The following is a 144179-nucleotide window of genomic DNA, read 5'->3' as shown; positions in this document are numbered from 1 at the left end:
CCACTTCTCCAGGCTGCCCACGGACACGCTCTGGGCGAGGCACTAGTTGGGTCCAGCTGAACTCTGCTCCTGATTTATAAAGCTCTTCTGTACCCAAATGAAAGCGTTTTTATTCTTTTTTAAGAAAGTCATTTTCTACTTCTTCTATTCTTAGCAATTTTGCAATCAGTTTTTTGTTTTGTTTTGTTATTGTTTTGTTTTTTGAGGTAGGGTTTCACTCTAGCTCAACTGACCTGGAATTCACTATGTAGCCTCTGGGTGGCCTTGAACTCATTACTTAATTCTATTTCATGGATTCAGATTAATGTAATTTACAAAAGAAAAAAAAGTTGGGGGAGGCTGGAGAAATGACTTAGTGCCTAAGGCACTTATCTGCGAAGCCTAAGGATCCAGGTTCAATTCTCCAGATCCCCCATAAGCCAGGTGCACAAGGTGGCGCATGCATCTGGAGTTCATTTACATTGGGTTGAGGGCCCGGCATGCTCATGCGTTCTCTCTCTCTGTTTTTCTTTCTCTCTCTCCCTCTGTCTTTGTCTCAAATAAAAATTAAGAAAAGAAAAAGAAGAAGATCTGGGGGCGTGGTGGTGCACACTTTTAATCCCAGCACTTGGTAGGCAGAGGTAGGAGGATCACTGTGAGTTCGAGGCCACCCTGAGACTACATAGTAAATTCCAGATCAGCCTGAGCTTGAGTGAAACCCTACCTTGAAAAACCAAAAATAAATGAATAAATTAAAAAAATAGGAAAATGCTCTACAAAGGCTACAGTCCATACAAGTATTTTAAGGTGATATTGTATATCACTCATACCAATAAATTTAAATTCAATAAATTTAAATTTTATATGAACTGGATAAATTCATACTTAACTAAATTATAAAAGCAAGAACATCTTATTTTTTTTTTTTTCAAGGGTGGGTCTCACTCTAGCCCAGGCTGACCTGGAATTCACTTCGGAGTCTCAGGGTAGCCTCGAACTCATGGTGATCCTCCTATCTCTGCCTCCCGAGTGCTGGGATTAAAGGCATGTGCCACCACACCCGGCTACATTTTAAATTTTTTATGTCCATTCATTCGTCAGGTGTGCATGTTCGTATGTAAGAGTGTGCACGTGTGCACTCTGGCACAGGTGTGGAGATTAGAGTGGGTCCTCACCCTCCACCCTGTTTGAGGCAAAGTCTCTGGTTGTTTCCCATTGAGTTTCTGAGCTTCCAGGGAGTTCTGACTCTGCCTCCATTTTCACCTTAAGTAGGTACCCTGGGATTTTGGAAGCCGTGCATACCTTCAGGCTATGTGTACGGGTCTAGAGGTCTGAACTCAGGAACCCAGCAATTGCACAAATGCTTTATCCACTGAGCATTACTCACCAGCTTTCTAAGCTATGAGCAATATTTACTCCAAATAAAATCAAGGCAGTCTGTGCTCTGTGAAATAAGTGCTTTGAGAAAAAAAAAAAATTAATGTCTTGCATGTAGTGGTACAATTTTTAGGGTACATCAAGTAGGAAGGTTGAGGGGTTTATTTATTTAAGGAATTATCAACTGACTGCTGAGCTTCCTATATTCTTTAAAAAAATTTTTTTGTTTATTATTTATTAATGAATTTATTTATTTGAGAGTGACATACAGAGGCAGAGAGAGAGATGGAGAGAGAGAGAGAGAGAGAGAGAGAGAGAGAGAGAGAGAGAGAGAGAGAGAGAGATATGGGGGAAGAATGGGCATGCCAGGGCCTCCAGCCGCTGCAAATCAACTCCAGACAGGTACACCCCCTTGTGCATCTGGTTAACGTGGGTCCTGGGGAATTGAGCCTTGAACCAGAGTCCTTAGGCTTCGCAGGCAAGTGCTTAACCACTAAGCCATCTCTTCAGCCTGCTTCCTATATTCTTGTTTCTTTTCCTTTCTCTTTTATAAGAGGATTTTTCATAGACCAAGTCAATTTATAACTAGCAATGCAAGTTTACAAAAAGGAGATTTTAATTGAGATCAACTTTATGAATCAGCAAAAGATAACAATCTCTTCCAAAAATGTCAGACTAATTTATTATCCTGAGATTTCTGGGCAGGAGAGAGGAGGATCATTTCATATCTATACATGGAGGGTTGCCTAGATATCAACTGCTAATGAAAGCCTGTCTGATCTGAGTCAGAGCAATCATCAAAGGGTTTGGGAATACTTTTGCAAAAAGGCTTGGCAGGAACTTGGGATCAACACGGAGGGGCTAAAGCATTCTGTGTGTGAGAGAACAGGTGTCTCCCCTCAATTTTGCAAAACAGCACTTGTTTACTGTAGTTTGAAAGAAAGTTGGCTCAATTTTAAAAGAAGTCTAGAATGCATCTAAAAACATGGGGTCAAGAAAATCCCACACTCCCCCCGCTTTCCCACCCAGAGCCATCATCATAAAGGCATTTCAAAGATCTAGAAGAACCCAGGCATTTGCTTGTCTTAGGAACCACACTTGCATTTGAAACTTGATTTCACAGAATGTTTGCTAAGTTTTCATCATTTTGTTTTGAAGCATCTTTAACATTGTTCCTTGGAGAATTCCAACTTGTGTTGCCAAAAACAATCTGAATTTTTTTTTTTTTTTTTAATTGCAGCCCCAGAGGAATCTTGACTAACTTCAAGTAAGTTGCTCTTACTGTGAAGTGAGGCTCCCTCTCACGGGACCAACCACATTTTGTGATTGGACTAGGATCTGAAAAAGAGCAAATTCCTAGGTGGAGGGCTTTGAAGCCACTATAGTGCATGCTTAGAGGGTCAAGTCTTTTTTCCTTTTAAAATTGTATTTGTTTATTTTTATTTATTTATTTGACAGCGACAAAGAGGGAGAGAGGGGGGGGTGAGAATGGGTGTGCCTGGGCTTCCAGCCACTGCAAAGGAACTCCAGACGTGTGCTTCCCCTGGTGCATCTGGCTAATGTAAGTCCTGGGGAATCGAACATTGAACTGTGGTCCTTAGGCTTCACAGGTAAGCGCTTAACTGCTAAACCATCTCTCCAGCCCTAAAACAATGTATTTAATTAATTAATTTATTTGAGAGGGAGAGCAAAAGATGGAGAGAGAGAGAGAGAGAGAGAGAGAGAGGGAGGGAGGGAGAGAGAAAAGGGCACAAGGGCCTCTAGCTACTGCAAACAAACTCCAGATGTGTGTACGGGGAATCGAAACTGGGTCCTTAGGCTTCACAGGCAAGTGACTTAAGTCCTAAGTCATCCCTTCTTTTCTTTTTTCAAGCAAGGTCTCACTCTAGACCTGGAACTTAGGATGTTAGCTCAGGTTGACCTTGAACTCATGGTGATCCTCCTACCTCAGCCTCCTGAGTGCTGGGATCATAGGCATGAGCCTCCACACCTGACTTGAGGATGGAGTCCTGATCTTTGAAACTAATACTCACTTATTATTTTAAAAAATATTTATTTATTTAAACATTTTTAGATTCTGGTGTGGTGGTGCTCACCTTTAAATATTTTATTTTTATTTATTTATTTGAGAGAGAGAGAGATACAGAAAGAGAGAGAGAGCGAGCGAGCGAGAGAGAGAGAGCAAGAAAACGGGTGCGTCAGGGCCTCCAACCACTGCAAATGAACTCTAGACACGGACACCTCCTTGTGCATCTGGCTTACATGGGACCTGGAGAATCAAACCTGGATCCTTTGGCTTTTCAGGCAAGCGCCTTGACCACTAAGCCATCTCTTCAGCCCTAAAATATTTATTTTTATTTATTAGAGATGAGAGAGAGAGAATGGGCACTCCAGGGCCTCTAGTCACTGCAAACAGACACAAGAAAAGAAGCATTTGTAATCCAAGTTCAATGCAGGGTTATTCTGCTCATTGCCACCATAGGCAGGCACAAGGAAATCCTTTCTCTTCTTTCTTGGTTTTTCTTCTACAGAATTTTCACCGGGGAGTCTTATTTTATTACTATTTTTTTTCCCTGGCTACCGAGGAGGAGGGCTGGTTTTTGTCTAGGAAAACAACTCCTTAGATCAGTCCTGATTTTTGCTCCTAACTATCTTCTGTCATCTTTGCCATCAACATCCAACTATGTGACCTATCCAACATCTTGGCCATTTAGTTCTTTGAGTATTTGCTTTTTTTTTTTTTCATTTTTCAACTCAGCCACCTGTTCCCATGGTTACAGCCTAGCCCAGGAACTGTATCTTAGGTCTCCGGCGTCCCGCTCAGAGCAGCACTGACTGTCTTTTCACTCACGGACTACAATAGCCCTGCTGTAGCAATGTTTTGACCTCGTCGAGACCTTTCCTTCCGTGATCCTGTCCTTTTTATTTTTCTAAACTCTCCTACTTTCATTTTTCTTCCGTCTTCATTTCCTTTACTATCCTGTTTAAATTCCGTGACCTATCCTTACAACCATTCCCTTGCAAATACAATCAGTTCCTGCAGCTTACCTGGCATAACCTTAACCTTGGCTGAAGGTAGATGCGTTCCATTTTCTCAAACAATTGAAACACAGAAGAGATGAATCGTACCGTTGAGCTCACTGGTTTCATCTTATGACCATAACCCTCATGCGCTCCCTCAATGCTGCCAGAAAATTCCACTCTTTCTCTGTACTGTGTTTTCCAAACTTAAGTCATTCCTCTATTGCTCTATTGTATTGGTTGTGTTGGAATATAACCTATGCAATCACTTGCTATATAATTTCCTTACCTTGATTCTTATTGAAAATGTAAAGCTGCGGGCTGGAGAGATGGCCTAGCGGTTAAGCGCTTGCCTGTGAAGCCTAAGGACCCCGGTTCGAGGCTCGGTTCCCCAGGTCCCACGTTAGCCAGATGCACAAGGGGGCGCACGCGTCTGGAGTTCGTTTGCAGTGGCTGGAAGCCCTGGCGCGCCCATTCTCTCTCTCTCTCTACCTCTCTCCCTCTCTCTCTCTGTGTCACTCTCAATAAATAAAAATGAACAACAACAAAAAAAATTAAAAAAAAATACTTTTATTTATTTATAATCAGAGAGAGATATAGAGAGAATGGGTTTACTAGGGCCTTTAGCCACTGCAAACAAACTCCAGATATATGCACCACTTTGTGCATCTGGCTTTACATGGGTACTGGGAAATCTAACTCAGGTTGTTAGGTTTTGTAGGCAAGTGCTTGAACATTAAGCCATCTCTCCAGCCCCATGATTTTTTTTTTTTTCAAGGTAGTATCTCACTCTAGCCCAGGCTGACCTGAAATTCACTATATAGTCTCAGGGTGGCCTTGGACTCATGGCGATCCTCCTACCTCTGCCTCCCAAGTGCTGGGATTAAAGGTGTGCACCACCACGCCTAATCCCATGATTTTTTTTTTAACATTTAAATATTTTTACTTATTTTATTTGCAAGGAGAGACAGAGGGAGAGAGGATGAGAATGAATGGGCATGCCAGAGCCTCTTGCTGCTGCAAATGAACTCCAGATGCTTGTGCCACTTTAAGCATCTGGCTTCATGTGGGTACTGGCAAATCGAACCTAGACCATCAGGCTTTGCACCTTAACCACTTACGCATCTCTCCAGCCTCAACAATAATGATTTTATGTTTCTAACTGATGGGGAGGAGCCCACAGAAGAATATCTTGTGATGCAGAAAATTACGTGAAAATCAGATTTCAGGGTTCCTAAGTATAGGAACAGCCACATAAGTTTATATTTATAAATATTTGTATTTGTAAATTTATGTTTATACATTTATGTTTTCTCTATGACCAGTCTTGCAGTACAATGGCAGAAGTGAGCTGTGGCAAAAGAAGCTACTTGGCCCTCTTTTCATTTGGCCCAGCTGACCCATGAGCTAAAACTTTAAGGAGGTAGCCATAGCTCTATAGTGCGGACACCTGCATTGTATTATTTATTTATTTGCAGGAGAAAGGGCTAAAGTAGCTGTTTGCAACCTCTGGGTGCACTGCAATCAGCTCTTATTAGTCCATTTGGGTTGCTTAGCAAAATGTAAACAACAACAACAACAAAAAACAAACCCCACAATGAGGCAAGGGCAATGTCACACATGCGCACAAGGTGGCGCACTTGTCTGGCGTTTCATTACACCGACTGGAGGCCCTGGCACGCCAAGTCTCTCTCTCTGTTTTGCTGTCTCACATAAAAAAACAAAAAAGGCCAGTCTGTTGGGCTTGCCTAAAAAAAAAAACGAAGCTTATTTGTTGGTTTTGAGACATAGTCTCACATAGGTCAGGCTGATCTTGATCTCCTGACCCTACCGCCTCCATCTCTCCAGTGCTAAAATTATACCTGTGTGCCAACAAACCTGGCTGGTAGAACCTCTTCCCTAATTAAAACGCCCTCTGCCAAGAAAGCAAATCCTGTGAGGGTGGTGGTGGTGGGGTATTTTTTGCCAGTGTTGAATATACCTGAATTAAACATTTCTTGAATGAAAAAGAAAACTAGATTAGGTCATTTATAAACAATAAAAATTATCATTATTATTATTTACAGTTCTGGAGGATGAGAAGTTCAGAGGGAAGCTGAGGCCGATTTGGTGTTGGACGGGGCTTCTCCTGTCCAGGTGGATGACATCCTGCTGCAGGACCCTCCCAGGGCAGCAAATTTCACCTCACAGCGGTCACTTCTCAAAGGCCCCACTTTTTTTTTTTTAAATATTTTATTTATTTATTTGAGAGCGACAGAGACAGAGAGAAAGACAGATAGAGGGGGAGAGAGAGAGAGAATGGGCGCGCCAGGGCCTCCAGCCTCTGCAAACGAACTCCAGATGCGTGCGCCCCCTTGTGCATCTGGCTAACGTGGGTCCTGGGGAACCGAGCCTCGAACCGGGATCCTTAGGCTTCACAGGCGAGTGCTTAACCACTAAGCCATCTCTCCAGCCCAAGGCCCCACTTCTTAATACTGCCTCCCTGTGTGGGTTTCATCACCATATGAATGAACTTGGGAGGGTCACCACCAGAGACTGTAGCCAGTTGGCTGTGAAAATATTTAAATCAAGCACGCTCTTAAAATTTTAATCAAAAATTTTTATTCAGCATACAAAGATTTAGGGCATGTATTTTTTTTGTTTTAATTTATTTATTTTTAAAGGTGTGTGCCACTATACTCTGAGGCATTTAAAAAAATATTTTGTGCTCACTTCGGCAGCACATATACTAAAATTGGAATGATACAGAGAAGATTAGCATGGCCCCTGCGCAAGGATGACACGCAAATTCGTGAAGTGTTCCATATTTTTTATGATGCTTATAGAGCATAAAAAAACCAAAAAAAATTATTTTTATTTTTTTATTAGAGAGAGAGAGAGGGGGGGGGGGAGGGAGGGAGGGAGGGAGGGAGAATGTACATGCCAGGGCTTCCAGCCACCGCAAACGAACTCCAGATGCATGTGCCACCTTGTGCATTTGGCTAACGTGGGTCCTGGGGAACCAAACAGAAGTTCTTTGGCTTTGCAGGCAAGCGCCTTAACTGCTGAGCCATCTCTCTAGCCCCTTGTTTTTATTTTTATTTTTGGCATACTCTTAAATAATCTTTAGACAACTTGATGTCACGGGAGTTACATAAATTTAAATGAAACATAAACATAAAATGTAAACATATGTTAAAAGCTCCCACAGGTATTATTATACTTTTTTTTTTGTGTGTGTGAGAAGCAGGTACCTTTGTCAGATAAGCAAATGCACAAAAGCACTGATTTAGGACAGCGCCCACAAAAACCGTGGCGGGATACACACAGCTTCCCCCGCCCCAGAGCTGCTTACAGACACTTTCATCTTGTCTCAGACGTGGTGTTTCTTGAACATGTTTGCTGCACGCCAGGCTTATCTGTGTGCTTCGGGAGCGGGTGTAATCTTACAGTAGAATGCGCTGGATTTTCCGCTCTAAACTGGATGTGCCTCAGACTTCCTGTTCTACCCACAAAATTTCTGTTTGTCTTCTCTCACCACCTCAGACTAAATTTGTCCCAAACCGATCTCTTCCTCCCTCCTTTTGCTTTGTCTCCTTGCTGCCTGATGAGGCCTCGCTAGAACCCAGCCTGTCTGGTGACCTCAGACTGCAGTGGGACCCCCTCACCCCCTCTCCCACCCTTGACTCACCACTTCCATTCCATTCTCTCTAGCAACATCTCTCACCTGGCCTGGGAGTTGCTCTCTGGAGCCTTCTTGCCTCCTTTCTAGAGCCTCCTTCATCTTGCCTACCCACTTGCCCTGCTTCCTTCTTGCTAGACAACATTGCTTTCCCCAATCTTGCCAGCTTTAGCATTCCTGGACCGCATGGTCCAGGTTCAGGTTGGCCTCTAATTAGGAGCATCTCTCTCTCTCTCTCTCTTTTTTAAAGAAGCGGTTGGCTATGTGATGTGTACAGGGTTACACAGATGGACGCTCTGGGCTTTCTTGTCATTAAAAAGAAAAAATACATGGGCACGCTGGGGTTTTCTGGATTGCCCAGCCGTGGAGTTTTGAGAGAAGTCTGGACCAAGAACAGGTTTTTATTCGTTTTACTTCCTTTTTTGCAAAATTCTCACCGCACGTGGAGTGTTCCAAATCCAGCGCTGGAATGCACCACCGTAGGCCCTGGTGGGCCAAATCGTAGGCACTTGCAGGGTCTGCTCTCAGAATTCCCCAGCCCAACATCGTCAGATCCTGTCACCGGAGGGTGCCAGAGGATGCCATTAACAGTCACTGGGCTCATGTCTTGAGATTCCAGAAAGTCAAACACTTCACTGCCTCCACTACCACAAAATACACGATGCTTTTACATAGAAAAGAATTTTTTAAAAAATGATGTTTCTGTTTTTGACAGTTTCATACATTGTATATATATATATGTATATATGTAATATATATATGATATTTTACTTGAGAGAGAGAGGCAGATACATGGGCATGCCGGGGCCCTAGCCACTGCAACCAAACTCCAGATGCATGCATCACCGTGTGTATCTGGTTTTATGTGGGTTCTGGGGAATCAAACCTGGGTCCTTTGCTTTGCTGGAAGCACCTTAACCACTGAGCCATCTCTCCAGTCCCGTAGTCTATATTTTGACCTTATTTCCTCCAACTCCCTTCTCTTAACCCCACCCCTTCATTAATATCTTTCTTCCCCATTAGCCCCTATCTTACTGACACGGCGTTTTATGAAATTACATTGAATTCAAATGACACCATTTGTGTGCAGCCGTGCGCATGCCCCGCTCCGGGTGGAGGTCACTGGGCTGAGGTGCCAGTCTTCCCCTTCCACATTGTTTGCCACAGTCTCTCCTTCAGCGTTCTTTGCCCCGCTGGCTAGCTGGCCCTTGGGTTTCTGGGGATTCTCCTGCCTGTGCCTCCCATTTTGATATGGCTGCATTAGGATTATAGCTGCTTGTGTTATTGCCTCTGAGTTTTCATGGGTTCTGAGGATCGGAACTCAGGTAGTCAGGCTTGTGAAGGGCTTTATTCAGTGACCCATCTCCCCAGCACCCTACAGATGATGGTATTAGTAGCCTTCTGAAAGCCTTAGTTTCCACTAAGGATTGTTATTGTTGTTGTTGTTATTATCATTAATGTTGCTTCAAATGAAGTGTAGAAGTGATCTTGGAATGAATGTGCATACAATTTGTACAGGCGTAGAGCTGGGCGTGGTGGCGCGAGCCTTTCCTCCCAGCGCTCAGGAGGCAGAGGCTTTTAGCCACTACACACGAACTCCAGATGCACATGTCTCTTTGCGCTGTCTTCCATCATACTTGTATGTCTTGACAAGATGTTGATGGGCTCAATATTATGCAGGTAATGACAGCCACTGTGTGGTCATGCACAATACTTTAATTGACACATTGAAACTGTATAGATGGGGGCTGGAGAGGTGGCTCAGTGGTTAAGGCACCTACCTACAAAGCCTAACATCCTGGGTTCGATTCCCCAGTACCCACATAAAGCCAGATGCACAAAGAGACATGTGCATCTGGAGTTCATGTGTAGTGGCTAAAAGCCTTGGCATGCTCATTCTCTCCGTCTTTCTTCTCTCTTTTTCTCTGCTTGCAAATAAATAAAAATATTTCACTTTTTTTTCTATTTTTTTGGTATTTCGAGGTAGGGTTTCACTCTGGCCCAGGCTGACCTGGAATTCACTACGTAGTCTCAGGGTGGCCTCAAACTCACGGTGATCCTCCTACCTCTGCCTCCCAAGTGTTGGGATTAAAGGCGTGCGCCACCACGTCCGGTGTTTTTTTTTTTTTTTGAGGTAGGGTCTCATTCTAGCCCAGGCTGACCTGGAACTCACTCTGTAGTCTCAGGCTGGCCTCCAATCCATGGAGATCCTCCTACCTCTGCCTCCCGAGAGAAGAGCGACAGAGAAAACGGGGCACGCCTGGGGCCTCCAACCTCAGCAAGAAGACTACTGATGCATGCGTGCCACTTTATGCGGCTGGCTTCACGTGGGTTCCGGGGAATGGATCCTGGGTCCTTAGGCTTTGCAGGCAAGCGCCTTAACCGCTGAGCCATCTCTCCAGCACCAGCTATCCCTCTTTCTGAGGAGGTCCGTTGAAGCACAAAATGAATGCAGGACCCTTGTTCAAAAACTGTTAAGAATTGCAAGCCTGGGCCAGCAGAGCATCAAGCAGGCGCGCTCTCACAGATCCCATGCTGACGGTGGCTCCCCTGGAACTCACAGAAGCATTTTTTTTTTTTTTTGATTTTCGATGTAGGGTCTCACTGTAACCCAGGCTGACCTGGAATTCACTATGGAGTCTCAGGGTGGCCTTGAACTCATGACAATCCTCCTGCCTCTGCTTCCCGAGTGCTGGGATTAAAGGCGTGCGCCACCACGCCCGGCTTCACAGAAGCATTTTGCATACACTGGGTGGCAAATAAATGCTCAGTTCACCTTTGTGTCACAAGCACTCGCCAAGGAGTCCCCCACTTCTTGCGCGATCTCCATCCCCAGGTTCCCCCTGGCCTGGGAGGAAACGCTGGGAGGAGGCGGTCCTCCCCTTGCGGTACCTGCGAGAGTCTGCGGGCCTAGGACGCACGGGCCCCGCCTCCACAGCTGTTTACCGGTCGCCCCGGGAGACGCGCTACAGTCCCGGTTCCGCGCGCGTCCGCCGCGCTCCTGGGGCATCCTCGGTCGGAGCGCGCGGGGCGCAGCAGCCAGCATGAGCCGCGGCGGCTCCTCGGGCTCCCGGAGCCTGGATCGCTCCAGCGCGCCCCAGGTATAGTCCCAGCCCCAGGCCCAGCGGCCTGGCTCCAGGCTTGCAGAGGTCCCGCGCCTGAACAACCCCAGAAAGGGCACCGGCGCCGCTCCTTTGCACCCTGAGGGTCCTGAATGCATGGGTGGCATCAGAACGACTCTGTCCCCGCGCTGGCAGTGGCGATGGGCAGGTCTTGAGTTGGCGAAGTGAGTCTCAGTTTTAGGTCCCATGTGCCCACCGGGCCCCTCTGCCCATTTAAACTGAATTCTACCTTGAGAGCGGCTCCTCTGGTTCCATCCTCCCGCTCCATCCCCGTCCCTGGGGAGCAGAGAATCCCTCAAGAGGCGACTCAAAGCAGCAGGTCCGGAAACAGTGATTCAATTGCCCTTGGACGCATTTACTCCCAGGAGGTATTTAAGCGCTGGGGACTTACTGGTGTTCCGCCACAGTCTCACTTGGCACGCACACACGCACACGCGTGGGAAACTTCTGGATCTGCTTGGGGACCTCCCCAGGGAGATGGGGGATCTCTAACCTAAGAGGGGCCCTCAGCCTATATGCATGTTACATCCAAAACATGGGCGGGCTTCTCCAACATGCCGTCAGAATTCAAGCGTTCAGCACACCTGATTGTTGCCTTGCGTCCACCTAGGGTTCTCTGATTCCCCACGTATTTGTTGGGAAGCTAGTACCGTATGACCACCTGGTACTTCCGTATTAGGCACGACTGCATTTTATCCCAACATTCTGTCTTCTATGAATGAAGGTCATTAGCCCCTACATAAGTATGCAAGGTTTTTAAGTGTATTTATTTGCAAGGAGAGAAGAGGAAAGGAGAGAGAGAGAGAGAGAGAGAGAGAGAGAGAGAGAGAGAGAGAGAGAGAGAGGGAGAGAGAGGCTTGCCTGTGAAGCCTAAGGACCCTGGTTCAAGGCTCGATTCCCTAGGACCCACGTTAGCCAGATGCACAAGGGGGCACATGTGTCTGGAGTTTGTTTGCAGTGGCGGGAGGCCTTGGTGTACCCATTCTCTCTCTCTTTCTCTGTGTGTTGCTCTCAAATAAATAAAATTAAAAAAAAAAAAAGAAAAAAAGAAAGAAAAGGAAGGAGGGAGAGAGGGGGAGAGAATGGCCATGCCAAGGCCTCTAGTACTGTAAATGAACTCCAGATGCATGCACCACTTTGTGCATCGGGCTTTACATGGGTAATGGAAAATCGAACCTAGTTAGTTAGGCTTTGCAGGCAAGTGATTTAATGGCTGAGCCATCTCTCCCACTCAGTATACAAAGTTGTTATTTTTGTACTTTTGGTGAGTCCATTCAAAGTAAACTACGAACACCATGTACTTTTCTAACAAAATAGTCTGATGTGATATCTTAAAAGGATAACTGAATTCACTAACCAAAGTACAGTGATTAAATTCAGGATATTTAGCATTGTTACAATAATCTTATCTAGGGGCTGCAATGGTGGCTCAGTGGTTAAATAGCATACTTGCGAAGCCTGGTGACCCAAGTATTAATACCCAAGACCCTCACGTGAAGCTAGACACAAATAGTCCAAGCATCTGACATTCGTTTGTGGTGGGAAGAGGCACACCCCCTGTTGCAGTCCGGCTCGCATTGCTGGTAGAAATCACCCAACCAAGAGTAGTTTCTGGGAAAAAGAGATTTATTTTGGCTTACAGGCTCGAGGGGAAGCTTCACGATGGCAGGGGAAAACGATGGCATGAGCAGAGAGTGGACATCACCCCCTGGCCAACATAAGATGGACCACAGCAACAGGAGGGTGTGCCAAACACTGGCAAGGGGAAACTGGCTATAAAGCCCATTAGCCTGCCCCCAACAATACACTCCCTCCAGGAGGCATTAATTCCCAAATCTCCATCAGCTGGGGAGCTAGCATTCACAACACCTAAGTTTATGGGGGACACCTGAATCAAACCACCACACCCCCTCAGCAAGTAAATAAATAAGATAAAAATAATATCAGGGGCAGAAGAGAAGGCTTAGTGGTTAAGGCACTTGCCTGCCAAGCCTAAAGACCCAAGTTTGCTTCCTCAGGATCCATGTAAGCCAGATGCACAAGGTGGGGCATGTGTCAGGAATTCATTTGCAGTGGCTACTGGCCCTGGTGTTTTCATTCTCTTTCTCTCTCTCTCTCTCTTGCAATTTATCTCTCTCAAATAAAATAATAAAAATATTAAAAGATAGCTGGGCACGGTGGCGCACGCCATTAATCCCAGCACTCGGGAGGCAGAGGTAGGAGGATCGCCATGAGTTCGAGGCCACCCTGAGACTACATAGTGAATTCCAGGTCAGCCTGGGCTAGAGTGAAACCCTACTTCGAAGAAAACCAAAAACAACAACAGCAACAACAAAAGAATATTATTAGGCTGGAGAGATGGCTCAGCTGTTAAGGTGTTTGCCTGCAAAACCAAAGGACCCATGTTTGACTCTCCAGGTCCCATATCTGCCAGATGCACAAGGTGATGCAAGCGTGCAAGGTTGCACATGTGCACAAAGTGGTGCATGTGTCTGGAGTTCGGTTGCAGTAGCTAGAGGACCTGGCATGTCAATTATCTATCTCTCAATTCTCTCTCTCTCTCTCTCTCTCCTGCTCTCTTTCTCTCTCATAAAAAAATTACAAAAACATTTACCTAACATACAGCATATAGCAAATTTTCAGTTACTCCCCCAAATTCATTTTTAAAAAATATATTTTATTTATTTGAGAGAGAAAGAGAAGTCAGAGAATGGGCATGCTAGGGCCTCCAGCCACTGCAAATGAACTCCAGATGCATGTGCCCCCTGTGCATCTGGCTAACGTGGGTCCTGGGGAATTGAACCGAGGTCCTTAGGCTTTTCAGGCAAACGCCTTTAACTGCTAAGCCATCTCTCTAACCCCCAAATTCAATTTTTAAAATTTTCATTCCAGGACCACACATTGCATTTCCTTGTTGCATCTCTTTAGTTTCTTTAAATCTGGATAGTTTTTCAGCTTTCTGGAACTATGATTGATTATTCATGATTAGCTCTTTGTTAAGATGGTATTATTAAAGAGATATTGTGTCTCAGTAAATTACATCAGAAGGTGTGTAATATCAGCTTGTCCCATTATTGTTGATATTCCCCAAATGAAGACTATATTTGGCAGATTTTTCTACTGTAAAATTTCATTTTCTCTTTCCGCAGTAGATAATGATATTAATCATGTCATCTTATTAGTTCAGACAAAAGGCCAGCATTTATTCCAGTTAGAATTTGAGTTTACAAAATACATCTGAGATTATCCTAAGGTAGGCAAAGTAGAAGTTTCCCAGTATATAATTCTTTAGCTCAGTGAACAAGTGACAGAGAAAAGATTTAATTGCTTCCCTCTGAAAATAGTATGTTTTCTTTTCCTCCCATGCTGCACTGAAAGATGGATCAAAATGACAAAGCAGGGCTAGACAGATGGCTCAGTGGTTTAGGCGCTTACCCACGTAAAGCCAGATGCACAAGGGGGCACATGATCTGGAGTAGGTTGCAGTGGCCGGAGGCCCTGACATGCCCATTCTTTCTGTCTCTGTCTGTCCGGCTCTCTCAAAAAAAACTTAAAAAGCTTAAAAACTGGGCTGGAGAGATAGCTTAATGGTTAAGTGCTTGCTTGTGAAGCCTAAGGACCCCGGTTCAAGGCTTAGTTCCTCAGTACCCATGTAAGCCAGATGCATAAGGTGGCACATGCATCTGGAGTTTGTTTGCAATGGCTGGAGGCCCTGGTGCGCCCATTCTCTCTCTCTCTCTCTCTCTCTCTGCCTCTTTTTCTGTTATTCTCAGATAAATGATTAAAAAAAAATTTTAAAAATTACTTAATATTTTAGAACCTTAGTGCTCTTATCAAAAGTATGGGCTTGGATATGGGGGCAATCTGGCTGAGACATCCCTCACCCCAGTGATTGCCCTGGTTGATCCGGCTGGCTAAGCAGGAGTCTCCTTCCTCCCTGACTGTTCCATGTGTGCCCCCCCATCCCCCGCAAGGTGCATTCTCTTTCAAAGAGTAAGGCCTTCCCCCAATAGAGAGGACTGGTCTTGCCTCAAGGGTATAGGAGTAGCTGCAGGCCCCTGTTAGAACCTCCAAGCAAACTCGGGAGGTAGAGGTAGGAGGATTGCCAGGAGTTCGAGGCCACCCTGAGACTACATAGTGAATACCAGGACAGCCTGAGCAAGAGTGAGACCCTACCTTGAAACCCCCACCCCCGTGAGTTTAAAATACTTACCATGCAGCATGGTGATGAAAATCATTCAACAGTGTGTCTGGAAACGATCACAATGGTTTGGATATGGCATGCCCCACATAGTCATGTACTTGGATGCTTGATTATCAGTGGGTGGCTCTATTTGGGGAGTTTGTACAACCTTTAGGGGGTGGAGCTGCGCTGGAGGAGGTGTGTCCCCACAGGTGGTGGACCTTGGCGGTGCTCCGGTCCAGCTTCCCTGCTTCCTACTTCCTCCATGCTGATGTGAAGATGTGATGCTCGCTGTCTGCTCCTGCCGTGATGCCTTGACCACCATGATAGACTTTCTCTTGAAACTGTAAGATCCTTTCCATCCTAAGGCTGACTCTAGTTGGGAATTTTGTCCCAACAGTGAGACAGTAACTGATACAATGATATTAACCTCTGTGACTCTGTATAACTTCTGGATTTTGTCTTGGTTTCAATTGCTCACCTCCCAACCTCTATGGCCCCCACTGATAGGCTCAGCCAATACCCTCTGCCCTTCCTTCAACAATCAGTTTGTGGAGAATCTGCAAGAAGGATGGAGGCTAGAAAACTGCCTGTGAGGGCTGGATAGATGGCTCAGCGGTTAAGGCATTTGTCTGCAAAGCCTAAGGACTTGCGTTTGGTTCCCCAGCACCCCTGAAAGCTGAATGCACCGTGCATCTGGAGTTTGTTTGCAGCAGCTAGAGGCCCTGATGTGCCCATATTCTCTCTTTCTCGAATAAATAAAATATATTATTTTTTGTAAAAGAAAGAAAGCTGCATGTGAACTTGTCCCTGCTCCGCTGGGAGCTAAGAATTCACAGTGGGGAGAAACCGACCCATGGGAAACTTTCCCGGTTCCTCCGTGTCACTCACGAACCAGATTTAATGCTGAAATGTTCTCAGTTGGATTTACCTGTAATCAAATCATCAGAAAGGCTTCAGTAGGCCAGAAAATGAGCTGAGTACTTGAGCAATCCTGTGAGAACTGAGGAACTGCTCAAGCACCGAGGAAAGCCATCTGCTTTGGGGGAAAGTGACCAGGACTGTCTCTTTGTGCATTTGGGACAACGCTGCGGAAGGAAGGATATGGCTGACGTGCAAAGAGCAGCGTCAGTCAGCGGCAGCCTCGGCAGTGATGTAGTGAGGCGTGATTTCGCCCAAGGCTGTTCGCCAGCCACTTGCCGTGTTGGTGCTTTCGCTTATCTAGAGGGTCCAAATCAGTCTAAGCCACTGCTGGGGGATTGGATGGGTCTCTTTCCCTCTGCGTGAAATAGGAGTAGGTAAAATAACTGTCTGAGGAGATCACCACGAGAGGCGAGTGGAAATGGCAGCATGGTCCCTCCCCAGCTCCGCTTCCTCAAAGCCTGGCTCCCTCTCTTCCCCTCCCCCCTCTCCCTTCTGCGCCTCCTTCAACTCTCCCATTGCAGCCCGGGCTGGCCCTGAACTCACGGCAATCCTCATGTCTCAGCCTCCTGACTGTTAGGATTACTCCATTACGCCTGGCTCATTTCCACTCCTTTTTCTAAAACTTAAAAAAAAAAAAAAAAAAGTTTATTTATTTATTTGAGAGAGAGAGAGAGGGGGAGGGAGAGAGGGAGAGAATAGGCTTGCCAGGGACTCCAGCCACTGCAAATGAACTCCAGATGCGTGCCCTCCCTTGTTTATCTGGCTAACGTGGGTCCTGGGGAATCCAACTTGGATCCTTTGGCTTTGCAGGCAAATGCCTTTACCGCTAAGCCATACCTCTAGCTGTCCACTTCCCCCCCCCTATTTATTTTTATTTATTTATCTGCAAGCAGAAAGAGAGAGAGCGAGAGAGAGAGAGAGAGGGAAAATGGGTGTACCAGGCCTTCAATCTGCTGAATGAACTCTAATTGCCTGCACCACTTTGTGCATCTGGCTTTATATGGGTACCGAGGAATCGAACCAGTGGTTGTTAGTCTTTTCAGGCAAGTGCCTTAACCTCATTTCCTCTCCTCCTCCTCCTTTTTCTTTTGGTTTCTCAAGGTAGGGTCTTGTTCTAGCTCAGGCTGGAATTTACTCAGTAGTCTCAGGGTGGTCTTGAACTCATGGCAAGCCTCCTACCTCTCTCTCCCAAGTGCTGGGATTAAAGGTGTGCGCCACCATGCCCGGCTCATTTCCACTTATTTATTTATTTATTTGAGAGCGACAGACACAGAGAGAAAGACAGATAGAGGGAGACAGAGAGAATGGGCGCGCCAGGGCTTCCAGCCTCTGCAAACGAACTCCAGACGCGTGTGCCCCCTTGTGCATCTGGCTAACGTGGGACCTGGGGAACTGAGCCTCGAACCGGGGTCCTTAGGCTTCGCAGGCAAGCGCTTAACCGCTAAGCCATCTCTCCAGCCCTCATTTCCACTTCTTAAAGAATCATTTCCTCTCTTCTCTGGTTTGCTCTGTTTTTTTTTTCTTTTTTTACTCTACTTTTTAAAAATAATATTTTATTTATTTATTTGAGAAAAGGTGAGAGAGAAAGACAGAGAGAGAGAGAGAATGGGTGTGCCACAGCCTTTAGCTCTTGCAAACAAACTCCACATGCATATGCCACTTTGTGTAGCTGGCTTCCATGGGTCCTATGGAGTCGAGCCTGGGTCCTTTGGCTTTGCAGGCAAGTGCCTTAACAGCTAAGTCTTCTCTCCAGCCCTCCTCTATTTTTGAAATTGAACGTAATTTTAAGAAAACATCTGATAGTGTGTGTTATTGTTACCTTTTCATTGCTGGAATAAATCCCGGGCGGGAAGTAGCTTATGAGAGGAAAGGTTTATTTCAGGTTTATAGTTTGCAGGGGAGGCTTTATCATGGTGGAGGAAGCTGGCTCACTTCATCAAACATTCATAGCAGAGAGAGAACAGGCAGCACCCGCAATCAGGAGCGGACTCTGAACACACACAATAGGCTGGACTCCACCCATAACGTGTGCCCGTATGCCCAGTGCCATACTTCCTCCAGCAGGGCTCCACCTCCCAAACACTCCACTTAATCAAAAACACCTGAGGCTGGGGCTGGAGAGATGGCTTAGTGGTTAAGCGCTTGCCTGTGAAGTCTAAGGATCCCGGTTTGAGGGTCGATTCCCCAGGGCCCACGTAAGCCAGATGTACAAGGGGGCACATGTGTCTGGAGTTCGTTTGCAGTGGCTGGAGGCCCTGGCGCGCCCATTCTCTCTCTCTCTCTTTCTCTGTGCCTACTTCTCTCTCTCTGTTGGTCGCTCTCAAATAAATAAGAATAAACAAAAGAATTTAAAAAAAAAAACACAGAACACTGGAGGCTATCTGGACGTGTCATTCAAACCACCACAGTGTGCTTGGCATGGGGGTGCACTTCTGTAATTTCAGGAGGGTTAGACATGAGGACAAGCACCTGCTGAAAGCTAGCCTTGGCTAAACCCATCTTAAGATAAGAGCTGGAGCCTGGAGTGCTGGTGCACGCCTTTAATCCCTCTTGGGAGGCAGAGGTAGGAGGATCACCCGTGAGTTCGAGGCCACCCTGAGACTACACAGTGAATTCCAGGTCAGCCTGGGCTAGGGTGGAAACGCTACCTCGAAAAACCAAAAGTAATTAAATAAATAAGGGCTGGAGAGATGCCGGCTCAGTGGCTGAGCGCACTTCCTGCTCAAGCACGAGGGCCTAACGGGGCCCGAGATTGTCTGTTTGAATCTCCAGAACTCACAGCCCTGTGTGCCCGCGCACCTGTCACCCTAGTCTTGTGGGGAGCAGAGACAGGGGAGTCGCTGGGGCTGGCGAACAGCGAACAGCAAGCTCTGGACTTAGCAAGGAAAAACAGACAGGTGAGTGATGGTGGGACCCCCACTGTTTCCCTCAGGCAGTCACAGCAGCTATGCGAATGTATACACGACCTACTTACCCTGATACTGCCCCGTCACCACGCCACACATAAACAACAACAACAACAGAAGTAACACGAGGCGGGGGCGATGGCTCAGCAGGTGAAGTGTATACTGTGGAAGCACAAGGACCCAGGTTTGAATCTCCGAGATCACCCGTAAAATATCGAGGTGTGGTAGCACGTACCTGTAATCCCAGCCCCGGGGAGGTGGACACAGGAGGATCTCTGGGATTTGCTGGTCAGCCAGTCTAGACCAACCAGCTATGTGGTCATAGCTCCAGGGTCAGTGATTCTGTCTCAAGAATAAGGTGGAGGGGCTGGAGAGATGGCTTAGCGGTTAAGGTGCTTGTCTGCAAAGCCAGAGGATCCTGGTTCGATTCCCCAGGACCCACGTTAGCCAGATGCACAAGGGGCGCATGCATCTGGAGTTCGCAGTGGCTGGAGGCCCTGGTGTGCCTATTTCTCTCTCTCTCTCTACCTGCCTATTACTGTATCTCTCTCTCTCAAATAAATAAAAGTAAAATATTTTTAAAAAAAATAAGGTGGAGAGCAATAAAGGAAGACACTTGATGTCAAACTTCTGCCTGACATGCGTGTGAGTGTGTGTGTGCGTGCACACACACACAGACACACACAACCAAACAACCCTCCCAAAAAACCCAGAATAAACCCAAATCTGTTTCCAATTATGTCTTCATATGAATTTGTGAGAAGACTCTCTTTTCTAGGTATAAAGAAAAACTCCTACAGTCATTTGCTCCAAAAGGTAAGAAAAATGAAACAGGGGGCTGGAGGAGATTGCCCAGTGTGGCCTGTCTGAAAAGCCTAAGGAGCTGGGTTCAATTCTCCAGTACTCAAAAATAAAGCCAGATGCCCAACGTGGTACGTGCACCTGAAGTTTGTTTGCAGTGGCTAGAGGATCTAGCATGCCCATTCTCTCTCTCTGCTTGCAAATAAATAAATAAACATTAAAAAAATTCTGATAAGGATACAAGAACCTTTTTTTTTTTTTTTAAGTGAAACAGAATGAGAAGGGGAAAAAAAACACAAAATAAGAGCTGCAGGTATGTCAGTACTTACATTAGTTATATGAACTCACTTCTCAGTTAACGGGAAAAGTGGTCAGATTGCATTTCAGAAATCCAAATAAATAGTTGGGAAAAAGATGGGGTTGAACAGGCATGAAGAGGGCATGAGATAAATGGGGAGGGTCAGTAAGTTCAAAGTACATTGTGCACATGTATGAAGTTGGCAAGAAGATCCAAATAAATGCTACTAATTAAGGACTTACAAACAAACGCATATGAAAACATTAAAAGCAGAAGTGTATAAAGAAACAGCCAGATGGCCACACGGCTTTAATCCCAGTACTGGGGAGGCTGAGATAGGGCTAGAGTGAGACTCTGACTCAAACACACACACACATACAGAGAGAGGGAGAGAAAGATTGAATATAAAATGATATACCAGGGAAATAACCCAAATAAAGCTAATTACTATGTTAATATTATGTAAATACTTAAAGGAAAAAAGTATTACTAGATGTAAAGAGATTCACTAAAATGATAACAATTTTCATTTATGAGGAAGCTGTAACAATTCTAAATGTAAATGCACTTGGTAACATAGCCTCAAAATACAAGAGCGAAACTCGTGAGAAGCAAAATCTGTTGGAACAAATAGACAAATCCTCGTGTAGAGAGAACATTTTCAACATATCTCAGTTAGGATCTGATAGATCAACCAAAAAGAAGTTTGGTAAGAGAGGAAGTGAGATGTTAAAAAGCTAAAATAGGGGCTGGAGAGATGGCCCAGCAGTTAAGGTGCTTGCCTGTAAAACCTAATGACCAGGGTTTGATTCCCCAGGAACCACGTGAAGCCAGATACACAAAGTGACACATGCATCTGGAATTGGTTTGCAGTGGCTGGAGGTCCTAGCATGCTCATTCTCTCTCTTGAGATAAATTAAAAATTCTCTCTCTTGAAATAAATAATTCTTGAAATTAACAATAAATAAATAAATTTCATCTTGAAAATAAATTTAAAAAAATTTAAAAGCTAAAATACAAACTTTGCTAACACAAAGTTTTCTTTCCTTGCCCAAAGGAAGACACATCTTTAGATTATAAAATAATTAAACAAAAACCTCGAGAGTGTGCTTTATTGGAAGGGATTAAATTAGCTGAGTAATTTAGGTGTTTTCCTGTTGTTTTAAATAAAAAGAACTTTATAGTATTATAGATACATCACAACTACTGAATGACTCAAATACATTAGACGAAACCACCTTACGAGGTATTCTACCCAATACCGTCTAGGGGCTAGGGAGATGTCTCAGTGGCTAAAGGGGATTTTGCTTGCAAAGCCTGATGACTTGGGCTTGGTTCTGCAGTCTCCATGTAAAGCCAGTTGCACCAAGCAGCAAATATGAGTGTGGACTTCGTTTGCAGTGGCAAGAGGTCCCGAGGTAGCCATTCTCTCTCCGCGTCTCTCTTTCTCTTCCTCTCTGTTTGCAAATGAATAAATAAAATGTTTAGAAAACGAAATATCACCCAGTACCCTTCAAAAGTGTCAAGGTTATGGTTAGGGAATGACTAAGGAGAAATGAAAACCAACTGTAATACGGGAGCCTCATTGGCTCCTGATCAGAAAAGGGACTTTAGTTCTAGTCCTGGTGAAAGTGGAGAGAGGCGTAGATTGTGGCTAGCAATGCAGCCATGCAATAGTAACTTCCATCAAACGCACCTCCAGCATGGAAGGTGTGAACATTATGGGAAACTGGGTATGGACTACACAGACATGCTTTGTTTTGTTTGTACAACTTTTTTTTTTTTTGTAATTCTAAATAATTTCAGAATAAAAGTGTAAATGGTCCATTCACTTACATGGTTGACCTTGTTATTTTCACTGTAACATTTAGTTTCACTTGGCACCGTCTCTTTGACTTGAGAATGCAGCATGTGATTAAAAAAAAAATCCTTCAAAGGATAGGCAGAAGAGAACGTCTGGAAATCCACCCAGAGAGTAAATTTTTCTTTATATATTTTAAAGAGATTGGATATGTTTACTAGCATTAGCCATTGGAATGCAAGGGGTATTTCAAACAATAGTGATAGCTTCTTGGTTTATACTTGAATTAAGTGAACTAATTATAAAGACTTATTTTTATCCATGTTATAGGACAGCTTAAGTTTTTAAAAAAAAATTTTATTTTATTTATGTGTGTGTGTGTGTGTGAGAGAGAGAGAAAGAGAGAGAGAGAGAGAAGAAAAAAGAGAGAGAGAGAGAATGGGCACGCCAGGGCATTCAGCCGCTGCTAATGAACTACAGACACATGCGCCACCTTGTACATCTGGCTTACATGGGTCCTGGGGAATCAAACCTGGGTCCTTTGGCTTTGCAGGCAAGTGTCTTAACTGCTAAACAATTTCTCCAGCCCTGTTTCCAATTTTTTCCCTTTGAAATTGGTGCATTGATGACTTGGATATAAGGGCAGAGAAGTTCAAAGGTGTTACTGAAATTGACCAGAGCACCTCATTCTTTCTCTTTCTGATATTCCAACCCAGCTATTGATTATAGCATTTATATCTTCATGTGTACATATTGCTTGTAAAAATAAATATCCAACTTTAAGAAATAAATATACAAATAAATACCTCCATGGTGAAATGGAAAGCATGTCACTTTCATATAAACAAATATATAAATATATTTCTTTTAAAAATATTTTATTTATATATTTGAGAGAGGGGGGAATAAGACAGAGAGAGAGAGAGAGAGAGAGAGAGAGAGAGAGAGAGAGAGAAACAAACTGATAGAGAATGGGTGCACCAGGGCCTTCAGCCATTGCAAACAAACTCCACCTTGTGCATTTGGCTTATGTGAGCCCTGGGGAATCAAACTTGGGTCTCCAGGTTTCGCAAGCAAGTGCCTTAGCCACTAAGCAATCTCTCCAGCCCTCTAATTATATTTCTAAGTAACTAAGGTAACTCCCTTTTCATTCAACTTTCCCTTATATTTTCCTTCTCAAATCTGCCCCATGGGTATTTTTTCAGAAATTTTTTTTTTGGCATATTAAGGTTAACATAACGTCCCTCAATGTCAGTGCCAAGGGGGACAGAGTTTAAAGATTTATTTTTCTTTTTTGGCACTTTCCATGTGTGTGCTAATGTGTTGGTCTCATTTTCCCAATTGCCCTTTTCTCCCCCTCCTTCCACACTAATGAAGGGGAACAGTTTTAAGACCCGAGTATAATTATGTTTCTCTTAGTCTTTTTTTACTAAGTCTCTTTTACATGGATAGCAGGGTTTCAATAAAAGGAAGCTGACGTTGAAATCTTGCAGTTTCGAGTAGGCAAAAATGAGCACGTAAGAGATGTGAGCTGCGGCGTGCTGGTGAGGCCTGCGTTTATAGGAGTGAGATGTTTGGCAAATACTTACTGAGTCCTGGGCTTCCTGTTAGGCCCAGAGGGTACGGGAGTCCTTTCCTTTGGCAACTGTAAAATTAAGGCTTGTCATGATGGAGGCACTGTGTTGGATAAGGTCCCGCTCTCATCAAAGTTATATTCGACTCAGGAAAAAGGATTTTAAAAGTAGGCAAGTACAAGGCACTGTCAGGGACTGCTAACTGCTTGGAGAAGAGATGAGGGCAGGACCACCAGCTGAATTCTGCAGGGAGAAAGGCAAGGTCTAATGTGGCTATGGCAAGGGCAAATGGCTTCCCAGGAAGATAGATGGCATCAGGGCTGAGTCCTGAATGATCTGCAAGGAATGCTCTTGGGAACAGTAAGCCCTTAAGTGCGAATGATGTGAATGTATTCGAAAGAGTGCTTGAGCCAGGCATCTTGTAACCCCAGCACTTGGGGGGCTGAGGCCGAGGGTTTGCCGTGAGTTTGAGGCCAGCCTGGGCTTCATGGCAAGATCCTGTCTCAAAAAAAAAAAAAAAAAATTAAACAAGGGCTGGGCTCGGTGGATAAAGTGTTTACCACTCTAGCCGGGATACCTGAGTTCAATTCCCAGACCCCACCTAAAATAGCCTAAGCTGTGGCGGGCACATCATTAGGCACTGTGGGACGGAAGGCAGAGGCCGGAGGACTTTACAGAGAACAAGTCAAAGAAGGACATGAAAGAAAAGCAGAGCGAGAAACCCAGCCCCACAGGAAGCAGGCAGACCCGGAAGCTGTCCTTTGACCATCACACCCACACCATGGCACACAGGTACCCATCTCCACCCACCCCCCAACACATATGCAGACACAAATAAATAAAATAATAAAAAAAAAAGCCCAAACCAGGGCTGGAGAGATGGCATAGCGGTTAGGCACTTGCCTGTAAAGCCTAAGGACCCCAGTTCAAGGCTCGATTCCCCAGGACCCACGTTAGCCAGATGCACAAGGGGGCGCACGTGTCTGCAGTTTGTTTGCAGTGGCTGGAGGCCGTGGCGTGCCCATTCTCCCTCTCTCTCCCTGACTGTCACTTTAAAATAAATAAATAAAAATTAAAAATAATAAAACATTTGATTCGCAATTTGAGGATGTGCAGTGTTTCTCCATGATTACATGGACGCTAACAACGTTGGCAGGTCCCTGGAGGTGCCATGTCCTCACTAGCACTTACTGACACCCAGCACCCCATGCCAGTTTCTCTCTTTACTAATGCTATGAAATGCAAAGGCCGGCAAAAAAGCCGAGACACTTGCCAGCCTCATGGGTACACGTCTTACTGTTGCTCCAAGGAACATTATTAGAATAATTGGTCATAATATGGCATCGTTGTTGAATGTCTTGAATTTGGCATTTACATGAAGAGGAATGCCCTTGTCCTTAGTAGGTGAATGGTGAAATACTTATGTTTGGCCGTGGTGTGTGCAAATCACTCAGAAGTGACCCAGAAATCCTAGTCCTAATTTACACATAGACCAAGGGATAAATCGAATGCAGCAAAAAGTTCTGCTAATTGTTGACTATAAGTATAAAATATTCTTGAGTTCATTAGATTATTCTTGCAACATTTCGGCAGATTGAAGTAAAAATTTAAAAATAGCCAGGCGTGGCGGTGCACACCTTTAATCCACGCGCTGGGGAGGCAGAGGTAGGAGGATTGCCATGAGTTCAAGACCAGCCTGAGACTATAGAGTGAATTCCAGGTTAGCCTGGGTTATAGTGAGAATCTGCTTCAGAAAACAAAAGACAAAACAAACAAACAAAAAGCCGGGTGTGGTGGTGAATACCTTTAATCCCAGCATTTGGGAGGCAGAGGTAGGAGGATTGCCACAAGTTCAAGGCCACCCTGAGACTACATAGTGAATTCCAAGTCAGCCTGAGCTAGAGTGAGACCCTACCTCAAAAATCAAAACAAAACAAAAAAAAAATTAAAAACAAATTATGGGCCAGCCAATAAATGGGCTTACAAAGTACAAGGCACTTGGCCTAACAATCAATCTATGTCGCCACAATCTAGAGGAAAAGACCCAACAAACCAGCCTAGGGATGTAGGTGTCTCAGTAGACCAGCCGCTGGTGGGTGAAGGGCAGCCTGGCCGAGGTTGCTGCGGCAATCAATGGTGGTGGTGGTGGTGAGGTGAGACTGGCCTTGAAGTACCAGAAAGACTTGCGGGAGATGTTCAGTAGGTGGCTGGAAATGTGACTCCCCAACTGGAGACACAGAGTTGGAAACTGTGGAAGTGGCCAACAGGGCAAGGCGAACGTAGCTGGCTAGCGTTGCAGTTACCTTCTCACTGCTAGGACAGACATCCAACCTGAAGCAGCTTCTGGGAGGAGGGGGTTTATTCTGGCTTACGGTCTTGAGGGGAAGCTTCATGATGGCAGGGGACAGCATGGCATGAGCAGAGGCTGGACATCACCTCTGCCACAGCAGGTGGGCAGCAGCAGCAGGAGAGTGAGTCAGCTAACACTGGCAAGCTGGGGACTGATAAGCCTCAAGGTCCACCCTTAGCAGCACACCTCCTCCAGCAAGGCTCCCCGCCCCCCAAGTTGCCATCAGTTTGGGATAGAGCATTCAGAACATATGAATTTATGGGGCGGGGGGACGACACCCGATTCAAACCACCACGGCCAGGCGGAGCATCTCAAGTAACAAGGAAAGAGTGTTGCCAAGAGAACCCGGAGAATATCAAAGATGGGTATTAGTTTATGGATGATAAGTGCCGGGTTCATGGAGAGGGGAGGAACAAAAAAACGGGAGATGCTTAGGAGGTGGTGCTTTGGGGAATGAGGAAGGAGGGCTCCGAGGAGGAACAGTCTGGCGTGTCAGATGTCAAATGGAGGTAATGTGGGGGCTGTCAGGACAGGGTGTCATCTGGCCTTTGTGGAGGGCGATCTTCCTCCAGGAAGTGAGTTTGATGCAGAGCTTGGGAAGCTGAGTGGTGCTCGCTGGGAAGAGGTCTGGTCTTGGGAGTGTGGAAGCACATTTCTGGCACATGTGTGGAAGCCATGGGCAGGAAGAAGCAGAGCTTGTTCCAACATCTGTGGAAGACCCGTGGGGCTGGACTGTAGCCAGGTGGAATGGGAGTGGCATGAGACGACGTTAGTGAGGAGGCAGCTGTCTCTGGCACAGGACTTTACAGGAATTGGGAGTTTTATTCTCCAAGTAAAGGGGAGTCACTGGAGAACATTAGGCCTGGGGTTATATGGCCCGATTCTCTCCTTATAGAAGAGTACTCTGGCTATGGGAAATGGAAGACAGTACATTCGTGTGCGTGGTGCTCTTTGGAGACCGCTGTGTGGATTTAGCTTTGGGTCCTATCTGTAGCACACATAGTTACTCTCTTGGGTATCCCCATTCCATCCCTGTAGTGTTCTTTTCTTTTAAAAACTATTTTATTCATTCATTTATTTATTTAGAGAGTCAGAGAGAGAAAGAGAATGGACACACCAGGGCCTCTAGCTACTGTAAATGAACTCCAGATGCATACACCACCTTGTGCATCTGGCTTACATAGGTCCTGGGGAATCGAACCTGGGTCCCTTGACTTTGCCAGCAAGCGCCTTAACCTCTAAGTCACCTCTCCAGCTCCCATCCCTGTAGTGTTTGTTCATGGACGTCCTGTGGTCCTGCACATCTCCGAGGTACTCGAGACTCCAGTGCAACTTGAGGTTCACCTTCATAGCCTCACATCATGGCCCCTCAGGGTCTCCTTGTAGGAACCCCAACCCTGCCACATGTTTCCTGGACTCAGTGGCCCTGTGTAACTACGTCACAAGGCTCCGCAATCCCCTTAATGTTGCATCGTTCGTGCATCAGAACTAGAAATTCATGGACAATGCTGTCATGTTCTGCTGCCAGCCTCTGGATGGAGCCTGGATCCCTTGGACCATGGCTGTAGCTGCTTCTGCTTGCTTTCCAGGTTGACCGTAGTGACCAACACTTCACCAGTAGTTGTGTCTGAGCAGGTCACCCCCTCAGATTAGGCTGTCCCTCTCATCTTCAAATGCATGTGGGTTTTCAAGAACATGGAGCCTCCATGGCCTTGTCCTCAGGATGCCTTTCCTACTGTCCAGCTGCAGTACTCACTTCCACCAAGCCTCCTGCAGCGTCCTCTTAGGGATGCCCGCAGGAGTCCTGATCCTGTCACAAGCCTTCCTTTGAAATCTGTGTGGAAGCCTCCATGGCCTGCAGCTCTGGAATTCTGCACGCTTGCAAGAACAGCAATGTGTAGACAATGGCATGGTGTGTTGAAAGTTTTTTTTAAAATTTTTAAATTTTTATTTTTCGAGTAGAGTCTCACTCTAGCCCAGGCTGACCTGGAACTCACTAGGTAGTCTCAGGCTGGCCTTGAACTCATGGCGATCCTCCTACTTCTGCCTCCCGAGTGCTGGGATTAAAGGAGTGCACCACCATGCTGGGCTCTGTTGAAAGTTTGATACTAACTAAATTAGCGGAATCAAAAGATATAACAGGTGATTGAGTAAAGAAACAATCATTTTATGTGATTATTTTACTAATTGAGAAATATTCTGGATGAACATACTGCATATTGATCATAATCCCGTTGGATTTTACTCTTATGTTTCCTCTCCCTCAACCCCTTTCTCTGAGGGCCCTCCTCAGTGGGGTTATTGGTAATCACTTTGGGGTCATGAATGTACCAGCCAATCTCTGTTGGGGGGTCAATGCCTCTAGATACTCTTTCCTACCCTATGGCTCTTACATTCTTTCTACCCTCTTCTTCTGCAATGTTCTTTGAACCTCGGAGGGTATGGTATAGGTCTCTTAGTGTTGAGCTCTGTGCAGCCTCTGATTTTCTGCTTTGATGAATTTTGAGTCTCCTCAGTGTCCACCGCCCTCTCCCTGGAGGAGGTTCTCAGGCCAGCAGTGAGAACAGCACTCATGTCTAATCCACCTACAGTGTCTGAGCCCTGGAAGATGTGATAGAGATGACTCATCTCAAACTAGGCAGTTGGCTTTTCTTTTCTTTTCTTTCTTTTTTTTTTTTCGAGGTAGGGTCTCACTCTAGCCCAGGCTGACCTGGAATTCACTATGGAGTCTCAGGGTGGCCTTGAACTCACAGCAACCCTCCTACCTCTGCCTCCCGAGAGCTGGGATTAAAGGTGTGCACCACCACTCCAGCTGTAGGTTCTCTTTTAAAAATATTTTTATGTATGTATTTGCAATCAGAGAGAGAGATTGAGAGAGAGAAAATGGATATGCCAGGGCCTCTGCCTCAGCAAACCAACTCCAGATGCATGCACCACTCTGTGAATCTGGAGGAATTGAACCTGGACCATCAGGCTTTGCAAGCAAGTGCCTTTAACTGCAGAGCCATTTATCCAGCCCAATTTCAGGTTCTCGATTGTGAATCTCTCTCAGTCACTCTGCAAGGATTCATGTAAGAAAGTTAAAATCTGGCCAGGCGTGATGGTGCATGCCTTTAATTCCAGCACTCAGGAGGCAGAGGTAGGAAGATCGCTGTGAGTTCGAGGCCAGGGTGAGACTACATAGTGAATTCCAGGTCAGCCTGGGCTAGAGTGAGACCCTACCTCAAAAAAACCAACCCCCTCCAAATAAAAAGAAAGTTAAAATCTGATGTGTTTCTAAAGTGAATGCTTTGCTTCCATCTCCTACCTCTTCGTTTTCCGAATGGGTCCCCGTGGATGCTTAGTTGCCATCAGACTGTGTTTGCCAGGGTCACGGTTCCTCCTCACAGACTAAGCAGCTGCTGGAGCGGGTGAGCAATGGCAATTTTATGGAGGTTTTTCTTTCATCCCTTTTTTTTTTTCTTGACTTTTCAAGGTAGGGTCTCTTTCTAGCCAAGGCTGACCTGGAATTCACTCTGTAGTCTCAGTGTGGCCTCGAACTCACAGCAATCCTCCTTCCTCTCTGAGTGCTGGGATTAAAGGCGTGCGCCACCACGGCCTTCTCCTCCTCCTCCTTCTACTTTGTGCAGAGCAGATCTCTGGATTGGAAGAGAAAACAGACATTATTTGGGAAGTTTTTTTTTTTTCTTTCTGGTTTGTCTTTTGTTGGTTTTAACAGTTCAGAAAAAAATCAAACTCATTGAATTTCTGTTTTAAACCTTGAAGACACTTCATATTTTGGCTACAACTCTATTTATATTCCATCTGTTTTAGCAGTGAGTTTCCAGCTCCAAATGTAGTCAAAACTTTGTCCGCAAATGCGTCCTGAGGACTGCCACTAACCCACGATGCCCCTTTCTGCTTCAACTTTGGGCAAACTGGGGTTCAAGCTCAGGGATAACTGCCTGGGGAGGTAGAGGCAGGAGGATCAGAAGTTAAAGGTCATCCTCTGCTTCATAGTGAAGTTTGAGTCTGGTCAAGTCTACATGAGAAATAAAGAAAAAAAAAAAAAAAAAAAACAGCAAACAATCCCAAACCAAAAATGCCAAACGAAAAGAAAACAAAAAACCAAACAGCCCAAAACAAAAGAATTCACAGAGAATTCACTGTCTTGAGATCTGCAGGACATGATGATTAGCATGTGATGATGAACAGCCACGTAATTTAGAATGTAGTGATTTAGACTCCAGCATGTTTTCAGCAATCTCCTGGTTAAGAAATCGATTTCATTACGAAAGCCACTTTAAACATATTTAAATCTAAGCTGATCCATGAAAGTATCAAAATTACACATATTTATGGGGCACCACTTGATATCTTTTAAAAAAATTTTTCATTGTTTATTTATTTATTTGAGAGCAACAGACATAGAGAGAAAGAGGCAAACAGACAGACAGAGAGAGAGAATGGGCGCGCCAGGGCCTTCAGCCACTGCAAACGAACTCCAGACACGTGCGCCCCCTTGTGCATCTGGCTAATGTGGGTCCTGGGGAGTTGAGCCTCGAACCGGGGTCCTTAGGCTTCACAGGCAAGCGCTTAACCGCTAAGCCATCTCTCCAGCCCACCACTTGATATCTTGATGCAAATATACATCAAAGTCACTTTCCCTTTAGAAATCTGAACATTGTAAAAGGTAGTTCCCTTTGACAGCCGGTTTAATTTTGATTCACTATCCCCATTCTCCAGAAGTAATTATTACATGGGTTTGGTGAGTGTCTTTCAGTTCATGAAAAATACTTATTTTTTGCATTCATACTTGTACCTAGAGAAAATATATTATTTTGTTTAGCATGTGCTTTAAAGATATTTTTATTTTTATTTATTTTTATGAGCAAGAGAGAGAGAATGAATGGTCATGCCATGGCTTCTAGCCACTGTAAACAAACTCCAGATGCGTGCGCCACCTTGTGCATTTGGCTAATGTGGGTCCTGGGGAGTTGAACCTGGGTCCTTTGGCTTTGCAGGCAAACGCTTTAACTGCTAAGTCATCCCTCCAGCCCCCATAGCAAGTGCTTTTAAGACATAAATGGTTTTATGATGTTAGCTTTGTTCTCTAATTTGTTTAGAACAGCACATTTTTGAGGTCTCACTATGTTCTCCATATAGATTTAGCCAAGTTCTTTTTATTCCCTTTCAGCCTCTCATCTTATGGACGGGCAACAGTTTGCAATTTCCTGTAGTACCAAATGCTGGGGACCATAGTTCTTAGGTAGAACTGAAAGGACGGAATGACACAGAGTGTGTGCCAAGTGGCTGGGGCATTTTACATGCCCATTCATCAAACATCCATTAAACTTAATCATATGTCTCAGAAATATAAGTATTGTTTTCAGATCTACTATTTTTTCCCTTTTCTCTTCTTACAACTTTTTTTTAAAAAAGATCTATTTTTATTTATTTACTAGAGAGAGAGAGAGAGAGAAAGGGAAAAATGGGCATGCCAGGGCCTCTAGCTACTGCAATTGAACCCAGGATGCATGCACCACCATGTGTATCTGGCTTATGTGGGACTTGGAGAATCGAACCTGGGTACTTAGGCTTCACAGGCATGCACCTTAACCACTAAGCCATCTCTCCAGCCCTCTTTTTTCACAACTTTTAAGAAATCTGGCAATACAGTTTCTCTTTTTGAACATTACTTGTCTCAGTTTTAATTGAAGTTATAAGGAGAGAGCTCCCCACCCTTAGAATGAATGGCGTCAGTTCCCAGGCCAATAAATGTTAGTAGCGAGGATGTATGTATTATAATACAATTGTGGCTGTTGGACATGAAATATCCTCCAAGTGTCATGTATTTGTGATGAAGCCTCAGGCTCAGTCCCCAGGAAGCCTTCCCTTGAGACTGTAGGCCTAAATAGACCTTTTTCTCCTATAAGATGCTTTTGTTGTGGTGTTTTCTCCCAGCAAGAAGAAGGTAACTGCCCCATATGTGTGTTAGAATACTTTAGGACTTGTATTTAGGGCAAATACAAGAAGAAACTGCCATCTAAGTGTTTCTTTTTTTTAATTTTTTTTTGTTACTTTATTTATTTGACAGCGACAGACAGAGAGAAAGATAGAGGGAAAGAGAGAGAATGGGCGCGCCAGGGCTTCCAGCCACTGCAAACGAACTCCAGACGCGTGCGCCCCCTTGTGCATCTGGCTAACGTGGGACCTGGGGAATCAAGCCTCGAACCGGGGTCCTTAGGCTTCACAGGCAAATGCTTGACTGCTAAGCCATCTCTCCAGCCCTAAGTGTTTCTTTTTTAAGTATATTTATTTATTTAAGAGAGAGAGAGAGAGACAGACAGACAGACAGACAGACAGAAAGAATGAGTATGGGAGTGCCAGGGCTTCCTGCCACTGCAAACGAACTCAAGATGCACGTGCCATTCAGTGCATCTGGCTCTAATTGAACCCAGGCTGTCAGGCTTTGTGAGCAAGCGCCTTCAACCACTGAGCCATCTATTCAGCCCCTCCGTCTAAGTGCTTCTAACTGTGGTCCTGCCCACCCCAAGAAAGTTGACAAAAATATCGTTAGTAGTTTTTTCTTTGTTTGTTTTGTTTTGTTTTTTTTGAGGTAGAGTCTCACTCTAGCCTAGGCTGACCTGGAATTCACTATGTAGTCTCAGGGTGGCCTCGAACTCACGGTGATCCACCTACCTCTGCCTCGTGAGTGCTGGGAGTAAAGTCGTGCGCCACCCCGCCCGGCTTGAGAAATATAGTTTTTAAGACATTTATGTGGTATGAATTTAAGGAAGAAACTTTACTTGTGAAGAGGTTGGATGGTATGGAATAGTGTCAGAGACAGAGAGAGATGGTGGGGGGAGGGAGAAGGGGGGCACCATTATAGAAGAGTCTGTGGCAATTCAGTTGTACATCACAGTGTGGGCTAATGATGGAACAAAAGGAAGATTCATTATGGGACAGGGAGGTGAGAATGGAACGGACTTGGAGCTTTTGTGTGTCCCAAGCTGCCCCTGATTTTCTTCTTCTTCTTCATCATCTTCTTCTTTTTTTTTTTTTTTTTTTTTTTTTGCCCATGGGATAATAAGGCAACTAAACCTCATAGTAGCAAGACTGGCCCAAGACGTTGTCCACAGGTGAGATAATTGAGCACATTGTGTACTAAATTATGAATCAGCCTCTCTTTGCTTTATGCCCCCGAGCTTTGAGACCATCCTTTATTCTGAAAAGACTACAAGCCACACCTTGAGGCAATTTCAGTCATTATCATAATAGTGTCAGTGGCAAAATCAAATCATATGTAGTTGGCTCTCTAAAATTAATATAAAATTGCTCCATGGGTTAGCTGGGAGGTACCTAATAATCTAGATTGTCCTCATGTGAGAACAAATGTATGGGAGCTTAATCTTGCCATTTTGAATTGAATAAAAAAAAATTTAAAGTGAAGATTGTTTAATACTTACAAGAAAAGTTGAAGAATTTTCCAAAAAAAATTACAATTTATAAGAGGGCTTAATTAAAAAAAAAATCAGCTCTCGTGTGTGTGTGTGTGTGTGTGTGTGTGTGTGTGTGTGTGTGTGTTAGTCTTTGTGCTTACAGTTGTTTCTTTGTCCTGGTGTTCCTTGTAGATACGCTACATATAGCAACACCCGTGAGTTGTTTTTTTTTTTTTCCAAAGAAGTGTCTCACTGTAGCCCAGGCTGATCTGGAATTCACTATGCAGCCTCAGGGTGGCTTTGAACTCATGGCAATCTTCCTACTTCTGCTTCCTGAGTGCTGGAATTAAAGGAGTGTATGAGTTTTACCTGTGTTTTTCCCTTTTAAAAAATTAAGAGAGGTGCTGGAGAGATGGGTTAGTGGTTAAAGCACTTGCCTGTGAAGCCCACGGACCCAGGTTGGATTCCCCAGGACCCACATAAGCCAGATGTACAAGCTGTCACAATGCATCTGGAGTTCATGTGCAGTGGCTGGAGGCGCTGGCACACCCATTCTCTCACTCTCTGTCTGTCTGTTCCCCCTCTCTCAAATAAATAAATAAATTAAATATTTTAAAAATTAACAGAGGCTAGGAATTATGATTAGAAAAGTAACACGATCACTGTAAAGGGTTTGGAAAATATGGAAAATTATAATAAAGTAGAAAATAAAGTCTATCCCTGTAAGTAAAAGACAGCCATAGTTAGTCTTTCTTGCAAGTGTTTTTATTTTCCTTAACCTATATTAAATAACGTATGGCCGGACATGGTGGGGCACGCCTTTAATCCCAGCACTCCGGAGGCAGAGGCAGGAAGTTCGCCACAAGTTCAGGGCCACCCTGAGACTACATAGTGAATTTCAGGTTAGCCTGGGCTAGAGTAAGACCCTATCTTGAGATATCAAAACAAAAAAAAAAAGTCTGCATCAACTATTGCTTCCCTACCCCAGCAGCAATACTGGAACCCCAGAGGTGAGTGCTATTACTAGGTAGTATGTGTTCTGTGTAGTTTTTTTTCTCTCTCTAAATATATTTCTCTGAAATACATACAGGGTACTGTGGTTCTACACTATTCTTATTTCTTGTTCAGTGATATAGTGTAGGGTATTATTTTGCCCCAACATCCAGATCTCTCTCATGTTACCTGTTGGCGAGGATTCTACAAAATGGAAATGTCTTTGTTTAGTAATTGTCCAGTGAGCAGGAATTTATATTGTTTAATAACTTCCACCCTTTGTGTTATTATTACAAGCCATGGGATAATTAATATTATTTTTTAAGTTTATTTTTATTTATTTGTTTGAGAGAGAGAGAAAAAGAGACAGATAGAGAGTGTGTGTGTGTGTGTGTGAGAGAGAGAGAGAGAGAGTGAGAGAGAGAACACCAGGGTCTTCATCTTCTGCAAACGAACTCCAGATATATGCGCCACCTTGTGCATCTGTCTTACATGGGTCATGGGGAATTGAACCTGGGTCTTTTGGCTTTGCAGGCAACTGCCTTTAACCGCTAGGCCATCTCTCCATCCCTAGGTTTGCTTTCTTTCTTTCTTTTTTTTTTTTTAATTAACACTTTTTGTTGACAACCACCATTCATATACACAATATATCATGATCATGGTCCCCTCCCACCACCCTCCTTGATCCCCATTTTCATATCCCACCTCCAGAGAATCCCTTCTTTTCAGCTAGTCTCTGTTCTGTTTTGAGGCCATCATTTCCCCTCTCTTATACTGGTCTTGTGTAGGTGGCATGAGCCACACTGCGAGGTCACGAAGGACACAACCACTTTGTGTCTGGAAGATAGTATTGCAAAGCACTCCTCCTTTTCCTTTGGCTCTTATGCTCTTTCCGCCACCTCCTCTGCAGTGGTCCCTGAGCCTTGGAGAACGTGACAGAGATGTCTCACTCAGTGCTGAGCATTCCACTTTCTCTTCTCAGCACCTTGTGGAGCTCTGTGCTTCCTTTGAATAGAGAAGCTTCTCTAATCAACAGTGAGAGTACCATTAACACATGGGCATAAACAATAGTATTTAGAGGGCAGTTTGGTGCTCTTATTCCTTACACATACCTCTGTGCATATGTGAGAGTATTTTTCAAGAGAAGGTAGAGAGCTGAGCTGCTGAATTAGAGAATGTGTTTATCTACTTTTGTGGTGTGGGGGTTGAACTGAACTTTGTGTATGCTGGGCAAGCGGTCTACCCCTGAGCTACATCCTCAGCTCCGTCATACCTTAATATATCGCCTCATCCACTTATGAATGAACCCTTGAAGATGCTGAGATTTTCAGTTCTATTCTGCTTTTGATCGTGACCTCCTAAAATGAAGGGCCGTTTCTCCACTATTTTGTCTGGTGCTTAATATTATGTTCAATGGGACTGCTATTTCTTTTCATTAGAAAGAGATGTAAGGACTGGAGAGATAGCTTAGCGGTTAAGTGCTTGCCTGAGAAGCCTAAGGACCCCGGTTTGAGGCTCATTTCCCAGGACCCACGTTAGCCAGATGCACAAGGGGGCGCACACATCTGGAGTTCATTTGCAGTGGCTGGAAGCCCTGGCGCGCCCATTCTCTCTCTCTCTCTCTCCACCTCTCTCTGTCTGTTTCTCTCTCTCTCTCTCTCTCTCTCTCAAATAAATAAATAAATAAATAAATAAATAAATAAATAAATAAATAAAGTACACCTCTTCCTCAACAAAAATATGTTTAGACAGTGAGAGAAATAATCATAGCTCCCAGGTAACTTATTTTTCTCATTACTTTTATAAAATTGTGAGCCATGAGCTGGGCGGGGTGGCGTGCACCTTTAATCCCAGTACTGGGAAGGCAGAAGTAGGAGGATGGCTGTGAGTTCAAGGCTAGTCTGGGGCTACAGAGTGAATTCCAGGTCAGCCTGGGCTAGAGGGAAACCCTACCTCGAAAAATAAGAGAAAGGTCGGGCTGGAGAGATGGCTTAGCGGTTAAGCGCTCCCCTATGAAGCCTATGGACCCTGGTTCGAGGCTCGGTTCCCCAGGTCCCACGTTAGCCAGATGCACAAGGGGGCGCACGCGTCTGGAGTTCGTTTGCAGAGGCTGGAAGCCCTGGCGCGCCCATTCTCTCTCTCTCCCTCTGTCTGTCTTTCTCTCTGTGTCTATTGCTCTCAAATAAATAAATAAAAAATGAACAAAAAATATTTAAAAAAAAAAAGAAAGAAAAATAAGAGAAAGGAAAAGGAATTAGAATTAGAGTCGCAGTCTTGTCTCAGGGTGCTCTAGCTCACGCGGCCTGGCTTGGGAGCGCAGCGGTGGTAACGGGGCGGATGAGCCTTCTCAGTGCCAGCTGAGACGGGCAGGATGTGGTCCTGCGCCTACTTGGCTTTCTCTCCAGGAGGCCGTAGCCACCATCTGCGTGCATGTGTTGTGATTGGCAAACACTGGCTGTAACTAAGGGCCCAGAGGGTTCGTTTGCCGTCCTGTGGATTGCCACACACGAGTTGTGACAGGTTGACTTGTTGTCAGGTTAAGGATGCTATGGTGACTTCCGCATTCATGAGTGTGTCAAGCGACAGTTGTTGGCAGTTGAGGAGTCTCTGGTGGCCATCCAGGATTTTACTGATCTGTCTCCCGGGGCTACTGAAATATTCCCCCCAACACTCCTTTATGCAACGTCTTCCATGTTTCTTCAAAAACGAATGGTAGTCTTGGATGTCTCCTGCAAACGTCATGGTCCCTGGAGACCCCACAAAGGTGGGTCTAGGTATCTGTCCAAACTTAGAACCCATTCTTGATTTTTTATTCTTTTATTTTAAAATATTGTTGTTTATTTATTCATTATTTATTTGAGAGAGAGAGTGAGTGAGAGAAAGTGGCAGATAGAATGGGCATGCCAGGGCCTCTAGCCACTGCAAACAAACACCAGGCGTGTGCCACCTTGTGCATCTGGTTTATGTGGGTACTGGGGAATCAAACCTGGGTCCTTAGGCTCAGCAGGCAAGTGCCTTAACTACTAAGCCACCTCTCCAGCCCCCGCATTCTTTTATTTTTATTTTTTTTGGTTTTTCGAGGTAGGGTCTCACTCTAGCCCAGGTTGACCTAGAATTCACTATGTAGTCTCAGGGTGGCCACGAACTCATGGCGATCCACTTACCTCTGTCTCCCAAGTGCTGGGATTAAAGGCGTGTGCCACCATGCCCAGCTTTGTTTTTTTTTTTTAATTTTTGTGGCCAACTTCTATGCATGTAGACCATATACCATAATCATAATTCCCTCCCACCACCCTATTTTCTCCCTCTTGAATCCCCCCACTGATTCCCCCCTTGCTTTTTTTTTTTTTGGTTTTCAAGGTAGGGTCTCATTCTAGCCCAGTCTGACCTGGAATTCACTTTGGAGTTTCAGGGTGGCCTTCAACTCACAGTGATCCTCCTACTCTGCCTCCCGAGTGTTGGGATTAAAGGAGTGTGCTGCTGCACCCTGCTCTTGGGACCCTTATTTTTGCGTTAGCAACTGCCAGTGTTCAGTGGAGCTGAACACTGAGAGCTGTTTTCTCTTGGAAGGGACACGAGCTTTCCATGCACCTCAGACATTCCAGTGCTTCTCCTTTGTGATCCTATGCTTTCCATTAGTAGTTTCAGCTTTCCAAATAATATTTACTTATTTGAGAGAGAGATGGGGAGATGGAGTGAGGATGAGAGAGAGAGAGAAAGACAGGGAGAGCATGCATATTGGGCACAGCGGGGCCTCCTGCTGCTGTAAATGAACTCCAAACACATGTGCCACTTTGTGAATCTGGTTTTACGTGGGTACTGGATTTTTAAAAATATATTTATTTATTTATTTGACAGAGAGAAAGTGGGCAAGAGAGAGAGAGCGAGAGCGAGAGCGAGAGCGAGAGAGAGAGAGAGAGAGAGAGAGAGAGAGAGAATGGGCATGCCAGGGCCTCCAACCACTGCAAATGAACGCCAGATGCATGCGCCCCTTGTGCATCTGGCTAACGTGGGTCCTGGGGAATTGAACATGGGTCCTTTGGCTTTGCAGGCAAATTCCTTAACTGCTAAGCCATCCCTCCAGCTCATGAGTACTGGTTTTAAGTTAGCTTCTTTGATCCAAATTGAACTGATTGTTTCTTTGTTCAGGATGAGGTGTGTGGGTCTATTTTCATTCTTCTGCAGGTGGGTATCCAGTTTCTTTAGCACTATTTGTAGAATAGTTTTTATTTTCCTATTATGTTTTTGATGCTTTTGTAAAAAATCAGGTGACCATAAGTGTGTGGGTCGATTTCTGGGTCTGTTCCATTGGCACGTGTTTCTCTTTTCCTGTTAGTCCCATGCTGGTTTTGTTACTATTGTTCTGTAGTACAACATTAGGTTAGGAATTATGATACCTCCAGCAGTATTTTTAATATTTTATTGATTTATTTATTTGAGAGAGAGAGAGAGAGAGAGAGAGAGAGAGAAAGAGAGAGAGAATGGGTGCACCAGGGCCTCCAGCCACTCCAAACAAACTCCAGATGCATGTTCTACTTTGTGCATCTGGCTTACATGGGTACTGGGGAATCGAACCTGGGTCCTTAGGTTTTGCAGGCAAGAGCCTTAACTGTTTAAACATCTCTCTGGCCCTCCAGCAATATTCTTTCTGCTTAGGATTACTTTGACTATGTGTGGCCAAAAATCAATTCTTTCATATTTGTTTATTTTCATTTAAAAAGTTATATTTATTTATTTGACAGAGAAAGAGGGAGAGCAAGAGAGAGAGAGAGCAAGAATGGGCACACCAGGGCCTCCAGCCACTGAAATGGAACTCCAGATGTGTGTGCCTTCTTGTGCATCTGGCTAACGTGGGACCTGGGGAATAGAACCTGGGTCCTCTGGCTTTGCAGGCAAACGCCTTAACCGCTAAGCCATCCCTCCAGTCTTAAAAACCCAATTCTTAAAGTCTCATCTCTCTAACTTCCTGGTGGAGCATCACTATTTCCTGGGCTGCCTCCAGCTTCTTTTTGAACTTTGAGAATCAGACTGAAAGTACATTTCAGGGTAGCATTTTTGACACATTGGGAATACAAAGAACACCTCTATCTAATCTTCGTGCAGCTTCACAGCAACAATTGTTTAACATTCTTCCTTATGTTTTATCTGTTGGGGGAATGACAGCAGGATGCTGGCAACCGACTTTTGGAAGTCTCAGTTACTCGGGAGCAACTAAACCACTACCGGAACTTGGCAGAGAATGTTCGAAGCGAACTTGCTGCAAGTCTGGTCAAATTTGAATGTGCTCAGTCTGAGGTAAGGCTGAATATTGTCACTACTCAGAAAATAGGTCTCTTTAGCTTTCATAGGATTAGAAATAGTTCATAGGAACCAGTGTTAGACCTTTTGGCAAAGTTTACAGTTATTCTCTTAGCGGGTTCTTAGTCTGTCTGACCCCATGCTGGATTTTAGGTCTCTGAGAATCTTTTTCTTAAAAAATATAGTTTATTTTTATTTACTTATTTGACAGAGAAAGAGGGGGGGAGGGAGGGAGGGAGAGAGAGAGAGAGAGAGAGAGAGAGATAGAGAGAGAGAGAGAGAGAGAATGGGCGCTCCAGGGCCTCCAGCCACTGCAAATGAACTCCAGATGCGTGTGCCCCCTTGTGCATCTGGCTAACATGGGTCCTGGGGACTCGGACCTGGGTCCTTTGGCTTTGCAGGCAAATGCCTTAACCGCTAAGCCATCCCTCCAGCCTGATCTCTGATAATCTTCACAACCTGCAGCTACCTGAGGATTTTGGGGAGGAGTTGCATGGGCCTTGAGAACTTTTAGCCTCTTTCATATATGTTCCTTTCATAAAGTGGGTTGCTTATAAGCTGGAGGTCTTAAAAGAAAATTCTGAATTCACTTTAAAAAAATATCATTTACTTGGGCTGGAGAGAGGGCTTAGTGGTTAAGTCACTTGCCTGCAAAGCCTTAGAACTCAATTTAGAATCTCCAGGTCCCACATAAGCCAGACACACAGTGATGCAAGCATGCAATGCTTCACATGCGCATAAGAGGTGCATGTATCTGCAGTTTGTTTGCAGAGTTATGAGCCATTTTGTGCATTTGGCTTATGTGGGTACTGGAGAATTGAACCAGGGCTATCTGGCTTTGCAAGCAAGCACCTTTAAATGTTGAGCCACCTCTCTAGCCCTCTGAATTCCTTTTGTATCATCTTTCTTGTTCTTGTGAACAAATACCTGACAAGAAGCGACTTAGAGAGTTTCTGCTGGGCTCATATTTTCCTCCCAGAAATCTGAATAATATTTTTTAATCACCTATAATTTTGGTCCAGAATACAAGAGGGAAAAGTATAGTGAGATGTTGAAATACTTGACTTGGGAAATGGCTGTGGCCATGAAATCACAAACAGTGTGGCTTGAATGACTATCAGTTGCAAAAGCAGCAATTCTGATAGAGAAAATTGGATCGTAATTGCAAAATATTTGATTTTTTTTCAAGTATAGTCTCACTGTAGCCCAGGCTGACCTGGAATTCACTATGGAGTCTCAGGGTGGCCTTGAACTCACGGCAATCCTCCTACCTCTGTCTCCTGAGTGCTGGGATTAAAGGCGTGCACCACCACACCTGGCCTTTGATTGATTTTTACAGTGCCCATCAGAAGCTTTTTTGGGGTGGAATAAGATCAACCTAAGGCATTGCTCAACTGGTTTTTGGAAATGACAGATGATGACTAGTGTTATTCAGACACTGCACTTTGTTAACAAAGAGCCAAATGCGAGAAAAAGAGGATGAAATTGGATTAAGTTAGGTATAAAAGAATAAGCATTTAAATTATGGTTTTAGTTTTTTAAAACATTTTTATTTATTTATTTATTAATTTATTTATTTGAGAGTGAGAGAGAGTGAGAATGAATGAGTGTGCCAGGACCTCTAGTTGCTGCAAACAAACTCCAGATACATCCACCTCATGCATCTGGCTTATGTGGGTATAGGCAAGCATCTTAACCATTAAGCCATCTACAGCCCCCCATTTTTTAAAAATTTTTATTAACATTTTCCATGATTATAAAATATATCCCATGGTAATTCCCTCCCTCCCCACCCCCACACTTTCCCATTTGAAATTCCATTCTCCATCATATTACCTCCCCATTACAATCATTGTAATTACATATATACAATATCAACCTATTAAGTATCCTCCTCCCTTCCTTTCTCTACCCTTTATGTCTCCTTTTTACCTTACTGGCCTCTGCTACTAAGTATTTTCATTCTCACACAGAAGCCCAATCATCTGTAGCTAGGATCCACATATGAGAGAGAACATGTGGCGCTTGGCTTTCTGGGCCTGGGTTACCTCACTTAGTATAATACTTTCCAGGTCCATCCATTTTTCTGCAAATTCATAACTTCATTTTTCTTTACCGCTGAGTAGAACTCCATTGTATAAATGTGCCACATCTTCATTATCCACTCATCTGTTGAGGGACATCTAGGCTGGTTCCATTTCCCAGCTATTATAAACTGAGCAGCAATAAACATGGTTGAGCATGTACTTCTAAGGAAATGAGATGAGTCCTTTGGATATATGCCTAGGAGTGCTATAGCTGGGTCATATGGTAGATCAATGTTTAGCTGTTTTAGGAACCTCCACACTGTTTTCCACAATGGCTGGACCAGATTGCATTCCCACCAGCAGTGTAGAAGGGTTCCTTTTTTTCCACATCCCCGCCAACATTTATGATCATTTGTTTTCATGATGGTGGCCAATCTGACAGGAGTGAGATGGAATCTCAATGTAGTTTTAATCTGCATTTCCCTGATGACTAGTGACGTAGAACATTTTTTTAGATGCTTATATGCCATTCATATTTCTTCCTTTGAGAACTCTCTATTTAGCTCCATAGCCCCCCATTTTTTTTAATATAGGTACTTCATTGTTAACTTTTCTGTTCACACTTTATTTTTATTTTTTAATTTTAAGTTTTACTTATTGAGAGAGGAGAGAGATAGAGAGTGAGAATGGGCATGCCAAGGCCTCTAGCCATTGCAAATGAACTCCAGACGCATGTGCTACCATGTGCATCTGGCTTATGTGGGACCTGGAGAATCGAACCAGGGTCCTTAGGCTTCACAGACATGCTAAGCCATCCCTCCAGCCCACTTCACCCCTTTTAAAACCTCATTTCATGCTAGCTGCAAGACCTCCGCACCAAAATTCTTTCTAAAGAAGTTTACTGCCAGGAGCTGAAGGCTGAAATGGAGAGCTACAAAGAAAATGATGCCAGGAAATCGTCTCTCATCACCTCTATGAGATGCCGAATTCAGGAGCTTGAGGAAGAGTCAGTGGTGCTCTCTGCTTCTCAAAACAGAATGGAAGTCACCGCCCACACTGCCATGAGGGAGAACCAGGAACTGATGAAAAGTATCACAGAACTCGACGAGGAATTAAAGTAAGGGAGCTGCAATGCTTCCCACTTTCATTAGTGGTTATGCTGGCTTCATTGCCAATGTTTGTCACGAATGGGCTTTGAATATTTCTCATTATTTGGTCCTGAAACTGAATTTGAAAAAAAAAACACAAAGAACAACTCATTGATCTCAAATATTGTTGAAGTCTTAAAAACTGTTTTCAAAATTTATTTATTTATTTGAGACAGAGAGAAGGAGAGCAAGAGAGCGAATGGGCATGCCAGGGCCTCCAGCCACTGCAAATGAACTCCAGACACATGTGTCACCTTGTGCATCTGGCTTACATGGGCCCTGAGGAATAGAACCTGGGTTCTTAGGCTTCACAGGCATGCACCTTAACGGCTAAACTATCCCTCCAGCCCATAAAAACTTTTATCAAGCTCATTTCTCAATGTTATCAGATATCTCAGTGAACGCAGTGTGGTTCCAACCTTGGTTAGGCCCCATTGCTGAAGGCTTGTTATAAGTACAATGGGGCAATTTCCTCTAAATAGAAGTTTCTCTGAGGTGTCAGGGAAGCCCACAGAGGAGTGCATTTATTCAGAAACTAGCTATAAAAATACCAGACCACCCTGAACAGTTTTTTATGTATTACTAATTTATACAGAACTCATGAAACTTAGGTTTTTTTTAGTAATATTTTATTTATTTATTTGCAAGGAGAGAGAGATAGAGAGACAGAGAAAGAGAGGGAGAGACAGAGAGAGAGAGAGAGAGAGAGAGAGAGAGTGAGAGAACAAATCAGAATGGGTGCACCAGGGCCTCTAGTCACTGCATATAAACTCCAGGTGCATGCACCACTTTGTGGATCTGGCTTTACATGGGTACTAAAGTGGGTACTGGGGCATCAAACCCAGATCATTAGGCATTTCATGCAAGCACCTTAAACCAGTGAGCCATCTCTCCAGCCTGAAACTTAGGTATTTTGTTTTTTCAAAATTAGTTCTGACACATTGAAACAATATTGGGATCTGGTTACTTCTAAAATGTATTTTAAAAATTCCATATATAAAGCCAGGCATGGTGGCGCACACCTTTAATCCCAGCACTAGGGAGGCAGAGCTAGGAGAATTGCTATGAGTTCGAGGCCACCCCGAGACTACATAGTGAACTCCAGGTACTTCAGTCTGGACTAGAGTGAGATCCTATTTAGAAAAAAAAAAAAAAATCCATATATAAGCCGGGCGTGATGGCACATGTCTTTAATTCCAGCACTCATGAGGCTGAGGTGGGAGGATCGCCATGTGTTCAAGGCCAGACTGAGTCTACAGAGTGAATTCCAGGTCAGCTTGGGCTAGAGTGAGAGCCTACCTTAAAAAACAAAAATGAATAACAAAAAATTCCATGTATGCCTTAATTTCCATTTAGTATTTTTTTTATATGAGAGAGAGAGAGAGACAGAGACAGAGAATGTGTACTGGTGTGCCAGGGCCTCTGGCCACTGTGATTGAACTCCAAACGTGTGTAGCATCTTGTATGTGTGCCGCCTTGTGCACTTGCGTCACCCTGTGCGTCTGACTTACATGGGATCTGGAGAGTTGAACATGGGCCCTCAGGCTTCACAGGCAAGCACCCTAACCATTAAGCCATTTCTCCAGTTGTTAATTTCCTTTTTGAGACAGGGTGTTGGTCTGGAGCTCAGGCTGACTCCACCTCATGCACATTGGAATTATGGGCATGTTGCACTGTGCCTAGCTTTAAATATCCTCATTAATAAAGTAGCTGATTTTTACTTTATCTATCCCATATTTCAAAAATTAACAAGAACTCCCAGCTCCAGCCTTTGTCTCTTTCTACCTACAGAACTGCTTAACTTTTTTGTTTGTTTTGAGACAATATCTCTATGTAGCCCAGGATGGCCTCAAACTCATGAGCCTTCTTCCTTTACTTCCTGAGAGCTTGTCTTAAAGGAATCCATATTTTTTGTTTTTATTTATTTATTTTTATTATTTTATTTTATTTATTTGAAAGAGGAAGAGAGAGGGCTGGAGAGATGGCTTAGCGGTTAAGCGCTTGCCTGTGAAGCCTAAGGACCCCGGTTCGAGGCTCGGTTCCCCAGGTCCCACGTTAGCCAGATGCACAAGGGGGCGCACGCGTCTGGAGTTCGTTTGCAGAGGTTGGAAGCCCTGGCACGCCCATTCTCTCTCTCTCCCTCTATCTGTCTTTCTCTCTGTGTCAGTCGCTCTCAAATAAATAAATAAAAAAAAATTAAAAAAAAAAGAAAGAGGAAGAGAGAAATAAAAAGGAGATAGAGAAAGAGAGAGAGAGAGCGAGCGAGAGAGAGAGAGAGAGAGAGAGAGAGAGGGAGAGAGAGAGAGAGAGAGAAGAGAGAGACTGGGTGTATCAGGGCCTCTAGTCCTTGCAAATGAACTCCAGATGGATGTGCCACTTTGTGCATCTGGCTACTAGGAAATCAACCCTGGGTCCTTAGGCTTCACAGGCAAGTGCCTTAACCACTAAGCAATCTCCATTGCCTGAAATAGCTTAATGTACTCAACTAATTCTTATGACCACTTAGTTTGTTTGCTTTAAAATATTTCCCATAAGACTGGGAAGATGGCGTAGAGGTTAAAGGCACTTGCATGCAAAGCTTCCCAGCTTAGGTTCATTTTCCCAAGACCCACGTCAAGCCAGAGGAACAAAGTGGTGCATGCATCTGGAGTTCATTTGCAGTGGCTAGAGGCCCTGGCATGCCCATTCTCTCTCTCTCCTCACAAATAAATAAATAAACATATTAAATAACATATTTACCATGAACAAGCTGTCATGGACATGCATGAACACTCATATTTTTCCATTTTTTTGTTGAGATTTCCTTAGGATAGAGTCCTGAAACTTTGTTGAGTCAGATAAGATGCAAATAGATGTGGATATACATTTTGGAGACCTTTAAAATGGAGAAGTATGATTGAAACCTTGGGCCTAATGTGCAGGATCATATATATGCCAATCTATCATAGACATAGTGTTTATTGTGCCTCTTATGGGGACAAAAGGCAGGGACACATCAGTGTTAGTCCTTTATTGTTACACATTTTTCTAAATGGAAATAAGATATGCTTTTGAGTCTATGCAATTACATGCTTTTAAATCTTTGAATAGATTCAGAAATTTGTAGTAAACATTCAACATTGGGTAAAAGAAAAAGCAATAATCATGTTTCTTGTGTAGGATTTTAAAAAAGTGATACTAAATTACTGAAACGATTCTAATTTGCCTCTAAAGTATGTCAATTTTTTTTGATGACCTCTTAGCATTTAAGACATTACAAATGGACCATGATATTTCCACACACGTCCTACAGATCACAAATCTCCTGATTTTTCTTTACTAGTCAATTCTAATACTCTTAAGGATTCTGGGTGACTTCCCACCATAAGCTTGGGTGGTGACTGAGCCCTGCCAAAGGTGGAACATCTCCCGCTGCATATAGGCACCTATATAAACATATATGTAAATATATTATACTTTTGCTTGCCCATGAACTAGGACCCCTATAGGCCAATGTATAATGTTTATAACATTTAAAAATAGGACCTTGGGGGGCTGGAGAAATGGCTTAGCAGTTAAGCGCTTGCCTGTGAAGCCTAAGGACCCTGGTTCAAGGCTCGATTCCCCAGGACCCACATCAGCCAGATGCACAAGGGGGCCCAAGCATCTGGAATTCATTTTCAGTGGCTGGAGGCCCTGGTGTGCCCATGTTCTCTCTCTCTCTGCCTCTTTCTCTCTCAACTAAGTAAATAAAAATGTATAAAAAAGTCCCGGGCTGGAGAGATGGCTTAGTGGTTAAGCACATGCCTGTGAAGCCTAAGGACCCTGGTTTGAGGCTCAATTACCCAGGACCCATGTTAGCCAGATGCACAAGGGGGCGCATGCATCTGGAGTTCATTTGCAGTGGCTGGAGGCCCTGGCGTGCCCATTCTTTCTCTCTCTCTCTCTCTCTGCCTCTTTCTCTCTCTCTGTCTGTTGCTGTCAAATAAATAAATAAACAACAACAACAAAAAAGTCCCAGCTGGGTAGAAATGGCTCAGGCTGTTCTATGCAGTGTACAGTGACTGTCTGCTCCAGTTGCCATGACAAAATACCCTAGATTGAGTGTCTTAATTATTTAAAAAGAAAAATAGGACCTTGGTTTGATTCCCCAGTACCCATGTAAACCAGATGTATAAGGGGGCGCATGCATCTGGAGTTTGTTTGCAGTAGCCAGAGGCCCTGGCATGCCCATTCTCTCTCTCTTAAACAAACAAATAAAAATACATTAAAAAAATAAAACAAAGGGCTGGAGAGATGGCTCAGTAATTAAAGGCACTTGTTTGCAAAGCCTGATGACCCAGTTCAATTCCCCAGTACCCACATCAAACCAGATGCACAAAGTGGCACATGCATCTGGAGTTAGTTTACAGTGGCTGGAGGCCCTAGAGTGCCTATATTTTCTCCTCGTCTGCTGCTTTCTCTCTGTTCAAATACATAAATGAAAATAGTTAAAAAATAAAAATCAAATGAAGATTGGTCCACTAGCGATAATATGATGGCGTTCTCCTTCCCTGTGAGGCCCCAGGGACTGTGGATTGCAACCCCACACATGGCAAGGGGTCCCAGTGTGCTCCAGACAGCTGCTTTCACTTCGGCAGATCCCAGTGGTTGAAGACAGAAGCCAAAGATCCTTCTCCCCGCCTGTTACTAGGTCTAGACACTGTGAGGATTTATCTACATTTCTGCAAAGCACAGGGGCAGTGAAATTGCCTCGACATTTCTCCTTCTCTCGCAAGGCCTGGTTGACAATAATTTGCCCTGTGCCTGAGAGACTGTGTTGTACGGAAAATGACAGTTATTTCCTACAGAGACCTGAAGTTTTGACTTGGTTTAATAAATGTTATCTACGGGTGCTAAACCTTGATTTATTTTGTTATTTGCTCGATAGAAACTGTTCAAAGGAAAATGAGGAGACCATGAAGCAAGCCTCGGAGAATCTCAGGAGGCACGAGGAGTTTCGAATTCAGCTTTGCCACTGCTTGGGTCTAGATAAGAAGCATGCAGAGCCATCGGATGAAGACTTAATTTTAAAGGTTTTTGCATGCAGATTAAAGAGACTGTGGATCATTCTGACATGTGACATGGAAGAAGCACTATGATTGAATCTGGAGGTGGCAGGGGACCAGGACAATATCCCTAGGGCAGTATTAATTAACAGTGCGACCTGGGACTTACTCACCTCTCTAGCCCTCAGTTCTAAGATCTTTCCTGGCATGATTTGAAATTAATTAGTTGCTTTCTTTCTTCTTATTTATTTATTTTGGGTTTTCAAGGTTAGGTAAATGCTATTAACGAAGGATTTATTCATTAGTATCTTAAATTTTTTTTGTTTTTTTGTTTTTTGTTTTTTTGAGGTAGGGTCTCACTTTGGCTCAGGCTGATCTGGAATTCACTATGTAGTCTCAGGGTAGTCTCGAACTCACAGCAATCCTCCTACCTCTGTCTCCTGAGTGCTAGGATTAAAGGTGTGCCACCATGCCCGGCTAAAAGTTTTTTTAAACCTTATTCCATTTTATTTGTTTGAGAGAGATAGAAAGAAAGAGGGAGATAGAGAGAGAGAGAGAAAGAGAGAGAGAGAGAGAGAGAGAGAGAGAGAGAGAGAGAGAGAATGGGTGTACCAGGGCCTTCAGCTGCTGCAAATGAATTCCAGATGCATGTGTTACTATGTGCATCTTGTTTATGTGGGTCCTGGGAATTGAACCTGAGTCCTTTGGCTTTGTAGGCAAACACCTTAACCACTTAGCCATCTTTCTAGCCCTATTTTTTTGTTTTATGAAGTAGGGTCTTGCTCTATCCCAGGCTGACTTGGAATTCACTATGGAGTCTCAGGGTGGCCTCAAACTCATGGCGATCCTCTTACCTCTGCCTCTTGAGTGCTGCGATTAAAGGTGTGTGCTACCACTCCAGGGTGAGACTAACTGGTTTCTAAAAGGGGTTACTTTAAAATGATTTAGATTGTCAATTAATTATTCATCTTTGTGGTGTGTTTGTAGGTGTTTTTTTTTTTTTTTTTGAATTTTCAAGGTAGGGTTTTACTCTAGCCCAGGCTGACCTGGAATTCACTATGTAGTCTCAGGGTGGCCTTGAATTCTTGTGATTCCCTTACCTCTGCCTCCCAGAGTGCGGGGATTAAAGGTGTGTGCCATCATGCCTGGCTTGGGTTTTTTCTTTTAATTAGAAACACATATTCAAAATCAATTAAGTGTCATTTTGGGCATACTTATTGAAGATTAGTTTTGAAGTACATTTAAATTTTGGATTAAAACTAAAGAAATAAAGGTTGTATTTATTGTTAGATTAACGTTAAGACAGAAATTAATGGTATTAACTGAATTGTTCACTTGGCCCATGGTTTTTCATTAGAGAATCTTTGTTTATTCATAAACCTTTTGTGCCCTTGCTTCCTGACAGATATCCACACAGCACTTTTTTTAGGGTGGCATACAAGATCATGGGTTTTAACACAATATGATCATATATAGAAGAGATGTTGAAGAAATTCAGGGCGGTTCTTTTTTGTTTTTTTCACAGTAGGGTCTCACTCTAGCCCAAGTTGACCTGGAAATCACTATGTGGTCTCAAGGCTAACCTTGAACACACAACAATACCTCTGCCCCCTGGTTGCTGGGATTAAAAGCATGTGCCTCCATGCCAGGCCAGGGAAATTCTTTTTATATCCTGAATGTTAATTCTCTGCCTAATGTGTACTTGCTAGACTATCTTCACTCTGACTTTTCTTTCCAATGTAGAAGCTTTTTCATTTCTTGTAATTTCATTCATCAATTCTTGTTATTATTTCTTCCTGTACAACTAGAGTGATTCAGAGAAGTTCCTTGCCTATGCGTCTACCTTGAAGTGTCTTTTCTATGTGTTCCTTTAGCAGTTTTTTAGCTTCAGGTCTTACATTAAGGCATTTGATCCATGTTTGAGTTATTTTATTTTTTGTGCAGGGTGAGAGATATAGATCTAGTTTCATGTTTCTGTTTTTTGTGTGTGTGTGATGGGTGTGTATGTGCATATGTGTATGTAGCTGAACGTGCCTGTGCACACAGGTTGGAGGACAAGGAAGACAGTGGATGTCCTTGTCTATTGCTCTTCTGCCTTGTTGGCTTGACATAAGATCTCTCCCTGAACCTGGAGCTGGCAATTTCTTGTGTGTATTTATTTATTTATTTTTGCTTTTTTAAGGTAGGGTCTCACTCTAGCCCAGGATGACCTGGAATTCACTATGTAGTCTCAGGATGGCCTCAAGCTCTTGGTGATCCTCCTCCCTCTGCTTCCCGAGTGCTGGGATTCATGGCATGTGCCACCATGCCCAGCTTTTTTTTTTTTTTTAAATTATTGATTTTTCTTTCTTTTTATTGACAACTTCCATGATTGTAAACAATATCTCATGGTAATTCCCTCCCTCCCTCTACTTTCACTTTTGAAACTCCACTCTCCTTCATATCTCCTCCCCCTCTCAATTAGTCTCTCTTTTATTTTGATGTCATCAGCTTTTCTCCTATTATGATGGTCTTGTTTAGTCAGTATCAGGCACTGTGAGGTCATGGATATCCAGGCCATTTTGTGTATGGAAAAGTGCACTGTAAACAGTCCTATATTTCTTTTGCCTCTTACATTCTTTCTGCCATTTCTTCCACAATGGACCCTGAGCCTTGGAAGGTGTGATAGAGATATTTCAGTGCTGAGAACTCTTCTGTCACTTCTCAGCACCATGGTGACTTCTGAGTCATCCCAAGATCACTGCCATCTGAAATGAGAAAGTTCTCTAACCAAAAGTGAGAGTAGCATTAATATAATGGTATGAACATTAAGAGAATTGCTTACTGCATGCCCGGGTTTTGTGTATTTTTATTTGTTTATTTGAGAACAATAGAGAGAGAAAGAAGCAGATAGAGAATGGACATGCCAGGGCCTCCAGCCACTACAAATGAACTTCAGACGCATATGCCTCCTTGTGCGTCTGGCTTACGTGGATCCTGAGGAATCAAGCCTTGAACCAAGGTCCTTAGGCTTCACAGGCAAGTGCTTAACCTTTAAGCCATCTCTCCAGTGCTCAAGTTCATGCCTTTACAAGTGGAAATTCATTTTTCCCACCAGCATTTGTTGAACAGGTTACCTTTTTTCCAGTGTATGCCTTTTCACACCTTTGTCAAAAACCTGGTGTCTGTAATTATGTAGGTTTATTTCTGGGTCTACATGTCAGTTTTTGTGCTGGTTCAATGCTGTTTTTGCTACTGTTGCTGAGTAGTCTAACTTGAGCTGGGGTATTTTGACACAGCTAGCTTTGTTCTCTCTGCTAAGGATTGCTTTGTCTAGTTCTATGAAGAATGCACTTGGAGTTCTGATGGAGATTGCATTGAGTCTGTAGATCACTTTCAGTTATATAGGTAGCATTAATTCCTCCAATGGGTGAACACTGGAAGCCTTTCCATCTTCTTACACAGCTTTATTTTTTGTTTTTTTTTGAGGTAGGGTCTCACTGTAGCCCAGGCTGACATGGAATTCACTATGGAGTCTCAGGGTGGCTTCAGACTCACAGCGATCCTCTTACCGTGGCCTCCTGAGCGCTGAGGTTAAAGGTGTGCACCACCACGCCTGGTCACGCAGCCATTTACACAGCCACTTCTCAGTTTCCTGCTAGTCAGTTTCTCCAGTGTTCTCCCAACTTAGTGAGGACCAGAGTCTCTGCCTGGTGCCTGCAGGGTGCTGGATGTGCCTCCTCATCTGGGCTAACGGGGCACCAGGAGTCCCTCTGCGGGAGTTCACCTTTTCAGCGTGGTTTAGGGGATCACCTTTCAAGCCATCGGGTGAAGAGAGAGAAAGAAAATTCAGAAGCTCTGTCTTTGTGACGTTCTTTCCTTCATCAGAGACAACCACCCAGGTCTAATCTTGGAGTTTCTCCTGCATTAATCATGCTCCTTAATATTTTGTATTCCTAATATATTGCTGTCCGGCCTTTACTGACTGGGAGTGTCCCCAGTGTCTCCCGGTATCAGCTGACGTGTGGAGATGGTGGATGGTCACTGGGGAGCGGTTTTTACATGCAGACAAATGCATCCAGAGCCTACTGGTCAGCCACCTCCCAGACTGGACTCTCCTGGCCACTGTCCTGTGACTCTATTTACATCAGAGCCAGATGACAGTTCTAGACAACCCCTCCCCCCAGGGCCACGGCAATTATCCTTACAAGACGATCCTAAAACCACTTACTCCGTCTTGCCCATCGCTTCCCACTGAAGCCGCCGAAAGCTTCGTGTCTGCTTAGCTCTTCTGCCTGCTCGCGGCCCCGGGCTTCTCCACGCGGCCCTGCGGAGAGGAGCTGTGGGTTCTGAATCCCTCCCACGGCAGCAGTTCTCTTCGGACCTGTTGGCTTCACCATACCTAAAAGAGAGTGGAACCTGGATTTCAGAACAGATAGTAGAACTCTGGAGTTGCAGCACCCCAATCCGTGCAGGTGCTTTTGTCTAAAAAGCCAGCCAGCGGGGTGTGGGGGCGAATGCTTTCGGGTGAATGCTTTTTTTAAAAAAAATATTTTTATTTATTTTTTATTTGAGAGCAACAGACACAGAGAGAAAGACAGAGGGAGAGAGAGAGAATGGGCGCGCCAGGGCTTCCAGCCTCTGCAAACGAACTCCAGACGCGTGCACCCCCTTGTGCATCTGGCTAACGTGGGACCTGGGGAACCGAGCCTCGAACCGGGGTCCTTAGGCTTCACAGGCAAGCGCTTAACGGCTAAGCCATCTCTCCAGCCCAGGCGAATGCTTTTGAAACTTTACCTCGAAAAAAAAGAAAAAAGGCAGTCAGAGAGGTCTTATGTGTTGATCACTGCTCCAGCTCCAGCAAGCGTTTCTCTTAGAAATGGGACCAAATTGCACATGCACTTCCAATGACTCACAGTGTAAGGGAGACACCCCAAATAAATTTTTGTTTTTTGGTTCTTCGAGGTAGGATCTTGCTTTAGTCCAGGCTGACCTGGAATTTACTATGTAGACTCAGGGTGGCCTTGAACTCATGGTGATCCTTCTACCTCGGCCTCCCAATGGGGAGGGGGTGTCAAGATGGCAAAGAGATGATAAATAACTGTCTAATATCTGCTGTGCTTTGAATGTGAGATGTTCCCCAGAGGCTCCTGTGTTTGAACACTTGGTCTCCCTCTGGTGGTGCTATTTGTGAAGGTTGTGGAGGCTTTAGGTGGTGGACCCTTGCTGGAAGAAGCAGGTCGCTAGGGATGGGCCTTGCGTTTTATAGCCTGTCTCCACTTCCTGTTCGTCTTTTTTTGTTTCCTGATTGTGGTTGGATGTGACCAGCCAGTCTCCTGCTACCCTGACACAAAACTGTAATTTGTATTAGACCCATTGCTTCCCTGTTGGTTACCTTCTTGTTGCTGTGACAACATATGGAAGAAAGGATCTTATTCTGGCTTACGTTTTCAATGGGACATCTCATGATGGTAGGGAGACCACAGCATGAACTGATAGCCAGCTGGGTGTGTGTCTCCACAGCAGCAGGAAGGAAGTAGTCTGAGTACTGGGTGTGGAGCTGGCTGTGTGACCCCAGAGCCCGCCCCCCGTGACACACCTCCTCTAGCAAGGCTCCACTTTCCGAGGCCTCCACAGCATCGCCGCCACTTGAGGACCAAGTATTCAAAACACATGAACCTATGGGGGAGGGGAACATTTCCCGATTCAAACCATCACAACTTCCTGTCAGGTAGTGGTCACATCAATAAGTAACTAGGGGCTGGAGAGATGGCTTAGGGGTTAAGGCGCTTGCCTGCAAAGCCAAAGGACCTCAGTTTGATTCCCTAGTATCCACATAAGCCAGATGCACAAAGTGACGCATACATCTGGAGTTCATTTGCAGTGGCTGGAAGCCCTGGTATGCCCATTCTCTCTCTCTCTCCTCTCTCTCACTCTGCCTCTTTCCCGCTCTCAAATAAATGAATAAAAATAACTAACTAGTACATCATGTCACCTTGTAAATGGTGCAGCGAAGACAAACACCTGGGGGCAGGATACAGCATGAGGCAGGTCAGGGATGTGGGAAGCTGGCTCAGGTAGACTGACCAAGGGGTGTGAGCTTGGGGGTGTGAGGAAGAGTGTTTGGGGGGGCACTGTGTCTGCAGTGGTACAAGCCTGGTAGAGGTGTTTCACTTACACAGGTGGCCATAAAAGAAACATTGACCTTGCCATGTGAGGTTTCAAAATTTTTAAAAAAATTTTTTTGTTCATTGTTATTTATTTATTTGAGAGCGACAGACAGAGAGAGAAAGAGGCAGATATATATATAGAGAGAGAATGGGCACGCCAGGGCCTCCAGCCACTGCAAATGAACTCCAGACACGTGCGTCCCCTTGTGCATCTGGCTAACGTGGGTCCTGGGGAACCGAGCCTCGAACCGGGGTCCTTAAGCTTCACAGGCAAGAGCTTAACTGCTAAGCCATCTCTCCAGCCCATGGTTCAAAATTTTGCCACAGGCATCATCATGGCCCTGTTGAGTGAGACTCTCTGTATGGTGAGTGCCTTCAGGGCCAGGAGCCAACCTGGTTTTATTTCCTGCCCCCCTTGCAAATCTTACAAGTGTGATCAGTTAATAATTCTAATATACAACACAGAAACCTCAAAACCTAGCCATGAATGTACCCACTGCTTAGGGAATTCTCTGAAGGTCTTTCCTATATGCTTCTACAGTTAGACAGCTTTTTTAAAATTTTTATTGTTGTTGTTTTGTTTTTGAGGTAGGGTCTCACTGTAGTCCAGGTTGACCTGGAATTCACTATGTAATCTCAGGGTGGCCTCCAACTCGCAGTCTTCCTACTTCTGCCTCCCAAGTGCTGGGATTAAAGACGTGCACTACCACATCTGGCTTTTTGAATTTTTTTTTTATTAGTTTTCTATTCAGCAAATACAGGCAGTTTGGTACCATTATTAGGCTTATCCGTGACTTACCCTCTCCCCGTTGTCCCCTCCTTGTTGGGGTATATGGGTCGTGCATTGCGGAGTTAGCCCACAGTTATTGGTACGATAAATGTCTCTGCATATCCTGACCCAACATGTGGCTCTGACATTCTTTCCGCCCCCTCTTCCGCAAAATTTCCCTGAGCCATGTTGGGTTCATTTTTGGTCTGCTTCAGTGATTTTTTTCAAGGTAGGGTCTCACTAGCTCAGGGTGACCTGGAATTCTCTATGTAGTCTCAGGGTGGCCTTGAACTCATGATGATCCTCCTACCTCTGCCTCCCAAGTACTGGGATTAAAGGCATGTGCCAACATGCCAGGGTCTACTTTTAACTTAATTTTTTTTTATTGACAACTTCTGTACTTACAGAAAATAAACCATGATAATTCCCTCCCTCTCTTTCCCTTCACAACTCCACTCTCCATCGTATCCCCTCCCTCTCTCCATTAGTCTCTCTTTTATTTTGATGTCTTTGTCTTTTCCTCCTTGTGAAGGTGTTGCTAGGCACTGCAAGGTCATGGATATCAAAGCCAATTTCTGTCTGGACAGTTGCATTGTAAGGAGTGGTACCCTTCCTTTGGCTCTTATGAATGAAAAATTTTATTTGTTTGTTTATTTATTTATTTATTTATTTGAGACAGAGAGCGGGAAGAGAGGGTGAGGTGAGAATGGGCACACCAGGGCCTCTAGCCACTGCAAACGAACTCCAGATGCATGTGCCACCATCTGGCTTACATGGGATGTTGAGAATCGATCCTGGGTCCTTAGGCTTCACAGGCATGCGCCTTAACCGCTAAGCCATCTCTCCAGCCCATGAATGATTTTTCATTTGACTGCTGAGCCTATGACTAACTGTGTTTAGAGACTGCGTTTGAAAACGTGGCTTCTGCAACTCTGTAGGAACAGTGCTTTTATTGGTGTCTTAGGATTGCACCCTCACTGGGCTCATAGACCATGACTTGCTTAGAGAACATGGATGGAATTGTTGATAAATTTTTTTTTTTTTTTAAATGATAGCTACCATTGCTTTCTCTTCAGCTTAGAGAGCTGTGCAAGGAAAACACACTCATGAAAGGACAAATTGTTACTCTTGAAGAGACTATAAACGTCCATGAGATGGAAGCAAAAGCTAACAGAGAGACGATCATGAGGCTGGCGTCGGAAGTCAAGACCGAGCAGACAAGAGCTGCTTCCTGCACGGAGGAGAAAGACAAGCTGAAGCGGGTATGACAGAGCTGGATGTCAGGGCAGCACGCTGGACTAGGGACCTGATTTTAAAGGGCCGCTGCTCTCTGAGGACGGGTGGAGCAATGTGGAGTAGGCCATTTGAGATATATTATATATAAAATATTATGCTCATTTTGTATATATTTTTTTCTAACTGGAAACAATATAAAATACTTGAAGGTAAGTAATTTTTAGAGAAGATCACTTCCTTTGGTTAGGGCATACAGATATTTTATAAATTTAAGTTTCTTTTAAGGTGGGGTCTCACTCTAGCCCAGGCTGACTTGGAATTCACTCTGTCGTCTCAGGATGGTCTTGAACTCACAGCAGTTCTCCTACCTCTGCCTCCTGAGTGCTGGGATTAAAAGTGTGCACCACCACACCCAGTTTATTTTCTTATTCTAGTGATTTGGGTAGTCACTATTTTTTTCTTCATCAGTTTAGGTAAAATTTTGTTAACACTGTCAAAGAACCAGTTTTTTTTTTAAATTTTTATTAACATTTTCCATGATTATAAAAAAATATCCCATGTTAATTCCCTCCCTCCCCGCTACCCTTTCTCCTTTGAAATACCAAAGAACCAGTTTTTTGTTTTGTTTTGTTTTTCACGGTGGGGTTTTGCTCTAAGCCCAGGTGAACCTGGAATTCACTCTGTAGTCTCAGGATGGTTTTGAACTCACAGCGATCCTCCTACCTGTGTCTCCTGAGTGCTGGGATTAAAGGCGTGTGCCACCACATGTAGCATAAATGTAAGGTTTTTTTTGAGGTAGGGTCTCATTCTGGCTCAGGCTGACCTGGAATTTACTATATTGTCTCAGGGCTGCTTCGAACTCTCAGCGATCCGCCTACCTCTGCCTCCTGAGTGCTGGGATTAAAGGTGTGCACCACCACGCTTGGCTAAATTTAAGTTTTTGATTAAAATACATGTGCACATTTATTTGCTCATACTTATGTGTGTGTGTGTGTGTGTGTGTGTGTGTGGGTGGGTGCACCAAGGTCTTTTGCTGCTGCAAATGCAAACCATATGCTGTGTCACATTTTGTGGCTGTCTTTATGTGAATGGTTGGGAATTTGAAACCAGGCTGGCAGGCTTTTCAAGCAAGCATCTTTAACCACTGAGCCATCTCCCAGCCCCATAATTTTTACCAACACCTTATTCATCCAGCAAAAGGGTAAGCCACAAAATACGAGATAGGTACAACATGTTAAAAGAACTTTGCATAAATATCCTGATTTAGGCAAAATAAAGTAAGGAACACATGTTCAGCGTGATTTCCTAGCACATGTAAGAATGATTATCCCCGTCACCACCCCGTCATCTTTGCCCTTGACAAGTTAAGGCAGAGAGGATCACAGAATTACAGGCAAGCCTGGGCTACGTAGCGATACCTTGTCCCAAAACCCAGAAAGAAACTGGAGGTGATGGACATCCAAGACATCTCCCTGGTGAGCCAAGACCTGCTCTGGGGCTGCATCTGAGGTCAGGTCTGAGGCTGGTGGAGCTTGTGCCAGGGCTGGCTCTGCGGTGGGGGCAGGAGCTCTTCCAGTTGGGGTCCCAACCCCATCATTTGCAGATTTTGAATGAATTGCAAGTAAGTTTGCAAGATGCAAAATTCTAAATGTATAAAAGCTATTCACTGCAAAACCTTCCTCTCTTCTCTCACCCCAGTCATTCACTTCTCCTCAAAGGAAACTTGTTACAATTTCTTATATATCCTTCTGGAAGTATCCTAGGCACATGTATACATACAATCCATAAAAGAATGTGTCATATATATATATACACACACACACACACACACACACATATACATACACACACACACACACATATGGTGTTTATTCTTTTTTTTTAATTTTTATTAGCATTTTCCATGATTATAAAATATATCCCATGGTAATTCCCTCCCTCCCCACCCCCACACTTTCCCATTTGAAATTCCATTCTCCCTCATATTACCTCCCCATTACAATCATTGTAATTACATATATACAATATCAACCTATTAAGTATCCTCCTCCCTTCCTTTCTCTTCCTGGTGTTTATTCTTAACACAATGACAATATACTATACATTGTTATGAATAAGGCCACTATAAATACTTTTACATATTTTTCATATGTCACATAGAACGAAATCCTAGAAGACTTGCTGGAACAAATATGTGGATGCTGTAATTTTGAGGGATTTTGACTGTAAATCTTTAAAATTTACTTATTTATTTATTTGAGAGAGAAAGAGAGAGAGGCAGATAGAGTGAAAGAGAGAATGGGCATGCCAAGGCCTCTAGCTACTGCAAACGAGCTCCAGATGCATGTACCCCCTTGTGCAGCTGGCTTAAGTGGGTCCTGGGGAATTGAACTGGGGTCCTTAGGCTTTGCAGGCAAACTCCTTAACCACTAAACCATTTCCACAGCCCAACGGTGATTCTTAATTGTGAACTATTTATGCCATGAGTTGACTGATCTTTCCCAGCTAGCTAGAACTTGTTTGAGCATGAGAATTCATACCATGTAGTTAACAGTATGTAATCCTTAATTACGTTTTTAAATTGTGACAAAGGAACTCGTTATTAGATTAGCAATGATGATACATTTGCAAAACTGGGCTGGTGCAATCAGTCAGTCAAAGTACTGTGACTCTAGTAGCGGAGATCAAGTTTCCTGTTAGGTCACGGCTGGTGTGCCGAGAGCGGTTCCTGGAGGGAGAAAGGCCAGGTGGTCTGGCTGATCAGACTGGTGTGGGGTTGATGTATGAAGTGTCTTTCTTGTGCCTTTCTGTCTACAGTGCTAACCATCGGGCAGATGGTGAGCCACAACAATGATAATAGTTTTTAAAAGTAGTTTACTTCTATGTTTCATTTTATTATTTATTAGAGAGATACAGAGAGAAAGAGGCAGACAGAGAGACAGTGGGTACACCAGGACCTCCTGCCACTGCCGGTGAGCTCCAGACTCATGTGCCACTTTGTGCATCTCAAAACTATAAACACTGGGAGCTGAAGAGATGGCTCAGTGGTTAAGGACACTTGCCTACAACGTTTATAGTTTTGAGTTGTTTCCAACTTCCTGCAACAACATCTCTTTCCATTGGTTTTCCTCCCCTGAAACTTCAGTGTTAGAGGAAAGCAAAGACAATGTCATTGTTGTCAACATTTATCTGAGGCATCTTGGCTGCGAGGGGTAGCTCTGCCTCACTAGTGCTGGGATTAAAGGCACGTACCAATACACCTGGCTTAGTTTGAATTTTTTTTGCAAGAATATTTTAAAATAAAAACTATACATTTTAAAAGCCAGGCGTGGTGATGCACGCCTTTAACCCCAGCACTTGGGAAGCAGAAGTAGGAGGATTGCCATGAGTTCGAGGCCACCCTGAGACTACATAGTGAATTCCAGGTCAGCCTGAGCCAGAGTGAGACCCTACCTCGAAAAAAAAAAAAAAAAAAAAAGGCTATACATTTTAAATTATTTATTTATTTATTTACTCTTTTGGTTTTTCGAGGTAGGGTCTCACTCTAGCCCAGGCTGACCTGGAATTCACTATGTAGTCTCAGGGTGGCCTCAAACTCATGGCAATCCTCCTACCTCTGCCTCCTGAGTGCTGGGATTAAAGATGTGTGCCACCACGCCCGGCTAAATAATTTATTTTTATTTAGTTACTTATGAGAGAGAGAGAGAGAATGGCCAGGCCAGGGCCTCTAGGCACTGCAAATGAACTCCAGATGCATGCACTACCATGTGTTTCTGGCTTACATGGGTTCTGGAGAATCAAACCTGGGTTCTCAGGCTTTGCAGGTAAGCGCCTTAACTGCTAAGCCATCTCTCCGGCACAGCTACGTATTTTAAATTTCATCACATTAGAAAGAAGATGGTTTATCCCTCTCTCTCTCTCTCTCTCTCTCTCTCTCTCTCTCTCTCTCTCTCTCTGTGTCTTTCTATGTAGCCACTGTGCTCACTAAGTAGCCCAGGTTGGTCTCAAATTTGTGGCGGTCCTCAGCCTTCCAAGGGCTGGTATCTTAGGTATGTGTCACTACAACTGGCTCCAATCTCTTTAGCGTAAAGGTACAGTAAAATTTATTTATTTTTAAAATACATTTATTTATTTTTTTTTTGGGGTTGGGGACAGAGAAAGAGAGGACATGCCAGAACCTCTTGTCACTAAAAACAAACAACAGATGCATGTGCCACTTTGATACATCTGGCTTTACATGGGCCTTGGGAGGTTGAACCTGGGCCAACAGGCTTTACAAGCAAGCATATTTAACTGTTGAGCCATCTTCCCAGCCTGGAAAAAAAAATCATGTATTTTCACATGCGTGTGTGTGTGTGTGTGTGTGTGTGTGTGTGTGTGTGTGTGTGTTTTCCAGGGACTCTTGCCATTGCAAATGAACCCCAGATACTTGCGTCACTTTTTGAATCTGATTTTCACGGGAGGTTCGGGAGTTGAACCTGGGCTGGACATCACTGTGGGATTAGCTATCACATCAGAGGTGGTAAAGCGATTGTTTCTAATTTTGCAATTCCTCCTGCTTATTAGCTGCTATTCTTTTCAATTCAATGGATTTTTGTTTGTTTGTTTGTGTTTTTGTTTCGAGGTAGGGTCTTACTCTAGCCCAGGCTGACTTGTAATTCACTATGTAAGTCTCAGGGTGACCTTGAACTCATGGCGATCCTCTTGCCTCTGCCTCCCGAGCGCTGGGACTAAAGGCGTGTGCCACCACGCCCAGCTATCAATGGATTTTTATTGGTGCTTTGGTAGTTGTTATTATTTCTTTTGGTGTTCCAAATTCTCCAAATTTACCTAGCAGAAGCCTTTTCAAGATGACTCCTAGGACGTTTGTGCCAGGAGTCTTTCTTTAGCAGCACATGTCTCGAGAGCAGTACCCCAGGCTCATGCAGCTGTCAGGCTGCCACCAAGCCAGCCAGTTCTCTAAGGCACTTTTATTCCATTTACCAGGGACTGGTTCTGAGTGCCGGCGAACTGTGCAGTTGCTGAGGGGACACTTTCCTCCGTCCCAGTCATTGTGCGGTGACTCGGAGAGGTTAACTACATTGTTCAGTTTTGCTTCTGAATCGGAAGCCCTGCTACCACGTTGCTTTAACCCCACTGACAATCTCCTTGATGCTACATCTTGGCAACATCATAATGTAAGTCTGTTGGCAGAAATCATCTGTCACTAAGTGAAAGGATAGTGCTGCTAACAGAAATTATTTATTAGTGATTTGGGCATGGTGTCCACGCCTTTAATCCCAGCACTCGGGGGGTGGGAGAGAGAGCAGAGAGAGGTAGGAGGATCGCTGTGAATGTCAGGCTAGCCTGAGACTACATAGTGAATTTCAGGTCAGCCTGGGCTACAGCAAGATCCTATCTTGAAAAACCAAAAAACCCAAAAAACAAAAACAAAACAACACCACCACCAAAACAATATAAATAGGCCTGGAGAGATGGCTTAGCAGTTAAGGTTCTTGCCTGCAGAGCCAAAGGACCCAGGTTCAATTCCCGAGGTCCCACCTAAGCCAGATACACAAGGTGGCGCATGCATCGGGAGTTTATTGGCAACCGCTCTAGGCCCTGGTGTACCCATTCTTTCTCCCAAGTAAATAAAAGAAAATAAAAATTAAGAACAGAAAAAAGAAGATGAATTTCTTCTCGAAGTGTCTTCACTTGGAAATGATGCACTTTGGAAACGAATTCCCTTTGGCTTGAGGTTCTTGGCAAAATAATAAAAAAATTGTACAAGAAAAAGATGGGTAATAAAAAAAAAAGATGGGTAATAAAAATCTTGAGGTCTTTAATAAATTGCTCATTCATAGGGTGATGACTGCAACAATTTATTCCTGAAAGATACAGTCATGAGGTTCTACTGACATGTTAAGAGACCCAGGAAGTCTTCACGGTGCTTTGGAAAGCGCTATTTCTGAGCTAGGATGCGCACTTCATTAGGAATGTCCAGATGTGCTGGATACGCAGAAGTACCCTGGGGTTAGGATGCTGCGCCTTCCATTCTCAGCTTGGCCCATTTGTGATGGTTAAGTTTGTGTCAACTTGATCTGATTAGGAATCCATGGACATTCCTCATAAGTGGGTCTCTGAGTTGCTTCCAGGAAGGATTAACTAAAGGAGGAATCCTTCCCCCAGGGTGAGCCCTTCCCCCAGAGTGGGCGGCCCCTCTCAGAGGGGAGGTTTTGTCCAAAGAAGCTCTGGGAAGAAAGGTGTTCTCCTCCCCTCCCACCTGGCTGCCCGTGCTGCTCGCTGCTTTTCAATGGGGACAGAAGACCAGGGTGGACTAAGACCAGCGGCTCCTCAGGACACCTCCAGGCCTTCAGTGTGGATTGGGACTACTGATTGGGACTACTCATGGACTGAGCAGCTGCCAGGTTCCTTGACTCTCAGGCCTGTATCTGCTGTTGTTGGACTGTCGTAAGCTCATCCAATAAATTCCCTTTTAATATAATTCATTCTATCAGTTCTGTTCCTCTAGAGAACCCTGACTAATGCACCATTGCTTAAAGATTCTTCTTAATAACCTAAGTGATAAATAATTCACAAGCAAGAAAGTCCAGGTGATTTTTCTTTTCATATGTATGATAAATATATTACTTGGAAATCTTTAGTAATTGTTTTATTTGTTTCTTTTGGTGCAAGAATGGAACCCAAGGCCCCACACATGTTAAATCCATACCCCACTAAGCTACACTGGGGACCGAGAGAGGAGGGGGGAGGGAGGAGAAATAGAGATAGAGATAGATAGATAGATAGGGAGGGAGGAAGGGAGGGAGGGAGAAAACCAGGTACTGGGGAATTCATCCTAGGCTATCAGGCTTGGCAAGTAAGCACCTTTAACCACTGAAATATATCTCTAGCATATATATATATATATATATGTATTTAGTTTTTTGAGGTAGGGTCTTGCTCTAGCCCAGGCTGACCTGGAATTTGCTATGTAGTCTCAGGGTGGCCTTGAACTTGCGGTTATCTTCTTACCTCTTCCTCCTGAGTGCTGGGATTAAAGGTGTGCGCCACCATGCCCGGCTTAGCCCCCATAGTTTTTCATTCTAGTGATTAGAACAAAAGCTTTGGTGTAGTACTGTCTCTGGACTCAGAGGGTGTGGAATGATGTCCCTTCCACTTTTTTTTTTTGTCCATTATACTGTGGAGGCCAGAGACAGCAATGGTGCACAGAGGGGTTAGGAAGCAGGCTCTAGGTGGGCTGTTCTCCTGGCTCCAGAATCATTTAGGCTGTGCACATGTCTAACCCATGCAGTTTTCCCTCTATGATCCTGTTTCTCATCTGTAAGATGGGCATATAAAGCTTTAGCTTATGACTCTCACTAGGATTAAGTTATATGCACCCATCTCTTAATATCAGTGAGGGAATGATTCTAGAACATGTGGATGCTCAAGGCACTTAGATTTGTGTCTACCCTAGATACATCCTCCCACGACTTAGTCATCTCTGAAGGGCTTACAAGATCCAATACAATGGAGATAGCTGCTACACTGTATTGTTTAGGGAATAATGTGTTTGGTATCCATGCAGGTTTTTTTTTTTCCTGAATATTTTTGGCTCTTGTTGGTTGAACCCATGGATGTGGAACCTGCAGATACAGATAGCTGACTGTAAGATATGGTCCAGTAAGTCCACATCTAGTATATAATTGACCCTCAGTATGTTTGTTTCATTTTCCTAGTTATTTGCTTTTACCTGGGGAATAAAGTAAACATGAGATTATTTGGAGAGATCAGGTGTATGGGAATAGTTTCTGGAAATGAGAAATGATTAGACAGGTTACTAAAGAAATCAAAGGTCTCTTCGCTACCCCGAATCATACTATTGTTAGAAATCTTTAGGTCATTTGAAATTTCGATCTCCTCACTCTCCATGTGAAATAATCATCTTGCTTTACTTAATTTAATTAATTATTTGACAGCACTGGCAGTTGACCCCAGGGCTTTGTGCATGCTAGACAAATGCTCTAAAAACTCATCTTTACATTGTCTCTGACCAGCTGGAGTCCAGTCCCTTCCAGAATCCTCCAGAATTAGGGGGTCACTATTGCTCAATGATGCCCATCTCTTCTTGATTCACTTCTAGTTTGGGGCAGTTTCCAGTGTAGGAAGCTGAGATTAGAATTTCTACAGTTTACAACCTCGTCATGGTTGTCTCTGTTTCACAGAGTAAATTGAAATCCTCTTCACCTGGCTTCACTCCAGTCTTTTCTTCCCTCCCCTCTCTTCTCCTCCTGGCTTCTCCTTTCCTCATCTCCCCCACCCCTTCTTACCCCTCTCTCTCCCTTCTTCTCTCTTCTTTTTACTTTCAGTTCTAGGGATTGAATCTGGGGCCTCATGCATGCTAAGCACATGCTCCACAACTGAACTATACCTGTGGACCTGATTTATGTACTTAAAATTTATTTATTTATTTATTTATTTATTTATTTATTTATTTATTTGAGAGAAAGACAGAGAGAGAAAGAGAGAATGGACAAGCCAAGGCCTCTAGCCACTGCAAATGAACTCCAGATACAAGTGCCACTTTATGCATCTGGTTTATGTGGTTATTGGGGAATTGAACCTGGGTCCTTAGGCTTCACAAATAAGAACCTTAACTGCTAAGCCATCTCTCAACTGCCCCCCCCCCATTTTTTTGTTTTTGAGACAGAGTGCCACCAAGTTGCCCAGGTTGGCCCTGAATGCAGGCAGGCCTTGAAATTGGGAAGCTTCCTGAATAGTTGGGTTTTCAGCTAAGGCCACTTTCCACTGGGCAATATAAACATTTGTGGTGGATTTCCAAGTCTCTTCCTTTGGCTAGCCAGCTCTGGATCTTCCTAACATTTGTTACTTCCACCCTCTTTCTCATGGTCCATGAGGCCAAGGAGTTCACCTTTGGGTGAGGAGTTAGAATGAAATCAGACACGAACATAGCACTTGCTCATAAAGTGAAAATTAAAGTTCCCAGGACTCCGGAATACAGTTAGCAACCCTGCCCCTCCACGTGGCATCCCCAGTCTTGCTTATCAAAGAACACATTGCTCCCGACTAGCTTTTAGTTGTTTGGGTCATATATTAGTCAGGGTTCTCTGGAGGCGCAGAACGGATAGAATGAATTGTATTAAAAGAGAACTTATTGGATTAGTTTACGGCAGTCCAACAATAGCAGGTTGCAGGCCTGAGAGTCAAGGAACCCGCGGTGGCTGCTCAGTCCACGAGGCTGGAGGCCTCAGCTGTCCCCATCCGCCACTGAAGGCCTGGGGGCGACCTGGAGAGACGCTGCTCTTCAGTCCACGCTGGTCTTAGTCCACGCTGCTCTTCAGTCCACGCTGGAAAGCAGCCACCAGCACCGGCAGCCAGGTGGAAGGGCAGGAGAATACCTTTCTTCCCAGAGCATCTTTTGATAAAGCCCGTCCCCCCTCCAAGAAGGGCTGCCCACTCTGGGGGAAGGGCTCACCCTGGGGGAAGGATAGCTCCTCTAGTTAATCCTTCCTGGAGGAACCTCAGAGACCCACTTACGAGGAATGTCTGTGGATTCCTAAACAGATCAAGTTGATAACATGTAATTACCATGAAGCCTTTATTTATTTATTTATTTATTTTGCTTTTTGAGGTAGGGGCTTACTCTAGCCCAGGCTGACCTGTAATTCACTAGGTAGTCTCCATGTGACCTCAGACTCATGGCCAAACCTCCCACCTCTGCCTCCCGAGTGTTGGAATTAAAGGTGTGCGTCATCACACCTGGCTTCCATGAAAGACTTCAAAGTAACACGTTTATTTATTTATTTATTTTTTAATTAAAAAAAAATTTTTTTTGTTTCTTTTTTTTTCTGAGGTAGGGTCTCACTGTAGCCCAGGCTGACCTAGAATTCACTCTGTATTCTCAGGGTGACCTCGAACTCACGGTGATCCTCCTACCTCTGCCTTCCAAGTGCTGGGATTAAAGGCGTGCGCCACCATGCCTGGCACATTTATTTTTATTTAGAAGTGGGGGTGGGGGAGGGAGAGAGAGAGAGAGGAGCAAACAGGCACTCTAGGGCCTCCAGTTGCTGCAAATGAACTCTAGACACATATACCACTTTGTGCATCTGGCTTTGTGCGGGTACTGGGGAAATGAACCCAGGTCATTAGGCTTTGTGGGCAAGCACCTTGACTGCTGAGCCATCTCTCCAGCCCTGAAAGTAACACGTTTTTTAGTTGGAGATTGTCTCTTTAGGCTTTCTCCTATGAAATATGAAGAATTTAAATGTCTCTTGTTTTTGGGTCCTCCTTCCTCTGTCTTCTTTTGATTTTTTAAATGCTTATTATTATTGTTATTTTATATATTATTTATTTATTTGAGAGAGAGAGAGAGAGAGAAAGAAGGGGTGCACCAGAGCCTCTAGCCCTGCAAATGAACTCCAGATGCATGTGTCACCTTGTACATCTGGCTTACATGGGTTCTGGGAAATCAAACCTGCTTTGCACTCAAGCACCTTAACTGCCATCTCTCCAGCCCTATTATTATTATTATTATTATTTTTAAATTTTTTGTTTATTTTTATTTATTTGAGAGTGATAGAGAGAGAAAGAAGGAGAGAGAGAGAGAGAGAGAGAGAGAATGGCCATGCCAGAGCTTCCAGCCACTGCAAACAAACACCAGATGCATGCGCCCCCTAGTGCATCTGGCTATCGTGGGTCCTGGGGAATCGAGCCTTGAACCAAGGCCCATAGGCTTCACAGGCAAGTGCTTAACCACTAAGGCATCTCTCCAGCCCTATTATTATTACTAACATGATGTTTCATATGGATACCTTCTTTTCCCTCATCCCTGCCCTTATTCTGTTGGGGTTGCCGGTATTCCCCAAGGGGTTGTGGTTTATGTGTTTTGAGAGCAGTTATTTTTTTGTGTTGTGGGGGAATGCTTCTGGGCATGATGTCTCAACCTGTGGCTCTTACAATCTTTCCGCCCTCTCTTCCACAAAATTCCCTGAGCTGTGGTGGGTGAGTTTTCAGTCGGCTTCAGTGATGAACTCTTAGGAGCCTCTGGATTTCTGCTTTGGTAGGTGCTGAGTGTCCTCAGCATCTGTCTCCTGGGTCCTTGGGAATCAAACCGGGGTCTTTAGGCGTCACAGGCAAAGCCTTAACTGCTAAGTCATTTCCCTAGCTCTCCATCTTATTTATTTATTTATTTTTTGAGTCAGGGTCTCTTATTTAACCCAGAGCTCTCTGAATTAGCTAGCCTTGCTAGCCGGCAAATCCTGGGAATCCTCCTATCTTCAGTTTCCTAGCGCTGGGATTACAGGTGCGTGACACCATACCTGACTTTTACGTGGGTGCTGGGGAACCAAGCTTAGATCCTCATGTTCGCATGGCAAATGCTTTACTAGCGAGCCGTTCCCCTAGTCCCTGGGTTCATTCTAACAATTTAAAATCAGTTGAAACTGTATTTTAGGCTGGGCCTGGTGGTGCATGCCTTTAATCCCAGCACTCGGGAGGCAGAGGTAGGAGACTCACTGAGAGTTCGAGGCCACCCTGAGACTACATAGTGGATTACAGGTCAGCCTGAGCTAGAGTGAGACCTTACCTCAAAAAACCAAACCAAACCAAACCAAACCAAATGAAACCAAACCAAAACAAAACAGTATTTTAAGCTGGCATGATTACTTACTAATTTTTATTATGGAGCTAGTGTTGTGATGGAACCGATTCTGGTTTTCAATGTCCCTCATCAAGTCTGCTAGGAACTGTCCATGGTCCTCTGGGCATAGTCCAGCCAGTTCAGGACAGTGTTTGCAGTTCCGTAGCCCTTCCCAGGGACACACTGGCCTCTCGGGCAGCTAATCTATTGTCAGCCAACATGGAGTTTGTCAACAGCGAGCTTTCAAATTGAAGCTGCATTCTTTTATTTTTATTTTTTGGTTTTTTGAAGTAGGGTCTCACTTAAGCCAGGCTGACCTGGAATTTGTTATGTAGTCTCAGGGTGGCCTCAAACTCATGACGATCCTCCTACTTCTGCCTCCTGAGTTCAGGGATTAAAGGCGTGGCTTGAAGCTGTGTTCTTGTCTTCCAAGGCTCAAGGTGCCATTGGGACAGCTCTGACTCAGGAAAGGTCTGCTGGTTTGAAGCAAAAAGGCCCATCTGCAGCTTCCGTTGCATAGATCGCAGGCTTGGACAGAACAAATCTAACCCTCCTTCCACACAGCAGACTTGAGTCCCTCAAAGACGTCTGCAGGGCAAGTGCTTCAGATTTAGAATATGTCTTTCCATCGCAGCACTCAGGAGGCAGAGGTAGGAGGATCGCCTGAGTTTGAAGCCACCCTGGGACTCCATAGTGAATTCCAGGTCAGTCTGGGCTAGAGCGAGAGCCTACCTTGTAAAACCACATGCACAAAAAATATCTCTTTTTAGAACATGCAAACCTTCTGCATTCTATGTATGTGCTGAGCGGGTCCTTGTGCTGCTTTCCCCAAAGGGTGTCAGGAAGCATCACTTGTTTTTTTTTTTTTTCTTCTTCCTGATTTCTAGTACTTTTATAATTATAAAAATGAGTTAGAAGAAAAAAATATTTAAACATATATAACTGAGGGTTGGCTTAGCAGTTAAGGTGTTTGCCTGCAAAGTTAAAGAACCCTGGTTCGATTCCCCAGGACCCACGTTAGCCAGATGCACAAGGGGGCACACGCATCTGGAGTTCATTTGCAGTGGCTGGAGGCTCTGGCATGCCCATTCTCTCTCCCTCTTTCTCTGTCAAATAAATAAATAAATAAATAATACACACACACACACACACACACACACACACACACACGTATATTTTTCTGAGATTTTGGTGTGGATATGTTCACATGTGTTTGGGCATGAGTGTGTGTGAGCATGTGGAGGGTCAGGGTTGATGTTGGCTGCCCCCCACTATTGAGGCAGGTGGTCTCTGGATCCAGAGCTCACAGATTCACCTAGTCCCAGCTTGCCCTGGAGATCTGCCTGTTTCTGCCTCCCCAGCAGTGGAATTACCAGTGTGTGCTGACATGCCTGGTATTTATGTAGGTTTTGAGGATTTGAACTGATATACTTGTGAAATAAGCGCTTTGCCAACTGAGTCATCTCCCCAGCCCTTTTAAAGAAATATACAGGGCTGGAGAGATGGCTCAGTGGTTAAAGGCACTTGTTTGCAAAGCCTTGTGGCCCAAGTTCAAATTCCTAGTACTCATAGAAAACCAGATGCATGCATCTGGAATTTGCTTGTAGTAGTAAGAGGCCCTGGTGTAGTCTCTTTAATGAATAATTAAAAATTAAAAAAATATAGGACTGGAGAGATGGCTTAGTGGTTAAGGTGCTTGCCTACAAAGTCTAAGGATTCAGATTTGATTCTCCAGTTCCCACATAAGCTAGATGCACAAGGTGGCGCATGGACTGGCTTTGTGTTTTAAAAACACAAACCTTGGCATGGCCTGATTGCTTAAGGCAGATCCATGCATTTCATTGGGAAGTTTGATTGATTGCTTCATGTTACATACAAATGTTTTTATTGGATGTAATGGTGAAGGAGACGTTATTCATTTGTTGCCTTGGTGGGACCGAACTGAAATATTTGTTAATTATTAAAAAAATATTTTTGGTGCTGGGTAGTGGGGTCTGCCTGCGGTCGGCTTTCTTTTGCGGACGTGGTTTTCTGCCGGGAGGCCAGTCCCGTTTTCTCGGAGCCTGCTACTTGTTTGTGGCTTGGTGTCAGCGTGGCCTGACAGCAGTCACCAGGTCCTGGGCAGCAGTGCCCATGTCACCCTAGGCCCGGTGCTTCAGCATGTCCTTGAGGTAGCCATGCAACCAGACTCCAATCTGGTGGCTTGCTCTGAGTCGCCGGGCAGGTAATTGCGTTTGCAGTCTGAGGACATCTGTTTCCAGCAGCGCAGTGCCTCTGAATCCCAAAACGATTAACCAGAGTGCTGGGGAGTGGTTGTCCCCAAGGTCTGCCATGGGCTCTCTTATTTCATACAGAAACTCGGCCAGGAGTATGAAAAGAAAGAAAGAAAGAAAGAAAGAAAGAAAGAAAGAAAGAAGGGAGGGAGGGAGGGAGGGAGGGAGGGAGGGAGGGAGGGAGGGAGGGAAGGAAGGAAGGAAGGAAGGAAGGAAGGAAGGAAGGAAGGAAGGAAGGAAGGAAGGAAAGAAAGAAATAAATCTAACCTAACAGGCACATCTTTGTTACGTTATCCCAAATTACTTTTTAGAAATTTATTTATCTTTTTAAAATTTTTTTGATTTTTTTTTTTTTTCTTTTTCGAGGTAGGGTCTCACTCTAGCCCAGGCTGACCTGGAATTCACTATGGAGTCTCAGGGTGGCCTCGAACTCACAACGATCCTCCTACCTCTGCCTCCCAAGTGCTGGGATTAAAGGCGTGCACTACCACTCCCGGCTTGAATTTTTTTATTTTAATTTTTTTTATATAAAAACGTTGCACACATGGACCGTCTCTCCCCCACTCCAATTCTGCTGAGGGTCTTCGGTGGAGTTGTTGGTATTCCCAAATTACTTTTGTTATTTTTTACTCGACATATGTGGGCGCTTACGTTTACATAGAGGAAGTGAATTCAGGTTTGCTGGAGTGCTGGGCTTGGAAGCTGCTAAATTAGTGAAATAATAGTATAATAGTAGGGTAGAAAAAATCCTCAAAGCACACTGGACAGATAAATCAACAAGTAAAGTGTTTGCCTTGCAAACGCGAAGACCTGCTCTCGGGCCTCGGAATCCACGTGCATACGGGTTTGGCAATTTGTAATCCCAGGGCTGAGGAGGCTCCAGGGGCTTGGTGGCCAGCCAGGCTAGCCTGACTGGTGAGCTTTGGGCCAATGCGAGAGCCTGTCTCAAAGGAGGTGGGTGGTGTCCATGGGGATGATATCTGATGTTGCCCTCTGGCTTGCAGAGAGAGAGAGAGAGAGAGAGAGAGAGTGAGAGAGAGAGAGAGAGAAAGAGAGAGAAAGAGTGAGAGAGAGGGAGAAAGGAAGGAGGGAGGGAGGGAAGGAGGGAAGGAAAGGAGGAAGGAAAGAAGAAAGAAAGGAAGGAAAGGAAAGGAAGAAAGGAAGGAACACAGGAAGGAAGGAAAGAAGAAAGGAAGATAGGAAGAAAGAAAGGAAGGAAGGAAGGAAGAAAGAATGAATGAAAGGAAAAAAGGAAGACAGGAAGGAAGAAAGGAAGATAGGAAGAAAGAAAGAAAAAGAAAAATTCCTCCAAGCTGAAATACTTGAACTGTCTGTTCGTCTTTTTGGTATTAGCTGTCATTTGAAATCCATAGCAAATCCATTGGTAGGGCGATGTCTGATCTATTTCTTTATGTATCTGGAAGTACTCCTGTAAATGGTTGTTTAATGTTATCGCCATTGATGGAAATTTCCTTCTTCTGCAGTTGGGAGACTCTTTTAATGCAATCGTTAATATGTGATATCCTATACGGCATTGGAACTCTGCTTTCCTCCTTGTGTCATTGAATGTGGGCCCCCACTTTTCTCTGGGAAACGTGGTTCTCATCGATAGCTCCCAATGCTGACAGTGGTTATTTTCATTGAGCAAACAAGCAGCTATTATGGTCCTATCTGCAGAGAAATATGTGTATTATAAAACTGCAGCATTGCCGGGCGTGGTGGCACACACCTTTTTAATCCCAGCACTCGGGAGGCAGAGGTAGGAGGATCACCAGGAGTTTGAGGCCACCCTGAGAATACAGAGTGAATTCCAGGTCAGCCTGGACCAGAGTGAGACCCTATCTTAAAAAAAGAAAGAAAGAAAGAAAGAAATACAGCCTCATTGGCGAAGGGTCCTTGACTCTATTTTAAGGGCCATAATTTAATTAGCAGCAGTAGTGGGCTCTTTCTGCAGCAATGGCTGGTTTGGAAAGAGAAAGGGGAAACCGAGACCTTGAAAGGCAAAGTATTTTACAAAATAAGCCCCATAATTAGTTATTGTAGCTCCTAAAAGGGCAATCTTCTCTAACTACCTCCTTTGGGTGACTCTTCTTTCAAATGAATGCTTGAAACTGCCTCGACTTAAAAAGTATCATCATAAGAAAGAAAAAGAGAGAGCTGTTTTATTTTCTCCAAGAAGTGAAAACTAGTGTTTCAGCTAACTTTTTTTTTTCCCCGTCTCAAAGCTATGGTGGAGTTAAATTCTTTTTACAGCCCAGTTCTAATGCAAAGAGGTGATTGCATTTTACCCAATGCCTTGAAATGTTATCAACTCTCTTAGATGTAGTCTTTGGCTCAAATATTTTGCTTTACTTTAGAATGCTTTTTGTCCTATAACAGTATTTTTATTTATTTGCATGTGTGTATGTGTGTGCATGCCAGGGTCTCTTGCCACTGCAAACAAATGCCTATCTGGCTAATTTAGGTGGCTGGGGAATTGAACCTGGTTGGCAAGCTTTGTGAACAAGTGCTTTTGACTGCTGAGCCATCTCTTCAGAAAAAAGAACCAATAAAATATTGTTGCCAGCCAACTAGGCAGCAATACTATAAAAGTGCTGGTTAACTGATTTGTTGATCCTATTTGATTTGAATTCACATGTTTTGGGACTTGTTACCAACTAATTTAAAACATTAATTTAAGGGGGCTGGAGGGATGTCTTAGCAGTTAAGGCGTTTGCCTGTGAAGTCAAAGGACCCAGGTTCGATTCTCCAGGACCCACGTAAGCCAGATGCACAAGGAGGCACATGCACCTGGAGTTTGTTTGCAGGGGCTGGAAGCCCTGGGGTGCCCATTCTCTCTCTGTCTGTCTCCTCTCTCTCTGTCTCTCTTTGCTTGCAAAAAAAAAAAAAAATTAATTTAAGGGTTGGAGAGATGATTTGGTGGTTAAGGTACTTTCCTGTGTAGCCTAAGGACCAGTGTTTGACTCTCCAGGTCCCATGTAAGCCAGACACACATGGTGACACAAGTGTGTGCAAGGTCAAATGTGCACACAAAGGTGACGCACGTGTCTGGAGTTCAATTGCAGTGGCTGGAGGCCACCGGTTTGCTCTCATAAAAAATTAATTTAAGCCGGGCGTGGTGGCGCACGCCTTTAATCCCTGCACTTGGGAAGCAGAGGTAGGAGGATTGCCAAGAGTTCCAGGCCATCCTGAGACTACATAGTGAATTCCAGGTCAGCCTGGGCTAGAGTGAGACCCTATCTCAAAAAGCCAAAAAAAAAAAAAAAATTAATTTAAGAGATGACATGGTGTTCTTTCGACCACTTTAGATTATGGTAAATGGAAGTAGGCTTACTGGCAACCTTCTCTATGAATGATTACTTGTCTGAATCTATTGATTCATTTATTTTCTCTCAGTATGGTACTGATCTTTTGTCTTTTGACCACAAATATCTATTATTTCCACCTCCCCTCTTCAGGTTCTATCAATTTTAGTTTTGTCTTTATGAGACCGGAGACACACAGTCAAAGAACTAGAAAAAGGATCCAGGTTTTTTTCAGTTTATTTATTTACTTATCTATTTATGGTGTGTGTCTGTGTGTGTGTGTGTATGTACACATCAGGGCCTCTTGTTGCTGCAAACAGATAACATGTACCACTTTTTTTTTTTTTTTTCGAGGTAGGGTCTCACTCTAGCCCAGGCTGACCTGGAATTCACTATGGAGTCTAGGGTGGCCTTGAACTCACGGCGATCCTCCTACCTCTGCCTCCCGAGTGCTGGGATTAAAGGCGTGTGCCACCACGCCTGGCTAACATGCACCACTTTTTGCATCTGGTTTATGTGGCTGCCTTGGGAATTGAACACTGAGCCAGCAGTATTTGCAAGCGAATGCCTTTAACCACTGAGCAACCTTCCCAGGCCCTGTGAATGACAATGTCATGAGACCATTAGTCTTTTTTTTTTTTTGGTTTTTCAAGGTAGGATCTCACTCTAGCCTAGGCTGACCTGGAACTCACTATGTAGTCTCAGGGTGGCCTCGAACTCACGGCGAACCACCTACCTCTGCCTCCCAAGGGCCCATTAGTCTTTTGAAGTAGGACTAAAGAAGCATATCTATTCAAATAATAATAATGCTTTTTTTTGAGCCAGAGTCTGTCATACCTCCCCCCTTGTGAGTGCTGGGAGGACGGGTGTGTGTGCCACTCTTTACGGACTGCTGAGGCCCAAGGGCAGGGCTTCAGACATGCTAGGCAAGCACTCTACCAACTGAGCGATATCCTAGCCCTCAAATATTTTATTTGTTTTTTTTTTTTTTTCAAGGTAAGGTTTCACTGTAGCCCAGGCTGACATGGACCTTACTGTATAATCCCAAGGCTGACCTTGAACTCGCAGCAATCCTCCTACTTCTGCCTCCCAAGAGCTGGGATTAAAGGTGTGAGCCACACCACTCCAAGCCCTCAAGTAATTAAAAAAAAAAAATAGATTATTTGGGCTGGAGAGCTGGCTTAGCGGTTAAAGCACATGCCTGTGAGGTCTAAGGACCAGGGTTTGATTCTCCTGGTCCCACGTTAGCCAGATGCACAAGGGGGCACATGTGTCTGGAGTCCGTTTACAGTGGCTGGAGGCCCTGGTGTGCCCATTCTCTCTCTCTCTCTCCCTCTCTCTGTCTCTAATAAATAAAGAAAATCTTTATATATATAATTTATTTATTTATTTGAGAGAGAAAGAGGCAGAGAGAGAGGGTGGGAGAGAATGGGTGTGCCAGGGCCTCCAGCCACTGCAAATGAACTCCAGGTCCGTGCGCCCGCTTGTGCATCTGGTTTACATGGGTCCTGGAGAATCGAACTGAAATCCTTTGGCTTTGCAGGCCAATGCCTTAACTGCTAAGCCCTCTCTCCAACCCTCAAGTAATTTTTTTTTTTAACAATAATTTTTTGGTTTATTTTTATTTATTTATTTGAAAGTGACAGACAGAGAAAGAAAGGGAGAGAGAGAGAGAGAGAGAGAGAGAGAGATATTGGGCGCGCCAGGGCCTCCAGCCACTGCAAACGAACTCCAGACGTGTGCGCCCCCTTGTGCATCTGGCTAACGTGGGACCTTGGGAACCAAGCCTCGAACCAGGGTCCTTAGGCTTCACAGGCAAGCGCTTAACCGCTAAGCCATCTCTCCAGCCCCCTCAAGTAATTTTTAATACTGTGTTGCCTTCATAATTCAGGATGATGGCAGAACTTAGAGTTAAATTGTAGTGAGCACTTAGCCCTAAATTCTTGGAGTGGTTGGTAGGCAAGGTAGAAAAATTGCCAGTCAATGCAGGTGTCCCTTGCTGGCCGCGAATGTGACTTCTGTAATTCTTTAATTCTGTAATTGCTTCAGGACTTGCTGGGTGCTGAAGAGGCCAAAGGAGCTCTAGAAAGAGAAGTTAAACTCCTCGGAGAAAGGCTGCTTGCTGGCCAGCGGGCCTGGAATGCCTTGAAGCAGGAGCTCAGCTTCCTGAAGAAGAGCTCCAAGGAGCTGGAGACGAGTTTGAAGATGAGCAGGGAGGCGGCCGCGACCTTGCAAACCCAGAACTCCTCCTTCAGGGAGAAAATCGCAGCCTTCCTTTGGGGCGGGGTGGGTGCGGCTGGGTCCACCGAGGATGCCATACTGGAGAGGATCGGAGAGCTGAGCAGCCAGGAGACCAGGGCGCAAAGAGTGAGTGAGGGCGCCGTCCCCCGCTCCCCGATGCCCCCTAAGTACTGGAAAGAATGATAAAAACGTGATTGTGATATTTCCAGCTGTCTCCAGGAGGGTCTGAGAGGCATCCTGTAAAACCCTGTGAGCCTCAGCAGGATCCTGGGATTATGGTTTCTAAGATATCCAGCATTTTATTTATTTATTTAGTTTTTTTTTTTTTTTTTGAGGTAGGGTCTCACGTTAGCCCAGTTTGATCTGGAACTCATTTCTGTAGTTCCAGGCTGTCTTTGAACTCACAGTGATCCTCCTACCTCTGCCTCCCAAGTGCTGGGATTAAAGGCATGTGCCACCATGCCCAGCTTTATTTATTCATTAAAAAATGTTTTATTTATTTATTTATTTGTTTGACAGAGAAAGAGGGAGAGGGAGAGAGAGAGAGAGAGAATGGGCGTGCCAGGGCCTTCAGCCACTGCAAATGAAATCCAGATGCATGCACCCCCTTGTGCATTTGGCTAACGTGGGTCCTGGGGAATCAAACCTGGGTCCTTTGGCTTTGCAGGCAAATGCCTTAACTGCTAAACCATCCCTCCAGCCCATATTTATTCATTTTTAATTTAATATTTATTTGCAAGCAGAGAGAGAGAGAGTGACAAAGACAGTGTGAACGAGAATTGGAGTGCCTAGTCCTGGTGCTACTGCAAACAAACTCCACACACATATGCCACTCTGCATCTGGCTTTACGTGAGTACTAGAGAATCAAACTCAGCCGTCAGGCTTTGCAAGCAAGTGCCTTTAACTGCTGAGCCATCTCTCCAGCCCACTTTTTTTTGGGGGGGGGGGGAAATTTCAAGACAGGGTTTGTTCTAGTTCACTTTTCTATTATGCAGTGCTGAGGATAGAAGCCAGGTTCTTACAAGGACTCAATCATTGAACTACGTCCCCAGCCTGTGAGACCTTTTTCATTTATTAGACTAGTGCATGGTTTATTATCAACTCAAATCTTCCAAACCTGTTGGGCTCTGTGTGTGTGCGTGTGTGTGTGCGCATGTGTGTGCGCGCGTGTGTGTGTGTATGTTTCCGTGGGTGTAGTTTAGGCACACTTCCCCACACCTGTCTCCCCTGCTTTTGGATTCAGAATGAGAGCTGACTTAGTATGCAGCAGAAATGATGCAGGAAGCAACCTTAGCCAAGCCATCCACAGGGGCTGGACTGCACCCCTTGCCAGTCACGCTCGCCCATGTGAGCCACTCCAGGTGGGTTGAATAAGTACTATAAATAGCCCGAGGCTCTAGGGGTCAGGGTTACCTGCCCCACATGGTCAGGTCATGCCAAACCTTGTCAGGAAATGAATTACTAAAAAAAGAAATGGGATTCGGGGATTATAGATAAGGGTTTCTCGGCAGGGAACAGCATCGGCCTCATGGGGTTATTGTTCATACCGGCATTAAGTGAGAAGAATTGTCATCTAGTCCTTCACGCACTGTCGGGCAAATCCGAACACCAGCTATGAACTGCTGCCACCCGTGCCGCCGTGGCCTCACCCTCCTCCTGTCTTCTTTCCTTGACATCCTGCACTGGTGCCCAGGAGAGTCATTGAGGGGACTGTTGAATAGTCATAGGAAACGGGTTTAATTCGCGTATGGGGCAGGTGGCTGCTGAATTTTGTCACTACATATACTGTCATCACCTCTCATTTTCTATCAAGGTGGACTTGGCAGCGTCGACTTTCAGCCAGGCTGTTTCAGTGGTCATCCAGTACAAATGACTGGAGTCCTAATTAGTGACGTTTGAAAGGAAATGGTGGGGCTGGAGAGATGGCTTAATGGTTAAGCACTTGCTTGTGAAGCCTAAGGACCCCGGTTCGAGGCTCAGTTCCCCAGGACCCACATTAGCCAGATGCACAAGGGGGCGCACGCGTCTGGAGTTCGTTTGCAGTGGCTGGAAGCCCTGGTGCGCCGATTCTCTTTCTTCTCTCCCTGTCTGCCTCTTTCTCTCTCTGTCACTATCAAATAAATAAATAAAAATAAACAAACAAAATTAAAAAAAAAAAAAGAAAGGAAATGGTGACCAGCTTTATGTCACTGTTTGAGGCTCGATTCCCCAGTACCCACGTAAGCAAGATGCACAAGGTGGCACGTGCATATGGAGTTCATTTGCAGAGGCTGGAGGCCCTGGCATGCCCATTCTCTCTCTCTCTCTCTCTCTCTCTCTCTGTCTGTTGCTCTCAGATAAATAAATAAAAATAAACAAAAATTAAAAATATATAGAACACTTCACAAATTTGCATGTCATCACTGTGCAGGGGCCATGCTAATCTTCTCTGTATTGTTCCAGTTCTAGTTTATGTGCTGCTGAAGTGAGCACCATGCCTGGCTTTAAAAAGCCTTTTTAATAAATCTATTTGCAAGGAGAGAGGGGAAGAAAGAAAGAGAGACTATGAGTGGGCACGCCAGAGCCTCTAGCTGCTGCAGATGAAGCGCAGTTGCATGGGCCACTGTTGCAGTCAGGTTCGCATTGCTGGTAGAAATCACCCAGCCAAGAGCAGCTTGTGGGAAAAGAGGTTTATTTTGGCTTTCAGACTTGAGGGGGAAGCTCCATGATGGCAGGGGAAAGCGACGGTAAGAGCAGAGGGTGGACATCACCACCTGGCCAACGTCAGGTAGACAACAGGAATAGGAGAGTGTGTCAAACACTGGCATGGGGAAACTGGCTATAACACCCAGAATCCCACCCTCAATAATACACTGCCCCCAGGAGGTGTTAATTCCCAAATATCCATCAGCTGGGGATCTAGCATTTAGAACACCTAAGTTTATGGGGGACACCTGAATCTAACCACCACAGCCACTTTGTGCATCTGGCTTCATGTGGGTACTGGGGAATTGAACCCAGGTTGTTAGGCTTTGCAAGCAAGCACCTTAAACACTGAGCCATCTCTCCAGCCCCATGCCCAGCTTTTTATGTGGATGCTGAACTCAGGGCCTCAGGTTTGTGCGGCAAGCACTTTACCCTCTGACCCATCTCCGCCGCCCCCTACTTTTTAATGGTGTTAATTTACAGTTGAAGGTTATATACTTTGGCCCTTTTTCTTCACCCCTGGCAGCCACTGTTCTATTCTCTGTCTCTATATTTTTGGCTTTCCCCCTTCTTTTACAGATTCTATATACAAATGAGATCACACACTATTTTTCTTTCTGTGTCTGGTTTATTTCACTTAACATAATTTCCTCTAGGTCCACCTGTGTAGTAAAAAGGTGGGAAATGGGCTAGAGAGATTGCTCAGCGGCTAAAGGGACTTGTTTGCAAAGCCTGACGGCCTTATTCGATTCCCTAGTTCCCACATAAACCAGATGCTCAAAGTGATACATGCATCTGGAGTTCCCGTCCAATGGAAAGAGACCTTGGTGTGCCTGTAACTTGTTTTTACTCTCTCTCTCCTTCTCCTCTCTCATTGCAAATACATAAAATATTTTTTAAAATTTATTTTATTTTATTTTATTTTATTTTATTTTATTTTATTTTATTTTATTTTATTTTATTTATTTGAGAGAGGGGGGAGGAGAGAAAGAGGTAGATCGAGAGAATGGGCATGCCAGGGCCTTCAGCCACTGCAAACAAACTTCAGACACTGGCTTATGTGGGCTCTGGGAAATCAAACCTGGGTCCTTTTACTTTGCAGGCAAACGACTTAACCAATAAGCCATCCCTCCAGCCCCATAAAATATTTTTTTTAAGGTGGGAAATGGGAAATATAGGAGATGATGAAGATGAATATGTAATTTGTTCCAAGATAGTAGCCACTTAAAATATTTTTATTTATTTGGGGGGGGTGTATGAGTGAGCATGGGCTCATCAGGACACCTTGCTGTTGTGAATGAACTCCATATGCGTGAACCACTTTGTGTGTGTGGCTTTACATGTGTACTGGGGAATCCAACCCAGGCTAGTGGGCTTTGCATAGGAATGCCTTTACTTGCTGAGCCATCTACCAGCCCAGTAACCATTCTTTTATATATGAATCTTTGAAACGTAGGTACTGGTAAAAATTTAATTTCTCTTAAAAGCATTTCTAAAATTCATGCATACCAGGGAAGCAATCCTTGTGGTTCCTTTGGCTAAATGTAGAGTTCTCTGCATGGATATATGATGTGCTGAGGGCTCCTTACTGTCCTCTGCCCCGTAATGTGTATAGCTGGTGAGTTTCTTGTGACTTAGTTTACACGTCCTCAACTGAGGAAAGAAATTACTTACAGCTGGGTGTGGTGGCCGCACGCCTTTAATCCCAGCACTCGGGAGGCAGAGGTAGGTAGGTGGATCTCAGTGAGATGGAGGCTGCCCTGAGGCTACATAGTGAATTCCAGGTCGGCCTTGGCTAGTGTGAGACCCTACCTTGAAAAACCAAAAAAGAAAAAGAAAAGAAAAGAAAAATTACTTACAAGACTGAGAAAAACTTCACTAATTTTTGTTATCTTGAATGGTATTAGAAGTATTTCAATAGCTTTTTTTGCTATTTATTTTATTGCGTCCTTTTCTATACTCCCAAACTTCCCTCAAACTATTTTAATTCTACTATGTGAAAGATGGTATAAGTTGTCAGCATGATGTATATATTTATTTTCTAAAGCAAAATGGTGTAAATTGGTTAGGCTGAATATGCTCTTCCCCAGTCCCCAAAAACATTAGAATGATTCAAAATCTTTTTAGTGCCGTTCTCTGCCTTTTCTACCCTGTAATTTCTTTCAATAACTGCTCTCCCTATTTCAAAGCCTGAAATCAAGCATGTAGTTGGTGTTTTGTATAATTCATCTTCAAGTAAGATTAGGAGAAAATGGATTTCGTATATTGTCTAAGAAATGTTTCTGAAAAAAAAAAACAAAACAACAGAGGGAGAGAGAGAGAGAGAGCTTTACCAATTGATGAGTCTGTTGAGGGGCTGAATCTTCCTGCCAGCTGCCATGGCTACCCACAGCCAGCTGTTGAGTCATGCTGATGTGAAGGTCTGGCAGTCCGGGCCTGGCACAGTCCTTTTGTCCCCTCTGCTCCTGACTGCAGAACCTTTTGTTTACCCTCCTGCTAGCCATGGCGCCTCTTCCCAGATTCACAGTTGTTCCTGGAGTTGAGGCCCTGGCCCCACTTCTTTAGTAAGTCACTTCTCCTCGTTCCTTGCATGCCTGCTTCTGGCAAGATCTAATTTTCTTTACAAAACGCTTTATTATATCTTAGAGCAGGGCTTCTTATCTTAGCCTCAGGATTGTTGGCATTTAGACTGGATCCTCCTCTCTGCTCCTTCTGCTCCTCCGCGTTCTTTTCTTTTGGAGACAGGCTCTGGCTGTGTAACCCACACTGATTTTGAACTCACCATATTCCTCCTTTAGCCTCCTGAGGGCTGGGGTGACAGGCATGTACTACCATGCCCAGTTTTGAACTGGATAATCATTTAATTTTTTTATTTGTTGATTTTTTTTTTTTTTTTTTTTTTTGGTTTTTCAAGCTAGGGTCTCATTCTGGTCCACGCTGACCTGGAATTCACTATGTAGTCTCAGGGTGGCCTCGAACTCAGTGATCCTCCTACCTCTGCCTCCCCAGTGCTGGGATTAAGGTGTGGGCCACCATGCCCAGCTATTTGTTGATAATTTTATACATTAACCATAATTCATTTTGATCACATCCCCTTCCATTACCTTCTCTCTCTCTCTCACTCTCTTTTTTTTTTTTTGTTTTTTTGAGGTAGGGTCTCACTCTAGCCCAGGTTGACCTGGAATTCACTGTGTAGTCTCAGGGTGGGCTCGAACCCACAGTGATCCTCCTACCTCTGCCTCCCCAGTGCTGGGATTGAAAGACGTGCACCACCACGCCCAGCTCCCATTCCTTTCTCTTGAGCCTCCTCCCCCACTCGCTTCTGCTTGGGCCCTTTCCCAGCTAGTTGCTCTCCTATTTTGATCTCTCTCTCTCTTTTTCTTGTGAGTAGATAACATTTTTTTCTTTCTTTGGCTTTACAAGGCAGGGTCTCGCTCTAGCCCAGGCTGACCTGGAATTCACTATGTAGTCTCAGGCTGGCCTCAGACTCACAGGATCCTTCTACCTCTGCCTCCCGAGTGCTGGGATTAAAGGTGTGCACCACCACACTCGGCTATTTGGATCATCTCTCATGAGGCAGGGCTACCTTGTGCATTGTAAGATGTTTAATCATTTTCTTAGCCTTTTTACACTTAATCCCAGGAACCGCTCCTCCCTGCCCCGCCTCAAATTTGTGACAACCACTGGTGTCTCTAGACATTACCTTTTTCCCCCAGAAGGGTCTGCTCTCCCGCTACTTGAAAACCACTGCTTTGGAGAAAGGTCCTAGTGTTGGCTTCCCAGGAACCCTAAAGGGCATTGTAATATTTTTATTTATTAGAGAGAGAGAAAGAGAGAGAGAGAGAGAGTGAGAGAGAGACAGAGACAGAGACAGAGACAGAAAATAGGTGTGCCAGGGCATCTAGCCTCTGCGAATGAACTCCAGACACATGCACTGCGTTGTACATCCAGCTTTATGTGGGTACTGGGGAATTGAACCTGGGTCCTTTGACTTTGTAGTCAAGCACCTTAACTGCTGAGCACTCTCTCCAGTCCCTAAAGGACATTTTAGATATTATTTAGCAGTGTTAATGAAATGATTACTTGGTAAACAGTGGCAGAAAATTGCAACATTTTCAGATTTTAGTTTAGAAGTCAACTCAAACTTTAGAAGTTTGAGGCAACAATTTCCCTGAGTTTGAGGTGTTTCTTAACTGACTAATCTGGATGCGAACTGCTTATGTGTACAGACTGGAGTCAATATTTCCCCATTTCCTGAACCCATTTGGGGACCCACACCAGCTCACACACATCTGCTGGACAGTCTCTTTACCCTGGTTCACACTTTTTTTTTGGTGAGAATTTAAATATATGAACATACTATAATTTCACAATCCCCTCCCATTACCCTCTTTTGTCTCCCAGCCCCCATTCCACTGAACTCTTCTTGTAAGTAGGATCTTGTGTTTTGTCATGCAGGTCTATGGAGGAGGCAGCATCCTCTGTGAGGTCATGAATGCTCCACTGACTTTATGTCCAGAGGGTGCCGTCCCAAAGTACTCCTCCCCTCCTTGCCCCTTTCATCCTCCCAGTTCCTCAGCCCCTCATCCTTCTCCTGCTATCCCTAATCCTGCCACTCACTAAAGCAGACATCTCACCAGAAACCCCACTGGACTTCCACAACCACATAACTCTCACAAAATACTTTCCAAAGTCACCTCTGGGTGCAAAGGCATCTGTCTAGCTTCCCCAGCCTCCTAACTCCCTAACTCCAAAGTCAAGGTGTTGTTAGGGTTGGTGGTGGCTTCTCCTCCTCCTCCTTCTTTCTTTGGGTTTCATTCTAGCCCAGACTGACCCCCTGGAATTCACTCTGTAGTTTCAGGGTGGCCTTGAACTCATGGTGTTCCTCCTACCTCTGCCCCCCAGGTGCTGGGATTTAAGGTGTGCACCACCATGCCTGGCTTTTAAAAAATTTTTTTTTTGTTATTTTTATTTATTTATTTGAGATTGACATACAGAGAGAGAAAGAGAGAATGGGTGCGCCAGGGCTTCCAGCCACTGCAAACGAACTCCAGATGCATGCATCCCCTTGTGCATCTGACTAACGTGGGTCCTGGGGAATCAAGCCTCGAACCGGGATCCTTTGGCTTCACAGGCAAGCGTTTAACCACTAAGCCATTTCTCCAGCCCCATGCCCGGCTTTTAGGGTTTGGCTTCTTTTGAGGGTGTGAAGATCTGTTCCGAACTCACCTGGCTTCTGATGGCCTCAGGAACTCTTTGGGGGTGGGGTGGGGGAGGTTTGCTATCCTCCTGGGGTCTTCACACTGTCTTCCTTTTATGCATATCTGTCTTTGAGTCCAAATTTCCCCTCTTTATGAAGACAGTGAATAAAATGACCAGATCCCATCCTAATGATCACATTGCAATTTGATTATTTCTGCAAAAGCTTGTGTCAAAGTAAGCCTCATTGTGAGGGACCTGGGGTGTTTGAACACACACACACACACACACACACACACACACACACACACACACACACTTTTTGCTAATGCCCAACTCAACAATGGCTAATAAATGTTGACGTGAACAAAGGAGGGGCAGGGTTACTTTGTCAACATGGTTGGCTGCACATATGGACAGGAAGAAAGGGAATTTGGTTGACATTATGGTCCCCCTGCCTGGTAACTTATTTTATATGCTTCCTAAGTGAAAACCGTGCCTTGAACAATAGGACAAGGTTGTTTACGTCCAAAAGACACTATTCCTCATGTGGCCCCGAAGCTTTTCTCAGTGCAGCGTACCTCTGCTGCTGTCTGGTTTAATCACAGAGCAAAGTGCCTCTCTGAGAAACCAGCCAATCCTTGTCCTTGGGAGGTGAATTATCTCTGTTTGGGGCCTTGAGACTTTATTTCCAAATGCTAGGTGGCTTGTTACTGAAGGGTAGTTCACTGCAGTGCCTTTGTGTGTGCATGTGTGCCTATGTGTGTGTGTGTGTGGGGTGTGCACGGGCGAGTGCATGCGTGTGGAGGTCAGGGAACAACCTCAGGCTCAAGCTACCTGCTTTTAGTCTCTCATCGGCCCAAATTTGCCTACCTAGCTTAGATTGTCTGTCCAGTGAGCCCCAGGGATCTGCCCATCTCCATTTCCCCAGTGCTGGTATTAAAGGTACGCTATACCATGTTTAGATTCGTGTGTGTGTGTGTGTGTGTGTGTGTGTGTGTGTATTTTTTTTCCCACAGGCTGACCTGGAATTCACTATGGAGTCTCAGGGTGGCCTCACACTCACGGCGATTCTCCTACCTCTGCCTCCCTAATGCTGGGATTAAAGGCGCGCGCCACCGTGCCTGGCCCATGTTTAGGTTTGTTTAATCATGACTTCTGGGGCTTGAATTTATGAATGTGCTTTACTAACGAAGCTATTTCCCTAGCCCTACAGTGACTTTTTCATTTACAGAAATTGAGTTGTTAGGAGCTGGAGAGATGGCTCAGTGGTTACAGTGCTTGCCTGCGAAGCCTAAGGACCTGGGTTCGATTCCCCAGTACCCACATATAGCCCTATGCATAAAGTGGCACATGTATCTGGAGTTTGTTTGCAGTGGTTAGATACCGTGATACACCCATTCTCTCTCTCTCAAATAAATAAAAGTAAATATTAAAAATTAAGTTGTTTATTCTTTTTCAAAAATTATGTCCACTTTTTTTTTACCTTATTTATTTGCAAGTGGAGAGAGATAGAAGAGAGATAGAGAGAATGGGCATGCTAGGGTCTCCAGCCACAGCAAACAAACTCCAGATACATGTTCCACCTTGTGCATCTGGCTTTATGTGGGTACTGGGGAATTCAACCTAGGCCATTAGGCTTTGCAAACAAGAGCCTTTAACCACTTAGCCATCTCCCCAACCCTTTAAAAACTTTTTTATTAACAATTTCCATAAATACAGCATGATCAAAGTCACTTCCTACAACCCCCTTTCTCTTCTTGTTTTATGCATGGTTGTATAGACAACTAGAAATAAAAAAACAAAGGTTATTTTCTGTTTTTTTAAAAATATTTATTTATTTATTTGTAAGCAGAGATAGGAGAAAGAGAGAGAGAATGAATATGGGTTCCAGGGCCTCCAGTCACTACAAATGAACGCTAGATACATGCACCATCATTATGTGTATCTAGTTTTGTTTTTTTTTTTTGTATCTAGTTTTATGTGGGTACTGGAGAATTAAACCTAGGTCATTAGGTTTTGCAGGCAAGCACCTTAACTGCTGAGCCATCTCTTAAGCCCATTTTTGTTTTTAATTTGAACTGTCCTGTATCTGTCAACAAGAATTCTGAGGAAGGAAATAAACACCAGGGAAATTTCTGGAGTCACTATATTAAAGAGGTTTTGAGCTTTTGAATGCTAAAATGGTAATATTACTACATAACTATTTTATGTAGAATCAGTACCACTGTCTAGGGTACTGAGTTTAGGGCCTAAATAATCAGTATTCAATAGAAGGATGAACTTGAATAGCTATTATACAACATAATGCTGCCAGGTTAAATCCCACTGTGTGATCTTTAGTCAATTATGTGGAAGACTTTCTCTGGGTAAATGATTCTTTGATGGAGCTTGAAAGTATTTTTAAAAAAAATCATTTAAGTTGTGACTTGCTCAATGCAGAACTATGCATTGTTACATACATGTAGAAAATATATCTTAGGGTAGTCCTAAATATTACACTACATTTGTCTAATCACTTTAAGGCAAACAAACCCTAGATTGATAAAATTTCTGTTTTTAAGGTATTTATTTGTGGCTGGGGGAAATGGGTACTCCAGGGCCTCTAGCCACTGCATGAGCTCCAGATGCATGCGCTGCATTGTGCATCTGGCTTTACATGGGTCCTGGAGAATTGAACCTGGGTCCTTTGGCTTTGCAGGCAAATGCCTTAAGCCATCTCTCCTTCTATTTCCTTTTGTGTGAGATGGAATATGGCTGTTGTACTTTGTGATGTATTACAACTCCAAGGCTCTTTCTCATGCATGTATTCTCATATTTGGGATTCAGTGCAGTCCTGTGAGCTAAGCCCAGCAGACAGTAGTACCCCTTTCACAGATGAAGAAACTGAGCCTCAGGTCACATCCTGAGTATCTGACGGAGAACTTAGTAGTGATAGTATTCCCAGCACCAGGCACAGCCTCCCATGTCCCCATCTCAGGATCTACTCAATGAAAGGATGATCAGATGAACTCAAAAGCAGGCCTTCCTTTTGATTTTAAAATTTCAAGTCATAATGTTTAAAGTACAAATTAGGGCTGGAGGGATGACTTAGTGGTTAAGGCATTTGCCTACAAAGCCAAAGGACCCAGGTTCAATTCCCTAGGACCCACGTTAGCCAGATGCGCAAGGTGGCGCATGCATCCGGAGTTCATCTGCAGTGGCTAGAGGCCCTGGCATGTCCATTCTCTGTCTCTCTCTCTGTCAAATAAATAAAAAATTAAAAATAAGGATAAAGGGCTGGAGAGATGGCTTAGCCGTTAAGCGCTTGCCTGTGAAGCTTAAGGACCCCGGTTCGAGGCTTGGTTCCCCAGGTCCCACGTTAGCCAGATGCACAAGGGGGCGCACGCGTCTGGAGTTCGTTTGCAGAGGCTGGAAGCCCTGGTGTGCCCATTCTCTCTCTCTCCCTCTATCTGTCTTTCTCTCTATGTCTGTCGCTCTCAAATAAATAAATAAATAATGAACAAAAAAAAATTAAAAAAAATAAGGATAAAAATTTAAAATACAAATTAAGTCAATCCATAGTAGCATTGAGCAATTGGCCTTGCATCCATAAATGATGTCAGCAGAGGAAGTCATATTTAAATAGAGGTGCTCATTGCTGTTCCATTTAAATATAGACCAATCAGGTCTGGAGAGCTGACTTAGTGGTTAAGACACTTGTCTGCAAAACCTAAGAAGTCAGGTTAGATTCCCTAGTACCTATGTAAACCAGATTACATGAGGTGGCACATGCATCTAGAGTTCATTTGCAGTGGCTGGAGGTCTTGGCATGCCCATTCTTTGTTTCTTTCACAAATAAATAAATAACATATTTTCACAAACAGACCAATTGAGCCAGGCGTGGTGGCACACGCCTTTAATCCCAGCACTCGGGAGGCAGAGGTAGGAGGATCACTGTGAGTTTGAGGCCACCCTGAGACTTCATAGTGAATTCCAGCTCAGCCTGGGCTAGAGCAAGACCCTACCTCAAAAAAAAAAAAAAAACCAATAATAATAAACAAAATCAATCAAACAAGGAAGTGCTAATTAAATCTATCAGATATAGCAAAGAAAAAAATTTACTACTTTAGGAATCAGGGAAGACATAGAAAACAGGCAAACACTGGTAGAGCACATTCAGGCTCTTGCTATCTCTTGGAGAATTAATCTGTCATATTTTACTCTAAGGCACTTTTTGTCTGAATCCTTTTTCAACTAAGCTCCGAAGTTAATAGTCACTTTGGAGGTATTTATTTACCTCTAAATATTTACTGATTAGCTTGTTGAAATACAGATCTGTTTCAGACAAAGGAAAATATAGTTTCTGATGACCTATTTTAATTGAATTTTTACAAAAAATCTGGAAGTGGGTGTCTTAAATGGTTTTGCTACTTGGGCTGTGTGCTAGATTTTAACACTTTGTTTGCATCTAAAGCAAACAGGCTCACTCCTGTCTTCTTTCTTTCCAGATGGCCTCCCAGCTTGAAGCCCACATATCAGAGCTTGTTGAACAGTTGGGAAAGGAGTCTGAGTTTCACCAGAAAGCTCTTCAGCGGGCCCACGAGGCAGAAAACAAATTGGAGACTCTTCAGGGTCAGCTGAATCACCTGGAAGGAGAGCTGGTTTCTGGGGATGTTTTGCGAGACAACTTGAATTCTGAGAAACAAAAAGTAATAAACTTGGGGGTGTGCCCATGGGTCCATGCATCTGTCACAGGCTCAAATTTTGCTCGAGAATCTTCTGAATTTTGTATTTCTTAGGCTGATCATGTTGATGGTCATGAGTGAATTCCAAGGAACAGTGAGTCTCTTCTTATTGTCTAGTGCTTCCATTATTCAAATTAATTCAGCTAGACTCAATAACTCTTTACTGAATGCCCATGAAACTCAAAATTTGGGGTAGCTAAAGTTTGGATGATGCATAGTTTCCAAACTTGCAATCTCATAATTAAAAAAAAGAGAAAGAGGGCTGGAGAGATGGCTTAGCTGTTAAGTGCTTGCCTGTGAAGCCTAAGGACCCTGGTTCAAGGCTCGATTCTCTAGGACCCACGTTAGCCAGATGCACAAGGGGGCGCACGCATCTGGAGTTTGTTTGCAGTGGCTGGAAGCCCTGGCGTGCCCATTCTCTCTCTCTCTCTCTCTCTCTCTCTCTCTCTCTCTCTCTCTGACTCTTTCTCTCTCTGTCACTCTCAAATAAATGAATAAAAATAAAAAAAATTAAAAAAGATAAAGAGACAAATAGAGAGAAGGAGAGAAAGAGGGAGAAAGAGAGAATGGGCATACCAGGGCCTCTAGCTACTAAAAATGAACTCCAGATGCATGCGCCATCATGTGCATATGTCCTTATGTGGGTAGAGGAGAATCGAACCTGGGTCCTTAGGCTTTGTAGGCAAGTCCCTTAACTACTAAGCTATCTCTCCTGCCTTGAAATCTCATAATTTAATAGAGCACTAGGAATTCAGATAATTTTCTGTATCCTATACTATATATGCTACAATAACTGTGAGAAACTAGAAAAGGCACTTCTGCATTAAGAGATTTTACAATAGAGGAGATAGTTAAATTCATCTTTGAGGGATAAGTAGGATCATAATGGTAAAAAAGGTGGGGGGCAGATATTATAAAGGAAGAACTTTATTTTATTTTGACTTTTCAGGGTAGTTTTTCATTCTAACCAATGCTGACCTGCAATTCACTTATGTAGTCTCAGGGTGGCCTCCAACTCACAGTGATCCTCCTACCTCTGCCTCCTGAGTGCTGGGATTAAGGGCATGCGCCACCACGCCCGGTGAGGAAGAAGTGTACTGTGTGTGGGTGTCTGTGTATGTGTGGTTACAAGTGGCTCTCTACCTTATTATTTTGAGACAGGATTTGTCACTGAAATTGGGGTTCACTCACTACCTAGCCAGCAAGCCTCAGGGATCTTCCTGTCCCTCCCTTCCCAGTTCAGGGTTACAGGTATACACTGCCATGAGTGGCTTTAAAAATTTATTTATTTATTTGAGAGGATACACACACACACACACACACACACACACACACACACACACACACACACATACATATATATATATATACACACACATATATATATATACATATATATACACACACATATATATGTATACATATATTACATATATTACATATGTATACATATATTACATATATATATATATATGTAATATACATATATACATATATATACATATATACATATATATATATATATATATATGGATGGAGAGAGAGAGAGAGAGAGAAAGAGAGAGAGAGAGAGAGTATTCTAGGGCTTATAGCCACTGCAAATGAACTCTACACACATGTACCACCTTGTGCATATGTCTTTATGTGGGAATGGGGAGTCAAACCTGGGTCCTTAGGCTTTTCAGGCAAGTGTCTTAACTGCTAAGCCATCTCTCCAGCTCAACTGGCTTTTTGATGTGGGTGCTGGGGAGCTAAACTCAGGTCTTCATGGTTGCATAGCAAGCACTTTACTGACTAAGCACTGTAGGGGAAAATGATTTAAACAGGAGCCATGAAGTCTTGTAATGCTATATTCACAGAGCATCCTGTATTGATGGAGTATGGCAATGTTAAGGGGCAATGGCCAGAGGCAAGATGGGAATGACTTGAATGATGAAGAACAAGCATTCTCTTTTCCACAGCACATACAGTATCATAAATGACTGTGAAAATCATGCAGTCACATCCTGGGCAGTGATGTTTTCATTGACAACAAGCTGCATATATGATAGTGGTCCTATCAGATCATTGCTGGGGGATAGCTTAGCCACCACAATTCATCTTCAAAGAAGTGGTGACATTTGACAGGAACCTTAAATGGAATGAGTGGAAATTTGTCAGGTAGAAAAGGTGGGCATGGCTGGGTTGGCTGAGATAGGAAGATTTCTGTGAGTTTGAGGCCAGTCTGGTCTACATATTGAGTTCCAGGTCAGCTTGGGCTGCTAGAATGAGACCTTATCTCAAAACAAACAACAATAAACAACCAATAAGAAGAGGCAGGAACTTCAAGAACAAAACAGGACGGTACAGGAAATGTAGAAGGTCCTGGACCTTGAAGCTTGGTGAGACTAGAGGCAAATGCCACAGATAAGTAGGAACCATGGAGATGATCAAGGGAACTGTGTGTAGGAACCATGGAGATAGATCAGGAGAACTGTGAGTAGGAAGCATGGAGGTAGATCAGGAGAACTGTGAGTAGGAAGCATGGAGGTAGATCAGGAACACTGTGAGTAGGAAGCATGGAGGTAGATCAGGAACACTGTGAGTAGGAAGCATAGAGTAGATCAGGAGAACTGTGAGTAGGAACCATGAAGGTAGGTCAGCAGAACTGTGAGTAGGAAGCATGGAGGTAGGTCAGCAGAACTGTGAGTAGGAAGCATGGAGGTAGATCAGGAGAACTGTGAGTAGGAAGCATGGAGTAGATCAGGAGAACTGTGAGTAGGAAGCATGGAGTAGATCAGGAGAACTGTGAGTAGGAAGCATGGAGTAGATCAGGAGAACTGTGAGTAGGAACCATGAAGGTAGATCAGGAGAACTGTGAGTTGGAAGCATGGAGGTAGATCAGGAGAACTGTGAGTAGGAAGCATGGAGGTAGATCAGGAGAACTGTGAGTAGGAAGCATGGAGGTAGATCAGGAGAACTGTGAGTAGGAAGCATGGAGTAGATCAGGAGAACTGTGAGTAGGAAGCATGGAGTAGATCAGGAGAACTGTGAGTAGGAAGCATGGAGTAGATCAGGAGAACTGTGAGTAGGAAGCATGGAGTAGATCAGGAGAACTGTGAGTAGGAAGCATGGAGTAGATCAGGAGAACTGTGAGTAGGAAGCATGGAGGTAGATCAGGAGAACTGTGAGTAGGAAGCATGGAGGTAGATCAGGAGAACTGTGAGTAGGAAGCATGGAGGTAGATCAGGAGAACTGTGAGTAGGAAGCATGGAGGTAGATCAGGAGAACTGTGAGTAGGAAGCATGGAGTAGATCAGGAGAACTGTGAGTAGGAAGCATGGAGGTAGATCAGGAACACTGTGAGTAGGAACCATAGAGGTAGATCAGGAGAAGTTTGTAGGCACTTACATATGGGCAATGGAAAGACAAAGAGTCTTTTTGAGGAAAGGAATGTTTATGTCATGACTCAGAGGGTCTAGAGTCCAGAGGCAGAGAGTCCAGTTAGGGGATTCAAAGAAGACTGGATCATAAGAAAATGCGGTTCCCAGCTGATGGAGACTGGGAATTATTACCTCTTGGTGACAGTTTATTGTTGTGGGCGGGCTTGGGTCTTATAGCGAGTGTTCCTTTGCCATTGTTTGTCACACTCTCCTGTTGCTATTGTCCACCTTATATTGGCCAGGGGGTGAAGTCCATCCTCTGCTCATGCTAATCTTTCCCTTGCCATCATGGAGCTTCCCCTCAAGTCTGTAAGCCAAAATAACCCCCTTTTCCCCACCCCAACCTGCTCTTGGTCGTGGATTTCTGCCAGCAATGAGAACCTGACTGCAACACCTTTTGTAGGTCCATGAAAGCCAATGGAGAAACAGAAAATAGGGCCAGTAGTTTCTTCCTATACAAGGTGTCAACTCTTTTTTTTTGTTTTTTCAAGGTGGAGTCTCACTCTAGCCCAGGCTGACCTGTAATTTACCCTGTAGTCTCAGGGTGGCCTTGAACTCACAGTGATCCTCCTACCTCTGTCCCAAGCACTGGGATTAAAGGCGTGCGCCACCACGCCTGGCTCAAGGTGTCAACTCTTAGGTAAAAGGCAGGACACAGCACTTAGGTCACGTTCGCATACAGCTTGAGAACTCAACACAGTTCCCAAAGGAGAGCGGCTGCTGCGTGAGGAGTGATCATGGGATAATAAAGAATCCAGCGGCAGATGCTCGCAGTGCTGTGAGATGCGCAGTATTTGCAAAGACCATGTCTTGTAAAGAGAAGATCAAATTGTATTTATCTGTATGCTACTTAACCGCATTAGAAAATACACGTTTACAGATCATTTCATCCTGGTGGCTAAAAATACCGACAGTTCTAGGCTTTAAGATGATAGGCTTAGATGGCAGAAAATTATACTTACTTAAATGTTAATTGCCTGAGAGTGCTATATGGATGAGAAGTTACTGCAACGAGAAGGAAATAGTGAAGATAGAACCCAAATCCTGCCATTATGATAAAATGATTGACTCATCCGGCAAGCAGTTAGGATCACTCTATGCCTTGGCAGGTCAGGTAATCCACAGCATTCAAACATTAGTCTGCTAAGATAGGAGCTATAACATTTTTCATATAGCTCATGTGAGGATGCCATTCGTATAGCCTTGCTGCATAAAGCACTTAGAAAGAAACATTTTAAAGCATTTTAACTTAATCCCAAAACACTGTTCAACTTTTGTGCTTGTGGAGAGCTTTGACCTTGGAGTCGTCTGTAGGATGCAATAATAGTTAAGTAAAAAAAAAAAAAAAAAAAAAAGGCTGGACGTGGTGGCGCATGCCTTTAAACCCTGCACTCAGGAGACAGAGGTAGGAGGATTGCCGTGAGTTCAAGGCCACCCTGAGACTACATAGTGAATTCTAGGTCAGCCTGGGCTAGAGGGAGACCCTACCTCAAAAAACTTAAAAAAAAAAAAAGGTGCATAGATACACCAGTTTGCACCCTGGAGGCCAGGGTCCAGTGATGCCAGAAGAACTCCTGTAGAAGGTACATGGATGGATGGATGGATTTCAGGTACTGGGTTTCAGCAGCCTTTGCCAAGGCAGAGAACTCAGGATGGAATTAAGGCATAGCCAATTTATTATATGGCAGGATTCCTCTCTCTCACTCTCTCTCTAACATCTCTCTCTCTGTGTTTGGATGTTGTAGTTATCTCTTCATTGCTGGGATAAACATCCAACAAGACACAGCTTATAAGAGGCAGGGATTTATTTCAGGCTTATAGGATCCAGCGGAACACCGTCAGTGGTGGAAGCAGCCAGCTTCCTTTCACAGATCCCAGCAGAGACACCACCCTCAGCCGGCACCATAGCAAGTCCAGAGCTCCAGCTGCTCCCTATACACCTAGTGGGCTGGGCTCAGATCTGCCTCCAGGGACATACCCTTTAGTGGACATTCTAGGGGCTCAGATAGGAAGTTTAATAAACAACGGCTGAGTCTATGGAGCCATGCATTCAACTTTCACATTCAGACTATCACATTCAAGCTAACCACAGTGGACATCCTAGGGTCTCTTGCTGCTGCAAATGAATTCCAATTTCATGTGCTTTTGTCTTTGGCTTTAGATGGGTGCTAGGGGATTGAGCCTGGGATGGTAGGCTTTGCAAGCAAGATATGTAATTTTATTTTATTTTTTAAAAATATTTTATTTATTTTTAAATTTATGTATTTGAGAGAGAAAGAGAGAGGCAGACAGGGAGAGGGAGAGAGACAGAGAGAGGGAGGGAGAGAGAGAGAGAGAGAATGAATGGACATGCCAGGGCCTCCAGCCACTGCAAACAAACTCCACACACATGCACCCCCTTGTACATCTGGCTTACGTGGGTCCTAGAGAGTCGAACCAAGGTCCTTTGGCTTTGCAACCAAACGCCTTAACCATTAAACCATCTCTCCAGTCTCAAGATATGTAACTTTAAATCGAGCATTAAGTTGAACATTGTGTTCATGTGTTCACAGACCAGGACAGTGCAGAGTATTTGAATGAAGACTGGGTAGGGAATTGGTGGCAGGTTTCAGACATTTATTACCAAATATTGGGGTTGTGTTCAGCCTTTAGGCTGGATAAAGAGAACCACCTGTAAGCTTGTGAGAAAGAAGATTCTGGGAGATTGCATATTAACTTAATGTTTCTGTCCCATTTGCATTGTGTTTTGGGGTTTAGTATCTTAAGTTTCTGGACCGGCTTTCAGAGAAAATGAAACTGAACCAGATGGCTGCTGAACTTGGCTTTGACATGCGCCTGGATATAGTTTTAGCTCGCACAGAACAGCTGGTCCGCCTCGAGAGCAATGCTGTCCTTGAAAACAAGACCATCGCTCACAATTTACAGAGAAAGGTAGGTAGTATTGATCTTAGTAGCACCCCCATCCCCCAAAAACACTACTGGAAAATTGAAATACTGAAAGAGGGTTTATTCCCACCATGGTTGTTAGGAAGCATGTTATAAAAATATGTATTGAGGGCTGGAGAGATGGCTTAGTGGTCAAGGCACTTGCCTGTGAAGGCTAAGCACCCATGTTTGACTCCCCAGATCCCACGTAAGCCAGATGCATAAGGTGATGCATGCACAAGATTGTACATGTACAGAAGGTGGCGCACATGGCTGGAGTTTGGTTATGGTGTCTGGAGGCCCTGTTGCACCAATTCTCTCTTTCTCTTGCTCTCACTCTCTCTCATAAAAATGTCATTCTGTTGGACTTGCCTAAAAAATGTATTTAGAAGTTGAGTCTCAATTCTGGGCTTGAGGATTTGATGAGGATGTCTGTCTGTCCCTATGTCTACATGTCACTGGGAGTTACACAGCAACAAATACAGTGGCTGAAACAAGTCAGACTTCTAGCTGAGGAGGGACTGCAGGCGGCCAGTGTTGGCTAAGCATGAGGACTCAAGTTCGACTCCTCATACCCATGTAAAAAGAAACGCAGTGTGGTGAGCACACCTGTAATCCCCGCACTGGGGAGGTGGAGTGAGGCAGATCTCTGAGGCTAGCTAGTCTTACCTAAGGGATGAGCTCCCAGCCAATGAGACAGTCTGTTTCACAAAGGTGGATGGTGTTCCTGCGGACCAACACCTGAGGTTGTTCCCCAGCCTCCACCTCTACTCTGCTCCCCCCTCCAAAAAAAAAAAAAAGAGAAAAAGAAAATAAATCTTTTTGCACATTATTTCTGGAGACACGCAGCTTCTGGCAGGCAAGACTGCGCTGCTCTGTTCGGTCCTCGAGGAACTGACTCCTGTCTACTCATGAACCACCCGCCTCTACAGTGGCCCTTATGCTCATGGTTAAATATTAGATCTGTGTTCCATGCAGCAGGATGGAGAAAGAGAAGAAGAGGGTTAAAAAGAACGTGTGAGTGATGTTTTTAATTTAATTTAATGTATTTGGAGAAAGAGGCAGATATATATCTTTTTAATATTTTATTTTTATTTATTTATTTGAGAGAGAGAGAGAGAGAGAGAGAGAGAGAGAGAGAGAGAGAGAGAGAATGGGTGCACCAGGCCTCCAGCCTCTGCAAACAAACTCCAGACACGTGCGCCCCCTTGTGCATCTGGCTAACGTGGGTCCTGGGGAATTGAACTTGGGTCCTTTGGCTTTGCAGGCAAGTGCACAACCACTAAGCCATCTCTCCAGAATATATATATATATATATATATATATATATATATATATATATATATACACACACACACACACATATATGTATATGTCTATCTATCTATCTATCTATCTATCTATCTATCTATCTATCTATCTCTTACCTATCTATCAAATCTATAATCTATTATGTATCTGTATCTATATATCGAGAAAATGGGCGTGCCATCGTCTCTTGCCACTGCAAATGAACTCCAGATGCACGTGACACCTTGTACATCTGGCTTTACATGGTACTGGGGAAACAAACCTGGGTTGTTTGGCTTTGCTGGCAGGTGCCTTAATTGCTAAGCCGTCTCTCCAGCCCAAGTGTTTTTTCTTTTTTCTTTTTTTAAGTGGGTGCCTGGAAGTTACTAGGTGAACTTGTGTTTACATCCTTGGCCACAGTGTGTGTTCTAATGGCCACAGCTGGCTGAAAGGCAGACTTGCAAACACAGCAGTTGGATCCCGCGGTTTCTACTACAGCGAGAAGACAGGTGGACTGGGGGAATTCTATCAGTCCCCGCGTGGATAGACGCTATTTTGCACTCGAAAGTAGAGAAGCCCTTACTTCTCACTCACTGGAACGAAGACTTAGAAGCAGTTGAGACCAAATGAATGAATGGCTGAGTAGATGAGAGGAATAAAGTACAATGATCAGTCATGCAGTTATTGGTATTGGAGAAAGAAAAAGGAAAACACAGATGTGTTTTCATAATAGTTCTTGGGAGAACATTCTAGTAGAGAGGCTGTTTAATGAGTCCCATCTGGGTCCCCAGTTTGGCCCCACCAGGCTGGGCAACCTCAGACGAATTGCGCACCTCTCTTTCTCCTTTCTGCATATTCCAGTGGGGATGACACACACCCCAGGGGGCAGCTAATTTCAATAAACAACATTTTTGAGCTCCTGTGTCATAGAAGAGGCTCTGTTTTCATTTGGCCACTTCCTCAATTTACTGTATCTGAGGGAAATACTTTATAGGGGAGGGCAGGCAAACCGGATTACCGTCAAGGGATGTTAAAACAGAGCTGTGACGCTTTCAGATTCTCCTCAGATAACTGTTTCCTTTCTTAATACCCAGTAAGACTCCTTCTTAAGAATTATATAATAAGGGCTTAGTGGTTAAGCACTTGCCTGTGAAGCCTAAGGACCCCGGTTCGAGGCTCGGTTCCCCAGGTCCCACGATAGCCAGATGCACAAGGGGGCGCACGCGTCTGGAGTTCGTTTGCAGAGGCTGGAAGCCCTGGCACGCCCATTCTCTCTCTCTCTTCCTCTATCTGTCTTTCTCTCTGTGTCTGTCGCTCTCAAATAAATAAATAAAAATTAAAAAAAAGATTACTTTAAAAAAAAAAGAATTATATAATAAGGGCTTAGTGGTTAAGCACTTGCCTGTGAAGCCTAAGGACCCCGGTTCGAGGCTCGGTTCCCCAGGTCCCACGTTAGCCAGATGCACAAGGGGGCGCACGCGTCTGGAGTTCATTCACAGTGGCTGGAGGCCCTGGCGCACCCATTCTCTCTCTCTGCCTCTTTCTCTGTTGCTTTCTATGTGGTGAGCTTCATGTCAGCGAGAGATCCTGTCTTAGAAAACAGGTGGATGGCATCTGAAAAAATGGACTTTAAAGTTGTCCTCTGGCCTCCACATATACTTGACATGTGTCTGTGTGCGTGTGTGTTCACCATGTAGTCTCAGGGTGACCCCGAACTCAAAGCGAACCTCCTACCTCTGCCTCCCAAGTGCTGGGATTGAAGGCAGGCGCCACCACACCTAGCTGTTTCTAAGATTTTTAAAAATTGTTTGTTTATTTATTTATTTAAGAGTGACAGAGAGATAGATAGATAGATAGAAAGAGAGAGAGAGAGAGAATGGGTGCGCCAGGGCCTCTAGCCACTGAAAATGAACTCCAGATGTATGTGCCCTCTTGTGCATCTAACGTGGGTCCTGGGCAATCGAGCCTCAAACCGGGGTCCTTAGGCTTCACAGGCAAGCGCTTAACCACTAAGCCATCTCTCCAGCCCTGTTTCTAAGATTTTAAGTGTGTGAAGAAAGCTTGCTGAAAAGTTTCCCTGGCGTATATGACTATAAGGAGGCATCAGTTTTCATACTGGGTACCACTCAGCCCAGTTGTAAGGGACTCAAATTAGCCAGGGCACGTTCAGAATACTGATTTGTGCCCTATCTTGTTTCAGAAATCACAGTGCAGGTGTCATGGATATTGAGTTTTGAAGACAATTTTGTCTGTGCCTCATTATATTCTATCCTTGATAAGCCTATTTTATTAATCTTAAAAGTAATTTCACATTTTGATTATGCTGCATGGGATACTGGAGAGAGGTGGCCTTGGAGAGGCGGCTCTCTTGCACATTTTCTGTGGCTCTTTTGTCCCATGCTTTGCAGCTACAAAATTAATTCTTTGAAAAATTATGAATAAAAAAAATGCCATCAGGAAAAGGAACCCCGTGACCTCTTTTTTCTTTTTGGAGGGTTTACAAATTAGGCTCTTTGAAGTATAGATAGAAATTGACATTATCTGGATAAGTAATTTATATTTACTGATCAATTTTTTTTTTCTCCTTTAAATAATGCTTGTATCAAACCAGCTGAAGACTCAGAAAGAAAGACTGGAAAACAAAGAATTGCATATGAATCTCCTCCGACAGAAAATTGCCCAGCTGCAGGAGGAGAAGCAGGCTCGCACAGCCGTGGCTGTGGAGAGAGATGAGGCCCAGGCCACCATCAGGAAGTTGGAGAAGAAGGTGGAGAGACTGCAGAAGGAGCTGGGCGCATCTCGGGACTCCAACACGGAGCTCAAAGCCAAGTTGGCCGATGCCAGCGAGCTTAAGGCAAGTGTGCGGCTCCATGCTTGTGCTGTTTTCTGCTGGTTTCCATCAGAGCTTGTAAAATAAAAATAAATAAATAAATAAATAAAAGATACTAGAGGGATGGTTCAGGAGTTAAGTTACTTCCTGCACAAGCATGAGGGCCCAAGGGGGCCTGAGACTGCCCGGGTTCGAATCTCCAGATCCCATGTAAATAGCAGACACCCAAGAATTCCAGGAATTGTTGGGGCCCTGCAAACTCCACAGTCAGAATTGTTTTGAGGCTCTGGCTCACAACGAGAGGAAGTGGAAGAGAGATGGAATGAGGTACTAGAGGTTTTTCTCGGGCCACTGCAGGTGAGCACCCCTGGCCACTGGCTAGTGCTTAGGGTCCCACACCATACCAAACATGCACACCACCCACACCTTGATACACATACTCACACCCAGTGTGTTACACACACACACACACACACACACACACACTCCAGCAAAAAGAAAAGTTTGTGGGCTGGAGAAATGGCTTAGCGGTTAAGCGCTTGCCTGTGAAGCCTAAGGACCCCGGTTCGAGGCTCAATTCCCCAGGACCCACATTAACCAGATGCACAAGGGGGCGCACGCGTCTGGAGTTTGTTTGCAGTGGCTGGAAGCCCTGGCGCGCCCGTTCTCTCTCTCTCTCTCTGCCTCTTTCTGTCTCTGTCACTGTCAAATAAATAAATAAAAATGAGCAAAAAAAATCAAAAAAGAAGAAAAAAAAGAGAAGTTTGTGCTGAACAATGAAGGCCTTATAGTACACACACCAGGAAAAATATCATCAAGACTTGGGGGAAATAGCTCAGTGGTAGAATCCTTGCCTACTATGCACAGGGGTCCCGGAGTTCAAACCCCAATGCTACAAGTATAACTAATTAATAAAATAAGTTGAATTACACTTAAAACCGACCAAACTTGTCTGGTTTTCTATAAGTGTGGAGAAATTCCAAAGCTTAAATGAATCAGATTATTATACCAAAGTCGTACCTTCAGCTCTTCAAGTAAAGTTTCAACTACTGTGGGGTGAGTCAGTCAAAGAGGACCAATGAGAAGAATAGGAAAAAAAAAACAAAAACAAAAACAAAAAACCATTCCCTGGGGGGTGTGACTGTGGGCTGAGGACCGAGGGAGGGACTTACCGCACAGTGTTTGCTTAGGGGAATTAGAACATGGACACTTTGCTGGGAAGAATTGCAGCCCATGCTGCAGAAAGGGTCAGAGTGTCTGCCTTCCACTGAATACAGAGAAGAAAGACAAAAATACTTAAAGGAACTTACTAAAAATGTTTAAATACCATGTACGGAGCACCATTGTGGCACGTGACGCTCAATGTGCATGCGTCCCCATAGCTGTGGGTCACCAATATAGTGACTAAGAGCAACCAGGTCCTGTGCGGACAAGCACCCTGAGGCCCATTTCTGGAATGTTCCTGAATCTGGAAGCAGGCCATCAGAGGGGAAGCTGGCCTCTGGGCATGCGGAGTGGGCACGCTGTTTTCGGGAATAGTCCCCCTTTCTGCTCTCGGGACAAAGCCCTGTACTGCTTTTGTTTCTTCCTGAGACAGGGTCTTTCTCGGTGTAGCGCAGGCTGTCTTCAAATTTTACGATCCTCCTGCCTCAGCCTCATGAGTGCTTGGGTTATATAGGCATGTGCCACCCACCTAGCTTGATATTTTGTCTTTGCAGCTGTGTGTGGTGCGGAGTATGTGGTGTATGCACATGTATGTGATCTACCTGTCTGTTTTTCCTTGATACGGAGTTTCTTACCAATTCTGGTGTTTGCTGCCCCCCAACCCAACTCCTGCAAGCCCTAGCCTCATTCCAGTTACCAGGCAGAAGAAAGGATAGAAGGATGTTTTCCAGGAATGGCACCACACTTCTTAGGTCTTCGCTGGTCAGAACTTAGTCCCTAGACGTCATTATATGAAGTCAGCCTGAGAAATGACTCTTAATTCCAGGCAGCAAGAAAGAAAGGAAGGCTAGTTCATGTGGTGGAGAGCTATCAGCTATCAGTCTGTCCCATGTGGCCTAACTCCAGTAGGGAACTGTGGCCAAAACTCAGCAGCAAGATGACCCAAACCAGCAGAAAGCCATTAGTCTCTTTGTGACATCTCACAAGGAGGAACTCACAGGGGCCTTCCGCCACCTGCAAAGTTCTTTCCATTCTGACTCTGGTATCTCCCACACATGACAGCTGCTCCCCATAATCCTTCCTCATGAACTTGGTCCCCACCCAAACATTGTGACCTTGCTCCTCTGTCTTGGAGTCAGCTCTGATCCTGCAGATCTGCGGGCTTCTTGGCTGGCTTGGAGATCCCGTATTCTTCTCGCTGTGCACAGTGAGTGAGGCCTGCATGGGCAGAGCATTTGCTTTTGGAGCATGGGTACCTGTGCTCCTAAGTTGGCTAGTCGGGGCAAGGAAGAGGGCTGAGACTGGACTGTTGAGTAATTTCCTTTGGTTTCTGCTGTCTTACTACCTAGCTTATCCTTGTGGTCCTCTTCAAAGATGGGCACGGCATCAGGGGATCCCAGCATCTTGTGACCCCACAGTGGAGTAGCCCCACTTCATTCACAGACCTGTGCCCAGTGCCCGGTCCCTGTCAGGGTGATCTCAGTGTACCGTCTGTAACAACTACAGCCAGAGAAGTAGATTCTGAGGGCAGCCAGCCCGTTAGAATTTTAATGTGATCCCCTTTCCCGTCTGGGCTGTTGACACTTGTGCATGAGAGAGACTTGTCCCCCAGCTTTCACAGTTCTTACCCTGAGGAGGCAGACGGCACGGCAGTGTTTACCATGAGCAGCACCCTGGGAACCGTCTCGCTCCTGGCTGGACTCCAAGTGGCACATTCATCTTGTTTATGGCCACTTCTGTCCTGCTGGAAGAGAGTTAGGGGCAGCTGCTTGCTGAACTCTGGGCTGGTTTGAGAAGTTCCCTGGAGGGGGGCGGATTAAGAAATGGATTTAGTCCCATCCACTCCCAGGAAACTGTTGTCAGCTTGGTTTCAGGAGGTTGAGCCTCCGTCACTGCCTCTGGCTCTCAGCTCTGCCTGGTGTCTGGGTTTAGCGTTCCCCTCCTTGCTCTTGTTCCCTGGCAGGAAATTCAGACAGCCCTTGGGGTTGTAATAAAAATCTCTGTCTTTTTCAGAATATTTCTTCTTCTCATTAGGAGTTGCTGCTACTATTCAAGCTGTGCCCATCACCTCCAGGAGACAGCCCATTCCCAATGTTTTCTCAATCAGAACAGAAAGGATGAATGTATTTCTCTGAGTCATGCAAGGATTTGAATTGAACATATCCATCCCAGCAACTTCCCCCATTTGGATATCTATTCTCTCTGTAGCCCTGAGGCAGCTTGTATGCTAAAGGGATCTTTGAATGGACGATCACTTTGTTTTAAAAAGTGGTGTTTATGGGCTGGAGAGATGGCTTGGCGGTTAAGCGCTTGCCTGTGAAGCCTAAGGACCCCAGTTCGAGGCTCGGTTCCCCAGGTCCCACGTTAGCCAGATGCACAAGGGGCGCATGCGTCTGGAGTTCGTTTGCAGAGGCTGGAAGCCCTGGCGCACCCATTCTCTCTCTCTCCCTCTATCTGTCTTTCTCTCTGTGTCTGTCGCTCTCAAATAAATAAATAAAAAATTTAAAAAAAAAGTGGTGTTTATTTAAACAAACACCACAGGTGGTGTTAAAGCAAACTTTCTCCCTCATATGTGGATCCTACCTTTTAATTTTTATATATGTGCATTTATGTGGGGGTATTTATATGTGTGTATTTATGTGTAGAGCTTAGGAAACTAAAAGAGTTCCAAGAGAGGGAGGAAAGGAGGTTTTAACAGTGACTGGAGGGCTGGAGAGATGGCTTAGTGGTTAAGGCACTTGCCAGCCAAGACTAAGGACCCAGGCTCGATTCCTCAGGACCCACGTAAGCCAGATGCACCTGTGGTGCATGCACCTGGAGTTCATTTGCAGTGGCTGGAGACCCCGGTGTGCCCATTCTCTCTTTCTCTCTCCACCTCCCCAATCTACATAATTGTATATATACATACATAGTATTTATTATATGTATGCCATATATATCTATATCTGTATCTATATCTCTATCTATCTATCTATCTATCTATCTATCTATCTATATCTACTTCCCTCAAATAAATAAATTAAAGAAATCATTATGAGTGTGAGTGGAGGGCAGTAGAATGTATGCGATAGGAAAGTGAATGCTGGCAATGAGAAGGTTTAAATAGGGGGATAGGGAGGCAGAGGAGGAAGGTCAACCAAAACTAATGATGCATGAAATCTGATACTTGGCCAGATAAATTAAAAAGTAAAATTTAGAAGAAAAAAAAAAAAACACCTAGGAGTTTAAATGGGTGGTATCCTGCATGGGTTGTTTAAGCTGCTTTTCAAAACCACAGATTAAAATCTAAGTGCCAAGAGTGGGCTACCTCTCTGTGGGTTGTTGGTCAGGGTGGCCCCTGACAATACTGGCCCTTCCCACTGCTGTTGGTTGTCCACCTGAGCTGCATAGTACGACCCTGTTGCTGAAGATATTACGTGCTCAGGTATCAGGACACAGAGAACTCAAGCTGGAATTGGGCTGGAGACTCCCTTCCTGCTGGCTAGCTCTTAGCGCAAAGGATGTCATGGAGGTTGCCGGGATAGAATTGTTTTCAACATGCTTCTTCTTTTTTTTTTTTTTAAATATTTTTTGTTCATTATTTATTTATTTATTTATTTGAGAGCGACAGACACAGAGAGAAAGACAGATAGAGGGAGGGAGAGAGAATGGGCGCGCCAGGGCTTCCAGCCTCTGCAAACGAACTCCAGACGTGTGCGCCCCCTTGTGCATCTGGCTAACGTGGGACCTGGGGAACCCAGCCTCGAACTGGGGTCCTTAGGCTTCACAGGCAAGCGCTTAACCTCTAAGCCATCTCTCCAGCCCTTCTTTTTTGTTTTTTTGAGGTAGGCTCTCACTCTAGCCCAGGCTGACCTGGAATTCACTATGGAGTCTCGGGGTGGCCTCGAACTCATGGGGATCCTCCTACCTCTGCCTCCTGAGTGCTGGGATTAAAGGTGTGCGCCACTGCACCTGGCTCTCAACATTCTTACTCAGCTATGGACACTGCATGTAAGAGCATCGACCACCCAAACTAAATGTGTCCACCAGATGCAATAGTGGTAAATTTGTTACAGGAGTAACTAACTATTTTCTAGTTGGATTTCAGGTCTGCCCCCCTGAAGGAAATTCATATCTAGTGCTTTAAAGGAGGTCAAACAACAGGTGGCTGGGAAGGCTTTGGTGGGGGAAATTATTGTGTTATTTTTCTACAGGGACAATTGTGTCCTTCAAAGTTCCTTCTTACTGCTTATGCTCATAGATGAGTGCTGCCATCAGCTTTGGTCAGAGAAGTTTCCAGTGGGAAATGGTAACTGCAGAGAGTCATATCTGGTGAAAGTGATGAGAATAGGTGATGCTCGATTGCTCAGTCATACATGGGATATCTACATCACCTCCTCCAAGGAGAGAAACAAATATAAGGAGGAAGGTGGGCTGGAGAGATGGCTTAGCAGTTAAGCGCTCGCCTGTGAAGCCTAAGGACCCTGGTTCGAGGCTCGGTTCCCCAGGTCCCACGTTAGCCAGATGCACAAGGGGGCGCACGCGTCTGGAGTTCGTTTGCAGAGGCTGGAAGCCCTGGCGCGCCCATTCTCTCTCTCTCCCTCTATCTGTCTTTCTCTCTGTGTCTGTCACTCTCAAATAAATAAATAAAATAAAATAAAAATTTAAAAAAAAAAAGAATGGAGCATTCTCCATTTCTAGAAAAAAAAAAAGGAGGAAGGTGGGGTGGGGGAGGTGTGGAATGCTGACTTTGGGTGGCATGGTTATCGTATTCTTGAACTCATAGCAGCTGTAATTATGTGCACAAGATTGGGTCCATGCTACCCTAGAGGGGGAAGGAGCTCATGGGGCCCACCCCTTCCCAAGGATCTGTATACAGTTAATGGTTGATAGAGGATGGAGGGAAGGGCCACTGGTACGGTGTTCCTGTCAATCATACCTCAACCATGTTTCTGTAAGCAACCCCAGTGAAATACTTTGGGTCATCAAAAGAAGGGGAGGGGAGCCGGTGTGGTGGCGCACGTCTTTAATCCCAGCACTCGGGAGGCAGAGGTAGGAGGATCACCGTGAGTTCGAGGCCATCCTGAGACTACGTAGTGGATTCCAGGTCAGCCTGGGATAGAGTGAGACCCTTCCTAAAAAAAACAAAAACCAAAAAACAAACGAAAAAAAAAAGTGTGGCGGGGGAGGGACTAGTTGGAAAGATAAAGGACTTTGCTGGAGAGGTAGGGGACAAGAGAGTTAGATAATAGAGGGTGGTGGAGGATATGATCAACTTTATTTTCTTCATATTTCCACACCCCGTAGAAGTTATTCTTTTGCTTTCTTGACTGCTAGGCCCACATCAACTGGCAGCTTCCCAAGAGCTTTTTGTCTCTTCCCCAGATGGAGCCAGTTCAGAAGTTGTGTCTACTCCCAGCATGTCTGCCCTTGGCCTCTTTTCTGCCTAGAAAGGTATCTTAGCCTTATGGATGCTATAACAGAATGCCACAAGCTGTGTGGTTTCTAAAGCACAGAAATTTAGTTCTCAGAGTTCTGGAGTCCAGAGGTCAAAGGCGAGGTGCCAGCAGAGGTAATGTCTTGCTTCCTGGTTTCTAGAAAACGCTTCTAGCCGTGCTTTCACCTGAAGGAAGGGCTCAGAGAGCTCTTTGAGACTTCCTTTATCAATGCCTCTCCTCTTTTATGTAAGGCTGGGTTACCCAATCCCTTCCCAAAGGCTCTGCTCTATCATAGCCTATCTTGGGGGTTAGGATCTTACACATAGGAATTTAGGGAGAACATAAGCCTTCAGACCAGAGCAAAAGGAATTTGATTTTGTTTAGAGGAAGTCATGAAACTGTTTTGGAATTTATGAGTTTGGCAGATGAATTGTCTCAGACTTCCTTAATTTAGCCAAGTCACACACGATGCGATCAACCTGTTTTCCTGCTTAGACATCGTTATCACAGAAGGTCGTCTCTCTTCTGCGTCATGGCCCAATCCGGATTTCAGAGTAATACCCATCCTTCCTCTTGGTTTCTAAAGGGATAGCAAGAATCTTCAGAGGTGACATCAGGTCATCTTGTGCCACATGTCAGATACTCAGTCTCAGTGAAGATAAGCCTGATCCCACCCCTAAATGGGGAGGCTGCTGCCTGACGGTAGCCTTCACATGTGATCCAAGCACATTAGCCATCTTTTTTTTTTTTTTAATTTTTATTTATTTGAGAGCTACAGACACAGAGAGAAAGACAGATAGAGGGAGAGAGAGAGAGTGGGTGTGCCAGGGCTTCCAGCCTCTGCAAATGAACTCCAGACCGCCCCTTGTGCATCTGGCTAATGTGGGACCTGGGGAACCGAGCCTCGAACCGGGGTCCTTAGGCTTCACAGGCAAGCGTTTAACCGCTAAGCCATCTCTCCAGCCCACATTAGCCATCTTAAATGTCCTCATCACAGAGCCAGAGGCCCAGCATTTGAGTAGTTGCTAGTCATCGCTCCTTACATAAAACAAAGCAATAGCCTTCCAGTAACTAAACAAGTTAAAAACCAAAAAAAGAGGGTTTTCCCTGACTAGTAGTAGCAATGGTTGAAATTTCCTTTCTCTCCTCTTTCTCTCTCGCCGTACTGCCTCATAGCACCCCTGCCTCCTTCACTTCCCTCAGGGGTCACCCCCAGGTTTAGGAAGCCTTTCTAGCAGCTTCTTTGCAGAGACCCTCTTGCCTTTCTCCTCACTTTCCCCGTGAGATCATTTTCGTCTCCCTCCTGACAGGCACCTCTTTACCCAGTGTGTTAGTTTGCTCTCTTGTCTCTGTGACAGAATGCCTGACAAGCAGCTGTGGCCTACAGTTTCCGAGGTTTCAGTGGGGGTCTTGGTGCTATGCAGTGGGGGCAGGACATCACAGTGGTGGGAGCATGTCTGGGAGGAGTTTCTTGAACTCATGGTGAGAGAAAGATAGATAGATGGCAGGCAGAGCGAGAACATGGGCACACCAGGGCCTTTAGCCATCACAAATGAACTTCAGATGCATGCGCCACTCTGTGCACCTGGCTTTATATGGGCACCGGGAAATCAAACCCTGGTCATTGGGCTTTGCAGGCCAGTGCCTTCACTGCTGAGCCATCTCGCCAGCCCTCAGACTCTTTCATTTTATTGTGGGGAAGTAAATATAAAATTTATAATGCTATTCATTATTAAGTATGCATTTCAGTGGCATTGAATACATTCACAATGTTGTATAGCCATTGTCATCTCCCATTTCCAGAATTTTCCCATAACCCCAAACTGAAAAACGTGCTCCCATTTCTTTCTTTCTCCAGACCCTGTAATTTCTTTTTTTATTTTTTTTTATTTGCATTTTTCATGATTGTAAAAAAAATCCCATGGTAATCCCCCCCCCCACTTTCCCCTTTGAAATTCCATTCTCCATCATATTACCTCCCCATCACAATCATTGTACTTACATATATACAATATCAACCTATTAAGTATCCTCCTCCCTTCCTTTCTCTTCCCTTTATGTCTCCTTTTTAACTTACTGACCTCTGCTACTAAGTATTTTCATTCTCATGCAGAAGTCCAATCATCTGTAGCTAGGATCCACATATGAGGGAGAACATGTGGCACTTGGCTTTCTGGGCCTGGGTTACCTCACTTAGTATAATCCTTTCCAGGTCCATCCATTTTTCTGCAAATTTCATAACTTCATTTTTCTTTACCATTGAGTAGAACTCCATTGTATAAATGTGCCACATCTTCATTATCCACTCATCTGTTGAGGGACATCTAGGCTGGTTCCATTTCCCAGCTATTATAAATTGAGCAGCAATAAACATGGTTGAGCACGTACTTCTAAGGAAATGAGATGAGTCCTTTGGATATATGCCTAGGAGCGCTATAGCTGAGACCCTGTAATTTCTGTGTTCATGTTCCATGAACTAGTCGGTTCTGGGGAATCTCATATCAGTGGAGTTATACACTTTCCTATGTGTCTGGCTTATTTCACTAGGCATAATATTTTCTTTTTAAAATATATTTACTTATATATTTGAGAGAGAAAGAGAGAGAGAGAGAGAGAGAGAGAGAGAGAGAGAGAGAGAGAGAAAGAAAGAAAGAGAGAAATAAAGAGGCAGATAGAGACACAGAAATAGAGAATGGGTGCACCAGGGCCTCCAGCCACTGCAGACAAACTCCAGATGCATATGTGCCACCTTGTGCAGCTGGCTTACATGGATCCTGGGGAATTGAACCTGGATCCTTGGCCTTGCAAGCAAGCGCCTTAACCACTAAGCAACCTCTCCAGCTCCTGCATGATATTTTCATCGTTCATCCATGTTGGAGTATGCCAGAATTTCATTCCTTGTTCACTGAAATTCCTTTCTTTTTTTTTTTTTTTTGGTTTTTTGATTTTTTGAGGTAGCGTCTCACTCTAGCCCAGGCTGACCTGGAATTCACTATGGAGTCTCAGGGTGGCCTCGAACTCATGGCAATCCTCCTACCTCTGCCTCCCAAGTGCTGGGATTAAAGGCGTGTACCATCACGCCTGGCTGAAATTCCTTTCTAAGCAGCTCTTGTCGAATCTTAAATAATAAGCTGATAATGAGAACATGGCTCACTTGGCTTTGCATTTTGACTTGAAGGTCCTAGGATGAGTCTTCTATGCGAGGACCATCTTTGCCCCCCCCCTTTTTTTTTTTGCATGGAATACAGTGCCAGGTTCTTCCTCTTATATCCAGGGGAGCCTCAAGACATCTCTGAAGAACTATTGATCTACATTTTCTTCACAGCAATGAGGGAGATGTGCTGTGGGGTTCCCCGGTGGCCTACCATTAGAAAAGGAGATATTTTACCATTCCTGATGTTTATCTACAAGAGATGGTGATCCGTCAGTCGAGGTAGAAAGTCCAAATTGCTTACAGTTTTTACTTTAGTGACCTCACCCCAGAATCATGCTGTCTACAATGTATCTAATTGATTTTCCAAGTAAGTGTTATTATTTTATTTTTAAATTTTTATTAGCATTTTCCATGATTATAAAAAAAATCCCATGTTAATTCCCCCCCAACACTTTCTCAATATGTTTTTATAAGCTGCAACATCTTAAGTCATGTTTACACTGCTTATAAAGTTTAGCAAAATCTATGTGGTTGTTTGGCCTGGAACACATTCTTTTAAAAATATTTTACTTATTTATGAGAGAGAGAGAAAGACGGAGAAAGAAGGAGAGAGAGAATGGGCATGCCAGGGCCTCAAGCCACTGCAAATGAACTCCAGGCACATGTGCCACCTTGTGTATCTGCCTTACATGGGTTTTGGAGAATCAAACCTTGGTCCTTAGGCCTTGTGGGCAAGCATCTTAATTTCTAAGCTATCTCTTCAGGCCCCATTCTTTATTCATAAAGTTAATGGAGTGAATTCTATTGACTTCTGATTTATCTTGCATAGACAGCTTTTGTAAAAAAAAAAAAAAATACAAGTGAAATGATCATTATTCCCTTGAATTCTTAGATTAAAGCTTTGGAACAGACCAAAGCCATTGAAGACTTAAGTAAGTACAGAGGCAAGCTGGAGAAGATGAAGGACAAGGCTGAGAGGAGGCTCATGGCTGTGGAGTCGGAGCTGGGTGCCGCGGAGCTTGAGGCCAAAGAGGACAAGGAGAGGGCCCGACGCATGGTGGAAGTGGTCACCAGTGAAGTGAAAACTCTAAAAAAGTCCCTGGAAGAATCAGAAAAGAGAGAAAAGCAGGTAGGTGTACATCATGGTGAAATCTTCAGGAAATGGCAAGGTAGTTGAGAGGCAGGATGATTATTCATATACTTAAAAAGTATGGAATCTGAACCATCCTTGTGCAGGGGCCATGCTAATCTCCGTCATTCCAGTTTTAATATATTTGTTGCTAAAGCCAGCATTTTTTCATACATGCCTTCAAACACAAGTCGTAAGGTTTTTCTATATGGTCTCCACAGATCCGCCTACTCCCCAGCCTCTTTGTGGCATTCCAACAACTATTAAGATTTACTTGGCCAGGGCTGGAGAGATGGCTTAGCGGTTAAGCGCTTGCCTGTGAAGCCTAAGGACCTCAGTTCGAGGCTCGGTTCCCCAGGTCCCACGTTAGCCAGATGCACAAGGGGGTGCACGTGTCTGGAGTTCGTTTGCAGAGGCTGGAAGCCCTGGCGTGCCCATTCTCTCTCTCTCCCTCTATCTGTCTTCCTCTCTGTGTCTGTCGCTCTCAAATAAATAAATAAATAAATAAATAATTAAAAAAATATTAAAAAAAAAAAAGATTTACTTGGCCAAAAAAAAAAAAAATTAATGCTCCTATGGCATAGATATTAAGAAAGAAAAAAATGTTCCCGTCAAAGCAGTGGAAAGCCAGTGGGAACTTGGCTTCCGGTGATGGCGAGGCCTTTTTTTTTGTAATTGTGTTTGGCGAGTGTCCCTGGAGTTTGCCTCATCTCACATGTTTTATAACACTAAGCAGGGCTTGAACATCAGGGATAAGCCTGATTTCCCACAGAGATCAGTTGTAGGAAACAGCCTCCAGTTTCGAACAATGGCACCCAGACTTCGTGGTCCACCTAATGCAGATGTAAGTCGTAAAAAAAAAAAAAAAAAAAAAAAAAAAGTTCTCATTGGCTGGCTGGTTGCAAGGAGGAGTGCTTTATCTGGTGAACACATCGGGTCAAGTATAAAGAAATATGTCCCGGGCAGCCTGACCCCCACTGCTTTTGATTTTCCTGTCACTCTTCCTGAAGCTGGAAAGGGCAGAGAGTGGACTCTCGGTCTTAGAATTATTTTTTTTTCCCCTCTCCCTCTGCTTTGGCTCATGTGTCAGACAGAACTGGGGGAGCCAAACTACAAGAGCAAATGTTCTCAGGAAGGAAACATCTCAGGAATTATGAGCTCTGGCCATATTGAGAAGGGTGGGGACGTTTGAGGGAAATGAGGAGGAGACCAGGCTGGCAACTTATTCTATTTATGTGGTACCACCAAGTACCACAAGCTGGGTAGCTCATAAACCAGACAGTCACCTCTCACAGTTCTAATGGTTGGAAAGGTCAAGATCAAGGCAACAATAGATTGGATATTTGCTTTGTAGATAGTATCTTCTCACTGTAGCCTCAGATGGTGGGAGGTTCAAGACAGCCACATGGTGCTCCTCTCATGAGGAGAGTTACTTCACCATGAAGGCTTTACCATCGTGACCTCATACAAACCCTATTCACTCTCAAAGCCCCACTGCCTGGTGCCATCACACTGGGGATGATATTTTAATTTAGACAGTTTTGGGGAGGAGCACACAAACCGTAGCAGGTGGTGAGAACATCCCATTTCTGACTTGGACAGTGCGGGGGAGGGATGTGACTGAGCATGAGGTGGGCACGTTTGGCAAGGGGTGTTGTTCTCTGGATAAAATTCCACAGGGCTGGAGAGATGGCTTAGCGGTTAAGCGCTTGCTTGTGAAGCCTAAGGACCCCGGTTCGAGGCTCGGTTCCCCAGGTCCCACGTTAGCCAGATGCACAAGGGGGCGCACGCGTCTGGAGTTCGTTTGCAGAGGCTGGAGGCCCTGGCGTGCCCATTCTCTCTCTCTCCCTCTATCTGTCTTTCTCTCTGTGTCTGTCGCTCTCAAATAAATAAATAAATAATTAAAAAAAATTCCACAGGGCAGGTTGATCCCCACTTTTTCTAAAATTAAAGGTACTCTTATTTATTTCAATTTTAAAAATCTTTTATTTATTTGAGAGAGAGAGAAAGAGGAAGAGGCAGATAGATAAATAGATGGAGAGAGAGAGAGAGAGACAGAATGGGTGAGCCAGGGCCTCTAGCTGCTGCAAACGAACTCCAGATGCATGCGCCCCCTTGTGCGCATGTGTGACATTGCGTGCTTGCATCACTGTGCGTCTGGCTTATATGGTACCTGGAGAGTTGAGCATGAGTTCTTAGGCTTTGCAGGCAAGCTCCTTAACTGCTAAGCCATCTCTCCAGCCCTGCGTTTTCTTTTTTTTGTTTCTGCATTGGACCTAGCAGCAGCCACTTGAATTTGACACCCCAGTGATGGCGTTTCTGTTTGCTGTTACAGCTGGTGGACTTCAGGGCGGTGGTTTCTCAGATGCTTGGCTTGGATATGACCATGCTTGCTCTTCCTGACTATGAGATCATCAAATGTCTCGAAAGACTGATTCATTCACACCACCATCACCACAGTGCCTGCGCCTGCCTCAAAGACATGACTCCTGGGCCAGCAGGGTGCCTGCAAGGCCACTTAAAACTCCTGCATTGAAGACCGTTGCCTCTGGGAGGAGGTGGAGCTGATTCTCAAGTTCACAAATTGCCCATTTGTTTGAAATTTGATCAGCGTGTACATATTATATACTTAGATGATATAATAAGAATGCATCAAGGGCAAAGAAAAGTGATCTCAAATGTGCCAGCCTTAGTTGGATGTTCAGCATTCAAAGGCCTATAATTTCACTTGCTAGAGTCTTGAGACCCAGAAGAATCCCATTAGAGTCATACCAGGACTGGAAAATTAGAGTCAAGAATAGTGATGGGGTATTTTTTTTTTTTTTTTTTTGAGGCAGGGTCTCATTCTAGCACAGGCTGACTTGGAACCCACTCTGTAGTCCCAGGCTTGCCTTTTACCCACAGTGATCCTTCTACCTCTGCCTCCCGAGTGCTGGGATTGAAAGTGTGTGCTACCATCTACCATGCCCAGAGACATCTTTTGAGCTGGGGCTTCACTAGCCAATTTAATTCCCATAACGATCATGTGCAGAAACTATTTCAAACAATACTGTTTGATACATATTTTTTAAAATGAAAGTTTTAAACATTTTTATTTAATTTATTTATTAGAGAGAGAGAGAGAAAGAGAGAGAATGGGTGTACCAGGGCCTCCAGCCACTGCAGATAAACCCTAGACACATGCACCAACTTGTACATCTGGATTGCATGGGTACTGGAGAATTGAACTTGGATCCTTAGGCTTCACAGGCAAGCACCTTGATTTCTAAGCCATCTCTCCAGCCCTGACCATATATATAATTTTTTAAAATTAATTAATTTATTTATTTGAGAATGACAGACACAGAAAGACGGGGGGGGGAGAGAGAGAGAGAGAGAGATATTGAGAAAATGGGCGCGCCAGAGCTTTCAGCCGCTGCTAATGAACTTCAGACCGGTGCGCCCCCTTGTGCATCCAGCTAATGTGGGTCCTGGGGAGTTGAGCCTCGAACTGGGGTCCTTAGGCTTCGTAGGCAAGCGCTTAACTGCTAAGCCATCTCTCCAGCCCATATATATATATATATATATATATATATACATATATATATATATATATATATATATATTTGACACATAGAATTGAACCTGTTTATGGGGTTACAGTGTGACATTTCAGTATATGGACACAGTGTTTAATCAAGAGACTAAGGTAAAATAGAGAAGCTAATGTTTTCTTTTACAACCTCTCTGGGGCTGAGAGACTATGGTATAAACCCAGAGTTCTACTTGGTTAGTGCAGGAACCAGGGTGTATAGGCTGCCCTGTTCTACCAGAGCGTCTGTTTCTTTGAATTTTTTTTTTTTTCTTTTTTGTTTTTTTGAGGTAGGGTCTCACTCTAGCCCAGGCTGACCTGGAACTTGCTATGTAGTCTCAGGGTGGCCTGAGACTCCTATCTGTGCCTCCCAAATGCTGGGATTAAAGGTGTGTGCCACCATGCCTGGATGTTTCTTTGAATTTTGATGATGGTAGATATTGCTGGCATGAAGGAAGGAAGACATCTTTATAATCAAGAGATAAAGTCTAAAAGCAGTGGAATTTAGGAAGCAACTTAATTGAATAAAACATATACTGAAGCCCAATCAGAAATTTACCTGATTTAATTGCTGTGACAAGGTCACTTCAAATGGTAATTTTTAAAAAATTTTATTTATTTGAGAGAGAGAGAGGCAGAGAGAAAGAGAGAATGGGCACACCAGGGCCTCCAGCCATTGCAAATGAACTCCAGATGCACGTGTCCCCTTGTGCATCTGGCTTACTTGGGTCCTGGGGAATTGAACTGGGTCCTTAGGCTTCTCAGGCAAGTGTCTTAACACTAAGCTATTTCCCCAGCCCTCAAATGGTAAGTTTTTAACTTTTTTTCTTTTTCTTTTTATTTATTTATTTGAAAGTGACAGAGAGAGAGAGAGAGAGAGAGAGAGGTAGATAGAGAGAGAGAATGGGTACGCCAGGGCTTCCAGCCACTACCAACGAACTCCAGATGCGCGCGCCCCCTTGTGCATCTGGCTAACGTGGGCCCTGGGGAATCGAGTCTTGAACCGGGGTCCTTAGGCTTCACAGGCAAGTGCTTAACTGCTAAGCCATCTCTCCAGCCCTCAAATGGTAATTTTTTTTAAAAAAATATTTTATTCATGTATTTGAGAGAAGAGAGAAAGAGTGAAAGCAGCAGATAGAATGAGTATGCCAGGGCTTCTAGCCACTGTAAACAAACTCCAGATGAATGCACCACTTTGTGCATCTGGCTTGCATAGGTACTGGGTAATTGAACCTGGGTCCTAAGACTTTTCAGGCAGGCACCTTAACTGCTAAGCCACCCCTCCAGCCTAAAATGGTGACCGTGGGTGCTTGACCAGGGCTGACCTCAGTTCTTTACACATGAAATCTTTCATGTGAGCCCAGTCTTATAGGCTAAAGTCTGCTCTGGGCAAAGTAGTTTTATTTATTTATTTTGTTCATTTTTATTTATTTATTTGAGAGTGACAGAGAAAGAGACAGATAGAGGGAGAGAGAGAGAGAATGGGTGCGCCAGGGCTTCCAGCCACTGCAAATGAACTCCAGACGCGTGCGCCCCCTTGTGCATCTGGCTAATGTGGGTCCTGGGGAATCGAGCCTCGAACCGGGGTCCTTAGGCTTCACAGGTAAGCGCTTAACCACTAAGCCATCTCTCTAGCCCAGCAAAGTAGTTTTATCCAACAGTGTATACTTATGGTAAAGGTAAATTTTCCTGATCATGATTATATGATAAATATCAATTTCTGCCTTCTTTTACATTTTTATATTGCACAAATATATTGTAGGAAACCATATTCTTAACCTCAGTGAAATGAACATATTATTCCTTATTTGACATGTGAAATGAGTAAAATACATATTAATTATCCTTGTATTTTTTTATTGTTTCATATTAGAGAAAAGCAAAAAAAAAGATTTAGTTTACCACATTAGGAGCAAACGATAAATAGGTAACTAGCTGTTCCTAAGTTGTCAAAAAGTCAGTCTGAGACAAGGCATAGGCAGCTTCAAGACTAAAAGAGCTTATAGAACTATTATATCCCATTGCAAAGATGGAAATGAGATTAGATTGTGGTTTGAATAATAAAAAAAAAACAACCTAGAAGAGCCTTCTTGCAACAACTGAGAAAACAGCCCATCCAATATAGTTGTAAAATAACACCTGTTGAAGTGGGTGTGGTGGCATACACATATAATCCCAGCACTCAAGAGGCTGAGGCAGGAGGATTGCCATGAGTTTGAGGCCAGCACGGTTGACATAGTGAAACCCTTATCTCCAACCAGCTCCCCCCAAGCCAAAGCAACAACAAATTACCATGTTGTGTTTCCCTAAGACCAAGCTGTTATTTCCTCATGCCAGGCTCTCATTCACCTACAAACACTAATCTGTGGTAGTGCTCACCCTATGATTTATCATGGTGTCTACATGTCAGGATTCATATGAGAAACTAACAGTAATCTGCAGTGGTTAGCACTCTACTTTATCACATGAAGCTATGTTTCATTTGGCCAAATATATGTTTACATAGTACTTCTACTGCAATTCCCAAGAGCGTATACAACAATGTATAATAATACACACAGAAACATTTAAAATGTTGGCATATGTACTCTAGAGGCTTACAGCCGAAGGGATCGATGGGATAAAGTCGATGAATTTTGTACCTGCATAAAGCTCGTGGCGCAGTAACTTGTTTTCTGGATAAATTGAAACTCCATTAATAAAGTCATTTTTCTGCCTTGTTAAAATGCCAGTTGGTCGTTGGCTTTCCCTTTGGGCATGCATTTCCGAGTTGGCAGGGCCCGCTTCGTGTTTTTATGCTAGTTTTGTGCTTCCATAGCCGCCATGTATATTTTATGTTGCTCAATAAAATGCATTAGGTTAATGTGATGTTTTTAAAGATGAGTTCTTAAAATATTTAATACTAACTCTTCTACTGAGTACCCTTGAGTGAAAGTGCTGCCAAGGTGGTTATTCTGAGACATCTAAATATTTGCATAAAATATCTCAGGAAAATGGTCAGCCTGATCCAGCTATATTCAATTTTTATATCACAGTCTGTTTTACAGAGGGCCAGGAAGTAATACAGAGTAAGCGGCGGTGGACGGAATGGCTGTGGGGAGGTCTACAGAGCTGATACCGTAATCATACTTAGCACTTCGAAGAAGAATCAATGTTTTTATTGGGACGACGTATTATGGTATCATAAACTTTGACATGGAAGGTTCCTTCCAACTTCTTATTTAAAAAATATTTATTTGCATGAGGGATGGAGAGAGTGAGGAGGAAACATAGAAGGGAGAGAGAGCTGGGAGGGAGCTCTGGAGAGAAAGGAAAGAGGAGGAGGAGGAGAGAGAGAGAAAGGGAGAGAGAGGAGAGAAAGGAGAGAGGATTTAAACTTAGTTGGCAGGCTTTGCAAGCAAACAGGTTTCTAACTGCTAAGCCAATGCTCCAACCCTACAGTGATTATCTTATCCACACCATTCCACACTCCACTTAGCTTCCCACAAGCCACTGAGAATGGGATAGTTCTCTTTCTGCTCTGTGCCTTTCCATACTATTTTTTTTTTTAAAATTTCGTCTCTGTATAAAAACCATCACTCTTGAAGCTTGACCTAACTGATGTGTAATTTCCATCCAGTCTCTGTAATGGTTACCTTCCAACATCCCATCTATTCCAGGTACCGCAGACTTTCACACATGGCTCATAAGTATGAGCCGCCGCCCTGCTGAGGGCTGAACTCATGATGGATAACTTAAATGCCCTCAGGCCAGCTCATGCAGGAGCATTTTTGTAGTTTATGGGCCTTCTCACCTCTCCTTAATGTTGTCTCTCTTGGCCTCAGTCACTCATATCCTAGATTGCAGTATGTAGTAATGTCGTTTAGATTACCTTAAGCTGAGAAGAGAATTTTGGAGGCTCATTGAAGAGGGTCAGGGGATAGACTGACGTCAGCTTAGCTAGGTTCCAGGATCCAAAATGGCCTGGATTGTTTGTTCTCCTCTTCTCTCACCTCTGCTGGGCTCTGCTTCTTTGACTGTGGGCTTTTCTCCGTGTACATCTGGGATCCTCCAGGTTCTCAGGAATGATGGTCTTTAGAACCCATGAGTCGAGAAGCAAGTGTCTGTCTCACAGCGTCTGGGTGAGGCATCTCTGAGATGAGCTCGATCACCTCCATTTGTTATGAACCCGTTCTGAACCGTTGCTGGAGGCAGGGGACCAACCCACCAGCCCGTGGCCAATGGCCGTCCTGCACTTAGGTCAGGTGGAGCGAGGGGTCAAGAATGCATGGGATTCAGTTTCTGTTATTTTCTCAATGATTTCACTGGTGGCTTCCATTGTGGCATTGTGGGACTAGGCATCCCTGTCGCAATCTCTCAATTTTCTGACTTAAGTTGTTTTTTTTTATTTTCCCCCTTTTTTTGGGAATGGGAGCAGGGATGAGGGAAAAGAGGGTACCTGCACATGATGTATCTATATGAACTATGTTGTTAATATTCATAATAATAATAAGAGAATGAACGGAATAACAGAGGGAAAACTCCCTAGTGGAAGAGAAGCTTTCTTTCTCTCTCTGAAATCAAGATCTTCCAACTCAGCCCTAAAATCTTTAAAACTTCTAAAATTAATACATACTAAATATTTTTATTGGGCTAGAGAGATGGATCAGCAGCTAAAGTGCTTGCCTGCAACATCTAATGACACAGGTTTCATTTCCCAGTACCCATGGGAGAGGCACACACACCTGGAATTTGTTTGCAGTGGCTGGAGGCCCCAGCATGCCCATTCTCTCTGTCTCTCTTCTATCTTTCTCTGCTTGCAAATCAATTAAAAATATCAAAAAAATAAATACATACACTAATTAATGGGGTTCAGTGTTATATTTCCATTCATCCATACCATGTGCATTGATCAAAAACACAAGATCCCTACTTATTTCCCCAGGCCTTTACCTCATACTCCCAGATAACTGTGCTTTAAACCTCTGACTTTCCCTGGCAGTCCCATTTTCTCCCTCCTCTCCCGGCCCATCTTCACTCCATCTAGATCCAGCCTGCATATTATGGTCATTTCTTCGGTCATTCTCTTCCTAGGTCCTTCAGCTTCTTGCTCCTTTGCCCTCCTGTCCTCAACTTTGAATTACTCCTCACCGCCAGTGTTTCTGCTACTGTTCCGCCCCGCTAGATGAGGCTGGAGAAAATCACATGAAATCACGGCTAAGTGGCACCCCAAATTCATGGCCGCTGCGTGGTCTCTGAGGAGCCCTGTGCACTGACCGGTCCTCCTGCCCTGTTTTCCCGGCTGGATCCCGCTGCCATTTTCAGAAACAAACTGCAAATCTTCTCTCCCTTGTGCTTCTTTCCCCTCGTGTCTTTCTCCGCTCTCAGCAGATTAATGCTGGCTCTGATTTCACCCAGCAAATAGAAGCCATTACAGAAAACACCTTTCCCCATCCCACCCTAATATCACCTTCTGTGTGTTCACGCTGTCCTTATTCTCTCCCTTTTCCTAGCTTGGCCTGTCTGTTTGATCTACTCACGCACTTGCGTTTTCTGCAACTTAGTACCGTCGCTGTGTGATTCTCTTTCAGATGTTTTCATCTTCGCCTTCGTCAATAGCTTATTGCCACCCTATTTAAGTATGCTCAGATTTCTCCCATCATACAAATTAAAAAAAAAATTTACTTATTTGCAAGTGGAGGGAGACAAAAGAGAGACAGACAGAATGGCTGCGCCAGGGCCCCCAGCTGTGCAAACGGACTCCAGATGCATGTGCCACCATGTACATCTGGCTTTATGCGGGCACTGGGGAACTGAACTCGGGTGTTAGGCTCTGTGGGCAAGCGCCTTAGTGGCTGAGCCATCTCTAGTCCATCATACAAAATTGGTTGCCTCTGCTTCACAGCTTCTCTCTCTTTTTCTTCCTCTTTACGTTCGAGCCCCTGGAAGCTGCCGTCTGTCGTGAAGCACCCTGGTCTCACCTGCCGCTCATGCCATCATCCTGCCCCCTGGTTCTGGCTCCACTTATCTCTGCTTGCGTTTTGGTTGGCAAATCTTTGTTACTTGCAAAGTATTTGTCTTGAACTTCCTGTAGCATTTGTATGAACTACAATTTACTTCTGAAGACATCCTCTTCTGTCGGTTTCCACGATGGGATACTCGACTTGATTTTCTACTACCCCACGTGCCCGAGTTAGGTCAGTGTAAGGTTGCAAGAAACAAACAAGCTAAAGCAAAAATATGGGATGAGAGATTCATGGAAGGAAGGACAGACAGGGTACGTGCAGGTGGGAATCTTGGCCTCACAGTCAGAGCTCAGCGGAGAACAGCCAGACGTCATGGCTATTGGAAGCCCGTCAATTTTCCAAGAAATTAGAGACCTGCACGCAGGACACAGCGTACGCCTCTTTGTCTTTGATCTGTCCCAAAGTTCCTGATTTCCTTTGATCCCATCTTGATAACTTGATTTCTCTGAGTCTCTGTTTCTGCTCCAGCCAGCAGCCATCGCTCTCTCCTGTCTCCACCGCAGGCTTCTGCTGTTCTGTCCCTGGCTTGTGTCGTCACGTGTGTCCTGGCCTTGCTGTGTGTCTCATTCTTTCTGCTCTCACTTTCAGGAGGCTTTACTTCCTCCCCCATGTCTCTCCTGTGGGGAGAGACTGTGGTCCCTTAGTCCGTTACTCTTGAGTATAAGGTGCTTCTGGGGAACATCAGCCCTTTTGTGCCATGTCCCCGGTAGGCCAGTGACAAGCCTGCAGAAGGCTTGTACTTGGATCGAGCCTGTGTCTGGTCCAGCCCACCGTGGTGAGAAGTGGGGTCTTAGGCGTGTCTCTGGGATGTGAGAAAGTAGGGAGACAGGGCTGGCAGGGGGCAGCAGTGGTGCCCGATGTGGTTACGTCATCTTACCGTCTTGTGATGGAGGAAGGGTGCTGTGACAGTTACCGTCTTTATTTTTATTTTTTAATATTTAAAGCGATTTATTTTTATTTATTTACTAGGGACAGAGAGAGATGGAGAGAGAGGGAAGGAAAGAATGGACACGCCAGGGCCTTTAGCCACTGCAAATGAACTCCAGACGCATGCACCACCTTGTGCAGCTGGCTTATGTGGGATCTGGGGAATCGAACCTGGATCCTTAGGCTTTGCAGGCAAGTGCCTTAACGCCTAAGCCATCTCTCCATCCCTTCATGTTTTTGACAACTTCCATAGTTATAGACAATACACCATGGTAATTCCCCCCTCACTTTCCCCTTCGCAACTCCACCATATCCCCTCCCCTGTCGATCAGCCGCCGTCTTTCCCTCCAGGATTGATGGGCCTGGTAGGTAGTGGCACGTGCCAGGCCCTGCGGCACGCACCTCCTCACTGCTGGACGGTGACCCCTCGCCCCGCAGAAGCCGGCTCTGGAAGGAAAGGGTTTATCTGGCTTGTTGTTTGGAGGGAAGTTTTGTCATGGCGGGAAAGCCTGGCAGGGCAGATAGCCAGCTGGGCATTACGTCTCCATGGTGACAGGGAGCAGTCGTAAGTACTGGGCTTAGAGCTGGGCCATATTACCCCACAGCCCACCCTCCTCCAAGTGACCTACCTCCTCCTAAGGGCCCCACAACTTCCCCAGATTCTATTCGCTGGGGACAAAGTATTCAAAATACAGGAGTCTGCGGCAGACATTTCGCATTCAAACCAACGTAGGCTTGAAGCCCAGAGGACCCTTCAGCGTGTTTGTATACTGAGGGGCAAGAACCAGGTCTGTGGGTCCCCTACACACGACTGCTTCTTATGTATTCAACTTGGCAAATCCTCTGCTTACAAATCTCCATCTCGGGCTGGAGAGATGGCTTAGCGGTTAAGCGCTTGCCTGTGAAGCCTAAGGACACCGGTTCGAGGCTCGGTTCCCCAGGTCCCACGTTAGCCAGATGCACAAGGGGGCGCACGCGTCTGGAGTTCGTTTGCAGAGGCTGGAAGCCCTGGCGCGCCCATTCTCTCTCTCTCTCCCTCTATCTGTCTTTCTCCCTGTGTCTGTCGCTCTCAAATAAATAAATAAATAAAAATTAAAAAAAAAATCTCCATCTCAGAGTTGTTTTTTTTTTTTAATTTTTCAGGAAATATGACCCAAAGTACCCATGTAAAGCCAGATGCATAAAGAGGGGCACACATCTGGAGTTCATTGACAGCAGCGGGAGGCCCTGGTGTGCCCATTCTCTCTTAAATAAATGAATATATGACAAGTTATTTTATTTACTTTTAAAATTTTTGTTTATTTTTATTTATTTATTTGAGAGCTACAGACAAAGAGAGAAAGAGGCGGAGAGATAGATAGCGAGAGATTGAGAATGGGCGTACCATTGCAAATGAACTCCAGACGTGTGCACCCCCTTGTGCATCTGGGTCTTGGGAAACTGAGCCTTGAACCGGGGTCCTTAGGCTTCACAGGCAAGTGCTTAACCGCTAAGCCATCTCTCCAGCCCAAGTTATTTTATTTTTTAAGCTTCTTTTCAAAATTATCCATGGGGGGCTCATATAACTAAGTTCCAGTACTAAGCTGAGTACCAGAAAAGGATTGTGTATGTGTGTGTGTGTGTGTGCGTGTGTGCGTGTGTGTGTGTATGTGTGCACACATGTCATGGCACATGCGTAGACATCAAAGGACTACCTCAGGGTGTTGGTTCTCACCTTTCATTTTGTTTTGAGACCAGGTTTCTTTTGTTTGCCACTGTGAATGCAGGCGAGCTGGCCCGTGAGCGTTGGGGTCTGCCGACTCCATCTCCTGCTATCATAGGCATGTTGGCATCCCAGACACGTGAGCTACTGTGTCTGGCTTTACATGGGTTCTGGAGATCTGAACTCCAGTAGCAGGCTTGAGCAGCAAGTGCTCTTAACCACTCAGCCACCTCGCCAGCCCCAGAAAAGCATTTTATTTATTTATAATTTTTTTTTCAAGGTAGGTTCTCACTCTAGCCCAGGCTGACCTGGAATTCACTATGTATTCTCAGGGTGACCTCGAACTCATGGCGATCTCCCTACCTCAGCCTCCCGAGCGCTGAGACTAAAGGCGTGCACCACCATATCCAGCTTAATTTTTTATTTTTATTTTTATTTTTTTAGAGGTAGGATCTCACTCCAGTCCAGGCTGGCTTCAAACTTGCACTAATCCTCCTATCTCTGTCTCCCAAGTCCTGGGATTACAGGCATGTACCACCACACTTGACTGTTATTTGTTTTTGATTAGCTGTCAGCTGTAACAGTTCACAGCACAGAGCAGATGCAGCCAGTCATTGCCTAAACAGGAAGGGGTCTGTCATAGGGTCTTGGGCGGCTTGATTGAAGAAGCAGATATGTGGCTGACCTGTCCATTGGTAGTCCCCAAAGGCACAGCACAAAATGAAAGCACCAATAAGCTGTGTCTATATCCTGAAAGCTGATGCATCTAGAATCACATTGGTACTGCCATGACCCAGAATCCAGCCCCTTCCGGTATCTTCCTGTTACTGATCCCAGGACCTCGCTGCACCTGTGTTTATCTAGACCCTGGAGTCTAAGTGTCTTCATACCCCGCCTCTCACGGGCCATAGATCTAGAGGCCACACACCAGCCCCTCTGCTACCCAACAGTAACACTTGTGGCAATAAAGGCATGACCGCTGTCACCAACTGGCCCTCATATTTAAGAATCCGATTGGCTGAACTCAGATCCTATCTGGAATCTTTTCTTAGAGGATGTCAAGAACTATAGTCTTTCACTTGCCAATTTCTGAGGCATAGAAACGAGGTCAGGAGTGTCCCTTGCAAACTCACACATACACACAGTCACATTGATGTCTGCCTGAAACCAGAGAGCCACGGGAGAATGTCGTGAGTCCTGTTGGTCTCTACTCTAGATGATGTTATGCACTGCTGCACCCCTCTATGTGGTTCTGTTCCATTAGGAAATGCTGGTTTTGAGCCATTAAGTTGATTTCATGACAAACTAATGGATGGTCACTGGCCATTTGGAAAATCCTTGTCCTCTAAGAGGAGATAAATGGATGTTGAGTGCCAATCACAACATCCACCATTCTATGCTATATTTTCCCCCAAGTTAACAAAAAGTATTTAAGGCTGGCCACAGAGAGGACTCAATGTTATGAAATAGTGGTCTGAGGAGCAGGAGGGTGGCCTGTCATCTTCAGAGCAGCAGTTTTTTTTTTTTTTTCCATTTGAAAATGAGCTGTGATAACCATGACCTGAAAGAAAATGAAGAAATGGCCATTTGTACCTTATGATTTTTTAGTACAGGGCAGATTAATCTCACATTACCCTCTTGATGCCAAATGCATTATAGATCAACTGTTGTACCCTAAAACATAACACTTAGATTTTATGTTGCTCCTAGTTTTATATGTAGGTGTAAAAGCCAGTGATTAATCTTGGGCACATGGTGGTATGTACCAAATGGGAATTGTATGGTTGGATGTTCTGCTCCATGTTTGGAGGTACTAGTTAATTTCACTGTGAAGGTTTGCAAAGAATTTAATCTCTTAATGTTGAGCTTTTAAGTAAAAGGGTTTATTTGTTAATGATTAATGCTTTCAATAAAAACGTTTTTCTAATGTGGTGTCGCTTTGAAGGTAATTTGTTCTGAAAAGAAAAGCCTATCCACGAAGCAGGACAAGTAAACTTTAACAAATGCCTATTCTGTGCCAAACATAGAAAATAATGCACATAATGCTTACAAGAATTAATTTTTTTCTGAGGTAGGGTCTCCCTCTAGCCCAGGCTGACCCGGAACTCCCTCTGTAGACCCAGACTGGCCTTGAACTTACAACGATCCTCCTACCTCTGATGCCCTAGTGCTGGGATTAAAGGTGGGTACCACCACGCCTGGAAAGAATTTTTTTTTTTTGTATTTAAATACTTTTATTTTCATTTCACAAAAAGCAACAGTGTTTGCAGTTAAACATGCCTTTTAATCAGTGCTGATCGTATGCAAAACAAGTAGTATAAAGAAAAATAAGCCTTTTCTCTTTACAAGTGAAACACAATTTGCATATACAATATTATATATACATACTATTTTCAAAATCTTTCACAAAAAACAGATTATGATATAAATTTAGAATTCTACCCACAAGCTCAGACTGAAGGTCTCTATAGAAGAATTTTTTTATATTAGTTATTCACCTATTTATTGAGGTGGGGGGGAGAGAAAGAGAAAGAGAAAGAGGAAGAGGAAGAGAAAGAGGAAGAGAATGAACATATCAGGGCCTCTTGCTGCTGCAAATGAACTCCATATGCATGTGCCACTCTGTGCATCTGATTTTATGTTGGAATTGGGCAATTGGACCCAGGTTTTGTGAACAAGCACCTTCAACCACTGAGCTATTTCTCCATCCCTCAAGATACCTTTCAATGGTAGAATTATGATTTTCATTTTTACAGATGAGATTAAAGGGGCAAAATGATTAAGAGACTCACCTCAAGTCACCAAGGTAGAAAGTGGTAGAATGTGGAGTTTACACCTGGTTCTGGCTGACTTAGAACTTAGTCTTTGTTAATAGAAGTGAATTAAAGAACCCACAAGGGCTGGAGAGATGGCTTAGCTGTTAAGCGCTTGCCTGTGAAGCCTAAGGACCCTGGTTCGAGGCTCGGTTCCCCAGGTCCCACGTTAGCCAGAGGCACAAGGGGGTGCACGCGTCTGGAGTTCGTTTGCAGAGGCTGGAAGCCCTGGCGTGCCCATTCTCTCTCTCCCCCTCTACCTGTCTTTCTCTCTGTGTCTGTTGCTCTTAAATAAATAAATAAATAAATAAATAAATTAATTAATTAAAAAAAAAAAAGAACCCACAAAACAGACCTGATTAGCAAGACTGCAAGTTTTGTCTTCTGGGTAAGAAGAGACATTGTAGTGGGTTCTTAAGCTACCTGTTTCATTAACTTCATGTCTTGTTCTTTATAGTGTCCTGGGATCTTAGGTGCCATGGAGAACTGGGCAGATAATTTGCAGACATTATTTTAGTTTTATACCTTCCATGCTTTCCTTTTGCTTGTGATAGTGTTTAAAGGTACTGGAAGAAGTTGTAAGGGTCATGGACTAAATGTTTGTGGCTCCCTAAAGTTCATACATTGGTATTTGTTGGTGGGGCCTTTGGGAGGTCATTAACTTAAATGAAGGCATTAGTGTAGAGTCCCTCCTTCCCCCTACGATGGGAATAGTGTCGTAAGAGTAAGAACTGGGCTTGTCTGTCCTCTGCCTCCCATGTGAGGGCATAGTGAGAAGGCTCAGCATGAGAGCAGATACGAGCCCACACAAAAACCAGACCACTGGGGTTGCCATGGACCCATGTTAGCCAGATGCATAAGGTGGCTCATGTGTCTGGAGTTTGTCTGCAGTGGCTGAAGAATCTGTTGTGCCCATTCTTTCTCTCTCTCTCTCAAATAAATAAATAAATAAATAAAAATAATAATAATAAAAAAACCCAGGGGCTGGAGAGATGGCTTAGCGGTTAAGCGCTTGCCTGTGAAGCCTAAGGACTCCGGTTCGAGGCTCGGTTCCCCAGGTCCCACGTTAGCCAGATGCACAAGGGGGCGCACGCGACTGGAGTTCGTTTGCAGAGGCTGGAAGCCCTGGCGCGCCCATTCTCTCTCTCTCCCTCTATCTGTCCTTCTCTCTGTGTCTGTCGCTCTCAAATAAATAAATAAAAAAAAAAAACCAAAAAAAAAAATAAATAAAACAAACCCAGACCATCATAGCTTCCTGATCTCAGACTTTCCCACCTGCAGAATTTTCTGAAAAAAATTACTGTTGGTTAAGCCAAGCACTCTGCGCCATTTCCACTCTCTTACGGCAGCCCGTGTTAGCTAAAACAGTAAATAACATGAAATAGTTCCCCAAGAACTTCTGTTTTGCAACATGGCACAATGGCCTGCCATTTTCATAGCATTTTTACTTGTGCTTAGTTGTAGCAATGAAGAGAAAGCTATGCTTGCATGCTGTGTGAAAAATTCTACCTAATACATACACCTCTCTTAACTCAACACTTACTTTTACATTTGTCTCCTTGTAGAAGAAAAGAAGATGAAATTAAATAAAGTGTTGGACTCCAAAGGGCACACTTCAAAGGTGTTAGTCACCCATGTAATTTGATCTCATTACTCTCAGCACAGAACCGCAGCTCACAAACAGCCTTTTGCAATGTGCAATTTACGACCTTGGCGGCCATGGCTACATACTTTCAAGAATCAAGATTTTGTTTTAGCCTAAGCTAAGAAGCTTCTTTAGATATCTTTCTTGGGTTATTTGGTATGTGTAAGTTACTGTGTTGTCTACACAGTTCTGCTCAGAGTCCTCAGAAACTGACAACAATATGTTGATCCTGGATGTGCCGCTCTCCAAGGACGCGAGGAGTTGCAAGGAAAAGGAAGAGTTTCCAAAGAAGTCCTGAAAAACCACTGAGTCATAAGTTTAAGAATGGATGTTACTATTTATATGGAGGCCAGAATACTTGCTAGATTTTGTCTGGATTAATCTTCCCCTGTGTTCTTGGGTAGTTGGCAGACGTTCTGATCAGCCTTGCTTGAAAGCCAAAGAAAGAGTCTAAGATGGGAGAAATGGAGGGTGCCAGATTCCAGGCTGGGTGGTCTGACCCTGGAGCTTTTCCTTGTTGCATCATTGTGCCTCGTCTTTGGAAAAAGCCTCGTTGTTGAGTGTGTGTGGGGGGGTCTGGCCAATGCCTGGCCCCATCTTACATGACAGGGGGAACTGAGGAACTGCCTATGTTCCTAAATAGCCAGTACTCAAGGAGAGGAAAGCCATCCACTGGGAAGAGAGCTTTGAGAAACCTTGAACCCTTGCTGTCTCCCTGCACTGAGGACCAGGCTGACTGACTTCAGCTGGATGCTAAAGGGCGGTTTTGAAAGCCACACTGCTCCCCCCACTCTAGTATGCTGGCCATATGTTTTCCTCCACTGTGGCAAAATAACTTAGGTAAAACAGCTTAGAGAAGAAAAAAAATTTCAAAATTTCTTTTGTGCTCATGGTTTCAGGGCTGTAAGCCCATGAACAGCTGGGTCCATTTTTTTTGGGGGGGGGGGTCATGATAATGCAGGAAATCATAGCAGAAAGGCATGGAGAGACAAAGTTGTTCAACTCATGATGGCCAGAAAGCAGAGACAGAGAGAGAGAAAGAGAGAGAGAGAGAGAGAGAGAGAGAGGGAGAGAGAGGCAGAGATAGGAAAAGATCAGGGCATACAATTCTTCAAAGACATGCCCCATGACACACTTCTTCCAACAGGCTCACCTTTCATAGCTCGTCCACCTCCAACAGTGTTCAAGTTTTGAACCTATCCATTAATAAAGGCCTTCAATACATGAGACTTTTGGGAGCATAGCTCATATCCAAGCAAGTGGAGCCCTTGTAGATGTGACCTTCTTCTTGCTGGAACACAGCACCCCACTCAAACTAGCTGATGGAAAGCAAGTTTGTATTTTGGCTGACAGTCTTGAGAGGAAGCTTCATGATGGCAGGGGAAAGCATGGCATGAGCAGAGGGTGGACGTCACCTCTGGAGCAGCAGGTGGAAAGCTTCAGCAAGAGAGTGAGCTTATCTCTGGCAAGGGGGAGCTGGCTATAACACCTCCCCAAGCCTGCCTCCAACAACACACCTTCCCCAGCAGGACTCCACCTCCAAGATTAACAGCAGTTAATTCAGGATTCAGAACCCATGAGTCTATTGGGTGTGTGTGTGGGGGGAGTTATCTGATTCAAAGGACCACAGGTCTCTACATTATTTTGTTCTGGGAGCTGATGACATGGGCATTATGGGAGTATACTTTGGAGTTGTAGCTACTGAAGTTTGATCTGAACCCACAATGGTGGTTTGAATGTAAAATACCGCCCTCCTCCAATAGGCTCATGCGTTCAATTACTTAATCCTTGCCTGATGTCACTGTGTGGGAAGGTCGGGGAACCTAGAGGAGGAGGAGCCTTTCTGGAGGAAATGTGGCACACTGGGGGCCAGTCGAGGTATCTAACCTGACCCCACTTGTGTTCTGTCTCTGCTTTCCGCCTGCAGGGGGCGTCTACAGCTTCCTGCTGCAGACTTCCATGCTTTCCCTGGCCTGATGGGCTCTGCTTTCTGGAACTGCAAGATAAGTAAGCCCTGCTGCTTCCATAAGCTGCTTCTAGCTGGGTATTTTGTCCCAGTAGCTGACATGACCACCTTTGGCTACTTGTTTGCATCTCATCTGTGAGACGAGGTTACTAATGCAGCTCATCACCTTCTATAGTTGGTGTATTGCCTTTTGATACCTGACAGAAGCAACTCCAGGAAGGCGGGAAGGGCTTGACTGGGTTTGCAGTTTGGAGTAGAAGGCATGGCAGCGGAAGTGTGAAGCAGCCGGGCACATGACACAGGCGGTCAGGAAGCAGAGGGCAATGACTGCTAATGCTCAGCTCGCTTCCTCATTCTATTCCTTCTGGGACTCTGGCCCGTGACATGGTTCAGGGTGGGTCTTCCCTCTCCAGTTAAACCTTTCTGGAAACATCCTCACAGATACACCCAAAGGTGTGTTTTTCATGGTGATTGTAAATCCGGTCAAGTTGACAATCAAGATGAACCATTACCGTTGGTGCGGGGGTGTTAAGTAAAGTAACAGGTAAGAATTGTTTAGTTTCATGCCTGGTATGCTGTCATTGTCAAAGACATACTAGGCATTAATCATATTAGGCCATTGCTATGCCCAGTCACCATGGCTTTGTACATTAATGCCTTTGCTGCTAGATTAAACCACTGTAACCAGATGCTAGATTTTTCTTTCCTCTGGGGTAGACTATTACATGGATGTCCGTCAAGTACTCATTTCCTGGTCTTCAGGCCCTTCTGTGTTACTTCTCCACAGCACAGAAAAGTCTGGGCATGGTCATGTGACTCGCTTGGGGCAAATGAACAGAGGCAAGTGTGCTGTAAGCAGGGTTTTATAAGCTCTTGTGCCCTGGCGCTTGCTCTCTTAGGGTGTCCTACAAGAGCAGTAAGCCAAGCTAGTATTTTTGGAGCAGCATCCCAAGCCCACTTAAACAACAAAGCCTAGTCATGCCAACGTTACAGTTGAGCTCAATCCTGAGTCCATTTTTTTTTTTTTTTCCCCAGCCAAACGCAACCACAGAGGAAGCTCTGGTTGTGGCCCAAGGCACTGGAGAATCCAGCCGTGGACTCATGAGAATAAGATTCTGTTGTTTTAGGGCCACTGATTTTTGAGGTGGCTTTCTGTGTAGCCGTAGATGACTGAAACACCCTTCCTAGTGTTTACATAATTCTGTGAAATGTAACGTTGCACCAAAACTATGTCCATAGAAAGGCAAGCACCATCATGTCTCTCCTAATGGAAACTGGAAAGCTGTGGGAAGAGAGAATTCTCAGGGAGCCTGAAGTAAAGCGCTTCTTGTGGTCAAGAAGTCCATTAAAGGACACCTGGGGAATGACCAGCCCTATAACCTGTTGGCCTGTGTAAAAATGAAAACAAAAAAAGAAAAGCAACAACAACATCAACAATGAAAGAACAACCACGGGCACCACAGCTCCTTACCACAGTAATTACAACTCTCGTTGGCATTTGCCAGCAAACCTGGCATTCTACAAGAGAAAAACAGGGCAATATGTATTTTCAGACACAAGTGTTTTATTTGGACAATGTCTGTGGCAGTTGCACCCTAATGGTGTTTTTCTAAAACATGTGGTTAGTGAGAAAAGCAGGATAAGGATTTTAGTTATTTTAAGAGAACTCTTAAGAAGTTTGCTGAACACTTTTGAACACTGTGGCGTTTGGAGGGATGTGAGCTTTCTGCTCTGTGGCCCCTGAAGAGATGTGACGTGTGACACATTTTTGTTCCTTGGTTGTCTCGGGTACATGTGCCAACACTGTTGCCTCCTCTGACTCAGTTTCTCTTTCCTGAATGGCTTTTTAAAAAAAATTAAAAAAAATTTTTTTTTTAATTTTTATTTATTTATTTGAGAGCGACAGACACAGAGAGAAAGATAGATAGAGGGAGAGAGAGAGAATGGGCGCGCCGGGGCTTCCAGCCTCTGCAAACGAACTCCAGACGCGTGCGCCCCCTTGTGCATCTGGCTAACGTGGGACCTGGGGAACCGAGCCTCGAACCGGGGTCCTCAGGCTTCAGAGGCAAGCGCTTAACCGCTAAGCCATCTCTCCAGCCCCTGAATGGCTTTTTGTTCATAATGCTAGACGTTGAAATGAATTGGAGACGTTTGTAAATCTTCCTAGGGAAACACACTTAATCCATAACTGGGAGGGATAGGAACCTAAAGCAAAAATCAATTTTGAAGAAACAGGTTTTAAGAAATACACTTTTTTTTTTTTTTTAAAGAGTAGTGCTAGGTTCATGGAAAAATCAAGTGAAAGAGAGCTTTCCCACATCTTTGTTTATTTTCCCTGGTTGCTATGACAAAAAGCCTGACAGAAGTCACTTAGGGGAGGAGAATTTGCTTTGTTTGGCTCACCGTGTTTGCCAATGACAACAGAGAAGGCATGGCCGGTTCTGTGCTGGAGGGAGTGCGAGGCACTGGCTCCTCACATCGAGGAGCAGGAAGCAGACATGGGACTGCAAGCCGAGTAGGCGGCACCCGTCAAAGGCACTCCTGCCGTGACTGGCATCCTCCACTGAGCTCCCACCTCCCGAATGTTCCCAACAACCCAAAGGATGAGAGCACCAGCTGAGTTACCTTCTCATTGCTGTGAATGATACTGACCAGAAGCAATTTGAGGAAGGAAAGGGTTTAATTCAGCTTACAGTATTTAAAAAATATTAGCTTTACTTATTTACGAGAGAGAGAGAGAGAGAGAGAGAGAGAGAGAGAGAGAGAGAGAGAGAATGGATATACCAGGACTTCTAGCTACTATAAACGAACTCCAGACACATGTGCCACCTTGTGCATCTGGCCTACGTGGATACTGGGGAATTGAACCTGGATCCTTAGGCTTCGCAGGCAAGTGCTTTAAACTGCTAAGACATCTATCCAGCCCCTTAGTCTACATTTTAGGGGAAGCTGCATGGCTGGGGAAGCATGGGGGCAGGGGTGGGGCAGTCGGTCAGGCTGTGTTTATAGTTAGGAAGCAGAGAACAAGTAGGAAGTAGGGCCAAGCTATAAAGCTCAAGGCTCACCCTGGGGTCCCACTTCCTCCAGTAAGGCTCCACCTCTTAAAGGTTCCGTAACCTTCCCAAACAGTGCCAACAGCTGGGAACCAAGTATTCAAGCACATGAACCTATGGGATGTCGATTGATATTTTATTTTATTATTTTTTACATAACAGATATTTAATAGTATATCAGTATTGCTTCATCATTCCATGATGATGTCTGGTGTTGAGTATCTTTCCAGAGGCTGTTTAAATTATCTGTGCATCTTCCTAGGCAAGATGTCTGTTTGAATCTTTTTTAATGCTTTGGTAGTTTTTTTTTATTTTTTTTTATTTTTATTTATTTATTTATTTGAGAGCAATAGACAGAGAGAGGTAGAGGCAGAGAGAGAGAATGAGTGCACCAGGGCCTCTACCCACTGCAAATGAACTCCAGATGTGTGCGCCTCCTTGTGCATCTGGCTAACGTGGGTCCTGGGGAATTGAGCCTTGAACTGGGGTCCTTAGGCTTCACCGGCAAGTGCTTAACTGCTAAGCCATCTCTCCAGCCCACTTTGGTAGTTTTTAATTGCTTTGACAATTTCATACATATGTAATACATCTGGTCAGTACTCATCCTTTTACCCACTTATTTCCCTTCAACTTTGGTAAACTTCTTTGTAACTAATCCCCTCCTAATCTATGTTTGAATCTTTAAAAATATTTACTTATTTATTTGCAGAGAGAGAGAGAGAGAGAGAGAGGGAGGGAGGGAGAGAGAGAAATTGAGAATGGGCATGCCAGAGCCTCCAGCCACTGCAAATGAACTCCACATACATGTACCACCTTTTGCATCTGGCTTACATGGGTCCTGGGGAATTGAACCTGGGTCCTTTGGCATTTCAGGAAAGTGCCTTAACCACTAAGCTATTTCTCCAGCCCTTCTTTTTAAAAAATATTTTGCGCATTAAAATTCTTATAGTGGGCTGGAGTGATGGTTTAGTGGTTAAGGTGCTTGCCTGCAAAGCCAAAGAAGCCAGGTTTGATTTCCCAATGGCAATGGCTGAAAGCCCTGGTATTTTTCATTCTTTCTGCCCCCTTCCTTCCTCCCTCCCTTCCTTCCTTCCTTCCTTCCTTCCTTCCTTCCTTCCTTCCTTCCTTCCTTCCTTCCTTCCTTCCTTCCTTTCTTCTTTTCTTCTTTTCTTCCTTCCTTTCCTCCTTCCTTCTCTCTTCCTCTCTCTTTTTGGTTTTTCAAGGTAGGAAGGTAGGATCTCATTCTAGCTTAGGCTGACCTGGATTTCACTATGTAGTCTCAGGGTGAACTCGAACTCACAGCGATCTTTCTACCTCAGCCTCCCGAGTGCTAGAATTAAAGGTGTGTGTCGTCATGCCTGGCACTCTCTCTTAAATACATAAAATATTTTAAAAACATTTAAAAAATTCTTATATTGCTGTATGGTATGATTCATTTTATGGTCACCTTTCTCCTGGTATTAGGACTTTTATGTGTTCTGGAATAGTCCTTGTTATTACATTGAATGTTATCTCTTTTCCATTCTCTCTGATCTTTTCTACAGGCACTCATATTTTCAAATACTAAAAATTTTTTTTGATCTGGCTTTAAAAGAAAATAAAAAAACTAGGGAAATATTTTAGTGTCTCTTACTTTTCATGCTCTGGTGTTATTAAATAAAGATAGATCTTTCTACAGTCTTGATTGGATGCTTACCATTTTTTAAAAATATATTTTATTTATTTATTTGAGAGAGAGAAAGAGGCAGAGAGAGTGAGCAAGAATGGGCGTGCCACGGCCTGTAACCAGTGCAAGTGAGCTCCAGATGCATGTGCCCCCTTGTGCATCTGGCTAATGTGGGTCCTGGGGAATTGAACTGGGATTTTTGGCTTTGCAGGCAAATGCCTTAACCGCTAAGCCAACTCTCCAGCCCCATTTTTGTTTTTAATTATTGGGCACAGTGTGCTCTATTGCTGTCAGGGGACCCCAGCTTGCCAGGGCATAGCATCACGCCTAGCCCAGGTTCCCACAGTCACAACTTCTGCACTATGATGGCAATCTTTCTATTTTCTGCGGCTTATTCCTCCCTGGAGCTGATCGCCATGGTTCTGCTCTTCCTGTTCAGTCCTGCCTGTGACTCCTGGAACTTCTGCTGTTTCTCAGTGCTCCTCCCTGTGCGTGTCTTCAGCAGCAATTCCTGACTACAACTTCATCGCATAATATGCGTTTGCGTGTCTGGGTGATTTATTAACATTCAGAGCTTTACAGCTGCCCCTTCTATTTCTAGCCTGTTTATTGGAACCATGCCTAGAAATAATGAGAGAGTCAGCGATATTTTCTACTATATCTTTGGTAGTTTGAATGTATGGGTCCTCAACAGACTCCGGTGTTTTCTATGCTTTTCCTTTCTTTCTTTCTTTTTTTTTTTTTGGTTTTTCAAGGGAGGGTCTCACTCTAGTCCAGGCTGACCTGGAATTCACTATGGAGTCTCAGGGTGGCCTTGAACTCATGGAGATCCTCCTACCTCTGCCTCCTGAGTGCTGAGATTAAAGGTGTGCGCCAACCACACCAGACCTTTTTTCTTTTCTTTCTTTTTTTTACTGGTTTTATTTTATTTTATTTTGGTATTTTGAGGTAGGGTCTCACTCTAGCCCAGGCTGACCTGGAATTCACTATGTAGTCTCAGGGTGGCCTTGAGCTCACAACTCACAGCCATCCTCCTACCTCTGCCTCCCCAGTGCTGGGATTAAAGGCGTGCGCCACCACGCCAGGCTCAGATGTTTTGTTAAATCTTAAAACTTGGATTTTCATGCCCTTGGCTGGAAGAGATGTCACTGTGGGCGGATCCTGGCATTCAGCCCTGAGGTATTGCCGAGGGTGAATCTGGATTCCAAGTCAAAGGTGTGCAGAACAGTTTGAACCTTCCAGGGTCCTGGCTTCTTGCTAGGAGTAGCTGCTGGTTTGCTGCTGGTTTGGGGCTGGCTGTGGTGCTGGCTGCTGGTGGTTTCTCTCTGGTTGGATCTGTGAAAGGGGGACCAGTTTCTTTTGCCATTATGGGACTTCCCCTGGATCTGTAAGCTTCAATAAATCCCTTCCTACCATAAATGGTATCTGCTTGAAAGTTTATTCCAGCAATGTAGAGATGACTACAACATTATCCAGCATTTTATGATGAGGGGGGGGGGGGGAGGGAGGGGGAGAGGGTGGGGGAGAGAGGAGAGGAGAAGAGAAGAGAAGAGAAGGGAAGGGAAGGGAAGGGAAGAGAAGGGAAGGAAAAGGAAGGGCAGAGAGAGCACAGAACAGGCACACCAGGGCCTCTTGCCACTGTAAATGAACTCCAGATGCATGTGCCACATTATGCATCTGGCTTCATGTGGGTATTGGAGGTGCAATTCAAAACAGGGTCATAAGGGCTGGGGAGATGGCTCAGCAGTTAAATGGACTTGCTTGCAAAGTATGCCAGCTTGGGTTCATTTCCTCAGCACCCATGTATAGCCAGATGCACAGGCAGGCAGACTTTATAAGTAAATTCCTTTACCTTCTGTGCCATCTCCCCAGCCCTTATGACCCTATTTTGAACTGCACCACCATTAAAATTAGTCAGGTATGGTAGTACATGCCTTTAATCCCAGCATTTAGGAGGCAGAAGTAGGATGATCACCATGAGTTCAAGGACACACTGAGACTACATAGTGAATTTCAGGTCAGCCTGGGCTAGAGAGAGACCCTACCTTGAAAAAAAAAATTAGTAAACCCACTGTTAGCTCCTAATTGTACCATTAAAATGATTACTATTACTCTATGGTTGGACATATAAACCTCCTTTCATTATTATACTTTATTAGAATAATGTATTTGCTAGAAATATTTGTTCTTCCTAGGTGAAACAGGATATTACTAAAGTCACAAAAGATGGACATGGAGAGAGAATATTTCTTATAAAAGCACCTATTTTCTCTAACCGTGGTATTCTATGAGGTCAGATTGCATCCTGGCATGATATTGTCACATAAGCAAGCGGCTAGGCTTTATAGTGGATGCAATTCAGAACACTATGCCATATAATATATAGCCACTGCTAAATAACAGCAAAGTTTATGTCCATTAGGTAAAAGCATGAAAACATATAAATATTACATGCATAGCTGCTGCTATTTTATGACTAATCTGTGGGATAATTTTAGTCTCTATTGCTTCCAAGGATGTATAAAAATCCCATTTTTGGCACATGTGGCCAAAAGAATGAATTGTTCAGATTATACCAGTTGCCATCATCCCAAATTTGGGCACAATGGGGGGATTTTTATAAACGAGAGAATTGCAGTTGTCATCTACAGAGGTCCTAAAAACACAGGCCGGGCAGAAGGAAGCACAGAGGCTGCGTGCAAATTATACCTCTGGGCCTGGCTTTGCCCCAGACTTGGCACAGCGCCTCAGTTCCTCCTTACTGTAGCCGATACAGGAGTCACTGATATCATGTCTGCTCTGAGGACAAGTGAGATAATGTAAATATACCAGGGAAAAAGCTGAAAACATATTAAGTTCTGCTGCCTGTATGGGCGAGAGAAAATACATCCATTTCCTGTTCTTCCTTTTTTTCTCCTCCTTCATCTCCCACTCCTTCTCCTCTTCCCCTCCTGTTCCTTCTCCTCATCTTCCTTTTCCTGTTCTGACCCTTCCTCTAACACCTTCTCTTTCTCTTCCTTCTTTGAATTGTCTAAAGCACAGCCAAGTGTTCAATGAGTGTCCACTTGGCATTGAAGCTCTTACTCAATATAGCAAACAATTCACTTGTTAGTGTGATTGCCCTCAGTTAAAGGAGGAAGGGCAGGACCTGAGAGCGGGTAGGTTGAATAAGCTCTGAGTCCCAGCACACAGTGAGGGCAGCCAGCAAGCTTGGTTCCTCTGACTCCAAACCCTATGGTCTGACTGGTGACTAGTTTACTGACCTTCAAGTGATACTTCTTTTCCTTAAGCAAAGTGTAAGGGAGTTCTGAGTAGAGGTCTGAAGGGTACTGTGGATAGCCAATTTCCTTGAGGTAACACCCTCAAGGCCTGTCTGGGGAAAAATGAGCTGGTAGGCAAAACTATTTGATGAAAGTACAGGTCTGGAGATCCAAGATACTCAAATGATAGTTAACCTAACATTAGTTAATATGAAGCTGTTGTCTACTAGGGTTGGGGAAAATTCAACTTGGGCGTTCAAGGAAAGAATCAAATCTGTGACTAATTACCTCCAATTACCAGGAGTTGATAGTAGAACATGTTTGCTTGAATCCATGTTGTAGAAGAGGGTTGGATGGTACCATTCATCAATCCTGATTGCTTCATTTGCTTGTTTTGGGTAGCTCAGACCAAATGGGACTCTGTGGGACATGAGCATAGTTGGTCATGGAATGACAGCAAATTGCAATATTTAGGTTCTGACAAGGGATCTGACAAGAACCGGTATTTGGGCACTTAGGAAGCAAGAAAGGGCTCTGCCCATTTTTGGGCTCTTGTGCATTACTCTGACCCAGGTGAAAACTCCTCAGACAGAGCATTGATCAGACAACTTGAGTTGTCGTCCCTCTAACTAAATTCTGACAGAAAGGTTCTTCCTTTGTAGCAGATGCTATGTATGCCCCTGTCTTGGGAATGTGAGTCTCTGGAGTTGGAATTCCATCAGGTCTCTTTGGAATAGGGACATGTTTAGTCTCATTCTCACATACAGGAAATCAAGCATGTTTGGAAAGGCAGAGTGGCTGCTAGGCAGCCCCTTATCCAGGCAAATGGTCAGATATACTGTGTATAGCTTTAAAAATAATTTCCTTTTCAAAAAGTTTAGATTTATGAGAAATTACAAAAGCAACACAGAATTTCCATGTGACCTCTACTGGGCCTTCCCAGTGATCACACCTCATATAACTGCAGCACATGGACATTGGTAAAACACTGTTCACCGAGCTACAGGCCTTATTCTGGCTTCATTAGTTTTTATATTTTTTATTTTTAGTTAGTAATTTATTTGACAGACAGGGCACCCAGCCAGTGCAAATGAACTCCAGACGCATGTGCCACCTTGTGCATCTGGCTAACATGGGTCCTGGGGAATCAAACCTAGGTCCTTTGGTTTTGCAGGCAAATGCCTTAACCACTAAGCAATCCCTCCATCCCTGGTTCCATGAGTTCTTATTCACATGTATCAACAGATAAATGTGTGGGAACAAGTATTTACATGTATGTATACATGTGATTATATTTTGTATATGTGAATAAAGAATTTGAGTCATATTGTAAACCTGTTTTTGTAAACTGATTTTCCCTTTTATCAGTATATGAAGATTATTTTCATTTGATATTTTTCTACAGCATCATTCAGTAGATATATTGTACTTGATTCTATGTAGATATCAAGTCCTTCCTTCCTCCTATCCTTTTTTCTCTCACTTTTTTAAGGCAAGCCAAACAGACTGGCCTTTTTCATGAGGGAGGAAGGAAGGAAGAGAGAGAGAAAGAGAGAGAAAGAGAGAGAGAGAGAGAGAGAGAGAAAGAGAACTGGTGGGCTGGCCTCCAGCCACTGTAATCGAACTCCAGATGCATGAGCCACCTTGTGTACAAGTGCAACCTTGTGCACTTGCATCACCTTGTGTGTCTGGCTTACATGGAATCTCAAGAGTTGCATGTGGGGGCCTTAGGCTTTTCAGGCAAGTGCCTTAACCACTAAGCCATCTCTCTAGCCCCCCTCTCTTTTAAAAAAAATATTTATTTTGATAGAAAGAGAGACAGAGAGGCAGAGACAAATAGAGTGAGTATGGGTATGCCAGGGTATGCCAGGGCCTTCTGACACAGCAAATGAACTGCACACATGTAAAACCAAATGTGGGAACACATGCCTATAATCCCAGCGTGCCTGGTGGGAGGCAAAGACCTCTAAATGTGCACTATGGCATGCATGCATTTATATACACATGCATATACACACCCATACATATGTCATACACATATCAAAAAGATTAAACTTTAATCCATGATCATTAGTATTTTTCCAGGATCTCCATTCTAAACACAGCTTGTACTTTCCAGGTCTGGGCTTAGATCTGAAGCTTGGTACTTGTGACACATTTTCACATGGGACACCAGTGGGCATCACATTTCCAGTCCCCACTGAAGAGTTTATAGGCCATCTTTTAGAGAAATAACCAATGTTTCTTTTTCAGAGCACTGTTCTGTGCTTGCTTTCAACAAACAAAATTTATCTGCAAGTAAAAATGACTCTCCCAGGCATGCTTTGAATGCATGAACAAATTATAAGCTTAGTCCAAAGAGTCAGTGGTGATTAGTAGATTTTATTTTGGAAGGCACTATGGATCTTAGTAGTCAAATAAATGATCAAATAGCTCCAAATATCTATGTAACCCGATATTCACCTGTTTGATTGGAAATTACATTCTCTAGTGATCAAAGTTGATGGATTTTAATTTTTTACTTTATTAAATCTACCTTACACAATCTAATGTTGTTGTTGCTCTGAAAGAATGTGATCAAGTTAAAATCGACCATCTAAGGTAGAAAAGTCATCTGTGTCCCATAAACTGATGCCCAGGCCTGGATGTGGCACAATGCTGATGTCTGCAAAGACATGATGCATGGTCCCTGGACTTCCAGAGTTATAAATTTATGGTGACAATCTTTCAGATGAAAAGTTTTGGATTATAGAGGAATGATAACCAAACCACCACATTATTCTTTTGAAAATATTTATTTATTTGCAAGCATAGATAGATAGATAGATAGATAGATAGATAGATAGATAGATGGATAGATAGGGAAAGAAGGAGAGTGTATATATGGGCATGCCATGCCTGTAGCCACTGCAAACAAACTCTAGACACATGTGCCGCTTTGTGTACCTGGTAGGCTTTGCAGGCAGTCACCTTAACCACTGAGTTATCTCTCCTGTTTGTTTCTTTTAATTTTAGTTGTCTTTTCAGATAATGTTATTACTCATCTTAAAAACTCAGATATTAGATTTATAGCTATAAAGAACTTAATGTGTGGTAATGGTTTTGAAAATATATAGCAAATAGAAATGCGGTTCAAAATTTAATATCCACATACAACTGATAAAGGGACATTAATCAAATGGCAACTTTGAAGGGAATTGACCTTTAAAAAAATCATTGTAAAAAAAAATCATTGTAAATTGTATTGTATTGAAATGACTTTCAACCACATTATGAAGGTAAATATTTTGGGTGACAGTTGTGTTTCATTGTTTAGGCTTTGTATATTCTTTTAAGTAAATTTTGCCCTGTTTTGGAAAGTTATGAATAAATCTTATTGTTGGATAATGCCACTGCATTAATGTTTGTGCGTAGCAGGGAAGACACAGTGGAGGTCACAGTTGTGGGAACACGTGACGGAAGCTCCTCATGTCTTGGTGGATCAAGCAGGTGCAATCGTGTACTAACGTGGCTTACTTTAGTGGATCTAACATATACATGAAAGTTTTTGCTCTCTATGAAATATATTGGATGACATTTAAAAATTATTATTATCATTTCTTTATTTGGGAGCGAGAGAGAAAGAAGGAAGGAGGGAGTGAAGGAAAGAGAGAGAGAGAGAATATGCCAGGGCCTCCAGCCACTGCAAACATACTCTAGACACATGCATCACCTTGTGCATCTGACTTAAGTGGGTCCTGGGGAATTGAACCTGGATCCTTAGGCTTTACAGGCAAGCACCTTAACCATTAAGTCATTTCTCCAGCTCAGGATGATGTATTATAAATCCTGGATTAACTTTTTGTGATAAATTTTCCACTCCTTAGTACAAGGGTTATGTAGTTTCTTCCCCTTCTGAATCTATCACAAGTCTGAAGGAGTGACAAAAGATTCATTTCAGTGGAAAGTGTTATGTATAGAACAATAAATATTTGGCACTTAAAATTTGATTACCAAGTTTAAAGTTGAATCATACACAATTTCTATTCTTCCTGTATGTAAAACAGCTAAATACTGATGTTCCCATATCATTAAGCTGACTCTTTTCTTTGGGATTGTTTTGGCTAAGAATTTGTAATGACTGGAAACATTTTCACTCCTTTTTCTTTTAATTTTGTTTATTTGCCAGCAAGGGGGTTGGGAATGAGAGAAAGGAAATGGGTGCACTAGGGCTTCTTGCCACTGCAAATGAACTCCAGATGCATGCACCACTTTTTTTTTTTTTAATTTGGCTTTACTTAAGTATTGGAGAATAGAACCTGGGCTGTCAGATTTTGTAAGCAAGCACCTTTAACCACTGAGCAATCTCTGCAGCTCTAAATGCTGTTAAGCCAAGCAGTAGAGTTTATCTGTTGAGTAAAACAACTTATAATGAAAAAGTTGGGTGCATTGTAAATGTCCCAACAACTCTGTATTATTATATATGGAATAGAAATATAAGACTATATGAACTAGAAGATATGTATAAGAAACTTGGATAGCATCATTATTTATAATGGTCCCTGAATGAGAACAGTAAAATACCTATCGATAGCAAAATGAGCTGATAACTCACAGCATATTTATATAGTTAAATATACCATAGCAGTAGAAGTTAACTGAAAAAACTACAGCCATATGCAATAGAATAGCAACTTTACAAAATATTACTGCACCAAACCCAATCAGATTTTATTCATTTCAGAAAGATCAACAATTCCCCACAGCATCTGAATCCACACGAGGTCTTTTCTGCAGGGTCTTGAGGGCAGAAAGCACTCAGTAAACACCGGCTGACCATCCCAATTATGGCGTGATGGAATATACCAAATTAAGTAACAAACTTTTGTCAACAAAGTTTGGTGTCAGTTTATTTATCTTTTTGGTTTCTCTCAATATTTTTTTTCTTGTAGCTGAAATGCTCATTACTTTTACCTCATCTCTCTCTTTGAAATATTGTTGTTTCTTTATGTGTTTAGTAATTATGGAGAGAGAGTGAGTGAGTGTGTATTATGGGCTTACTGGAGCTTGCTGCTGCAAACAAACTCCAGATGTGTGTGCCATTTTGTGCATCTGGTTTTATGTGGATACTGGGGAATTGAACCTAGGCTTTGCAAGCAAGTACCTTTAATTACTGGGCAAGTTTCCTAGCCCTTGTTTCTGTCTGTGTGTGCACATGCAGACACACGCATCCTGTGAGAATGCTTGCTCTTCTGCCTTATTTCCCAACGACAGAATCTCTCTCTGAACTCGGACTTCCCATTTTCCAGTCACACTGGCTGATCAGAGAGCCCCATTGATTCTTCTGTCTTTACCCCTTTCAGCATTAGGGTTACAGATGTGTGCAGCCACTCCTGGCTTTTTACGCAAGTGCTGGGGATTGAACTCAGGCCCTCATGCTTGCGCAGAAAGTGCTCTCACCCACTGAGCCATCTCCCCAGCACCCCTTCATGCATTTCTGAGAGCTACATGTAAATATGCTTTACATGTAATCACTCACATGTAGGCATGCCCAGGGCTGCTGTTTACCGCTTTTGTTAAAATTACATCTGCTAGTACTCTGACACAACACTGATTTCCAGTGTGTGCCCAACGGCTAAGGACCTTTGTTCATTTCACTGAGGCAGTGATATTGCTTTAGTTACCCTTCAGATGCCGGGCTGGAGAGATGGCTTTGCGGTTAAGACACTTGCCTGCAAAGCCTAAGGACCAAGGTTTGATTTCCCAGTGCTCATGTAAGCCAAGATGTACAAGGTGGAGCAGGCATCTGGAGTTCGTTTGCAGTGGCTGGAGACCGTGGTGTGCTCATTCTTCCCTTCCCTCCCTTCGTCTCTCTCTCTCTCTCCCTCTTTCTCAAATAAATAAAAATCAGATGGCAATATTAAGTATGTATTTGCAAATAATAAGTGCTATTAACAAAATTTAAAAATATCATATGTTAGACATCTGTTATGTGCTAGACATTATTATAAGTGCATTAAAGTTATGTTATTTTATCCCTATACAGTCCCGAGCGAGCATTCCTCTTGTTCCCTTGATCAGTCACCAAATGGAAAAAGATTTCTGTATCCAGTGAAGATCACAGAGCTGCTAAGGCAGCAGTATTCATGACTTTTCTCATTGCTATGATCAGAGAGCTAGCAGAAGTGACTTGACAGAAGAACGATTTCTTTTGGCTCATGATTCCATAGGATATATTCCATGATCTCAGGGAAGTTATGCTGGCATTCACTCAGCAAAAATGCATATTGGAAGCTCCTCGCATGCCGGCCAACTGGGAAGTAGAGTCTTCAAAGGTCCGCCCCAGGCCAGCTGTGCCCTGTCTCCGTTCTCATAGCAAGCAGCACCCCCACAAGACCGCAGGACACTGTTTACACACACGGGCCTGGATGGGCCCTTCTGCATTCAAAACACAGTAGCAGTCACACCTGGCTGTAAACTCAGATTTTAAAAAAAATTATTTATTTATTTGCAAGCAGAGAGACCAGAGATAGGACCGACCTCTAGCTGCTGCAAACAAACTCCAGATGCATATGTCACATTGTGTATCTTGGCTTTGTCTGGTCACTGAAGAACTGAACCTAGGTAGTTAGGCTTTATAGGCAAGTGCCTTAACTGCCGAGCCATCTCTTTAGCCTAGATCCAGGTTTTATTTTTAAAAAATATTTTTATTTTTATTTATTTATTTGAGAGCAAGAGAAAGACACAGGGGGAGAGAGAGAGAGAGAGAGAGAGAGAGAGAGAGAGAGAATGGCCTCCAGCCACTGCAAACAAACTCCAGACGTGTGCGCCACCTTATGCATCTGGCTTATGTGGGTCCTGGGGAATCGAACCAAGGTCCTTTGGCTTTGCAGGCAAGTTCTTGAACTGCTAAGCTATCTCTCCAGCTCCAGGTTTTATTTTTTTTTGTAATACTAGAATTGAAACAAAGGCTTCACTCATGATAAGGAAGCAGTCTATAAATAGGATATATGCCAGTCCCTTTTTTTGTTTTTGTTTACCTTTTATTTTGAGACAGGGTCTCAAGCGGTTCCTGACTTCATTCTCCAGTAATGCTAGGGCCAGCATTGGCTGAACGTGTGTATGTGGGTCTGTGTGTGGGTCTGGTCCCAGCGGTGGCCTTTTCCTCTGGGAATCCACTAGCACCCCCAGCCCTTCTTGGTTCTGTAGTTCATCCAGCAAAGTTCCGTTAGGAAAGTGGTTTCCCACTTGGTTTGTCCAATGTTTCCAGGGTCCAGTACCTGTCCTGTTGAGTTTCTCCTGGCACGTGCATACACTGGCATTTGCGTTTCTCTCTAAGACTCTGTCAGCCAGGCCCTGAAAGGGACATTTGGGGATGAAACCCTTGATGGGAGTAATTCACAAGGAAATATCTTCCCTGCCAACATTCTAACCTCACCAAGGGCTTCCTAGTCAAAAGAGCAGTGTAAAGCCTACACTGTGACTCTCAAGTATGCTAAAAATGAGGCAGTTTTTAATGAGTGTGTGTAATATACACGTTCAGATGTCATTCCTGTAAAATTCACAGCTTGATCATTATAGCCAAATCAAGGAGGCAAAGGGGTTACAAGATGACCTACAAGGAATAATAATCTTATTATTTCTTTACTTATCTTTTAATTTTTTTTTGCATTGTAAGGAATTAAATATAGGGCATCATGTGTCAGACAAGCATGTTGCCACTGAATTATATACCAGGGATTACTAACGCAATTGCTTGTGTGAGAGACCTTACTTAAGATGGAAAAAGAATAAAGGGTTTCCTATGTATTTATAACAACACCTTCATCTTAGAATAGATGCGTCTGGTCTGTGGTCATCAGATTATCACTTTAGAGTCTAGGTGGGCAGATCGTGTGCTGGCCCCACTGCAGCGTTCACCCTGATTCTGACCACACCTGGTGACAGTCCCTTTGCCGGCACAGGCATAGGTATCACATGACAAGAAGCAGGGACCGTCAGCTTGGCCTCTCTGGCATTAACTGCCCGTGACCATGGACGTATTCGGGGCAGTTTCTTTGGCTTACTGAACACATCAGTCCCTGACATGGGCGTGAAGCCATCCTCTCACTTTGCTGTGGTCCTT

General features: G+C 44.1%; 1 protein-coding gene, 2 non-coding genes and 1 pseudogene across 3 annotated transcripts; 2 read left to right on the top strand and 2 right to left on the bottom strand.

The window, feature by feature from the left end:
- Nucleotides 1-7081: 7081 nt before the first annotated feature.
- LOC123463687 lies at nucleotides 7082-7188 on the top strand. The gene has a single exon (XR_006639078.1). It is a non-coding gene; the product is annotated as a U6 spliceosomal RNA (small nuclear RNA).
- Nucleotides 7189-37151: 29963 nt separating this feature from the next.
- On the top strand, nucleotides 37152-112003 carry Ccdc170 (coiled-coil domain containing 170). The gene is made up of 11 exons (XM_045158470.1): nucleotides 37152-37175; nucleotides 39575-39706; nucleotides 42597-42853; nucleotides 47794-47938; nucleotides 55906-56091; nucleotides 75334-75651; nucleotides 87901-88101; nucleotides 94316-94489; nucleotides 98385-98627; nucleotides 109231-109467; nucleotides 111803-112003. The coding sequence occupies exons 1-11, from the start codon at nucleotides 37152-37154 to the stop codon at nucleotides 112001-112003; spliced, it is 2118 nt and encodes a 705-aa protein (XP_045014405.1).
- On the bottom strand, nucleotides 77892-77998 carry LOC123463735. Its single transcript, XR_006639123.1, has one exon. It is a non-coding gene; the product is annotated as a U6 spliceosomal RNA (small nuclear RNA).
- LOC123463817 lies at nucleotides 109534-109628 on the bottom strand (annotated as a pseudogene).
- Nucleotides 112004-144179: the final 32176 nt, after the last annotated feature.

Source organism: Jaculus jaculus, chromosome 9, assembly GCF_020740685.1.
Source record: "Jaculus jaculus isolate mJacJac1 chromosome 9, mJacJac1.mat.Y.cur, whole genome shotgun sequence".
In the NCBI taxonomy this organism is placed as follows: Eukaryota; Metazoa; Chordata; class Mammalia; order Rodentia; family Dipodidae; genus Jaculus; species Jaculus jaculus.
The sequence above is the reverse complement of the archived record's forward strand: the minus strand, read 5'-3'. Positions and strand labels throughout refer to the sequence as shown.

Coding starts and splice junctions, on each gene's coding strand:
- Ccdc170 (XM_045158470.1), top strand. CDS start 37,152: ATGGTCCCTGGAGACCCCACAAAG. Junction 47,939..55,905: donor ATGAAGACTTAATTTTAAAG/GTTTTTGCATGC, acceptor CTTTCTCTTCAG/CTTAGAGAGCTGTGCAAGGA. Junction 75,652..87,900: donor AGGAGACCAGGGCGCAAAGA/GTGAGTGAGGGC, acceptor CTTTCTTTCCAG/ATGGCCTCCCAGCTTGAAGC.